The 144,179-nt window shown below is 40.5% G+C and overlaps 1 protein-coding gene across 3 annotated transcripts; it reads left to right on the top strand.

Annotated features, from left to right (window-relative positions):
* Positions 1-36,275: 36,275 nt before the first annotated feature.
* On the top strand, positions 36,276-130,050 carry CPM (carboxypeptidase M). 3 transcript variants are annotated; one of them, XM_059936449.1, is made up of 9 exons: positions 36,276-36,293; positions 36,597-36,759; positions 79,220-79,317; positions 89,813-89,985; positions 91,376-91,560; positions 92,260-92,430; positions 95,897-96,049; positions 123,231-123,379; positions 125,673-130,050. In XM_059936449.1, the coding sequence occupies exons 2-9, from the start codon at positions 36,600-36,602 to the stop codon at positions 125,913-125,915; spliced, it is 1,332 nt and encodes a 443-aa protein (XP_059792432.1). In that variant the 5' UTR covers positions 36,276-36,293; positions 36,597-36,599; the 3' UTR covers positions 125,916-130,050. The 3 variants fall into 3 exon arrangements, with proteins under 3 accessions (XP_059792432.1, XP_059792434.1, XP_059792433.1); XM_059936451.1 differs by lacking the exons at positions 36,276-36,293; positions 79,220-79,317 and having other exon boundaries at positions 36,674-36,759; XM_059936450.1 differs by lacking the exons at positions 36,276-36,293; positions 36,597-36,759; positions 79,220-79,317 and adding an exon at positions 88,238-88,419.
* The last annotated feature ends 14,129 nt before the right edge of the window (positions 130,051-144,179 follow it).

The following is a 144,179-nucleotide window of genomic DNA, read 5'->3' as shown; positions in this document are numbered from 1 at the left end:
CGAACCCTTCCAGCACCCAGATTTAGCTGGCAAGAGCTTCCCAAAGCAACTTTCAGTTGCTTCCCTTGATATCCACCCTGGTCACCTATATTCCCGACCTTTATACAGATATAACCATTCATCATTAATCTGGATTCTCTGAAGCCCCAATTCTATAACTAGCCCCAATTCTATAACACAGAATTGGGCCTGATGAATTCAAAAGAACTACTGCCATTTGGGTGCACGTGATGTACTCAGAAGAAACCTGTAAAAGGTGAGGGAACCAGGCTGGAGATGGGGAAGAAGCTGAGCAAGGGTGAGCTCAGGTCAAAGCCCACTTTGGCCTGATCACTGGGGGCTCTGGCGTGCAAATCGTATCTTCCAGTTGTACTTTAAAGCAAGGGGATGAAGCTTTGCAGCCCTGTCTCTGTCAGTCCTTGGCCACCCCAGCTGAAGTGGCTCCTCAGTCAAGGACGAGTCCGCAGAGAAGGTCACAGGTGTAGGCTGTCAGCTGTGCCATTCACAGGAGGGGGGCTACAGGCTCACCCGCTGGTAAAGGGGCTCTGGGTGAAGCATCAATGCCCTCTACATATATTCGAAAGGGAAAATGTCAGAGAGTGATAAGTGCCAGGAGAGAATGGACATTCAGTGACATGAGACTGTGTGATTACTTTAGATTGGGTGGCCATGAAACGGGGTAGATTCAGATTTTGTAGAACCTGAGGCTTAATGTTTGGGGAGGGGTGTCTTCTAAAGTAAAAGGATATAAAATCATAAATACAAAACTAATACAAACATGAAGATTTGTTCAGAATGAGAAATCACAACAAATTACAAATAATAAAAGCCAATAAATATCTCAAACATCACAAAATCCAGAAAAAAAAACCCATGATATTTATATTAATTAACTCCCTGACACACCTCTATAATACATTTTCCTCCATATTTTGATGGTATATTTTTTGACTACCTCTCCATTTGATATTTGATAATAAACTCTCTGTTAAGAGAATAAAGACATTTTTTATCTTTCCCCTAAAAGATAAAATGGTAGACGAAAATGGTAGACGAAAAAAAAATTTTATTAGTGATATTTTGTTAAAGTTTCTTTCAGCTTCAGGACTTGTTATTTGGTAAAATCATGTGACTTTTGAGGATTATTGTCAAGTTTGAGAAAGCCTCTAGTAAGTTCCTTTTGTAAGTGAGCTACGAGCTTTGGGAAGGTATACTAGAGACTGGCTTCTGACTCCACACATTTCAAGCTCACTCTCCTCCCGTACTCCTCATTCTTTGGTTGCTGGGTTTCATGGGGCATATTCATAGTGAGATGCCTGCATATGACAAGGATAAGCAGTCAGCAGCAAGTGATAATAATATTCCAGGAAATCTTTACTGTGCAGGGGGACATCTAGCAATAATGTACTTACACACGGAAATGACCACAAATCACTTAAATATCTCCCCTAAACTCAGATGAAATGAATCCTTAAATCAACTTCCCTTTAGTCAGGTCCCCAAAATGCCCATAGCCACTCCAATGCTACCTGACCAGAGGTAGCAAGAGGGTGGGATATTTGGAGTAAAAAGAGAGAGTAGCTTTTCATTTCTACTGATTGTGCTTAAAATATTTTACTCTTGCAACATTTATAAAAACATATAAGCAGGTGAATAGATCACTAGAGTCTCTCCCAGGACTTAGAAAGGGCCCAACAAGTCACCTTAAATCTGCCTGTCAGTGAGGGCCTCTGGGAAGAGGTGCCATAAAAGATGAAAACACGTAGTTGACACCCAGTAAATTATTATTAACTGGAGACTCGGGGTGAATCCACTGTGGTCTCTGAAGGCAGGGACCCTTGGCTGTATCCCGAGACTCAGATCAAATGACAAAAGGACAGGAACATAACACTTCCCCAGGAAAGCCTGTTTTAAAATAGAAGTGGCCCACGTCAGACTCTCCCTAACAGTACCCCATTTACGGTTTTCAGCCACCCACCCAGCATACAGGCAATGAATGGTAGCTGTCTAGCTGTCTGTGCAGTGTTGGTTGGAATCAGTAAAGATTTTAAATCGTTGCTTTATTTCACTGTGATTTGCATCTTCTCTTCCTTTGCTGGCTCTGGGTCTCTGGGAAGGGTGACGGGTAGGGGGAGGGTCCCTTGCTCCTGCCAGGTGTTCCTGATTAGGGCCTGTGTCTCCCAGCCTTGGGATTATTTGTTTACCTGCCTTCCTCTCTTCCAAAAGTAAGCTGTGCCAGGGCAGGGACCCTGTCTTCTTTTATGTGCCCAGCACACACCCCAGAGGCACTTGATCCATGTTGCGAGCTGAATACATTATTGCCCACCCAGGAATGTATGAAAGAAGGAAGATCATTTCACCAGTGTCTTTCTTTTATCTCAAATTCCCAAAGACAGGTAAGTTAATACTTCGTTCAATTTGTTCGGTACTGTAACTCTTGACCCTGAGTGACTTCTCATTTACATAAATAATTTTCACTGTTGGCTAGAAAGCAGTCACAAAATAAAGGAGAAATAACACACAATATGCAGTTTTCATTCTGGTGACCCTGCCCCGAAATATGGAACAGATTCTCTTTCTTATTTTTGAGAAAGACAAGAGAGCTGCTTGTCTAGAATCACTGTTCTCTTTGTCAATGAATAAAAGGTTCTTCTGTTTGCAAGGATTTCACATGATGTCCTAAAAAAAAAAAAAGAGTGTAAAGTTTTCATAGCAAGTATGCTTACCAAGTTTGCATGAACCACTTAATTGCAGAGAATTCAGAGGGATAAACTGCACTTCTGGGCAGTGTTAACAGAAAGGGTGCAGGATGTTAGGTTGTTTTTCCTTTGGTTTCCCCTTTCCTCTCTAGCTTTCACAGATCCCAAAACAACAAAAGCAGTAACAACAACAAAAACCCCGCAAATTATTATTATTTATTTATTTATTTTTGGCTGTGTTGGGTCTTTGTTGCTGCGCACGGGCTTTTCTCTAGTTGTGGCGAGCGGAGGCTACTCTTCATTGTGGTGCACGGGCTTCTCATTGCAGTGGCTTCTCTTGTGGCAGAGCACGGGCTCTAGGCACGTGGGCTTCAGTAGTTGTGGCACGTGGGCTCAGTAGTTGTGGCTTGTGGGCTCGAGAGCACAGGCTCAGCAGTTGTGGCACATGGGCTTAGTTGCTCTGCAGCATGTGAGATGTTCCCGGACCAGGGCTCGAACTCAGGTCTCCTGCATTGGCAGGCGGATTCTTAACAACTGCACCACCAGGGAAGCCCTATTTTTTAATTAAATCTGAAAATTTGAAGCTTATTTCCAAGGGAATAACGATATCTGACATCAAGCCAAATTAATAGCAGGAGAAAAATTTTTTTTCTGTACTTAAACTACCGACCGTGATTAATAGAAGATACTTAAATCCTACATAAACTTTCTAGGGTTCTCAAATAAACCCTGGATTAAAATAAAAGCCTTCTTAACTCCAAATATTTCAAAGGAGTTAAAAAATATAACTATTTTTATAAAAAATTAAAATCTAGTGAATCCTGAAACTATTGTAGTACATGAAGATTAACTCTGGATATTTAGAAAAGATCTATATGTATCCAATATCTCAGTGTGTAAAGCAAGAAGAGCATTAGTTTCATTAACAAAGGAACAACAGGGGCTGGTAAATGGAATTTTATTAAGTAAAAGTTAACTTATGTTAAAAAAATTAATAAGTTAATCCATGTAGCTTCAGGTGATAACCCTCTAACCCAACTGCCCTATTTCTAAGGGTAATTATGAATGATACTGAAAGTTTTTGCCTAACTCCACTCAACGATTTCTCTGTACACTGGTCTACTATGTATGTGAAAATCTGGTACCAGCCTCATGATTGGGCTCTGCTAAAATAAGTTAGCTCTTACAGATCATTAATACGTTGTTTGAGTTGGCATTTGAGTTTGCAAACATGTGAAGGCAAGGACTCTGGGTAGGTAAGTGGGCTTCAGGGATCAGGAAAGGTAAACACATAAAATGGTAAAAACAAAACAAAAACAACAGTCTCTGGGAGCAGATATCGTCTCTTTGGGTGCAACCTGTAGAATGAGATCACACCCTGGACTATGGTCAACTCACCCAAGTCATGTCATGCTCAGAGGCTTTTCAGGAGATGGCAGATAACCTCCGAGGCCCATGTTCTCTCCGTGTGGCATAGGGTAGAGGTCAAGCCCACAGTCTCTGCAGCCAGACTTACAATTCAGCTGTATGACCTCAGACAAGGTACACTTTCATTTAAGCATGTCTGCCCCTTTAAAAAGTAATGTTCATGAGGGCGAGAACTTTCTCTAGCTCACAGCCATAGAAGAGGACCTAACGCATAGTAGGTGCTCAATACTTACTTTTTCACAGCTTAATTGCTCTAGGCCTCTATTAGTTAATATTAACACAGCAAAGAGGGGACAAAAGCTCACAAACACTTTATACAGTTTCACAAGATGCATGGCAGGGAAAAAAGTGACTAAGAAGGACCAATAGTATCCTAGGGTCTCAGTGGATGCATTCCTGGGGGAGGTGGACCTCTAACTCCTGGTGGAGGGAGTCTCATTCCTGGAGGGGACCTGCCTATGGGTGTCCCTCAAGCAGGGGGAAGCCCAATGCGTGGGCCCATGGGTGGTCTCATACCAGGTGGAGGAGCCATAATGCCATGTAAGCCATTCCCAACTCAAAAGAGTCCATAGCCTTTCATTAAAAACCAGTATCCAGAGACTTCCCTGGTGGTCCAGTGGTTAAGACTCCACACTTCCACTGCAAGGGGCTCATGGAACTAAGATCCCACATACTGCACGGCGTGGCCAATAAAATAAAATAAAATAAAAAAGAAATTCAACAAGAAAAAAAGATAAATTAAAAAAAAACAACCAGTATCCAAAAGTGGGAAACATATTCCAAGCTCCTATTTAGGTTCTTAGGCTAAGTCTTCATTCAGTATCTTCAGAGAAAGTTTAGTCATCACTTCCTCAAAATGATACAATCTCTTCACAGGCCAGTACTTATTAATTGAATGAGTGAATGAAGTGTTTAGCTTCTCTGGACCTAGTTTTTTCAGTTGTAAAATGAGGATAATGGTAGTACAACATGACATATACACAGGTAACAACCTTCGTCAACATGCAGGAACAGGGTTTACCCGTCCGAGGGGCCCTTTATGTTCTTCCTGTTCAGAGAGAGCATGGTTTCAGGATGTGCAGCTGCTGACAAAGGCGGGGGGGGGGGGGGGTGAATAAACCACTGCAGGTGTGTCCTCTTATGCACTGTTTAACCGTGTTTACTTGGAAATTCACTCGGCTCTTTCCAGAAACAGATTTGATCGTACGGATGTCCTTATGCTCTTATTTTTGGGTTCATGGCACTAATATTTAATGAAATGAAAGTGACTCAAATAAAATGTGATTGAGGGAGGAAGAGGGATGGGAGGAAAACTTTTCAGTTACATTTCGAAGCCCTCATTCTCATTTCACTTCCACGTGGGTGGGAAAATATTTTTAGAATTCAGTATGCTCAGTTACAGAATAAGTGTATAAACATTGGAATCTTTCCTACAGATGGCTGTGTTCAGTTGAGAAAAAACTAGTGGAAATATTTTTGCAATAGCAAAACTAAATAATAAACACCAATGAATAAACTTCAGAAACATGAAGGCCTACATGAAGAATCCTCTACAAGTTTAGTCAGAGGCATAAAAAAAGACATTATATGAAGAGACACACTTTATTTATGGATGAGAAGATTCATTATTATAAAGGCACCAATTCCCAAATTCATTTATAAATTTAATGTGAAACTTTCCACTGTATTTTTCTTTGGACCTATTCAAGATAATTTTAAACATCAATTTGTTAGACTAAACTTATAAGAATAACCAATATAATTTAGAAAAACAGGAGAATATTGTAAAGGAAGGATTTGTCTTATCAATTATTTAACAAAACATATTATAAAGGTATAATACTTAAAGTGCAATAAATAAGACTGCTAGTCATGACCTTCAACATCTATTTCATGGCCTACTAAGGGTCATGAGCTGCAGTGTGAAAAACACTGGTTTACAGATATCAAAAATGACCAATTTGGTTAAATACAGTATAGTCATAATGCAGAATACATGCAGCTATTAAAAATAATGTGGTAGAACTATATTTATTGGCATGGGAAGGTATTGACAACATATTGGTAACTAAAAACCCTACTAGAATTATCCCTATTTTTTTTGGCTGTATTGGGTCTTTGTTGCTGCATGTGGGCTTTCTCCAGTTGTGGCGAGCAGGGGCTACTCTTCGTTGTGGTGCCCGGGTTTCTCATTGTGGTGGCTACTCTTGTTGCGGAGCATGGGCTCTAGGTGCGGGGGCTTCAGTAGTTGCAGCACGCAGGTCCTAGAGCATGTGGGCTTCAGTGGTTGCAGCACGTCGGTTCGGTAGTTGTGGCACGTGGGCTCTAGGGCACATGGACTTCTCTCGGGCTCTAGAGCGCAGGCTCGGTAGTTGTGGCACACGAGCTTAGTTGCTCCTTGGCATGTGGGATCTTCCTGGACCAGGGATTGAACCTGTGTCCCCTGCATTGGCAGGCAGATTCTTAACCACTGCGCCACCAGGAAAGTCCAGAATTATCCCATTTTGAAAGAACAAAATAACCATATATGAATATATATGGAGAGAAAAAAACATATGGACAGATAAGTGTCAATATGTTAACAAAGGTTATAGCCCATTTGTCTTTAGCTTAAACCGTTTTCCCATTTTTTTTTTGCTATTATAAATAATATTATGATTACTAACTTTATGAAAAACAAATTTTCCGAATTTCAAATGATGCTCTTAGGATAGGTTCCTAGAAATAGAATTACCACAATACACATTTTTAAGGTCATGTCATAAAATTATTTTCTGAAAGGGTTGCATCAATTTTCATTCCTACCAGCAATGTATGAATGACCATGTCCTTGTACTCTTACTCATATTAGGCATCTCATTTAAAAAATTAATAGATACAAAATTTAAAATATATTTTAAATATATTTGCTATTTTGATAGGCTAAAATTTTTTCACTATTGTTTTAATTTGTATTTCTTTTATTTCCATTGAGGTTAATCACTTTCCACACGTTAGTCATTTGTAGTTCCTCTTTTGTGTGTTGCAAATGCTTTCTGCCTGGACCATTTCCTTTCGAGTAAGAATGAACATTCACACCACGATGATTACTTTGACCCAACTCTTTTTTTTTAATTTTAATTTTATTGGAGTATAGTTGATTTACAATGTTGTGTTAGTGTCAGGTGTACAGCAAAGTGATTCAGTTATACATATACATGTATTCATTCTTTTTTGGATTCTTTTCTCTTATAAGTTATCACAGAATAGTGAGTAGAGTTCCCTGTGCTTTACAGTATGTCCTTGTTTACTGTGACCCAAGTCTTCATTTTCTAGAGAATATATTATTACATAACTCCATATCAAAACTCAGGGTCTAAAACCTTCTCCCATCTAAAGTCCTACCTCATGCACTGTGGTGACCTGAATGGGAAGGAAGTCCAAAAGGGAGGGGATATTTATATATGTAGGGCTGATTCATTTTGCTGTACAGTAGAAACTAACACAACATTGTAAAGCAACTATACTCCAGTAAAAATTAATTAGAAAAAATAAAGTTCTACCTCATCATAAAATGAAAAGTTTTACAACATCTAGGGACCTATATGCTCTATAAATTTATTATAATCATCCATTGCCAAAGCTATTTTTCATCTATGCTTGATACTTCTAACATAATGGCGTTTAAATTTCCCCTTTTTCCCCCTCTAAGTGTGCCCCCCCAAAGTAATTTTAACTAATATGTTGGGCCATTACTTTAACAAATTTATTTACACAGCACAAAATTCCCCTATGAACAACACTGAATAAATAAAGTTGTTTAGAAAAAAATTGTGTCCAACAGACCTAAAAAATTAAATAATCTTACTGAGCTGGAACTAATTCTTGGTCTGTTTTCAGCAATCAAAAGAGCTATGGTGGAACTTTCAGGACATACTTGTAGAGCCATAGTGAAGACACTCATTATTTTATTTTCATGAGTTGGGTATTTTGTCAAGTAAAAGCACTTTAGATCAGAGTTTTTCAAACTGTGAGTAGGTAATGAAATCAGTTAAGTGGGTCAGACTGGCTTTTTTTTTTTTTTTTAATGAAATGGAATGGCAGGGAAAAGAAAGGAAAAAACAAGAAAAGAGTACACATGTAATAAAGGTTAGTGTTAACTTCATATGATGTGCCAGGTCACTATGTCAAATGTATCCCTACTATGCGCTGTGGTCACATAGGTATAAAAGCACAAGACTGTAGGTAATAGCCAGTGTTCTTCTCATTAAGAAAGAATCCTTAATTAATTATATCCTTACCCCAACAATTACTGCTCATTAACATAGCCCTTAATAACTTAATTTTTTAAATTTTTTTAAGTGTTTTACTTTTTATTGGAGTATAGTTGATTTACAATGTTGTGTTAGTTTCAGCTGTACAGCAAAGTGAATCTGTTATACATATATATGTGTATATATATATATATGTATATATATATATATATACATATATATATATATATATATATACACATATATCCACCCTTTTTTAGATTCTTCTCCCATATAGGCCATTACAGAGAGCTGAGTAGAGTTTCCTGTGCTATACAGTAGGTCCTTATTAGTTATCCATTTTATATATAGTAGTGTGTATATGTTAATCGCAATCTTCCAATTTATCCCTCCCCCCGCTTACCCCCTGGTAGCCATAAATTTATTTTCTACATCTGTAACTCTATTTCTGCTTAATAACTTAAATTTATTTTGAAGGAGGTTATTCATTTGCTGCTACCAAATGCTAGGCATTGTTCTAGGCACTGAGGATACAGTGGTAATACTGAGATCCATACTCTCATAGAGCTCCCATAGAACGGAAGACAGATGATGTATAGCATCAGTGGTTCTATAAGCAGCATGACAAGAAGGAGCTTAAAGGGAATGCAAGTGACTCAGGTGCAGTGTTAGATAGGATGGTCAGGGAAGGCATCGCTGAGAAGGCAACATCTGAACAGAGTTCAATATTTAATTTTTTAATCTGGCATTTTAAATGTTATTTTAAATCTAAATGAACATCTTAATAAATAATAGACAACTGCTGAGATTAAAAATATAGAAACTATTTAATGCCCTATTATGATGTTTAACTTTTCATTTATATGGTTAGAAATACGTATAAACTGAGAAAAAGACAAACTTCGTTCTTGCTCTCAAAAATGTCCAGTCTACTGGGGTGTTCAGGCAAAGGGAATAGGCAAAGGCAATCAGAATGTGATAAGTATATAAGGGGAGGGGGGTACAGATTGCAATTCCCTTCTTGGAGGATCAGGGAAGGCTTCCAGAAGGAATGATGGCCATACTGAGTTACCAAGGGTGAAATAAAATTATTGCAAGTTCAAATTTTTTTGACTCATCCTCATTTAAAGTTGTACTTGTGATCATAGGCATTTCAATAGTGCTTAATGAGAAACTTTGAGTTGTGAGAAGTGCTGAGAAGTGCTTCTAACTTCACATAACACTGGATTGGTCATTACCCTCTCTTAAAAAATACAAAAGGAGGTTAGAGAACATTTACACACCTGTTTCCATTAAATTTAAGTTCAATCTGTAATGATTCTTTACCTTGTAATGGTAAAGTTAGGTTTCCCTCTCTCTGTTTACTGAGAAGGGCAAAGAGTGTTCCTGTAATATTAAGACATGTTCTTTAGTTGTAGGGACTGTTGCTTCATAACATGGAGACTATGGATATTTGTACTGCAGAACTACATTCTACATGTTAGGATGTTGTTGCAGAGAACCATGTTTCTTCACTTGAGGTTGTAAAGTGTCATGGGAGGTTAAACTAGCTCACCAGCCTTGTGATAATTACTAGTAAGATCTCAATGATGCTGTTATAATGAACTCAACCAGGATAAAAGACTGGTTTTTCTTGGTGGAAGACATCTGAAGCTTTTTCCTCCTGTGCAGATTATGCAAATAAAAATAAATGGGTAAAGTTAAACCAATTACTTTTAAGCACAACCCCAAATCTCATTCTTCCTCCGAAGTCAGCACACAAAGTGGAACGGAGGAATCCAGCGTTCCAGATTGAAGGAACAGAATACAGCAAAGCCTGGGCATTAACACAGGCAAGATTCAGGAACTCAAGTCGTTCAGAAGCGAAGCTTCCAGATGAAGATGGCAGATTGAATAGATGTCTGTGATTTTCCTCCTCAACCCGAACTGAATCTACTATTGCAATACCCTCTGGAAATGCCATTTCATAACCACTACCACCCAATTTTTATACAAAGCATTTATTGCCACTAAAATGCTATATATTTTACCCACTTGTTTTCTGCTCCCCTCCCCAATTAGTATGTCAACTCATAGAGAACAGTACTTCTGTCTATTTTGCTTATTAACCCCCTCAGTTAACAACAGAAGACTAATTGGAAGTTCAAAAAGAAGGCTTTGATCTTCACTCTAGGTCCAGGGTGATATGGGTGGATTACTTGCTGACTCTCCTCCTTCTCACCCTCTACCCTCCATATTAGTATTTTCAAGTATTTCCCCTTGAGCTGGTCAGAAATTTTCCAGAGGAGAGTGTTCCTATCTCCTACCTGGAGGATAAGGTCTGGCAAATTATCAGATCCGGGGAGCTGAGTAGAAAAAGGGAGTTTCTCTATTCAGTGTATTTTAAATCAACTTTTCCACATTGCCCTGTAGACTCATGGGAGCAAATCCATGTCCCAGTTAGCTAAGTTCAAGAAATAGAAGCAGAAAGCTGATTATGTGTCCCATTTCTTCCCATTCTATGCCTTCAACTTCTGCCAGTTCCTTTGGTAATCTCTCTTTGGTCCAATTTATCAACTTAAACATGAAGATACATCTGTTCACTTACCTTAAATCTTTGACATGCTTTGTGTGGATCTTTGTTCTGAGGCTTCCTCACTCATTCTTCCTTGTCCTTCTACCCTCAATGAACCCCACCTGCTCTTCTTTTTTGTTTTTTTTTTAAATACAGCAGGTTCATATTAATCATCCATTTTATACATATTAGTGTATACATGTCAATTCCAATCGCCCAATTCATCCCACCACCACCACCCCCGACCCCCGTGGTGTCCACACATTTGTTCTCTACATCCGTGTCTCTATTTCTGCCTTGCAAACCAGTTCAGCTGTACCATTTTTCTAGATTCCACATATATGTGTTAATATACAATATTTGTTTTTCTCTTTCTGACTTACTTCACTAGGTATGACAGTCTCTATGTCCATCCACGCCACTACAAATGACCCAATTTCATTACTTTTTATGGCTGAGTAATATTCTATTGTATATATGTACCACATCTTTTTTTATCCATTCGTCTGTCTATGGGCATTTAGGTTGCTTCCATGACCTGGCTATTGTAAATAGTGCTGCAATGAACATTGGGGTGTATGTGTCTTTTTGAATTATGGTTTTCTCTGGGTATATGCCCAGAAGTGGAATTGCTGGGTCATATGGTAATTCTATTTTTAGTTTTTTAAGGAACCTCCATATTGTTCTCCATAGTGGCTGTATCAATTTACATTCCCACCAACAGTGCAAGAGGGTTCCCTTTCCTCCACACCCTCTCCTGCATTTGTTGTTTGTAGATTTTCTGATGATGCCCATTCTAACTGGTGTGAGGTGATACCTCACTGTAGTTTTGATTTGCATTTCTCTAATAATTAGTGATGTTGAGCAGCTTTTCATGTGCTTCTTGGCCACCACCTGCTCTTCTTATTTAGGGCAGGACCTGTTCCATATAGAAGAGGTCTTACTTATTTCCTTTATACAAGGCAAGCATAAGCCTCATACAAGATGGAAGCTGCATGTATCTCTAATCAAAGAGGAGGAGATGGAGGGAAAGGGAAGCAAGGGAGCTGATTGGAAGGCTGCAAGCACCATAACAGCATATTTGGATGTTATGGAAAGTTCGTGGAGTTCCTTAACTCTACCACATGTATATAAAGGTTCCAGCTGAGTTTACACGAACTTGATGAACTTCATTTCTCCGTTAAGTCATATTGGCAAGAAAAATGTTCTTCAAAGTCAAGTCCTTCTTGGCTGAACTTTCCATTAATTCTACGGTATCAACCCAGTATGTTAAAATTAACAAACTTTCCTAATTATTACCGAGGATGGCAGTTCCCAACACTCAGTTGTGGAGTCCCTCAAATGGCCTTTCATCTGCCTGACTGAGTATAGTAGAAAGTCAAGATAAATAGGCCCAAAAGGATGTTCTATTTACTATTTTTTTCTATCTGCTTTCTCACAGGGAACTTAGGCCCAAGAGATTCTGCATAGGTTTGCAGTGGGAATCTGTACTTTTTAAATGGTCTCCAAATATTTATGATGATCAGCCAGGCCTGGTAACCACTAGATGGTAGGGAAAGCATTAAAATATTTGCCTGGGCTAGTAAATATTGGGGACTAATATTCTCAAGGATTTTGAAGCTCTTACAAAAGAGTTCCAAGTTTAAATTAGAAGACCCTTGCCAGGAGAAACCCTTATACTGCAAGATTTGTTTTAAATTTTTATTTTTTCTTACTTAAAGATCACAATTACAAAAACAACTTGATTTCCTCCCTCAGATATTATAGGCAATCAGCATGCTTAATTGAAACTGTGTTCTTCCTCTTACCTATCGTGCAATTAGGGAAATGTAGGTTCAAAATGGCAAGTTCACTTGAACAAGTCATGCTTAGAGGATCTAAAATAAAAACTTATGCAGGGCCAGCTTTCTGGGCTCAAGACCTCTGCAGCCACATAGGGCCTCATGCTTAGAAAGGCCTCATGCTGGGTTTAATGCTCTTCTCTTGCCATCTTGAAACGCTTAATAATTTTTTTGCAAGGGGCCCCGCATTTTTATTTTGCACTGGGTCCCACAGATTATCTAGCTGGTCCAAGACTTAGGTCACTGATTCCAAAATGTGATGCTCAGCTGGGGGAAGGGTCATATGAGTATAGAAGAAGAATGCCCCTTTTATTCAAGATTCAATGTAGCCATTTTATACAAAATTTTCATACTAGTTTTGCCATGTAGCATTGCAATACTAATGCTAGAACCCACAATTTAAAGAGAGGCTAGAGCACATAATAGTTACATCGAGATTCCAACAGAAATCCTCACAAAGACGGATATAATTTTCTCATAAATAGTTATAAGTTTCAAACTGATGAACGTTAGTCACTCCATTTATCTTGCTGTTTCCTTGTGAATGAAATCCATCCGGTGTCTACATCTTATTGAGAAAAATCTGTGAAGCTAATGCAGAAAGAAGTATCCAAGAATGCCAAAAATGAATGTTTCCATCCTGAGCCAAGAATGAATCACTTGTGCATTCATATGTTAGAGAAAATGTGACTTCTTTTTTCTAGTGTTACAAGGCCAACACCTATCAGAAACACAAATTCTTACATTTACTGATTTGGACTAGGTCTCCAAAGCCATAAAAGGGCTGTTCATGGAAATGAACAAAGAATGTATGTATCTGTATCTGAGACCTATTGCCGGAATCCATTCCAAGTCAGCAGAGCAACATTTATGTTTACATTTGCCTGTTTTAGTGAATTTTATAGATCCTGAGGCTAACTGACTTTAGCTTATAGAGATATTAACTGATGTTGGGAGAGAAGACCAGGGATATTGCAGAATGAAATGTTTGTGCATTACAGTACATTAAACCTGATCATCCTTTCTCACCAGAAAGCACCATAGAGTCAGCTTTCCCAGAAGGCAATGAGATCCAAAGTTTGTGTTTCACTTCTTTGTTATCCATCAGACACTTAACACAATGCTCACACATGGAAAGTACTGAGCGAAACTTCTCTTTCCCTTCTTTCCAATTTTGGCCTCTAGGGGATCAACTTCCTCCCTCCTGCTAATTTTTCACCCATATCTGTCCTGATTGGGTAGCGTCCCCAGGTAGCCAGCACATCGCATTCTGTCTTTCATGCTTCCTGTATAATTTACCTGTCTTTGGTCCCATTCCCTCTGATTCCCAAAACGAACATAATCTGATTACTAACTCAGGCTCATGTTTCAATGAATTCGTGTTTTAACAAGGTAGCATGAAACTTCTCCTTTAGGTAGTATTTTTTAAAATTAATTTATTTGATTTTATCTTTGGCTGTGTTGTGTCTTCGTTGCTGCGCGTGGGCTTTCTCTAGCTGCGGCGAGCGGGTGCTACTCTTCGTTGCAGTGCGCAGGCTTCTCATTGTGGTGGCTTCTCTTGTTGCGGAGCACGGGATCTAGGCGTGTGGGCTTCAGTAGCTGTGGTTCGCTGTCTCTAGAGCGCAGGCTCAGTAGTTGTGGCGCACAGGCTTAGTTGCTCCGCGGCATGTGGGATCTTCCGGGACCAGGGCTCGAACCCATGTCCCCCGCACTGGCAGGCGGATTCTTAACCACTGCGCCACCAGGGAAGCCCTAGGTAGTATTTTTTATAATAACAATGATATTTCAAGACAGTGGCTCATGGAATGATTCTAAAGGTTGAAATTCTGGCTTGGCAATTGGGATTTTGAAACACCTCTGAGTCATAATTTATTAGGTGGCAGCCTTTGGACAAGACTGGCTCTTTCTAAAAGATATTTATTCGTTTCTTTATTTGATCATCAAACATGCACTGAGGACTTACGTAGACTGTGCCAGGACATACATCATGGAACATGGTGACCAGGTCCCTACTCTCATGGAGCTTACATTCTAGGCATGTGGGGAGGGAACCTATGGACAAATAATAACATATTTGGTAATAATAAGTGCTATGATGAAAATAAAACCTGGTGATGTGAAAAGAAGAGACTACTAAAAGACATGAGATAAGGGCTATAGCTGAATGGTCAAAGAAGGACTCTCTGGGGAGATGACATTAATGTTGAGACCCTAATGATAAGAAGGGACCACACATGGGATAGTCTAGAAAAAGAACGTATCTGGCACATGGGTGGAGCTAGTGCAGAAGCCCTAAGATGAGAGGCAGCTCTGTGTGTTCAAGATTGTTGTGGCTAGAATGTAGGATGACAAAGGGAAGTGTGGGTCAGGGGGAGAGCTTTGCAGGGGCCAGTTCATGTGGTGTCTTAGAGGCCAGGAAGAGGCTTTGGGTTTGATTCTGAGTGTGATTAGAAGCCACTGGAGCATTTTAAGCAGGGGGATGATATGTTCTGCTTATGTTTTCGAACAACCCCTCTGGCATTTGCATTGTGACTAGACTATAGGTGTCAGAGAGGAAGCAGGGAGGGCAATTAGGTCAGAGCTGATGGTGGCTTGGGGAGGATGGCACCAGTGGAGGTGTCAGCAGCAGAGTCAGTATATAACTTGGAGACAGAGTCAAGAGAACTTAATGATGTATTGCACATCATTAAATAACTGAATGTATGGTGGTGTCACTTTCTGAGACGGAAAACCTGGGTGGAGGGGGGAGTTTGGTGGAACAGGTTCTGAGAGGGAAATCAAGAGTTATGTTTTTAGAAAATATTGAGTTTGCAATGTCTATTAAACATCTAAGTAGAATTGTCAGGTGAGCATTTGGATGTGTTAAGTCTGGAGCACAGAGGAGAGGTCAGGGATAAAGTTTTAAATTTGAGAGTCATTGGCATATAAATGTAACGTAAAGCCATGGGGTAGGATGAGATTATCTAAGGAGGGAGGGTAAATGAAGAAGATGAAGAGTCAAGAATGCCACCGCCTAAAAAAACACAACAAACTAGTGAATATAACCAAAAAGAAGCAGATTCACAAATCTAGAGAACTAGTGGTTACCCGTGGGGAGAGGGAAGAGGAGAGGGGAAAGATAGGTGTAGGAGAGTAAGAAGTACAAACTATTAGGTATAAAATAAGCTACAAGTATATATTGTACAATACAGGGAATATAGCCAATATTTTATAACTATAAATGGAGTATAACCTTTAAAAATTGCGAATCACTATATTGTACGCCTGTAACATATAATATTGTACAGCAACTATACTTATTAAACACACACACACATAGAGAATGCCACCACTTAGAGGATAAGCAGAGAAGTTAGCCAAGGAGCCACTGGGAAGGATAAAAATCTGGACTATGTGTGTCTCAGAAGCCAAGAGAGGGTGTGTTTCATGGAGAGGGAGTGTGAAATGTGCTGGATGCTGATAAGAGGCTGCGTAAGAGGCAGACAGATGTGTGGTCATTGGAGGTCTTTGGCAACCTTGACAAGGCAGTTTCAGAGCAATGGAAACAGAGTGAGGGAAACCGAAGAAGTATATGTTATATTCTTTCAGGTTGGGCAATACCACCAAAGCTGTGCTGGTCTAGGAGCACGTGATGTTTCCTCAAAGGTTTTTTTATTTTTCTAAACTGTGTGGCACACAGAAAACACACAGCCAAAAAAAAAAAAAAAATGCTGTGACGTTTTCATTGCCACCTACATAGCCCATAAATCTTGAAATCCATGAAGGAACTCCTAAGCAACCAGCATTAATAATTTTATGGGGTAGCTCTCTAAGACATCATGAAGGGATAACTAATAAAAGCAATTGTAAAAAGTCTAACAAAAATAGAAAACGTGACTGGGAATCACTCATGCCTGATGAATTTCTATGTTATAATGCTAACAATGAAGCTACCATAAACCTAGAGTATTGACTTCCGTGGTTAAGGCATTCGTATTATAGCAATTCCCACAACTAGCAAAACATTGGTCTGGAATTTTGACAGACTTTTATTACACTTGTCACAAAGTGTCAAGTGTCATATCATACTCCATTTAATTTGGCAAATTTTTTTTTTAATTTTTATTTATTTATTTATTATTTATTTATGGCTGTGGTGGGTCTTCGTTTCTGTGCGAGGGCTTTCTCTAGTTGCGGCAAGTGGGGGCCACTCTTCATCGCGGTGCGCGGGCCTCTCATTATCACGGCCTCTCTTGTTGCGGAGCACAGGCTCCAGACGCGCAGGCTCAGTAATTGTGGCTCACGGGCCCAGCTGCTCCGCGGCATGTGGGATCTTCCCAGACCAGGGCTCGAACCCGTGTCCCCTGCATTGGCAGGCAGATTCTCAACCACTGTGCCACCAGGGAAGCCCTTGGCAAATATTTTTATTGAGCAGCTAGTAAAGGGAAGGGACTGTATTGCTGGGGAAGGAGACACAAAGATGAGTCACAAGTGGTCCCTGCCTTCAAAATCTAACAAGAACTCTCCCTCCCACCTGGCCGCCAGCACCACAGGGGCGGGGACTAAGTCTCTCTGGATTACCGCTGTAACCCAACACACAGATGCAAAAGGCACTTGTCTTCCTCTGTTTGGGCTGCTGTAACAAAATGCCATGGACTCGGTGGCTTGTAAACAACAGAAATTTATTTCTCCCAGTTCTGGAGACCGAGAAGTTGAGGATTATGGCTCTGGCAGATTTGGTGTTTGACAAGGGCTTCCTGGTAAATAGACAGCCATCTCCTTGCTGTGTCCTCACGCGGCTGAAGGGGCTGGGGAGCTCTGTGGGGTCTCTTTCAGAAGAGCCCTAATCCCATTCATGAGGGCTCCACACTCATGACATAAGTACCTCCCAAAGACTCCACCGCTTAATACCATCACCTTGGACGTTAGGTTTTCAACATATGAATTTTGGAGGGACACAAACATTCAGACCAGAGCAGTGCCCAAGCCAATACAGGCCAGTATTTGTGAATAAATAAATGAATTCAGAGTAGAGAAAGAAAAGTATATCTGATACATAGTAGGTGTTCAATAAATATTTATTGAACAGATATCTTAGTATACATTACAAAATAAGTAGGAAAAAAGAACAAAGGAATATAGGGCTAGAACTGTCAGAAAAAATTCTTGGAAAGATTGTGGCTTCTGAAATAGGTCTTGAAGGCTAGATAGAATCCTAACAGGTAGAGTTAGAAGGAGGGATATTCCAGGCATGGAAACAAGAAAGAACTGTTTCTGTAAGATTTTTTAACCACAAATGGAGATCCTTTAAAGAGAAAAGAAAAGAGAAAGTATATACATGGTGGCAAAGGCTCTCCATTACCCAATCACGAGAAGCGTACTGCTTTGAGCTCATTATCTAATATCGAGCCAAATATTCTGAGAGGCAATTTGCATCAATGTCCTGGGCTGGGTCCCACAATGATAACTGGTAGAGAAAGCTGTTTTCTAGGAACTGGTACCTACCTTCCCAGCCTGACCATATCTTCTTGAGAAACAGCAGTTTGGGTTAGATCACCTGTAAATTTTGGATGAAGATAATCAGCCATCCAAGCTCAGCCAGGATGTAACACAGATAGCAGAGCTCAAGCCCTACGTTCTTCTGACCCACCTGTAAGCACAGCAGAGGTGTATAGGGTCAACCACAAGTGGGTTTCCTCCCTACTTGCTTTCGTGGGGAAACAGGCAGGTATCAGGACACCTGCAGGGCGTACTGCCAAGATGCAACTCCTGTGGAATCTTGCCTGGTCTGTCCTCCTCCCAACAATTTGGAGAAGGCAAAGACACTGGGATTGTGAAAAGATTATAAATAGGACAAACTGGGGAAAAGTCTCTCTTCAGCTGGTGCTCTGCCTCAGAATGTCCCAGGTATGTGTTTGGAAGAGGGGAGAGAAGGGGGCAGAGCCAGCTTCACAGCTGTGAGACCTGCACCGTGTCTCAGGGCCCTTGGTTTTAACGCCGTGTTCTCACTGTCTCAAAATTCTTAATAATTTTTGAACACGGGACCTCATGTCTTTATGTTGCCCTGAGCCCCACAGACTGTGTAGCCCATCCTGGAGGTGGGAGCTGGCAGGAAGCAGCCTTCAGGGAAAAGCAAGCTCAGGCCTGGCTCTCACCTGGGCCTTAAACTGGTGCTTCTTGACCAGTTTCTGGTCAAGTTCTTTCTCCTGCCAAGTCCTCCCAATGTCAGAACAGAGGGGCCTTGGACTCACTGATCTGGGTCTGAGGGAAGAGCAGAAAAAAGCTCTCTTCAACTGTGACATTTCTTTGAAGGCTCATTTTCATCCTAAAAAAAAAAAAAGTGATATTTGCATTCTGTTGCATATCTATCTGTTGGATACATTTTTTTAAATAAGACAGGCTTGGAACTTCTCTGGTGATGCAGTGGTTAAGAATCTGCCTGCCAATGCAGGGGACACAGGTTCAAGCCCTGGTCCAGGAAGATCCCACATGCCACAGAGCAACTAAGCCCATGCACCACAACTACTGAGCCTGTGCTCTAGAGCCCACAAGCCACAACTACTGAGCCCATGAGCCACAACTACTGAAACCCGCACGCCTAGAGCCCGTGCTCTGCAACAAGAGAAGCCACCGGGTTGAGAAGCCCTCACACTGCAACGAAGAGCGGCCCCTGCTCACACAACTAGAGAAAGCCCACGTGCAGCAACGAAGACCCAAAGCGGCCAAAAATAAATAAATAATTAATTAATTTTTTTAAAAAAGACAGTCTTTCCCCCCAGAAATAATCTTTAAGTAAGACTGACACTTCAAGGAGATACACCCTCTTGATGATCTGGATATGAAGGCCTCTGGCCCCCCAAGTCACCTCCAGTGCTGTGGCAATAGGGGATGCACGTGTCTAGGGGAGGAGAAGCAAAGGTCCAGTTCAGTCAGCACCCACTCACGGACTCCAGCTTCCTCCCTCTCCGCACGTGGCTCCCCCTTGGCCTTCACATTATGGAACTCATTGTGTCTGGCTCCTTTTTTCTGCCCTTCTTCCTTTTCTTCTTGTTATAAAGAAAGTCACATTTGCAACAGCATGGATGGATCTAGAGGGTATTATGCCAGGTGAAGTAAGTCAGACAGAGAGAGACAAATACTGCATGATCTCACCTATAGATGGAACTTTAAAAACCAAAGAAGCAGACAAAACAAAATTAAAACAGACTCATAGATACAGAGAACAAATGGTGATTGCTAGAAAGGAGTGGGTTGAGGAGGTGGGGAAAGTAGGTGAAGGGGGTTAAGAGATACAAACTTCCAGTTATATGATAAATAAGTCACAGGGAGTTAATATACAACATAAGGAACATGGTCAACAATATTGTAATAACTTTGTAGAGGGGCAGATGCTTACTAGACTTGTGGTGATCATTTCATAATGTATGCAAACGTCAAATCCCTATGTAGTACATCTGAAACTAATATAATATCTTACATCAACTGTATTTCAATTTAAAATTTTTTTAATTAAAAAAAAGAAAGTCATATACACCTGCTAGAACACAGCCCTAAAATTGCTTTGTATTTTGCCAGTCTAGAGGCACGCTCACAGCCAGACCAGCTGGCTTCTGAGTGGGCCTCCTGGTTCCTGGTGGGGCTCGGCTCTCCTGGGCTCTACCCACCTCCAGGTCGCCATCCCTCTCCTCTGCTCTGGACACAAGATCCAGTGGTGGTGGGAGCTGGCAGGGCCAACATTCAGCACATACGATACAAACTCTGACAGTGATGACAATTATCAGGCCCTCTCTTACCTCTCGGAGCTGCTCATGCAGTGCCCTCTTTTTAGAAGGCTCAAGGGCTTCTAACTGCCTTCACGTCTCAGGTTAGATGCCCCCTGCTCTGGGAATCCTTCCGGGACATACCCCACCCCTGCTCACCGCCAGGACTAAGCAGGTCCTCCCATCCTCCTCTTTCCTCCCTTAATAGCAATATGTATCCCACTGCACTTAATAATTCTTGCAAGCTTGTCTGCATCCCCCGCTGAACACCAAGCAAGATCAGAAAAGGGACGAGCTTGCCTGTTCTCCATCGTGTTCCCCAGACTTGGCAGCCTTCTCCCCTCGACCACACACACACACACACACACACACACACACACATATACACATATACACACACACACACAAATTGTTGAACATTGTTGATGGCCAGACACTGTTAAGTGATTTTCATTTATTATCTCGTGACAATATTAGAAGGAAAGGATTAGTGTTCCCACTTAACAGATGGGGAAAGTAATTAAGATCTCTCTCTTAATCAGAGAGATTAAGTTGCCCAAGATCACACAGTTGGAAGTGGTGCCATCATACTGTCAGACTTTAGTCTGTATTGTGAACGCCCTGTGTCGGTCGGAGTTCAATCAGAGAAGTAGCACCACTAAGAATGATACAGAGTGAGGGATTTGTTTTAAGGATTGGTCTTGAATGGACAATTGTTGGAGCTTGTTAAATGGTCCACCTAAGGCTGCTGCTTCTGCGTCTGGTGCTGGGGCCTGCAGTCTGCTGGGCAAGTAGTCAGGAAGGAAAGATGGACATGAAGTGGGAGAGAGCAAGGACCAACAGGAGCCTGCGGGGACCAGCTAGAATCCTCCAGGACAGACTGGAACCCACACTGGTACCCCCCACCCCCGCCTCAAGCCTCCAACTTCCATGCGAGAAAGACTTCCATGAACAGTAAGCACCTTTGTCAGGGGTAAACACACACCTGGCCCAGGGATCATGGAAGCTGAAGGAGGAGATCTGGGAGGATCTGGAAGAGCTGTGGGCCCAGCTGCTCTCCATCACCAGGTGAAGCAGCAGAGAAGCCTGAGCTGCAACAGCTCTGAGCCTCTGCCCTGATCTTCTGGGCATAAAAAGAATAGATGCTTCACTCCCACCTTCCAAATCTTGGCAAAACATCTCTTGTGACCATAGCAACCCAGAACTATGCAGGGAAAGGAATTCTGGGAAACACAGTTCCAGCTTAGTTTACTTGCCACAATGTAAATCTACTTCACTCCCTCTCTTAGTTGCTTTTCTGTTACAAGTTAAAAAAGATTTCCATTTTCCTGAAATCCAATATTTATAACATTAATATACTATACAATATTATGCAGTATGTTAATGACCTCAATAATTATTTTCGTGCCAATTGCTTCCCATAATTCTGAAGTGGGGAGTGGGCTTGCCTACATCAGCTATTTAATCTCATGTCTAGTTTTTCTGGGACCCCCCCCCCCCCCCGCAAACTGTACTTGGAGTGGCTGTCCTGGCTGAATGGCTCTCCCAAAGTAGTTCTATATGTTCTCCAGAATGGAATGTGTTCTCGCTTGATTTAATCAAAGAGGAACCTCTCCTCACAGCATTGCAATCAGGAATTTGGAATTGTGAAAATCTAGAGGGTTGTTAACAGGCACTTGTCTTTCTGTGCCTTAGTTATTCACTTTCTTCTAGTGTATGTGCCTCAGTTTCCCTCTGAGGAGCCAGACTTTCTTCTACTCTCTTAGTCCATCTGGTTTAGGAGCAGCTGTCTCCACCTTCAATTCAGAAGTGAGCAGATGCACAAGGCCACTCACCACCCCTCTTCCATCTTCCTCGGAGAACGATCACTTAAGATCATAAAACAGGTAGTTTCACACTTCCACTGAAAACTCCAGAAAATAAATTGTTCGCAGTATTTTTCTGATACCCATATCCCAGCTATTATAGGTAAATAATGAAACCTGGGCTATTTGGGGGAACAGATCAAGGGGACAATTATAAAACTTAAGTTTCAATAGTTCTGTTGAGGGGCTTCCCTGGTGGCGCAGTGGTTGAGAATCTGCCTGCTAATGCAGGGGACAGGGGTTCGAGCCCTGGCCTGGGAAGATACCACATGCCCCGGAGCAACTAGGCCCGTGAGCCACAATTACTGAGCCTGTGCATCTGGAGCCTGTGTTCCGCAACAAGAGAGGCTGCGATAGTGAGAGGCCCGCACACCGCGATGAAGAGTGGCCCCCACTCACCACAACTAGAGAAAGCCCTCGCACAGAAACACAGACCCAACACAGCCATAAATAAATTAATTAATTAATTAATTAAATTATAAAAAAAAATAGTTCTGTTGATTCTGGAAAGGTGAAACTGAAATGACTCCTCCATAGTCTGAAGATAATTCCCGATAGGAGTTAAATAAAGGCCTAACCCAGCAAAAGCACAGAACCCTTAAATGTTTGGGTCCTATTTGTTTGTTTGTTAGATTCTTTCTGGGGCCTTGAGAATTTGCTTTCAGATGCTGTGATATTGTGACTTATAATAAGAAATATATATTTTGTCTTCATCAAGTTTCTGGCACAGAGCTCCTAAAACCCCTAGAATGTCCTAAGTGATGAGAGCTTAAAGGTGTCTCTTGCTCTATAAAAATGAGATGACTTTTGCACCTAAGGATAGGAACTGGTTGCCAGGAGAACCAAATGTGATTAGAGAGTTGGAATTTTCAGTCCTACCCCCTGGGTCAGGGAGGGAGAGAGAATCAATTGCCAATGGCCAATGATTTAATCAATTGTGCTTTTGTAATGAAGCATCCATAAAGCCCCAAAGGAGGGGGCTCAAAGAGCTTCTGGGTTGGTGGAGATTTGGTGCTCACCTGGAGAGCATGGAAGCTCAGAGTCCTTCCCACATGCCCTGCTCTGTGCATCTCTTCCATCTGGCTGTTCCTGAGCTATATTCTTTTATAGGAAACTGATGCTCTAGTAAGTAAAATGTTTTTCTGAGTCTTGTGAGCCATTCCAGCAAATTAATTGACCCCAAGGGGATGGGGGTTGTGGAAACCTCCAACCTATAGCCGGTTGCTCAGAAGCTCAGGTGATAACCTGGATTTGTGATTCTCACCTGAAGGTGGGTGGGCGGATAGGAGGACGAGGGACCAGTCTTGTAGGACTGAACGCATAACCTGTGGAATCTGATACTATCTCTGTGTAGATAGTGTTGACTTAAAACAATAGAACAGCCAGTTGTTTTACCATCAAAATGAGTTTATTCAAGAAACAGCAAAGAATTGCAATTCAGTACACGCAATTTATGGAGAACCACAGGCAAGTCCAGAGAACAAAGGAGAGGACCGTTCTTTTATAAAGGAGAAGGGGGAGTTTGGAAGAGCTGTTATAAACAAAGAGTCCATTGGTGGAAACAGGAGTTTGAAGTGTACTGGCTTTTTATTGGCTGAGTTGTGACAGTCTCATTGGCAGGGCAGTTGCCGGGCAAGGAGAAAGCCTTCCTTCCTCCTGCTGGGTAGTAAAGTAGTAGCTTTCTTCCTGTTGGAGATGCAAGATATGTCTCTTGCTGTTAGTAATGCAAATGAAGTTGAGTGGTAGGGCCTGAGAGCTCCTTCTTCTGTCCTTCCCATTCCATTTTAAATGTTTTCTGTTTATTAGTTTTCAGTAGTGTCAGAATTGAGTTGAATTGTAAGACACCCAGTTTGTGTCCAGAGAACTGCTTTTTGGTGGGGGGGGAAACCCCATGTCCCCACATTGAAATCAGGTGTTCAGATGCTTTTAGATGAGAAACATCTATTAGAGTTGTTTGGAAAGTCGGGATGTTGGAAATGGATAGAAAATATGACAGTATAAATGTATAAAAAATGGAATGGCTCATCTCAATATTGTTTCTAATGGGTGTGAAAAATGTAATGAAAACTACATGAGCATATAAAATAAAACACACTATTCTCTCTGTCTGGACCCTCCCTTTCTCCATCCTTTAGGTTTCAGCTTAAAGAGACACATCTTGAAGAAGCCTTCTCTGACCTCCACTCATGCCCACCCCAACCTGATTAGTTCCTTCTGTTAGTCTGTCTCATAATACCCTGTAATTTCCTTATTTGTGATACACATCAAAATGGTCACTGAGTGTTTCTTGATCTCTGTGACTTCCCCAATCGAATATGAACTCTATTAGCATGAAGGCTATGTTTCTCCTTTCCACCATGGTATTCACAGTGCTTAGTATATTATTAGATGGTCAATAAATAATTATTGACAGGCTGAATGAATGAATGAATCAATCAAGCAATCATGAGGAGACGAGAATTTGTTTTGGATGTTGTCTAAGTATATTTATAATTTGATTTTGTGGAGGTCATTGTTGAATGGACATGATTTGGGCTATTTTCAAAAGGATCATTGAAAAGTAAATAATTAGATGAACTTACAAGTATCAACTATATGCAAATAGTCTGTCATTCTGGTACATATACATCTTTTTCTTTCTTTCTCCCTGCCCTCACCCCTTTTCTTTTCGTGGCAGGTATGGGACATTAACAAAGTTGGAGAACCGTTTCTCAAATACACAGGTTTTTTTTTTTTTTTTAATGAGCCAAAAGATATTAATTTCTCAACATTTAAAACAAAGCTAGAGAAGAAAATGGAATTCAGTGATTATACTGTTTCCTAAACAGGCATGAGTACATTTATCATCTGCTCTTATGGCAGATGGTTTGATAGCTACATAATCCAGTGACCCAATTAAATGCTGCTAAATGTTATCATCTTGGCTTTGGAAATTTGCCTTATTTGGCCCAGGAAGCTTTCTCTCAAATCTATCATATAAAGTATAGCAGAAAAAGTGAGAATTATTTTTGCACTCAAAGACCAAGCTTTTAAGAGAAAAAGTCACTTCTAACAATTGCTCCCTAACAGTAGATTATCATGATTGATTAAGATCTATTCCACTATTGGGAATATATTGGAAGAAGCTGGGATGTAGAAATAAAAGAGAAACAGAAGCAATCTACTATATCTTTTGTTCCTTTCTGTCTTGCTCATTTTCCCTAGGTGGTAATAATAATGATAACAACAATAGCTCCAGTCTGGGGCTTATGAAGAATTTACAATATGCCAGTTGCTGTTTGTTATAAGGTCTTTGCATATAATAACTCATTTAATATGTGCAACCCTATAAGATCCCTACAAACTTATAAGATTGATACCATGATTAACCCCATTTTACAGATAAAGCCATGAAAACACAGAGAGGTTAAGTAACATGCTCAAAGCCAAACAGTAAGTGGCAGAGCCAGGGTTTAAACTTGGGTGATCGGGCTCCACGGACTTAGTTTTGAGCAATTTACTATATTGCTTAATATGTAAAAATATATTGAGGCTCTCTTCTTCCTAGAGTAACATTTATAAATCAGCAAGCATATACTAAGCACTGACCTAGATGCTGTGGAACCCAACTCACTCTAGTTGGGGTACCTTCCTGACCTAAATTAAATACATAACACACTTGTTTAGATTTTTCCTGACAGTGGTTCTCAACCGGTGTGTTAGGACACCCTGGAGGGTCAGATCTAAGCTTTGATCTGATTAAACTTTCATTTTGCTCCACTGTCAGTAGATAGATAAAATGTTGAGCCAAGAAGGTCATGCTTTGCAATGTAGAATGTGGTCCAAACCCCTGAAGATAATACATAAGAGGCAGAAAGTAATGTCAAGCCAACTCCCAAGAAAGATCACAGGTTTCTTCGAACATGTGAGCTTCTTTAGCGGAGAATTTTGATTCTAGAATGTAAGCTACATAAGGGCAGGGATTTGGCCTGTCTTGTTCACAGTTGTACTCCCTAGGAGATAGCACAGTGCCTGGCACAGGTAAGCAATAAATAATTGATAACGAAAAGAATGAATGAATGAAAGAGAGGGAGGAAGGAAGAAAGGAAGGAGGGAGGGAGGGAGGGAAGGAGGGAAGGAAGGGTGGGCCAGAGCAACAAATAGGGTTACTCCCACAGTGATGCATGCAGCACTGAAGAGGGACCATGGGGTGAGTGATAATGGTGGATGCTTTTGTAGTCACTGCTCTCTATTGTTATACCCTTCCAGGACCTACGTTGTGCTTTTTGATGACTTAGCATTTTTCAGCTCTTTCTTTCTGTATGCTATCAAAAATTCTAGAATTCAGAAGTTTATCATGAACACAGATGTGTACACAATCCTTTATAAGTCTCCCAAAGGAATGCTAACATATTTCCAGCTGCACAGCCAAGATAAAAGAACGATTCTGCTTGGATTTCAATAGAAGCTTGCATAACAAATAAAAAACACAATCACCATCCCTAGAGAAATGCTTATTAAAGAGATGTACAGTTCTAAAAAATAAAGGAGCCCAACCAAAAAGAAAAAAAGATACAGGACAGACTACAGAGTTCTTGTTTCAAACAGAGTGCTTGAGTTGAACTGTGTTCTTTAAATTTCTGGGTCCCACTGTTTAGATATCACTCTGTGGTCGTCTAGGAGAAGGACAGAATCTTGGACCTTACTGGAAACCATCTCGCTTTTCACTAACAGCTTTCATACCCCTTACTAAAAATAGTAATCTTTCCATCCTCCAACACTGTAAAGTCACTTTCTTCTCTTATTTTTATCAAGAACTAACAGATTCCGTTTTGGTGGAGGTAGAGATCTGATTTGGGGGAGCTAGTTTGCAGGAGGTAGGTGTAGGGCTGAGGGGGGAGAGTCAGGCTTACAGTAAATACCCCTCTCAGCTATATGCGAAGCAGCAGGCAGTGGAGTCATTGAGTGGCATTAGTATCAGGCATCATATTGTACAGCTGAAATTTCAAGAAAACTTGTCTTTTTTAAAGGCGACGTTTTTAAGAGCAGTTTTAGGTTTACAACAAAATTGAGAAGGAGGTAGAGAGATTTCCCATATACTCTCTGCCCCTATATGTGCATAGCCTCCCCATTATCAACATCATTCACCAGAATAGTAAATTTTCCACCAAGGATGAGCCTACATTGACACATCATAAACGCCCAATCATCTGTAGTTTACCTAAGGGTTCACCCTTGGTGTTGTAAATCCTATGGGTTTGAACAAATATGTAATGACATTTATCCATCATTATAATATACAGAGTATTTTCACTGCCCTAAAATTCTATGTGCTCTGCCTGGTCATCCCCCACCCCTTCAACCCTACCCTGGCAACCAGTGATCTTTTCATTGTCTCCATAGTTTTGACTTTTCTAGAATGTCCTACACAGTAAGTCCCCTACATAAGAACCTTCAAGTTGCGAACCTTCAAAGATGCGAACGTGCGTTCGCGTGTCCAATCACGTAAGTTAGTTCACGTGTCTGGCGTACATTGTCACATGCATGCATCCTCTACAAGTGGTTGTGCTTTTGTGTACTTTACTGTACGGTACTGTATAGAGTACAGTAGGACAGTATCTTTATTTCAAGCCCAGCATGTACGGAAACAAGCGTAAAAGCAGTGGTGATGTAGCTGGCACTGCTAAGAGGCGCCAAACGATAACGATGGAAACAAAAGTGAAAATAATTGAGAGAGTGGAGTGAGGTGAAAAGATGGGAGAGCTGTTGTACTTTTCAAGGTAGTGTACTGTAAGATTAAAAGTGTTTTCTTTATTTTTTGTGTTTTTTATGTATTATTTGTGTGAAAAGTATTATAAACCTATTATAGTACAGTACTATATAGCCAATTGCGTTAGCTGGGTACCTAGGCTAACTTTGTTGGACTTACAAACAAACTGGACTTACGAACACACTCTCGAAAGGGAACTCGTTCATATATAGGGGACTTACTGTAGTTGGAATCATATACTATGTAACCTTTTCAGATTGGCTTCTTTCTCTTAGTGATATGCATTTAAAGTTCATCCATGTCTTTCTTTATTTTATTTATTTATTTATCTATTTTTGGCTGTGTTGGGTCTTCGTTTCTATGCGAGGGCTTTCTCCAGTTGCGGTGAGCGGGGGCAACTCTTCATCGCGGTGCGCGGGCCTCTCACTACCGCGGCCTCTCTTGTTGCGGAGCACAGGCTCCAGACGCGCAGGCTCAGTAGCTGTGGCTCACGGGCCCAGTTGCTCCACGGCATGTGGGATCCTCCCAGACCACGGCTCGAACCCGTGTCCCCTGCATTGGCAGGCAGATTCCCAACCACTGCACCACCAGGGAAGCCCCATACATGTCTTTTTATAGCTAGATAGCTCATTTCTTTTTTTTTTAATTTTTATTGGAGTATACTTGCTTTACAATGTTGTGTTCGTTTCTACTGTACAGCAAAGTGAATCAGCCATATATATATATCCCCTCTTTTTTGGATTTCCTTCCCACTTAGGTCACCACAGAGCATTGAGTAGAGCTCCCTATGCTATACAGTAGGTTCTCATCAGTTATCTATTTTATACGTAGTATCAGTAGTGTATATATATCAATCCCGATCTCCCAATTCATCCCACCACCTCCTTCCCCCTTGGTGTCCATACGTTTGTTCTCTGCGTCTGTGTAGCTCATCTCTTTTCCGCACTGAATAACATTCCACCGTCTGAATGCACGACAGTCTATCCATTCACTTACTGAAGGACATCTTGTTTGCTTCCAAGTTTTGACAGTTATAAATAAAGCTGCTATAAACATCTTTGTGCAGTTTTTTTGTGTAGCCATAAGTTTTCAACTCATTTGGGTAAATACCAAGGAACGAGATTGCTGAATTGTATGGTAAGAATATGTTTTGTTTTGTAAGAAAACACCAAACTGTCTTCTAAAGTGGCTGTACTATTTTGCACTCCCACCAGCAATGTATGAGAGTTCCACATCCTCATCGGCATTTGGTGTTATCAGTGATCCCAATTTTGGCCACTCTGATAGGTGTGTAATTAAATCTCATTGTTGTCTTAATTTACATTTCCGTGTTGACTTAGGATGTGGAGCATCTTTTAATATGCTTATATGCCGTCTATATCTCTTCTTTTGTGAAGAGTCTGTTAAGATCTTTGGCCCATTTTTAAATCAGGTTGTTTGTTTTCTTATTGTTGAGTTTTAAGAGTTCTTTGTATATTTTGTATAACAATCCTTTATCAGATGTGTCTTTTGCAAATAATTTTTCCCAGTCTGTGGCTTGTCTTATAATTCTCTTGATATTGTCATTCTGCAGAAGTTTTTAATTTTAATGAAGTTCAGCTTATCAATTATTCTTTTCATGATTCATGTTCATTTGTGTCAGGGAGGAAGAACTTTTCCTCTACCCTTCTAGATTGTTCTGGCTGGTCTAAGAATTAAATTGACATGAGACAGATTAACAGGAGAAAATCAAACCAAAGTTTAATAATGTGTATACAAGGGAGAGACCAGGAAAACTGAGCAACTTGCCAAAATGGCTGAAGCCTCACCTTAAATACCATCCTCAGATAAGACAAAAGAGAATGTTGACGGTGCAGAGTCAGTTACAGGAGATTACTGACATTGATCTATTTGTTTACTCTTTCACCAGTACCTCACTGTCTTGATTATTGTAGCTTTATAGTAAGTCTCGAAGTTGGATCACGTCACTCCAACTTTGTTCTTCTCCTTTAATTAATTGTGTTGGCTATTCTGGGTCTTTTGCCTCTTCAAATAAACTGTAGACTCAGTGCGTTGATATTGACAAAATAACTTGCTGGGACTTTAACTGGTATAGCATTGAATCTACAGATCAAGTTGGGAAGAACTGACATCTTGACAATATTGAATCTTCCTATACATGAACACAGAATCTCTCTCCATTTATTTAGTTCTTTGATTTTGTTCATCAGAGTTTTATAGTTTTTGTCATATAGATTTGTACATATTTTGTTAGATTTATACCTAAGTATTTCTTTTTGGGGGGTGCTAATGTAAATAGCATTACGTTTTAAATTTTAAATTCCACTTGTTGTTAGTATATAGGAAAACATTTGATTTTATATACTAACCTTGAATCCTGCAACCTTGTAACAATCACTTATTTGTTCCAGGAGGTGTCTTTGTCTGTTTGTTAATTCTTTCAGATTTTCTACATATATGATCATGTCATCTGTGAACAAAGACAGTTTTGTGTCTTCTTTCCCAATTGTGTACATTTTTTTACCCTTTTTTGCCTGATTTCATTAGCAAAGACAGCCAGTATGATGTTGAAAAGGAGTGGTGAGAGAGGACATCCTTGCTTTGTTCCTGATCTTAGTGGAAAAGCTTCAGGTCTCTCATCATTAAGTATGATGTTAGTTGTAGGTTTCTTTTTGGGGTTTTTTTTTTTTGCTTTGTGCAAATGAATTTTATTTTATTTTTTATTGGAGTATAATTGCTTTGCAATGTTGTTTAAGTTTCTGCTGTACAATGAAGTGAATCAGCTTTGTAGTCTTTATCAATTTGAGAAAGTTCTCCTCTACTCCTAGTTTACTGAGAGTTTTTATCAAGAATGAGTGTTGGATTCTGTCAAATGCTTTTTTCTGCATCTATTGATATGATCACGTGGTATTTCTTTTTTTAGTCTGTTGAAATGATAGATTATTTGATTTTCAAATGTTTAACCAGCCTTATATACCTGGCATAAATCTAATTGGGTCATGATGTATAATTCTTTTTATACTTTTTTGGATTCAGTCTGCTAATATTTGGTTGATGATTTTTGCATCTATGTTCGTGAGAGATACTGATCTGTAGTTTTCTTTTCTTGTAATATATTTTTCTGATTTTAGTATAAGAATAATGCTGGCATCACAGATGAGTTAGGAAGTATTCCCTCTGCTTTTATACTCTAAAAGAGACTGTAGAGAATTAGTAAAATTTCTTCCTTAAATGTTTGGTAGAATTCACCAGTGACCCATCTGGGCCTGGCATTTTCTGTTTTTAGAAGGTTATTAGTTATTGATCAATTTCTTTAATAGATATAGGTCAAATTTTGTCTTTAAAAAAAAGAAATTTAAATGTTAACTTGTAGAAAATTGGTAAGATGCTAATATTTTTGTCTAATAGAGATACAAATAACTTTTGTCCTTTACAGATGAAAATGATTTCTGCTCTGTAGAGAAGATAACACCAAAGGTTATAGTTTACTGCTCTGCAGGACATTAATCAGATTTATATCTAATTTATCAATAATTTAGAATGATTTCAGTATTCTCTTTTTCTTACACTGATATATATAAAACATTATTTCCCATATCTTTCTTGGAACCAGTTTTGTTTCCTGCTGGCTTGCTTAATAATGAGTTAAAATAAAAACTTGACTTACGTTTACTTTATACTTGTATGAGAACTTTTTCAAACATTTTGAAATTACACTTTTGACATTTTATAGGAATACAGCTTGGCCAAATGCTTTAAATTGCATGTCTAAGAATTGATCCTAAGGAAATAAGTACGTGCTCAAAAATTTAGCTCTAAGACTATTTACTGTGTGTAACAGTGAAATACCAGAAACAAATGTATAACATTAGGGGACTAATTAATACCTAAATTTGTTTTAAGAATGGTTGTTTCTGGGTAAATGGAATTTGTAGATTTTAAAAATTTCTTTTACCTTGTTCATATTTTCTTGTGACACTTTTAGAAGAAGGAAAAAGCAAGTTGGAAGGTCACAAAGTCTAGTTTCATTGGTCTTTCCATTTTTGTTGACATCTATTGAGGTATTTAGCCCCTGACCGTAGTCTCCCCCTCTGCTCCAATTCCTACCACTATCTCAGGGAACTTCAGAGTTCTGTCCTTGGACAGAATCATCTGCCCACCCTAGCTTTTCAAATTCCTTAATATCCCATTTCCAATGACCTTCTTCACTTCTGTAATTCACTCCAAAGAAATTGTAGATCCCGTCTTCATTTAGGACTGTTTACCTCTGACACTTCTGTGCTTTTCACTCTGTTTTGCTTTTAGATGAAAATGCCTTCATTGTTCTTCCGATTAAAAGTAACACATGTTTAACTGCAAATTTTTTCGGAAAATATAGAAAGATTTAAAAAAGAAAAATCAAAACCTGGCAACTTAGAGCTGACCACTCAGCATTCTGTAACCCTTAAAACTTTTTGCTAGGAATAGTTTGTTTGCTTTTCGAAATGGGAATTTACTATTCATTTTACTTTTACAATCTGCTTTTTGCCACTCAATGACTTATTTTTTCAAGCCAATAAATACAGACCTATATCATCATTAATATGGCTGAAAATATTTTATTGTATGGCTATAATATTCTTTATCTGACCCAAGGTGTCTCAACCTCAGCACCAAAATTTGGGGCTGGATAATTCTTTGCTGTGGGAGGCTGTGTTGTCATTGGAGGATGTTTAGCAGCATCCCTGCCCTCTACCCACTAGATGCCAGTAGCACTGTCCTCCCTGCCTTCTACCCACTAGATGCCAGTAGCACTGTCCTCCCTGCCCTCTACCCACTAGATGCCAGTAGCACTGTCCTCCCTGCCCTCTACCCACTAGATGCCAGTAGCACTGTCCTCCCTGCCCTCTACCCACTAGATGCCAGTAGCACTGTCCTCCCTGCCCCCCACCCCTACACACCAGTCATGACAATCAAAAATATTCCCACCTATTTCCAAATGTCTTCTCTGGGCAATGTTAACGCCCAGTTGAGAACCACTGATATAATCAACCTGCTATTGTTTGTTTATCTACTTGGTCACAATTAAAAACAGTGGTGCTTATAAAGACCCTACCATATAAACTCAGCACTTCTCCAAATTACTTGTATAGCTTAAGTTTTTAGCAAGAAAGAGCGTATTTTAAATTTTGATGTCTATTCCCCAGATTTCCTCCAGAAAGGTGTATCAATTTATAATACCATTTAAATAGCAGAAATGTCATTTCCCCAGATCTTGTCCATTTCTAGGTATTTCTTTATTTATTTTTGGCTGTGTTGGGTCTTCTTTTCTGTGCGAGGGCTTTCGCCAGTTGCGGCGAGCGGGGGCCACTCTTCATCGCGGTGCGGGGTCCTCTCACTGTCGCGGCCTCTCTTGTTGCGGAGCACGGGCTCCAGACGCGCAGGCTCAGTAATTGTGGCTCACGGGCCCAGCTGCTCCGCGGCATGTGGGATCTTCCCAGACCAGGGCTCGAACCCGCGTCCCCTGCATTGGCAGGCAGACTCTCAACCACTGCGCCACCAGGGAAGCCCCCATTTCTAGGTATTATCAATCTTTTTAATCTTTCTTGGTGGTAAGCAAAACAAAATATTACTTTGCCCTTTTAATGTGTAATTCTTTGATTGCTAACCAGGTCAGTAAATTTTACTATGTTTATTGACCATTTGTATTACTGCTTTTATGAACCACCTATTAATGGCCTTGCCCATTCTTGATTTTGTAAGAGCTATGAATTCTTCCAGTTTGCAATTTTTTGGGTAACCTTTATGCTGAGTTTTCCTTATAGAAGGTATACATTTTTATGATGTTAAATTATCTGCCTTTTTATTATGTTTTTACCTTTAGTGGTGTCGTGCTTAGAAAGATCACCTCTGAAGTCTTAAACTTTAGTGTTTTAGTCTATTAGGCCAACGTTTTATTCCTCCATGTCTTTCACACTCTAACACTAAACTTTTTTTTGACCTCTAGAAAATTTGAACGTACATAGGACTGGAAATCTTATTAAAATGCGTGTTCTGATTCAGTAGGTTTGGAGTGAGACAAGGGACTCTGCATTTCCAGCAAGCTCCCAGGTGATGTCAATGCTGTTCCTGGACCACACTTTGAGTGGCTAGGTTCTGGACCTTCAGCCCTCCAACCCCTGTACTCCCTACCTCCATTCTCTGATTGGCTCTCTCCTGAATTTGCTTCCATTCCTTACCTAGTGTGAACCCCAAGGGCAGTAATTTCAACTATAACTCACCCCTTTGTTTATCTGGAATAAGAACCCTGGCGACCTCCATCCCAGTATTGACCAAGCCACCATCTTCTCCAGGCTCCAGCCACAGCGTCACTAAAGGAAATCTCAAAACTGCCACTTGCTTCTGTAACAAATGTTTGATTTCTAAAGTCACATCAGAAATCCGTCACTTTGTTCCTTGACAGTTCCCTTTCCCATTCCTTAGAGTAACTCTGCCTAAATTTAATCTCCTCGACCCTATTCCACCGCCTTTCAGGCCTCCAGTCAATAAACGACAATGAAAGAACTTCTTCAAACCATCTGGTAAAAATCACAGTTAGCATAGTAACTGCTGCATACTTTCTCTTTTAATCCACTCAAAAACCCAACAACATCATATTAAGATTTTCCAACTCTTAGAAAATTCTGCTTAAAGATTTATGAATTAAACTAGGTTATTTACTTAATAGATACTTCCCAGAGTTCTCACAATATGACTGCCAACCTTATTTAGGTTAAGTACAATTATCATTTCCATCTTACCGACTAGGAAACTAAGGCACAGACAGTTGACACAACCATTGAGTGTCAGAGCAAAGACAGGGACCCATATCATGTGATGCTATAACCATAGCTCAAACTTCTTTACTCTGCTACCCGGGAATCACAGGGGGCCTCAGGTTCCGAACCGCTCAATTCTACAGTAGTATCTGTATCACAAAGAAGAGGCAGGATGAAAAGTAACCTTTAAAAGTTGTATAAAAAAAAAAACAATAAATTATTTAACAACAACAAAAAAAAAAAGAGACAGGCAGTCACTAGAGGTTCTCAGCTCTTGAGGGCACATTCCACTCACATTCCCGGGCCTCGGAAATTTTGTTCAACCTGTCTGGGGTGGGGCCCTGGCACTACTGTTTTTAATCTGTTAAAGGGGAATGTTATCCCAAATCAGTGCTTTTCAAACGTTTTACATTCACTGGACCCGTGGCACAAATCTCCCGTTACTCTGATAGGTAATGTGTGACAGGTGTGCGCGGTCTTTGCCCGTCCCACACACCCTCTGGGTTTCGGCGAAGTCCTTGTTATCTCTAGTGCAAACACAGATCACCCTATCCTTCCAGAAAGAAGCATTTTAGGTAGAGATAACTGAAACTGGCCTAGGCAGTGTTAGTGGCGGCAGCGTTGACTTTACAATGATGCCTCTGCTTCCTTCCTCCATGTGGTTTCCAGATTGCCAGTCTTCAATGTAACTCTGATTTAGTCAAATCTCATACACTATAAATATTTGTCGGAAAATTGCCTGGACTCCACACGACGGCATTTAAAACTTCTACACGCACGTTCTGAAATGCCACGCGACTGCAGAGCAGGGTTGGGCCGCCTGGCGCAGCTGGGAGCGCGGCCCTGGCGACTCGGGTCGGCGCCGAAGAGCAAAGGAGCCCGCGCGGGGCTGCGGGCGCCCGGGACTCGCGGCGCCTCGTGGGGCTCCAGGTGAGCCCGGGGCGCGGCGGCCCGCACCGCCCAACTCGAGAAGCCGTCCGAGCCTTTAGCGTCTCCAAACTCGCTGCAGCTGGAGACACCTCGTGCGCCTTTGGTGGAGCGCCCCGGACCCCTTCAGCGGACGGAGCCGTGGCCGAGGTGAGCGCACTGCCGACCTGGGGCGCCGGCAAAAACTGGGGCCGCGCGAGGTAACTCGGTTTCGGGAAGCTCTCAGCCGCCCCCCAGCACAGGCCGCCGCGACCGGGGACCTAGAAAGAGACAGAGGAGCCCAGACCGCCCGGCTCGGCCCCGCCCCGGAGTGCTCCTCGCGGCGCCTGAGTGGGCCGGAGAGACGTCAGTCAGGCGTCGGGGGTGGGACCCTGGCCGGGCTATTAATACCGGGTCCCGCCCGGTGGCAGCCGCCGGGCTGCGGTGAGCGCCTGGGCTGGGGTGAGGAGGGCTTCGCGCGGGGTCGGGCGCAGCTGCTGCAGCTGTCGGGCGGCGGAGAGCGGCGGAGACGTGGGGAGGAGGAGAGGGTGGGAGGCGGGATGCAGGGCACCAGGGGCTGCCCGTGCTCCGGGTGCGCAAACTCCCGAAGGTGTTGCTTCCAACTTTTACCTCCTTCGGAAGCTGGGAGTGTTAGTGCCGGAAGGTCTGAGACTAGACAGCGGAGCCGAAGCGAGTAACGTGCACACTCCCCATCACCCCCTTCCTCACCTGCTCAGCTTTATTATTGTTTTTATTCATCTCTAGAACATGGACTGCGCCCGCCTCTGGCTAGGGCTGTTGCTGCCTGTGGTAGCTGCGCTGGACTTCAGCTACCACCACCAGCCAGAGATGGAACGGTTCCTGAAGAGTATTACCCAAAACTACAGTTCTATCACTCACTTACACAGTATCGGGAAATCTGTGGAAGGTAGGGTCCGTCTCGTGTACTTTCGCAAACCCCTAGTCCTCGGTTTCATTCATTAAATATGCCTTAAGCCTCCTGTTCCCTCTCCGTGAAGCGACTCAGAGGGGCTCGAGCGGATCCGTCCCTGACTTGCGTGTTGGTTGTTTCTGCTTTTGTGTGTTGTGTTGCTTTTTGTCAGGGGAGTAGTAAGACCTGAATTTTACTAAACGTCTCCGCTGTCACTCGGTGTCGAGTGCTTTGCGTTAATGGCGTTCTGTTTTGGGATCTTGCAGACATTGATTTCCTGGGATGAGTACTTTAGGTTTTAGTTTTCTACATGAACTTCTGCCGAGGAGGTCTGTTTACCCATCTCAGGTTTGTTTCCGTTTTTGATGGCTTCTTTAAACATGACTCGGACTGTTAGGATCGTGTCTTCAAGTCTCTTTTAAACTAAAATAGGGCAGTTCTGTTGGTGAGATTTCAATGTCACGTATAATTAGCCCTATGGCTTAAAGTTATGCAAAAAAGTGGCTCTGGTACTGCTTAAAAGGCTATTTTAAAAGGTATCCATTTGAATGAGACAATTGCTGGATAATAAGTGTACCATAGCAGTGATTGGTATTGCTCTTAGTATTTTCGCGTTCATTATTTAATTACTTTATTGTTTTAATTTAAAAACCATATATTAAGTATAAATATACAACTATATATTAAGTAATTCTAATTTTAGTAGATAGGAAAATTGAATCATAGTGAAATTAAGTATTTTGCCCAAGAACACTCAGATCTTGAGTGAGTTTTATAACCAGGATTGGCACTCAGATCATTCTACTTTAAGGCTTAGCCATTTTGGGACAAGGCAAATAATTTTACCAGATATTATTATTTCTCAACCTTTTATTATATTGGTACCTCCCCAAAGAGATTAGCAAATAACTTAATGTTTAAATTATAAGTTTTGTCAAGTGTATGTAATTTGGATGTCAGCTCTTTATAAGGTGTATTTCAACCCCATGTGAATTTTAGCTCTGAGTTTTTCAACCAATTTGTGAGTCTCTTAATTACCATATTCTTAAGTAATCGTTTTCCAAAAAATTGAGGCCATGGTTTTTATATTTTAAAAGTATTACATAAATTTGCTTATGTGCAATGCAACATAAAAATCCTTGGCTTATGTAATGGCATTTTTGTTTTTAAACAACATTGCCAAGGAGTTGGTGCCAGAATTACTCTATATTGCTCTATCATCCAAACTTATAGAGGTTGGATGTATGAGAAAGCATATCTTGAATCAGCATATGTATTCAGCCTTTTGAAATCATTTTCCCCTAGGGCTAGAGAAGAGCAATTTTAAAAGATCTAAGAATACTAATTATATTAATAAAGGAAATATAGAACACAGCTAACTTGAGTTATTGTTCAGTCATTTAACCCACAAGGTGATGCCAATGTTGTTAATTTTAAGTACTAAATGATTTGGTTTTTATTTTCTTCAAGCACAAAGTGCTTGTGACTGGGGACTCTCAATGTCAACCAGCTATTTTGATCTACCCTGCGTGCTATCAGACCACGCTAATAATGAAAGGCAGCAGGCTTAATTGTTTTTACCTTGTGTGCACTATTGTGGTTAAAGGACTGAGGAATTACCATGTAAAAAATAAAATCTGACACTAGTTTAGGTCAAATATTTGTATTGAGTATGTTCTGAATAATTACTCCGATTAAGAAAAATCCCAAATCTGCTATTAGGTTCTGAGTAGTAGGTTAAACTGCACGCTAGTAACTGGAAGTCGGTTGCCAAGGATATTTGTTGGTACTCTTTTCACTAGATGCACAGTTTTTCCTGGCCATCCTGCCCTCTGATGTAAGATAAGTTTGCTTAGCAAACAAGACTTACCATATGTGTTATTTATTTTTCTTTGTTATTGTGAATGTGGGCAACATACCTAGAAGGGAAAGTAATAGTCCTACCTCGCCAAATACATTTTTAGTTTTTGTAAATGCATATCACGTGTATTTTCATTACTGTAATCAGGGGTTCTCTTCTGCTTTTTTTCCCCCAGTTCACATTATTTCATTACGTATTTCCATGAATTGAAAGGTCTGCAGGTGTGAATTGATTGCTATATAGTATTTTATCCTCGATTATGTGAATTTCTTAGTCATTCACCTCTTTGCAGCATCTGTATAGTTTCTGGTGGCCTCTGTTATAAACAGTGATGCTAAAAAAAACCATTGATACATGTCATGATTAATGGCCTTCTATTATAATTGATTTTTTTCCAGTTTTTAATTTTGAAATGTTTGAAACCTACGCAAAAGCTGAGTACATATATACACTTCACCTAGATTCAGCCACTGTAGACAGATCATATTTCAGTTGAGCGTTCTAGAGGAAATCCCACTACCTAATATCAGAGTAAAGAAAATCTTAGGTAAAACAACAGAGGCAACTAAAAAACAAAAAGAACAGACAGCTGAATTGAGAAAAATCAGAAAATGTACAATGTTCATTGATTCATTCCTTCATTCAGTTAAGGGAGCACCTCTCCTTTTTTTTTTTTTTTTTTAATTACTCCTAAGCCCCTTTGTCTAGCATGTTCCTGGCACGTATTCAGTGATTTTTTTTCTGTTTGTTTAGTGGCTTGACTATTTGCTGAGGGAAAGCCATGTGAAGCAAGCAAAAATTGTGCCATTTGTGCCCTGCTATCAGGTAGCCCCCTTTAAAATACAAATGTATTTATTACAGATTCCCCAGCTATTCTCTCCACATCCCCCCAAATTAGTTCTAGGACCACTTTAAATGAGATTTCCAAATCTCTTTTCTAAGAATCTTGTCTTTCCTCCTGCTAAGTCTAACCTTGATCTGAATAAGGAAGGTTGCAAAGGGCAAGGGTTAGATAATAAAATCTGTTATAAAGTGCTGTCCATGTATTCGGTGTTGTAATACATTATTTCAATCTCAACAACTCAAAGTAGGCCTTATACTCATTTACAGAAAGGATCCAATGAGGCACAGAGAAGTTAATTAACTTGCTGAAGATCACACAGCTGATCAGTGTTAGAGGGAGGCTTCAAACTCAGATCCACCTTCTCTGAAGCACATCTCTTTCTCATTAAGGAAGCGGTTTGACACAGGTGTGGCTGGTCACATGAAGATTGAGGTAGTTACTGGAGGGTTTCAGAGTCATGTTTTGGGCACATTGGATCTGAAAGTAAAGCTTCTACCAAGGATTCAACACAGTAACCAGTAGCCACTTGTTTACTGAGCAGCTGAAATGTGACTAGACCAAATTAAGTTGTGCTAAAAGTGACTTTGAAGATTTCATACAAAAAAGTAAAATAGTCCATTAATATTTTTATATTGATTCCATGTTGAAGTAATATTTTAGATATAAAGGCTAAATAAGAAATATTTTTTTTAAAACTTCACCTGTTTCTTTTTACTTTTGTTAATATGGTTGTGGTTTCTAAAACATTTTAAATTACATGTATGACTTGCATTGTATTTTGATTGGGCTGTGCTGATCTAGACAGAAATTTGTTATTAGCAATTTTCTTTTTCTGAGTACAAAAGGAACTCAAGTTCATTCAGAAAATTGGGAAGATACAACAAAGCACCAAGGAGAAAATTAAAATCTCACCACCCAAAGGAAACACTTAGTAGACCTGAAAGACTATATGCCCTGTTTTGTGCCTTTCTCCCCTCCCACTGAGCCAAATATCTTGCTTGCCCCTGCAAACACGTTATTTCTAAAACCTGAGTTTTAATGCCTGCTTTGTGTTCTATCAATGGATATACTATTGTTTTTTTAACTTACACCCCACTGACAAACATTTAGTTTGTTTCTAAATTTTCCTGTTATAAAAAAAAAAAAAAAAAAAAAGTGCCATAGTGGACATCTTTGTAGCTAAGACAGCAAAAGTTGTCAGAGCGCACACAGGCTTTGGAACTACAAGGCCCAAGTTCAAATTCTAGATCCTCTATGTTGTAGCAGTGTGACACTCAGTGGTTAGAGTAATTCCTGGCACATAATAAGTACTACATAAGAGTTGCTGTTAAGGATACATTACCTGCTATTGGGGATACATTTCCAAAAAGGAAATTACCAGGTCTTAAAGCAGTTCTATGTATTTGATACGTGTAACCAAATTGATTTCCAAAAGGAGTATCGATTGATAATCTCAAGAAATGTATGCTTACCTCTTCTCTTATACCAGTCATAAATCAGGCATTCCTGGTTTGAAAGATTACTGTAGTATTTGTCAAAGGGTACGAAGTTTTGGTCATACAGGATGAATATGTCCTAGAGATCTATTGCACAGCAGAGTGCTTATAATTAACAATATTGTTTACTTTAAAATTTGCTATGAGGGTAGATGTTATGCTAAGTGTTACAGTGATGATGATGATGAAAGATTACTGTAGCATAAAGTTTTCATTGTTGTGTTTAAAGTATAAAGGAGAATTTATTTCTCCTGCGTTTTCCCCCAAGAATTCTCACCTTCACACATGCATTCAACAAATATTTATTGAATTCCTCTGCCAGGAGTCGTCATAACATCACAGATACTCAAAAATCTCGCTAGAATTGGCTTAGACTCCTGCCCCAAAGAGACATGTACTGTGCTCATGAACACAGACCTCTCATTGCCTACTCCCCTTGCCTGGGTAGATTCTGGCTGGCGATTTACACTCTGAAAAGGACGCCTGATACAAGATTTTGCCACAGCATTCGATTTTCTGTCACCCTGTTCATTTCTCAAGTGTGATCGGCAAGCCGGTTTGCTTGAGATCCTGTATAAAATGCTTTCTGTGATGTAAATATTGACATATTGAGGACTAAATATCAAGACAGCCACTAAAATCTGGGAATTTCAGCTGTAATATACATACTTGTGATTTAAAGTTACATTGGGGTAGCAAGCCTTTCCCCTTCTTTAACTTGAAATGTAAAGTCCTTTTCTGAAACACCTTAGGAACATCAGCCTTGTTTTATAACCATTAAGTTTCTTAAAGACACTGCCTTTTTTTCTTACAAGGAAATGACTTAGATTTCCACTGTATTTGTGGTATGAGATTTTAAGAGGAAGAGACAGAATATCCAAAAAGTAACACAGATGTTACTCTGCTTCTTATATCTAGGAACCATTTTTGTTCCAGATCTCAAAAATATCCAACCACCAATACTCTAGGGGCATTTGAAAGTTAAAAAAATAATAATTGCAGCCAACATTAAGTGAATTTTACTCTTTGCCTGGCACTTTACATATACCCCTTAATCACTCTAACAATGGTATGAAATACCATTATTATCCCCCAATTTACATGTGAAGAATTGAGATTGAATGAATCATCCACAGTTAGTAAATGACAGCGGGGTGATTGGAACCAAAGTCTGTCTTGTGCCAAATAGTGGACCCTTGAAGCTCTTTGCTGTAGAGAAAAGTTTCTCCAGTTACCTTTTTCTCTGTTCTTGTCCCTTTTCCCCTCCCCCATACATCCTGCTCCTCCCCTTGCCCCGACTGCTGTGATTCTGCAGAAGTTGAGGAGCGTCCTCCAACATCCAAGAACAGGCCTGTGTTAAATGTATTTTATGTGTGGAGTGATAGGCTATGGAATCCTAGACCTCTTTTCAGTATTTACAGTTTCATCCAAAGCAGTGTGAATTCCATATTTTGGTGTAGACTTAATTTTTTTTCTATATACCAAAACTGTTCGGTTATGAGGCAAAAGGAGAACACTGAGATTCTGGTTTGCACACTTTCGGGACACCCACCCACCAAAATGCTGTCTCCTGAGCTGAGAACAGTGGTTCTCATTAAGAGTAGTACTGCCCCCTAGGGGGAATTTTGGAAGTTGAGGGGAGGTTTAGGCCATAACTTTTAAGTCTTCGGAGGGGGGACCTCGCTGATGCATCCTCCTGATCTTGTTAGCAACACACAGAATAGTCGTGCCTAGTGAAAAATCATCCTCCACGTTTTCTAATGTCTTCCATAGGTGCAAGACCAGCTTACAATTATCTGAGCCTAAAACCAATTCCGATTTATGTACAAACACAAAATACTTTTTCCCCACAATTTTAATATGTACCAAACTTTCCAGGAATGTACCTGTAGGTAAATTGAGGGAAAATTCAATTATATTTTTCTCTGAACTTGATTCCGAGATATTTCACGTTCTTAAAATCCTGGCATCAGTGACCACACAGCTGCATCAGTCTGCGTTTGTAATAAATGCCTTCACCGTGAATCTCAAGAATTGATATAAGCAGCTTTTTCTTATTATAAGTTGCTTTCTTTTTATGTAAAGTTTGAACATTTTATCAATCTTTCTGAAATTATGTATGCAAATATTATTTTCTGTGGATTTCATGCCAGCATGGTGAAGGAGGAGCTGCAAAACCTTGGATGTGAAAAAAGAGGCGTCAACTGATAGGGTTAGGGACTGTTGGTCTAAAACCACAGATGCAGAGAGCTGATAAAACCCACTTCAGATTTATGTAGCCAACATCCAGAAGGTGTTTGGTTTCCGTTCTTAATCAAAACACGAGTGCCTAGAGGTAACACTGCGGTGACGGTGATGAATAGTATCTAGAGTTGAGAGATAACTGCCATTCGCCCTGTTTCCTTCCTTTGGTTTGTGAATTTAGAATGCCCCTTTCTCGAAGAGTGCAAAGTCAGAAAGTAAGACAAGAAGAATCTTAAAGTAAAAAAAAAATGTTTTTTATTGAAATATAATTGATTTACAATGTTGTTAGTTTCAGGTGTACAGCAGAGTGATTCAGTTATATATAGATTTCTTTTGCAGATCCTTTTCCCTTAGAGTTTATTACCCAAAAAAAGGTAAAATTTTGAAGATTATATCAAATACCAACATGCATTTGGGTTAGGGGAAGAAGATTAAATCGGAACTTCCTATCTAGTGATTGAAAAGAATTGGTATTCTTCCTAGCTCCGTAGCCATTCAATGTAATATGGGGTAGTGGTTTGCTGAGAGGTTAGGAAATCCTAATTTGAGTTTGTGTGCAAATAAACAGACATAAAATAAATAAAACAGACATAAGTTGCACGTTAAAAATGTTTTCTCAACCCTGTTTTACAAGGACTGCTACATGTCAGATGTTTAAAAAGTGTACATTTTCTGGTCTGTGACCCTTCATGTACATAGCTTTGTCAAAAGCTCAGCTGGAGGTTTACTCTCCTTGGCATCACAAAATGCCGCCAACTTCAAACAAGTTGCCTTCAAACTGGCTTCACAGACATATCCCGAACTTCGTCAGAGCTGAAGATAGCAGCCTTCATGGTGGGGTATAAAGGCATTCATGACAGGGTAAACCCTTCAAATATGCAAGCACTGTCGCAGAGTCTAGAAGAAGAAAGCAAACCCTCCGTTTGTATAAACAAAGAACTTTCAGTTAGTTGTTTACTCAGTTTTTAAAATTTCTCTGATAGGAATCTCTCTGAGGAAACTAGAACCACACTTAAGGAGCACAGCCAAAGTCACCTGAACTGACAGTTATCCAAATACATAACTCAGCCTCCTTTCTGACAAAGTGCACGGGTATACTGTGAATACAGTCAGGTGAAATGGAGCACAACGTCACATTTTTAGAGCAGGAATGGATGTTAGAGACCACTTGATCATTTATTCAGTTGATTGAGGCTTGGTTCAAAATGTCACCTCCTCCTGGAAGCCTTTTTCTAGTCACGTGGGCAGAGTTAGAATCTCCTTGCGCCCCTCTTCCAGAGCATCTTCCAGAAGCTCTGTCTATGTTGTACCTGGAGGGCAGGGACCAGGCTTCATTCGTCTTCATATCTTAGGCCCAGTTATGTGCTGATTATATGTGACAGGCACAGTGAGGGTCACAGCTGAAGAGTTTTTCCATGCATAGTAAAGGAAACATTAATGTAAATATGCTTTTATACACTTTTATACAGTATAGTATATAGTATGCTATTATGTATAAGTATATAGGATGTATATTTTTATATATATACTTTTATATACATTTATACAGTTACACATACTATATGTAACTTTATATATGCAACGTTATATAGTTATACATATGTTGTATGTAGTAAATACTTCAGTTTCTCAGGAAAATGAAATAGTTTTAGCAAAAACAGGTTATACTGCAAGAAAACAATGTTATGGGAAGTAGCATGATACCTTGGAGAAGTAGTATAGGAGGACCTCATTGTGACATAGCTCACGCTGGTGCGTAGGAGGGCAACAGGGAGGTTAGTGGCCTTCAGACAGTCAAGGGCATAACTGAATCATTCACTGACACACCTAGAGGGGTTCTGGCTCCCTCAGCCCCCAAACACTAACCAAACATGTATTAAGAGAAGAGAGAGTAAATAGAGGAGACACACACACACACACACACACACACACACACACACACACACACAGACCCCCTCCATTAAGAAGGGGTTAAGTAAATATCCCTGGTTTTATTTGAACAGTGCAAAAATAGTTCAAGTGTCTATCTAGAGAATGTGAAAAAGCGAAAAGGACCATGTGATGAAGCCTCCCCCCTCCCCCCCCACCAGAAAAGTTAAGCAGACACTTGGAATCCCTCGATTTTTAAGGGTCTTTTTTCCCCTCCATACTCAGGAATGCTTTACAGGTTTAAGATGTTCAGGTTTTGGAAATACACAGGTAGACAGACTGAAGGTTGAAAGTATCTTAACTTTAATTTTTAGTCCCTGTTAAGTATCCATTCCCTTGCCCATTGTTGGTAACTCAGTCAAGCCCATCCATTAAAATTCTTTTAAAGGGGGCTGTTCACTCTTGTGAAAGTGTGGACACATGGGGAGAACAGATCATTTTAACATGGGGCAATTCCACAGGAGTTTTCCCATTATTTTAAAATTAGATTTATTACACCTTAGTAAACATACCAAATGCACGTGGGGTTAAATTTGAGATGCAGGTTCCTCAATTAAGGAACACATTTTATTTTTTTTCTATTGCTCTTAGAGACTGAGATGAATAATCTCTCTCTACTAGAGATAACCTAGAGATAAGCCTAGTGGGATTATCATTTGTTACCGGTAAGTTCCTTTCTATTTATGAAAAAACAGAAAGACAAATTGGGAAGTACCACATTCTAGCCTTACTAAACATGTAGCTGCGCCTGGGGATCTTGTGAGTTTTAATGACATATACTTCAAAATGCACAAAATGTGTCTTCAGTCTCAGCGGCACTCTAGCTTGCAGTGTAGGGGTGGGCAGAGAGTCCAGAGGCTTTGAGGTGGAAAGGATTGTGCTGTATTCCAAGAACAGAAATGAGGCCGGTGGTGCTGGGGCACAGTGAGCATGCAGAGAGTGGGACTGGGTAAAGCTGGAGAGGCGCGCAGGGGACAGTTCACAGAGTGCCTGGTATGCTAATTCAAACAGGGAGAGTTTGAATTCTGTTCTAAGAATAATGGGAAACCATTGAAGGGTTTTAATCAGAACGATGTCATCTGATGTAGGTTTGGAAAAATTATAACATTGGCTGCTGAATAGAGAAATTTTTTTTTTTAATAAATTTATTTATTTATTTATTTTTGGCTGTGTTGGGTCTTCGTTTCTATGCGAGGGCTTTCTCCAGTTGTGGCAAGCGGGGGCAACTCTTCATCGCGGTGCGCGGGCCTCTCACTATCGCGGCCTCTCTTGTTGGGAGCACAGGCTCCAGACGCGCAGGCTCAGTAGTTGTGGCTCACGGGCTTAGTTGCTCCGCGGCATGTGGGACCTTCCCAGACCAGGGCTCGAACCCGTGTCCCCTGCATTGGCAGGCAGATTCTCAACCACTGTACCACCAGGGACGCCCTGAATAGAGAATTAATTAGAAAGGGGCAAGTATAGAAGCAGGGAGACTAATCCAGTTGTAATAATCCAGGCAACTGTGGATGATGGTGATTTGGATGAAGATGCTGTATTAGAAATGGAGAGAAGTGGAGGGATTAGAGATTTACTTTGGAAATAAAACCAACAATACTTCCTTAATGGATTGGAAGGGGGTGGGCAGAGATCAGGGAAAAATGAAAGATCCAGGATGACCTGTAGGTTTTCAGCTTGGACAGCTGAGCACCTGAGGTATTATTTACCAAGATAGGAAATACTAGAAGAGGACAAGTTTGGGTTGAAATCAAGACCTCTGATTTAGACCATTTTTAAAAATTTGAAATCCTTAATAGACATCCGCTTGGAATGTCCAGTAGGCAGGTGTGTAGGTGGGGTTTGGAGGAAAGTTTTGGCTGTAGAAATAAGTTTGAGAGTCATCAACATGTAGATGGCATTGAAACCTATGGGATTATAAAATAATCTAACAAGATAGTAGAGATAAAAGAGGGCCAGAATAGAGCCAGAGGATACTGTTATATTTTGAGTCTGGTAGAGATAGAAGCCAAAAAAGGAGATGGAAAAAACAAATTCAACAAGGAAGTGGGAGAAAGATGAAGAGTGATATCACAGACATGAAGGAAGGGCAGCAGTTCAAAAAGGAGGCTGTCTCCGGGTCCCATGACCACCCACTAGTGAATTGCTGGAAGGACTCGTGACTCAACAAAGTCATACTCGCAGCCAAGATTTATGAAGCAAAGGACACAGTGCAGGCACAGCAGAATAATGATACATGTAGGCAAAGACTAGAGAAGTCAGCATGGGCTTGCCTGTTCTCCCTCGGTGAGGATCCCACAGATGCAGTGCTTCTCTCCAGCTGTGCACTCAGGGAAGCCCACTCGAGTCTTGGAGGCCCTGAGTTCTTCACAGGAGCTGGTCACATGACGATTGTGACCCACAGGGTGCAGATCCACACTAGGTCCCAGGTGCCCATCATGAATCTTCATGTTTACTTTAAACAACGCTTTCGGCCTGGTACACGCTGACCCTCTGCCTTGCATCGTTAATTAGTGAACACTGAAGGAGTTTAGTGCTCAGAGTTTGGTTAAGAGTCATTACAACGAGTGCAGGTGTTCCAGAGATAAGCAAGAAGTGAATAAAGCAGACCAGCTGTGTTAACTCTTTCCTCACTGAGGTCGTGGTCAACCATGTTGGATGCAGTTATAAGTGAAGACTGAGAGCCGTAAAGTTAACTGACAGATCCCAAAGTAGCCTTAGTTAAATCTATTTATCTCTAGACAGATTCATTCAATTTATGCAGCAAACATGTATCGAATGCCTAGTATAGTTTGTGGCGTGTGCTGGCCACAAACTATATATAAAAATATAGAGGTAAAGAAGTCACACGTGGTCCCTGTCCTGATGGAGCTGATGATCTGAGGGGTGAGTGGGAAGGAAGAGACATCCTAGTAAATGCAGATGAGATTCACCCTAGGGGAGTAGATGGCAGGGGACGGGAAGGACAGAAGTCAGCCAGGTGAAAGGGGGAAGTCAAGGCCATAAATAGCGTGTTCAAAGGCCTGGTGGTTAAGGAACATGTGGGCCTTGTGGAGCAAAAGAAGTTGAGTGTGGCTGGAGAGGAGAGCATGAGGGGACGAGAGGAGGCAAGACGGGCAGATGGTGGAAGGCCTTGCCCACCTTGTGAAAGACTTCTTGTTTCTTCCAAAGGGAATCACATCATCCTAGGGATTCCTGCCTGATAGGAAAGTGACAGCTTTGTTTTCTTGATTGGAAAATTCCTGATCATTTTACAATTCATTTAGCATTACAATAAAGATTCCCTTTAAGAAATAAGGTGAAACAGCCATGTCTGGAATAAGAAATCAGTGAGAAAATACAAACATGCCAGGGTGAATAAACGAGAGCACCAACAAAACGTAATAAGAAATCTGTAAAAAATAATAACAGTTCCTAAGAGCTGTCAGTGTGAAGAGTTCTGATTTAAATAGCATAATTGGATCAGATTATTCACTTAAACCTTAAAGATCACTTATCTTTATCATACAGCTTACCAGAAACATTTCAATGATGCATTGCACATAGTGTCTTTTTGCCCTCACAGAGCCCAGATCAGACAAAAAGAAATGATTTTTTTATCAGCCATTTTGGAGACAAATTCTGGTTATGCCAGACTTATACAGAAAGTGATAAATATTACTTAAATCTAGAATTCAAAGAGAAATGTCAGAGTACCTAGGAACAGACACTTAAAATTTTTTCCCAACAGTATTGAGATATAATATTGGCGTACGACATTGTGTAAGTTTAAAGTGTGTGACGTGATGATTTGATATCCCATGTATTGTAAAAGGATTACCATAAAAAGATTAGTTAACACATCCTTCTCCTCACACAATTACTATTTTGTTGTGGTGGTGGTGCAAACATTTAAGTCTAATCGTTCAGCAACTTTATATAATACCGTATTGTTATCTGTAGTCACTGTGCTGTATATTAAATCCTCAGAACTTAGAGCCGGCAGTTTGTACCCCTTGATCAACAGCTCCCTATTTCCCCTGCTCCCCAGTGCCTGGCAACCACCAATCCACTCTGTTTCTATGAGTTCAGCATTTTTAGATTCCACATATAAGTGAGATCATAGCTCTGTCTTAGTTCACCTAGCATAATGCCCTCATTTCCTCCATGCTGTCGCAAATGGCAGGATTTCCTTCTTTTTCACGGCTGAATAATATTCCACTGTATGTACATATCACATTTTCTTTAACCGTTCATCCATCTGCAGACATTTAGGTTGTTTCTATGTTTTGGCTATTGTGAATAATACTGCATTGAACATGGGGATGCAGATACCTCTTGGACATACTGATTTCATTTCCTTCAGATAAATACCCAGAAGTGGGATTGCTGGATCACATGGTAGTTACAGTTTTAATTTTTTTATAGTAGCTGTACCAATTTACATTCCTGCCAACAGTGCACAAAATAGAAACAGATTACCTTCTATTTTAAAACAATATTGGAATATTTTTATTATGAAGTACAGTTGACCCTTGAACAACATGAGCTTGAACTGCGCCGGTCCACTTACATGCAGATTTTTTTTCAATAGTAAATACAACCAAGCTACATGATCCGTGGTTAGTTGAATCCTCCACTGAGGATCTACAGATACCAAGGACCAGCTAAGTTATACACAGACTTTGACTGCTCAGAGGCTTGGCACTCCTGACCCCTCTCACTGTTTAAGGGTCAACTGTACAGCCACTTGAACTTTTCAGGTGATACGTAGCAGCACTGAGAGGGGACATAATCTTGGGCTCATTTTCTAGGTAAGCTATTGAATAGGAGCAGCGAGGATGGGAAAATGAAAGAAATGCAGCTGCTCTTTACTGAGTACCTGTCATGTGCCAGGCACCGTGCTAGGCCCTTTACAATCTTTCCTCACTTAAGCTATATGAAAACTTTAAGTTATTTACGTTCACGTTTTAGAGCTGAGAACAAAGAAACTTCATAGATGAAGAAATTGATGATCCAAAATTATGTCTTGGTAACTGATAAATTTGGGTTAGTAATCCAAATGTGTCTTTCAGTAATTCATTTACATATTCGTTCAACAACGATGTATTGCCCTGCTGTTGTCTACCAGAACCTGGGCAGGTGGATACAAAGAACCTGGACCTTTCTCTTTAGGAACTAGGGATGGGGACTTACACCCAATCACCTTAATGGGAAAAGCACTGTAACAGGGCCATGAAAGTTCAAAGGCCTGGCCTCCAGGGTGCTTGGGAAAGTCGAGAAAGCTTATCAGGGAAGCTGATAATTGGACAAAGCTTTGACTGTTCCCAGGCAGATAGGTGAGGGGGTAGGAATTCCCGGTAAAGTGAATGGGAAAACAGACTGGAGCTAAGAGGCAGGGTGAGATTTTGCTTCCAGCAGCAGCTGGGGCACTGAATGCTGCTCCTGTACGCGGTCAAGGATAAAGAGCTGACAGTGATTTCTAATGTGTCTTAGCATCTAGAGTATCTTAGTTTGTGCTCACTGGAAAATACAAAGTTTTAGAAGGATTTTGTCATTATGGGTTTGGTTTGGGTTTGGTTTTGTTTTTTTGTAAGCAGATTGTTCAAAGGACAGTGATAAATAGGGAAATATTTTGACTCACGTAAACTCTTCACTAAAACTGCATTCTTTGTAGCCCCCAAGGGACTATGGTTCCATAGGACATTCTGTTCTCTGTCCTTGGGAAAATATGTTTAAAGAGTAATAAAAGGGGGTATTTGACCATTAGTAATAAAGTTGTACACTTTATTAAATGCTTGTTATGTACTAACTACTTCCATGCCTTATTTTAAATCCTGCCATCAATCTGGGAATTAAGTAGTGTTATCCCTGTTTCACAGATGGGAAACTGAGGCTTGGGGAAAAGATGACTTGCCCAAGGCAACTTAACTGGTAAGGGGCAGAGCTGGGAACTCAAACCCAGGATTCAAAGTACCAGTTCTTCCAGTTTTCAAATGGTCTCTAGAACCTGGAGGCTTCCGTCAAGATGACTTGAGATACTTTAGTGAGTAAGGAGACAGTCAGCAGCTTGGGTCCCCCTTCCTTAAACCAGAGCAGCTTAGCTTTAACTTCTTACATTGGATCTTCACACAAGAATCTATTGGAATAAAGGTTCCATGACCCAGGGGCAGGTAACATGAAAACTACTGCACTGACTATGGAATCTTTGCAAGAATAGACTGAGGAAGTGCCATAAACAAGGCAATATGCCAGACTCTCTGGCGGGTGCTGAAGGGTATTAATTTCTGCCCTTTGGAATGTTCTTTTTTAGTGGGACATATATATGTGATGCTTTACAAAGGTTCAGAGCCCTCTGAAACTGATCAAAACAAGATTGTATCTGTTAGAAAACACTGAATATACTCTATCAAGCCAAATGCTAGGAGCTTGTATAAATAAGAGTATCTTGGCTGATCACCTATGTGTTGGATTAGACAAAAGATCTCACTCTTGAGCCTTCCCATGCCTACGTCCTTGCTGTACTCCGGGCAGACATAGTCTATCTAAATATCGCAGAATGCTCAGAAACACTCTGACCACCTCTACTGATTTGTCTGGGCCCAGGAGCTCTGTCCTGACAACTGAGATTTAGACTTATACAGACTCCACTGATGTACGAGGTGGTAGAGAGCAGAATCTGGCCATCAAGAACTTTGGATTTTCCAATGAGCACAGAGTAAGATACCTTAGATGCTAAGGCTGCAGGACCCCTGCCACCCGATGGGTAGGACAGAGTGTACTCAGCATCCTTGATGTCTGGGTGGAGAAGTTGCTGGTGTAGCATAGGGATGCTTGAGCTGCCCTGACCTGCCTAAACTCCTCCTGTGCCCGGGAACCAGAAGGTTGGGTCAGACAAGTAACTGTGTCATTCCTCACAACTGGGGTCCTACTTGCTAGAGGGGGAAAGCTTTCCCCTGTATGCTAGAGATGGAGATAGAAGTGAATTAAGGGAGGAAAACAAAAGTAACCTTTTACATGGGGTAAATTAACAGAATCCCAGCTGCTAAACACTGAGGTTTGCTCCATGAGCAGTCCAAAGCCTGTTTCCTCTGAAGGACATATTATGAGCTGATGTTAAAAGCACATGTGATCTAGTGAGAAACTGTTCAATTTTCAGGTGGAAACTCTTGGGAAATAGAGTAAGCTAATGAAACAGAATACTATTCAATATGAGAAGGTAACTCTCCAAGCATTTGAGTTTCAAAACACCTTAGGCTCATAGGAATCACAGTGTAATCTTAGAGTGACCAATGAGAAGTTTAATAATGTCCTCGCTTATATTCATTCTTTTTATAGCTGCCTTTAAAACAAGTTCTCATTTGGCTGTCATTTAAAAAATAGGTTTTAAAATTAGGTGGTAGGGTGAAATTTGAGTGTTTTATTGAAGCAATCTTAATATTTTATATCTTGGTAAGGAAGGGATGTTGATACCAGGTATTGAAACTGGAGAGCTATCAGAATAGGGGGAAATACCACATTTATGTCCACACCTGTAAATACACAGATATTTGCATTTAATAGTGCCTAAGAACACAGACTCTGTAGAGTACAGATTGCCTGGGTTCAAAGCCTGGTTATGCTATTCAGTAATTGTGATCTTGAATGAGTTTCTTACCCTCTGTGCCTATTTCTTCTTTTGTAACATGGAAGTAATAGTATCCATCTCATAGGATGACCAGAGGGTTAAATAAATTCATAGATGTTAAGCACTCAGGATGTGATTGACACATAATAAATGCTACAGAAGTATAAGCTACTATTGCTGTTATATAACTTGGGATATTTGGCAACTTGGATGAATGGCACTGACACATGCTTTGGTGTTTAAAACACTTGAAGCTACCCTTTATTGAGGGCATCTTTGGTGTCAGGCACAAGAGAGGCAGTATGCATGCATGCTTTGTCTCATTGAACCATCACAGCACCCTATAAGGTAAATACCAATTGACAGCTTTAGAGACTGACTTGTCAGCAGTTTAGTAACTTGCCCGGGGCTGCAAAACAAGTCGCTGGCGCATTCAGACCAGAGCTCCCAGACTATAGAGCTTGCCTCCGGCATATCTGTGGTTTTAGGCTGACCTCGTTCCCGCCAGCACACCTTGTGACCTGGCCCACACAAGTTCTAGCATCCGGGCTAGACCCTCCATTTTACAAAGCAGGGATATTAGTCCATTGGATTAAGTGAATTGCCAGCGGTCACCCTCTAGTTAGACTGAGAAGTTCAGATTAGGAAACCAGATCTAATATTAAGGCTGTGTCTCTCTATGTAGGGTCCAATTGCTTGTGGTATGTTTGACAAAAAAGACTCAGGATAAGTTGTCAGATACCAGGTAATGGATTCCATTGGGATCTAGCATATGCATGCTCAGATACTGGGTGACAGATCATCCTTTGCTTTAACTGGTTTTTATGTACTTGACAACTTAAATGAACATAGGAAAATGAGGAGTTTTTGTTTTTCCACTTTTGCATTTGCTTTGGAAAATCCCCTATCTCTTTGAGAGGTTTAAAATCACATTAACAGTAATGTAGTAATCTTAGGAAAAAACCCACCCATATTTCTCTTTATCACTCTTTATCTCTGGCCCTCAGCAGATGAGAGCTTTCTGTCCTATAGAGAAGCACATTTGCACAAAGTATGTATGAGGATGTAGATTTACAGCATTTATTTATAATAGTAAAAATGAAAATGATACAGTCATCTAATTGATGCCATTGAACTGTACACTTAAAATGGTTAAAATGACACATTTTATGTTATATTTTATCACAGTTTTTAAAAATTAATAATGTAATATACCAAAACTATTGAATTGTACACTTTAAGTGGGTGAATTGTGAATTGTGTAGTATGTGAATTACATCTCAATAAAGCTGTCCAAGAATAACCATACATTCATCAATAGGGAATTGACTAGGTTATGCTATACCCAGTCAATGAAACATTCCACAACCTTTATAAAAGAACAAGTTAGATTTTTCTTTTGACACGGGAAGATTTCAGAATATATGTGAAGGAAAAAAATTCATATCCAAACTTTTTTCTGTGCATTTACATAGAAAACATATGCACATGTCTACAGTTTTATGGGTATTGCTTAGCTAGTATTGTTATGCAGCTTGTCTTTTTCACTTATGTGTGTTGGGGGTTGGTACCTGTAGGCATACCTCATTGTTTTAAACTGCCCCATACTAGTCATGGTTTGAGTTTACCATAGCTTATTCACTCATTTCCATGTTGATGAGTATTTAGGTCATTTACAACTTGCAGTTTTCTCACACAATGCTGTGATTGATACCCTCAGTAATTTCCCGAGGTAAGCATTGCTAAGTCAAAAGGCACGTGCATTCTTGTACTTGGTAGATACTCGCAAATTGCCCTTCAGTAGGATGTATATTTACACTCCCAACACCACACGAGTGTGTACATTTCCCCACATCTTAACCAACGCTGAAATTTTTTTCCAATCCAATGTGTAAAATATGTCTCCATTTAAAATTGCATTTTCATGATTGAAACTTAGAATGAGCATGTTTTCACATTTTACTTCACATTAAATAAACATCAAGGTACTGCTCTAGATGCTGGAGACAGCAGTGAACCAACACAAATTCCTGCCCCGTGGAATTTACATTCAAAGTTCACTGGCCATTTTTATTTCCTCATGCCTTTTGCCTATTTTTCTACTTGCGTGTAGGCCTTCTTAGATATTCAGGATAGTCTTTGTTATATACGTGGCAAATATTTTCACCCATTCTGTGGCTTGTCTTTAAACGTTGTTTTCAACATCTTTTGCCTTACAGAAGTTTTAAATTTCTATGAGATCATATTCATCAATCTTTTTCTTTATGCTTTTATGTTTTATGTCTCATTTTAAAAGGCCTTCTTTACCCCCAAGGTCATAAATGTATCCTATACTTTTTTCAATATTTTTATAGTTATAGTTTTTACATCTAGCACCTGAATCCATCTGGAATCTATTTTAGTGAATGGACTGGTCTGTGGATGGATTTCACGTCCTACAGTATATATTTTTAAATGCTCAAATTTTTAAAAAGTATGTATGATTTTCGTAAGCAGCAAGAGTGATGACGATTTTGAAAGGATACTTAGGGAGTGGATGTCCAGAGGAGAAAAGGTAAAGTGGGAAAAGAAGCCTCTGGCCTGTGGAGTGGATTTGGGTCATAATGGATCCAGATGGGGACAGAGACAGAAAGAGAGGCCCTGGCTAACCTCGTGTCCTGGGAGCTACAGCAACTCAGGCAATACATGAAACATCTCAAATAAACAAAATGTCAACTTCAGAATACAAGAATGAGAAAACAAGCCAGAATGCATCAGAGATTAGATTCTCTGGTATTTCTAGTAGTAATATAATAGAATTTGTTAAGTCATCATCTGGGACAAAAATGAGTTTGGGATAATTCCCTATTTAAAAATAATCCAGCCCTGCATTAATGATGGACTTTATTCCCATTAGTTCTGGCTACCAGCGGTTAATAATAAGTGGCATATTGATGAACACTTTTTTAGATCTAAGAAAGCAAATGTTGTGTGGCAGAAATAAGGGTAACAAATGAATGAAACTCTGGTAGATAATTCTTTAAAGGGGGGTGGAGTGGGATCTAGTCTGGGCTAAGCCACTCAAAACCACCTCGGTACCCTTCTTCCTTTGGCATTAGATCTGTATGATCCTTTAGTGTCTGAGTGTTACGCTGATGTGTTAAGCTGAGTGTTATACGCTGATGAGTTTAAAAATACCAATCCACTTATCAAACATGTGTTTGCTTGCTTCGTGCCAGGCTCTGTTTAAGTGCTTTTCAAATGTTAGCTCACTTACTCCTCATAACAACCCCATGAGGCACAGATATAAGCCTTATTTTACACGAGGAAACTGAGGCTCCAGAGTTAAACAGGGGCCCAGCATCACACAAGAAGTAGCAGAATCACAGCCTGGACCGAGGTGGTGTGGCTCCAGGTAAACATAACCACTATGCTAATGCTGCCTCCACATTGGCGATTTCAGCAAATGCAGCGGTCAGGAAAGAATTACTATACTCTGAGCCCTCATGAGGCAGAACTGAAAAACAAGTATCAGGAATAGATAGTTGTAATGCCTCTATGGTTATCAGATCACCCAGGAAGGAGCTTCTTTAAAGTAGAAAGACAGGACTTCCCTGGTGGCGCAGTGGTTAAGAATCAGCCTGCCAATGCAGGGGACACGGGTTCGAGCCCTGCTCCGGGAAGCTCCCACATGCCAAGGAGCAACTAAGCCCGTGCGTCACAACTACTGAGCCTGCGCTCTAGAGCCCGTGAGCCACAACTACTGAAGCCCGTGCGCCTAGAGCCCATGCTCCACAACAAGAGAAGCCACCACAATGAGAAGCCCACTCACCGCAACGAGGAGTAGCCCCTGCTCGCCGCAACTAGAGAAAGCCCGCATGCAGCAACGAAGACCCAACACAGCCAAAAATAAATAAATAAATTTATTGGAAAAAAAAAAAAAAAAAGCAGAAAGACAACTGGCCCATCTGCCCTCCAGACCAGCCCTCTGACTTCAGTTCCAACGTGAGTTCCGTAGTTCCTGGCAAAGTTTAGCCTTGTGGTAAAAACTGAGAAGAGTGCCTATAGATATAACATGTGGCACATCCATGCAGGGCTAGTCTGCTACCTTCTGGAAGACAGTGGTTCTCCATTTGGTTTGCATCCCAGGAGGGAATACTACACGCTCCTGAGAAGGAGTTCCATTTACACACGGCAATATGAGTGAATCCCCAGTAGGAGATAGATAGCACTGGGGAGTAGGCCCAAGGGTGCCTCTAGTTGCTGGATGGGCAACTGTGTGTTCAGTTTATACAATCCACAGTGAGCTGTGCAAGGTGTAGTTTTCTGTGTGAATATTGTATTTCACTAAAGAGGTTTTTGTTGTTGTTTTTAATGGTGTATATCGTAGTCAGCTGAGGTATTGGGAAAAATGCAAACGCCTGAACTCACATCTAGGGGACCACGAGTTTGCAGTTTTAACAAACACCCCAGATAATTCTGCTGCAGGTAGCCCAGAGACCTGCTTGTAAGAAACACAGTCTGCTGTTGACCTGCTTAACCCTGGCCAGCAACAGGACTATGTAAGCTGAGGATAAGAATTATTTGAGAATGATTATTCAAGAGATATATCTTATATGATTTTAAAGATCCACAAAAATGCGGAAACACTGTATAAAATGCCTGCAACAAGATTTTTCTGAATGCTTCTCATGCCTGCATGAGAGGTATTTAAAAATCTTCCCGCATTTTAATGAAAAGAGCATAAACTCCAGGCCTGGCTCTATTCTACTCAAGTTTATCTCCATTAGATAGAAGTCATCTGTACATGACTATCGTCGTTCACGTCCTCCACTGTCTATTCTTCCCCTTCCACCCAAATGCAAGTGCCATGGTTACAACTGCTCCCCCCAGCTTCCCCGGTTGGGCCTCTGTCATACCATTTCATGCCCACTTACACATATGTTAAGTGGGGAGGGTGGTTTGAACAGCACATTATCACTGGCACCTGATTCTGAGGAATGGTTGGGCACATCTCAGGGTGTTGCCCTAATAGTAATTCTGTGGCCCAGCGTTGCTAGCTTGTTGAACAATGAGAAACCCTGGCAAATCTCGTTGCCCAGCCTTTCTTTAGAATCTGCCTCATCTGTATATCCCAACCATTTGATTGAGTGTGGTGAGGTGAAATAGGTGACAGCTTGAATAAGGTGCCTGTATACACATGTCTGAAACTCAGTTGAGGTAAACAGAGGCACACTGTCCGAGAGGATAAAGGCCGGCCACCATGTGTGGCAAATGATAAGTGCAGACCTGCCTCTGTTGCAGCAGATGTGAAATGATCCAGGGCTACATTGACTCATTGTAGGAAAGTGTCTAATATAGTCAAAAAGGGTCTCTGGGATGGCTCCTTATAACTATTTGGACTTTTCACTAAAGGTGCCTGTGTCACAACCCCTGGAAAAGAAGGTGCCTTTCAAGAGGCCTGACTTGCATCGTATGTTGATGTGCATAAAATTGATCGTAGGCCTTTGGACATGGCATCTGGCCCACTCTCCCTTCAGAACAGTTTGCCAGTGGGCCATGTGCTTTGTGAGCAGGCTGCCTCGTATCCTTGTGAAATTGGAAGGGCATAAATCGTTAATTAAATATATAGAAGCAAAGATCGAGATAAGATGTGCTTTAGTGGCTGAGTAAACTCTGGTGGCTGGTTAGCAGCTGCATTTCCTCATGCTTCTTTAGAAATGGGCATTTCTCAACCCACATTTTAAGGTAGGAGCTGACCTGAGATGCAAGCTAATTATATGGTTTGAAGTGGAAAAATTGGATCTGGAAGATTTTCTGACCTTGAAACGTTCAGTCGCAGTGGCCCATGTGAAATATCGGGTCTGCTCTGGCAGACAGCTCAGAGCCTGAACATTCAGTGCTGCTCCCTTGGACATACTAAGCCAAAGCTGCAGTTATAGGTACAAGATGGCACTATTAAAACTATGATCTTCAGTTTAGGAAGACTTAGGATCAGTCAGTTGGACATACACAGCCAGAGAAACAGTTGGGAAACTTAGCAACTTCCAAAATAAATGATTTCTTTGTCCATGTGGACATAGGTCTACTTTGCAGATAACATTGACTTTGAGTGGTAAGGAGTTAGTGCCTAAAAGCTCTTCTAGAGGGGCTTCCCTGGTGGCGCAGTGGTTGAGAATCTGCCTGCCAATGCAGGGGACACGGGTTCAAGCCCTGGACCGGGAAGATCCCACATGCCACGGAGCAACTGGACCCGTGAGCCACACCTACTGAGCCTGTGCGTCTGGAGCCTGTGCTCCGCAACGGGAGAGGCCGTGACAGTGAGAGGCCCGCGCACCGCGATGAAGAGTGGCCCCCGCTCGCCACAACTAGAGAAAGCCCTCGCACAGAAACGAAGACCCAACACAGCCAAAAATAAATAAATAAAATTTTTTTTTAAAAAAAAGAAGACACCAGAGAGCTCCCCCCCCCCGCTTTAAAAAAAAAAAAGCTCTTCTAGACACAAAAGGAGAACAAATGACTTTCCAAAAGCTTCTTATTGATGAGTCTAATGCCACTGATGGAGAAGTGACTTATTAAGGGTTGCTCTTATTGGGCGGGGAGAGGGACATAGGAGAGGAAGCTCTGGCTTTGTTTTAGGAGTCAGATGCTTCATGGATTTAGGGGTTAGCTGCCTCAAGTTCTTTGTCCTGAGAAAGATAAACATTTATTGCATCTAAGACGGTAACAGGAAGTTCCACTTTACATTGAAGGAGCAATGTGGAACAAACAAACAATCTTAGAGTAAAACAAAAAGCCAGTTTGACCCCAGGCTGTCAGAGCCCATTCCCTCAACTGTAAAATGAGGATAATACTAATTGCCTTACCTATCTCGTGGGGTTTCTGTTGAGGATTAAATGGTAAGATGAAGAGTGAAAGTGTGTGAAACGCTTTGGAAATTATGTAAAATATCAGGATTTTAAGTAGATATGGTTTCCTGAAATCTTTGAGTTCTTCCTCAGATTCCATGACTATGACATCATTTAAATATGCTACCCCCTCTGTAATCCTAGTAATCCAATTCTCAGTGCAACACTGGAAAAGCCCCAAATCAATAGAAATTCCTACTAAAGCAGCTCACCCTATATAATGCCCCTCAGTGAGTGACAGTTGTTGATGGGTCTGCTGAGAGCATCATTGCTGACTCTCTTGTAAGCTTGAGAAATCCGTTGATAATTTCTGAAGGTTGGGTTTTGCAATGATGTGACTGCCAAAGCACTGATTCTTGTGCTTTTGTTTTTGTTTCTGAAGTAAATATTTATATTTGTATTGACTTTGCAATGAACTTAACATGTTACTTTGTTACAGAAGTTGACACCAGCTTGTGGCTTAAATGATCTAGAACCATAGTGTTAAATATGCTCATATTCTTCTTGGCCATATTAAAAATAAACAGAAGCAGAAATGTAAATAAATCTCATACTCACCACTCCTTTGACAGAGGTTAAGTGATTATCATGTAGCTTGTTAAGGTTGTTGACAACAAACATATGCTGTGATTTTGTTAAGTGGTAAATTGAAAGGACCCTTGAAAGCCACAAACTCTGAGTCCACGTTCACAGGCACTTTTTCATCCTCTCCTTCTCAGCAGCCACAGTCTGCCCCTGCCTCCCCTCCCATTCCTCCCCGTAGTGGTCTTACCGCTCTGTTCTACCCAAAGCCCAGAGGGGAGTGGTGACCAAATGCAGGCAGAGGGAACAGTTCCAACCATTTACATCCTTTTTTCCCTGATCCAAAGCCCAATCTGGAGGAAGTCACGAAAGTCACAATTAAAACTGCCCACCATCCAAGCTTTACTGATCCCTTATTCTTATCCTATGTTAATCACTTTGCCTTTGCTAAGTTAATGACTTAATGTTGTGACCAGAAAACTCAATGATCACATAAATCATGTGATTTAAAAATATTTCTGTAATTTTTTTCTGGTTGTAATAGAAGTTTTAAATATCCTGTAGTTGACATTCACATTTGCATCGAAATGACTTTTCTTTCTTAATACATGTGGAGATTTAATAAGCTATTGTGCCCTGGTTTTGCGTAGTAACTTTTTTTTTTTGGCTGCATTGGGTTTTCATTGCTATGCAACGGCTTTCTCTAGTTGCGGTGAGCGGGGGCTACTCTTCATTGTGGTGCATGGGCTTCTCATTGCAGTGGCTTCTCTTGTTGCAGAGCACGGGCTCTAGGCGCGTGGGCTTCAGTAGTTGTGGTGCACAGGCTCAGTAGTTGTGGCGCACGGGCTTGGTTGCTCCACAGCGCGTGGGATTTTCCTGAACCAGGGATTGAACCCGTGTCCCCTGCATTGGCAGGCAGATTCTTAACCACTGCGCCACCAGGGAAGTCCCATAGTAACTTCTTTTTTTTTGGCTGCATTGGGTCTTCGTTGCTGCGCGCGGGCTTTCTCTAGTCGCGGCAAGCAGGGGCTGCTCTTCATTGCGGTGCGCAGGCTTCTCATTGCGATGGCTTCTCTTGTTGCAGAGCATGGGCTCTAGGCATGTGGGCTTCAGTAGTTGTGGCTCGCAGGCTCTAGAGCGCAGGCTCAGTAGTTGTGGCGCACGGGCTTAGTTGCTCCGCAACATGTGGGATCTTCCCGGACCAGGGCTCGAACCCATGTCCCCTGCATTGGCAGGTGGATTCTTAACTGCTGTACCACCAGGGAAGTCCCCCATAGTAACTTCTTAACCCCTTTTCTAGTATAGTTCTGTGTTTTCATCAGGAAGAGGCAGCCTGTGAATTTCTCACCTTGGGGCCTCCATTCCCCACCTGCCATGGCTTCACCTTTCAGGTGAACATCTTGACCCTGCATCTCACCTTACAGACTGCAGAAGCCAGTGAATCAGGCCATGATTTTTTTTTACCTTTACCTTTAAAAAATCTTTGCTCCCCAGCTTTTTATTTTGAAATTTTTCAAATCTATAGAAAAATTGCAAAAATATTAAATACTCAGTCTTCATTTATATATCCACAGCTGTTAATATTTTGCCACATTTGCTTTCTCTCATGAGCTCTATCTAGGTTTTGCTGAATTATTAGAAATGGTAAATAGCAAGCTTACTTACAAACACTTAAGCATGTACCATCTAAAGATAACTTCTTCCTAACCACAGCACACCATTATTAAATTAAGAAAATAATAAATACTCAATGAACAATATGCTCCATTTTCAAAGTTCTCCAATGGTTCCAAGAATGCCTCTTATAACTCCTTTTTTTCCTCTTAGAATCCAATCAAAAATTGGAAACACATTGTCTATAGTGTTCTATCTCTTTAGTCTCATAATCTGGCACAGTCCCCCTGCCTTTTGTTGACATTGACCACCTCCTGTTGGACGAGTTTTATGTCACTAACTGATTCCTAACGAACCAGTTCCTTTTCAACAAACTCTGGGGTTGCCCACCTACAGTGGTGAGTTGGAATCTCTCCACAGCAGGACCAGACTGGAAATCTTAACATGATTTCCAGCCTCATTCACCTGGAGATGGTTAAAATCTGAGTGATGGCTTCAATCACTTTGGCAATAGACCACGTAAGAACATGTTGAGGAAGACGTGTTTATGATCCAGCACAATAGGCTGAGGCGACCTGCTTCCTCCCTGCCCTCGTGGCAACGTGTGCTCACTGCTTCCAGACTCAGCACCAGCCTCAGGCATTTTGCTCTGGGAGTTCTGAATGACGTTCAGTCCTCTGGTGGTGTGAAGGTTTGTGACAATTTTTACGCTGTCACCATCGATTTTGAAGGACATGTTCTCTCAAGACAGTCCATTCTGCTCTGTGAATCCACAGTTCAATTTTTTAAAAATTTTAGTTGATTTTGGTCTACCTGAACTGATCTGCAGATCTTCTGAAAGACACATTTTTCTGGCATGAGGTTTCTGTCAATATGTTAGGGACACTGTTTACATTTGAAATTTGTCTTTAATTGCTCTGATGCTGCATCATCTCCTAGGGCCTATAGGGCCAATAACATCATCAGCCAGTTCTGTGCACTCAAGGCCCTCAAACAAACATGTGCTTACCATGTTTCTGGCACTGTTTATAAAACTCATGAGGATTAAATGAAATAGAAACCCCATGAGGTGTGGGTACCATCAGTCCTACAACAGATGAGAAAACTGATTCACTCAGTGAGATTAAGCAATTTACCCAACACCATATGGGTAATAAGGGGCAGAGCTGGGGTTTAAACACTGGCAATTTGATTCAAAAACCTGCACACGGCATTGTTACATAAGGTGCCACTAAAGGGACACTGTGTAACCTTCAGGAACTCTCATATGCTGTTTGGAGGCCTCTTTTGTGCTGAAATTCTGGTTTAGATGTGCTTACCAAACTGTTGACCCGTTTGTGAGACAAATCTCAGAATGGTAAAACCAATGAGAAGTCCACCTTTGTTAATCGCACAAATGCATCAAATGTGCTTTTTTTTTTTTAATTTTTTTAAAATTAATTTATTATTTTATTTTTGGCTGTGTTGGGTCTTCGTTTCTGTGCGAGGGATTTCTCCAGTTGCGGCGAGCGGGGGCGACTCTAAATCGCGGTGCGCGGGCCTCTCACTATCGCGGCCTCTCTTGTTGGGAGCACAGGCTCCAGACGCGCAGGCTCAGTAGTTGTGGCTCACGGGCCTAGTTGCTCCACGGCATGTGGGATCTTCCCATACCAGGGCTCGAACCCATGTCCCCTGCATTGGCAGGCAGATTCTCAACCACTGCGCCACCAGGGAAGCCCCCTCAAATGTGCTACTTTTATGTCAAGTTTAGACCTTGAAGGAACCTCATCTTGGCAACTTCGGGGCTTCTCCCATTGTCAGGAGTTCAGCATCCTTCTGTCTGGACCCTGGCTTCCTTCACTTTCAAATGAAAGCCTTTTAGGTACAAACTCAGCAAGTAGGATGGCTGAGAGAAAAGGTCTTTATTCTCCTAAGTAGCTTATGAGGAAACTAGTAAATTAATTGCCATTGTTCCCTGCCACTAAAAGATGAGTTCTTATGGTAGCAATAAATAGGCAATGAGGATAAGCAGGCCTTCAACAAACTGAGGTTTTTTGGGCAGCGGGGGTTGGGTTGGGGGGGCTTCAGATGAATCTGAATTGACCTCATTGTGAAACACAGCTATGTGACACCTACAGGAACTTATAAGAAATAAAAACACCAGCTGGGGAGAAAGAATCAAAACACCAACAGTGAACCAGAATGCCTCTGCAAACCATAAGAGAGAACTCACCAACGGACAGTACACATATAGTGCTAACTGTAATTATTGATCTTTCAAAATCAAGCATTTTTTAAAAGTCTCAAGTACTTGTTTGTACTTTAAGATGACATTCAGCTTGGCTGTTATTACTGAACCACTTTTCAAAAAGAGGATCTGACTTTGTTTGACCTCTCCCCTAAGGGACCAAAAACAGAAGTTCTCAGGACTTCTCTGGTGGTGCCGTGGTTAAGAATCTCCCTGCCAAATAGAGACACAGATGTAGAGAACAAACGTATGGACACCAAGGGGGGGAAGTGGTGGAGCAGTTGAGGGGGGTGGTGGTGGGATGAATTGGGGGATTGGGATTGACATGTATACACTAATATGTATAAAATAGATAGCTAATAAGAACCTGCTGTATAAAAAGTAAATAAATTAAATTTTAAAAAGAAGACTAAAAAAAAAAAAGAATCCTCCTGCCAATGCAGGGGACATGGGTTCGAGCCCTGGTCTGGGAAGACCCCACATGCCGCGGAGCAACTAAGCCCGTGTGCCACAACTACTGAGCCTGCGGTCTAGAGCCCGCGAGCCACAGGTACTGGGCCTGCGTGCCACAACTGCTGAAGCCTGTGCACCTAGAGCCTGTGCTCCGCAACAAGAGTAGCCCCCGCTCGCCGCAACTAGAGAAAGCCTGTGCGCAGCAACAAAGACCCAATGCAGCCATAAATAAACAGATAAATTTATTAAAAAAAAAGAAAAAACGGAAGTTCTCAGCTTTTTATAGTATGAGGCCTCTAGAGATTTTCACTTTGGGGATTTAAAAATGAGTTTCCTGTCTCTGTATGAAAGACTAGAAGGGAACATAAAGAAATTAGGGTGGTTGGAACATGTGAATTATGGCTAGTTTTTAAAACTCAATTTTCTAAAATCTTCTTTTAATTTTATAGGTTAAAAATTAAAATTTTTTAGAGGAAGTGGAGCAGATGTATTGGCTTCTGACCTGGGCATAGAGTGGGAGGAACAGAGAAGGTGGTGTTGGAAGGACGACGGAGGCAGAGGAATTGCCTGCCGTGTTCCTCTTTGGGTTGATGGTTGGTGATTAATGAGACAAGCTCTCTGCTTCTCTAGGAGTCACGACTAGTCTTGAAATCAAAAAGAAGAAGAGGGCTTCCCTGGTGGCGCAGTGGTTGAGAGTCTGCCTGCCAATGCAGGGGACACGGGTTTGAGCCCTGGTCTGGGAGGATCCCACATGCCGCGGAGCAACTGGGCCCGTGAGCCACAATTGCTGAGCCTGCGCGTTTGGAGCCTGTGCTCCGCAACAAGAGAGGCCACGATAGTGAGAGGCCGGCGCACCGCGATGAAGAGTGGCCCCCGCTTGCCACAACTAGAGAAAGCCCTCGCACAGAAACGAAGACCCAACATAGCCATAAATAAATAAAGATAAATAATAAATTGCCATATCTTAAAAAAAAAAAAAAAAAAAAAGAAGAAGAAGAAGAAAGGAAAATGTCCTCCAACTCAGTTCATCTTCAGATTTTTCCTTTTCTCTTTTCAATTGAAAAAGGTCATGTCCCCAAGCAATGAGAAGAATCCCTGATTTAGAAATTGAAACCCCCAAACCTCCCACTGAGCTGTTCAGGAAGCAATAAGATGGAACTAACATCTCCATTTCTCAGGTATCATTTCACAACATTAGTGCCACGGGGACACGTGTGTAAGCAAATGAAATCCCATCTCCCCGTGATGACAGAAGAGTCTAACCTGAAGCCAGACATTTTCTTTGGATCTTAGCACTCTCTTGTATGGAAATATCCCCAAGAAGGTCTGCATACCCTGGAATTGATCTAGAAATCTGGATCTTTTTCAGAGCCCACCCCAGATAGCTCTTGATAGACTAGCTGCAGACTTTTCCTTCAGTACTGGACCAGGGGTGACCCTGGCTCCAACTGGACTCCCTTATTTGGTCATTTATCCAGCCATCCATTCCTTTTGCAAGCATTTATTGACCATCTATGGTGTATGTGCCGGGCACTACACTAGATGCTGCAAGCACAGAGGTGCACAATACCTTGCCTACAGGAAAACCTGTGGTTTCAGTGTTAGGAGAGGGGTTGCAGAAGCACTGTGGGAGAAGTTGAAAAGAGAGAGCAACTCAGGCTGGTAAAATATAGGATCAAGGAAGGAGAAGGGTAAGAAAGGTGATGGATGGGAGGGGGCGTTTGGTTGAGCCTCGGAAAGGCAAGTGGAAGTTGGCTACTTGGATCAGGTAAGGTAGACAGAGGACTATCCATGCAGGAGAAAGAGCGTGTATTTATAAGCGTCGAGGCCTTTTGGAATCACACATGATTAAGCATGCCTAGGTGTATGGGATTGTGGTGGAAGGCTAAAGGCAGCAAGGGGATAGTCCATGAGAGGCTGGGGTGCCATGTTGAGGGGCTTGGGTTCTACCTTGATGTCATGGGAGAAAAAAGGACCGGTCCATACAGGATAAGCAGTGAAACCATGCAATCCGATTGACATTTGATTACCATGACCACCCGGACCCACCAAATAATGGAGAGTTTACCAAACGTTGTTTTTCTTTTGGACTTTGTTTTTTCAAATGCTGAAAGTGATGTCAGAAAGCAAAAAGTTAGTGTTTTTCAGGGCAATCTAATCAGTTAGTGATTTACATTTGTTTCAGCTGACTTAATGCGAGGCTCAGGATTGGCATTCAGGGCATATTTGTTGAATGAATAAATGAGAAAGTGAAGGGTTAAGCCTTTGTACAGGATGGTAGCTAATATAATGAAGGTGTACCTGATTTTAGCTCCTACAAGGATTTACAAACAAGACTCTTCCACATGAAACCCTTAGAAAACTAACTGAAAGGCAGACTGTTGTTTGTTTGGTTGTTTTATTGAGAAATAGTTGACCATAGTGTTTTCAGTGGCAAAGCCTGTGATGCCATTTTATAGAAATATCCTACAAAAGGAGAAATCAGGGTGAGCCAGAGTAGCCTGGGGAAACTTGCTGGAACTGAATGCATTGGATTTGAAAAGGCAGAAAATTCAGTGATGCATTTTAGGCTGAGGATGACACAAGTAAAGATGAGGCTGAGCCTGATGCTAGTGGGAGCACTTCTGTTAGCAGAAGGTGGGCCATACGGGTGGAGGTTGGGGGTGGAGGACCCTGAACCCCAGGGGGAGGGATTTGGGTCAGATGTGCCAGTATTTACCAAGAAGAAGTAGTCCTGTGACGCACCCGTAACTTTGGAAACGCTACAGTAGCTCTTTATTGAACACCTACTACACACGAGGCACCTTTAGGTGCCAAGAATATAGCAGTGAATAAAACAGGCAAACCCAACAAAATGGCAAACACACCGGCAGTGCTCATGTGTTACGTTCTAGTTGAGGTGGCCATTACACAAGTAAATGATTAAGCTTACAATCTCAAAGAGTGAAAAATGCATGAAGAAAAGTTCCACAGTATTAGGGCATGACCAGGGTATATCTGGTGATGGTGGTGGTGCAGCCAGGGGGTGGAGTGGGGAGGATGACAAGTCACTGGTGGAGGCTGGTACAAGCGAGGTGGTCCTTGGTAACAGCCAGCCCTTCCCCGCAATGATAGCAGGATTCGCACCCTCTGCTGATCGAAGCTTCCTTGTCCAGGCCTGGCCCATCAGTGTAAGAAGCCAGGAACGCTGGGTCTAAAGGATCTGGCCATTGGGATCTACTGCTGGTGGGCCCGTTGGAAAAGTGCAGATGGACATGTTTTCCGGGTCTAAGGCACGCAGGCTTGACACCTGTGCACAGGCCCTGGGGACTGCTGAGTCTCACAGCCTCCTGCGGGCCCGGCTCACTCTCACACAGCAGGTGGCCGCACTTTGGACCCCACACCAAGATCTCTGCAGTGGGAAGTTCCAGTGCGGCAGACTTCGGCATTAAACACCTGCCTATCGGTCCTGGGATGGCTCCTGTGCCCCACTCCTCCCCATATCCAACTGGGCCCCGAAACTCAGGGCCTCAGCTGGAATTTGGAAGAGTCAGCCCCGTCCCACGGCTGCTTCCAGGCAGAGCAGAGCACTTGCTCTCGTCACCGTAGCTGCAGGACCCCCGGGATGCCCGATTCCTTTCTGCACCCCTGAACCCCTTCTTGACAAGTTCCTCCATTGATGAACAAGCTCAGGAATTCCTAGCCCACTACACAGGAAATGGCAGCGAAGCTTCTTGGGGTCACGTGGCTGACTTCTGGCGGGGGGGGGAATCATTGCATCTGTCCAAGTGGGTTCGCAGCTTTGCAAGTACAGAATCAGACAGACTAGACCTTCATGTGGGCTGGCCAGACCGCTCAACTCAGTGCAGAAGCCACAGTGAATGCTGGACCATTTGCCGTGACGGGAGGGCATGTGTGTGAATCTTGGGCCCCAGAGACAGGGTCTGTGGAGAGCAGATGGGTTTCGTCCATGTCTCTCTGTTGCTGTTCCACCCACACTACTTTTTCAGCCTAGTCAACTTAGCAGACAGATCTCTGAACTACAGCTACCTCCAGATTCCACAACTTTGGGGCAAAGCCACTAAGGCTTGCCTGTAGTCTTTGTGTTTTTTTTGTTTTTAATTGACCTATTTTTCCATATTTTTTTAAATTTAATTTAATTTATCTTTTTATACAGCAGGTTCTTATTAGTCATCCATTTTATACACATCAGGGTGTACATGTCAATCCCAATTTCCGAATTCATCACACCACCACCACCACCCCCCTGCTCCTTTCCCCGGTTGGTGTCTCTACGTTTTTTCTCTACTTCTATGTCTCAATTTCTGCTCTGCAAACTGGTTCATCTGTACCATTTTCTAGGTTCCACATATATGAGTTAATATATGATATTTGTTTTTCTCTTTCTGACTTACTTCACTCTGTATGACAGTCTCTAGGTCCATCCACGTCACTACAAGTGACCCAATTTCATTACTTTTTATGGCTGAGTAATATTCTATTGTATATATGTACCACATCTTTTTTTATCCATTCGTCTGCCGATGGGCATTAAGGTTGCTTCCATGACCTGGCTATTGTAAATAGTGCTGCAATGAACATTGGGGTGTATGTGTCTTTTTGAATTATGGTTTTCTCTGGGTATATGCCCAGTAGTGGGATTGCTGGGTCATATGGTAATTCTATTTTTAGTTTTTTAAGGAACCTCCATACTGTTCTCCATAGTGGCTGTATCAATTTACATTCCCACCAACAGTGCAAGAGGGTTCCCTTTTCTCCACACCCTTTCCTGCATTTGTTGTTTGTAGATTTTCTGATGATGCCCATTCTAACCAGTGTGAGGTGATACCTCACTGTAGTTTTGATTTGCATTTCTCTAATAATTAGTGATGTTGAGCAGCTTTTCAAGTGCTTCTTGGCCATCTCTATGTCTTCTTTGGAGAAATGTCTATTTAGGTCTTCTGCCCATTTTTGGATTGGGTTATTTGTTTTTGTAATATTGAGCTGCATGAGCTGTTTATATATTTTGGAGATTAATCCTTTGTCCATTGATTCGTTTGCAAATATTTTCTCCCATTCTGAGGGTTGTCTTTTCGTCTTGTTTATGGTTTCCTTTGCTGTGCAAAAGCTTTGAAGTTTCATTAGGTCCCATTTGTTTATTTTTGTTTTTATTTCCATTACTCTAGGAGGTGGATCAAAAAAGATCTTGCTGTGATTTATGTCAAAGTGTGTTCTTCCTATGTTTTCCTCTACGAGTTTGATAGTGTCTGGCCTTACATTTAGGTCTCTAATCCATTTTGAGTTTATTTTTGTGTATGGTGTTAAGAAGTGTTCTAATTTCATTCTTTTACATGTAGCTGTCCAGTTTTCCCAGCACCACTTATTGAGGAGACTGTCTTTTCTCCATTGTATATCCTTGCCTCCTTTGTCATAGATTAGTTGACCATATGTGCGTGGGTTTATCTCTGGGCTTTCTATCCTGTTCCATTGAGCTATATTTCTGTTTTTGTCCCAGTACCATATTGTGTAGATTACTGTAGCTTTGTAGTATAGTCTGAAGTCAGGGAGTCTGATTCCTCCAGCTCTGTTTTTTTCCCTCAAGACTGCTTTGGCTATTCGGGGTCTTTTGTGTCTCCAGACAAATTTTAAGATTTTTTTTTGTTCTAGTTCTGTAAAAAATGCCGTTGGTAATTAGATAGGGATTGCATTGAATCTGTAGATTGCTTTGGGTAGTATAGTCATTTTCACAATATTGATTCTTCCAATCCAAGAACATGGCATATCTCTCCATCTGTTGGTATCATCTTTAATTTCTTTCATCAGTGTCTTATAGTTTTCTGCATACAGGTCTTTTGTCTCCCTAGGTAGGTTTATTCCTAGGTATTTTATTCTTTTTGTTGTAGTGGTAAATGAGAGTGTTTCCTTAATTTCTCTTTCAGATTTTTCATCATTAGTGTATAGGAATGCAAGAGATTTCTGTGCATTAATTTTGTATCCTGCAACTTTACCAAATTCATTGATTAGCTCAAGTAGTTTTCTGGTGGCATCTTTAGGATTCTCTGTGTATAGTATCACGTCATCTGCAAACAGTGACAGTTTTACTTCTTCTTTTCCAATTTGGATTCCTTTTATTTCTTTTTCTTCTCTGATTGCCCTGGCTAGGACTTCCAAAAAACTATGTTGAATAATAGTGGTGAGAGTGGACATCCTTGTCTTGTTCCTGATCTTAGAGGAAATGTTTTCAGTTTTTCACCATTGAGAATGATGTTTGCTGTGGGTTTGTCATATATGGCCTTTATTATGTTGAGGTAGGTTCCCTCTATGCCCACTTTCTGGAGAGTTTTTTATCATAAATGGGTGTTGAATTTTGTCAGAAGCTTTTTCTGCATCTATTGAGATGATCATATGGTTTTTATTCTTCAATTTGTTAATATGGTGTATCACATTGATTGATTTGCGTATATTGAAGAATCCTTGCATCCCTGGGATCAACCCCACTTGATCATGGTGTATGATCCTTTTAATGTGTTGTTGGATTCTGTTTGCTAGTATTTTGTTGAGGATTTTTGCATCTATATTCATCAGTGATATTGGTCTGTAATTTTCTTTTTTTGTAGTATCTTTGTCTGGTTTTGGTATCAGGGTGATGGTGGCCTCATAGAATGAGTTTGGGAATGTTCCTTCCTCTGCAATTTTTTGGAAGAGGTTGAGAAGGATGGGTGATAGCTCTTCTCTAAATGTTTGATAGAATTCACCTGTGAAGCCATCTGGTCCTGGACTCTTGTTTGTTGGAAGATTTTTAGTCACAGTTTCATTTTCATTACTTGTGATTGGTCTGCTCATGTTTTCTATTTCTTCCTGGTTCAGTCTTGGAAGGTTATACCTTTCTAAGAATTTGTCCATTTCTTCCAGGTTGTCCATTTAATTGGCATAGAGTTACTTGTAGTAGTCTCTTAGGATGCTTTGTATTTCTGCGGTGTCTGTTGTAACTTCTCCTTTTTCATTTCTAATTTTATTGATTTGAGTCCTCTCCCTCTTTTTCTTGATGAGTCTGGCTAATGGTGTATCAATTTTGTTTATCTTCTCAAAGAACCAGCTTTTGTTTTATTGATCTTTGCTATTGTTTTCTTTGATTCTATTTCATTTATTTCTGCTCTGATCTTGATGATCTTTCCTTCTGCTAACTTTGGGTTTTGTTTGTTCTTCTTTCTCTAGTTCATTTAGGTGTAACTTTAGATTGTTTATTTGAGATTCTTCTTGTTTCTTGAGGTAGGCTTGTATAGCTGTAAAATTCCCTCTTAGAACTGCTTTTGCTGCATCCCATAGGTTTTGGATCGTCCTGTTTTCATTGTCATTTGTCTCTAGGTATTTTTTGATTTCTTCTTTGATTTCTTCAGTGATCTCTTGGTTATTTAGTAACGTATTGTTTAGCCTCTATGTGTTTGTGTTTTTTACATTTTTTTCCCTGTAATTCATTTCTAATCTCATAGCGTTGTGGTCAGAAAAGATGCTGGATATGATTTCAATTTTCTTAACTTTACTGAGGCTTGATTTGTGACCCAAGATATGATCTATCCTGGAGAATGTTCTGTGCACATTTAAGAAGAAAGTATAATCTGCTGTTTTTGGATGGAATGTCCTGTAAATATCAATTAAATCTATCTTGTCTATTGTGTCATTTAAAGCTTGTGTTTCCTTATTAATTTTCTATTTGGATGACCTGTCCATTGGTGTAAGTGAGGTGTTAAAGTCCCCCACTATTACTGTGTTGCTGTCGATTTCCTCTTTTATAACTGTTAGCAGTTGCCTTATGTATTGAGGTGCTCATATGTTGGGTGCATATATATTTAAATTGTTATATTTATGCAATTTAAATTGCGTATATATTTATATGTTAGATTGTTGATCCCTTGATCATTATGTAGTGTCCTTCCTTGTCTCTTGTAACATTCTTTAAAGTCTATTTTATCTGATATGAGTATTGCTATTCCAGCTTTCTTTTGATTTCCATTTTCATGGAATATCTTTTTCCATCCCCTCACTTTCAGTCTGTATGTGTCCCTAGGTCTAAAGTGGGTCTCTTGTAGACAGCATATATATGGGTCTTGTTTTTGTATCCATTCAGCAAGCCTGTGTCTTTTGGTTGGAGCATTTAATCCATTCACGTTTAAGGTAATTATCAATACGTATGTTCCTATGACCATTTTCTTAATTCTTTTGGGTTTGTTTTTGTAGGTCCTTTTCTTCTGTTGTGTTTCCCACTTAGGGAAGTTCCTTTAGCATTTGTTGTAGAGCTGGTTTGGTGGTGCTGAATTCCCTTAGCTTTTGCTTGTCTGTAAAGCTTTTGATTTCTCCATCGAGTCTGAATGAGATCCTTGCTGGGTAGAGTAATCTTGGTTGTAGGTTCTTCCCTTTCATCACTTGAAGTCTGTCATGCCACTCCCTTCTGGCTTGTAGAGTTTCTGCTGAGAAATCAGCTGTTAACCTTATGGGAGTTTCCTTGTATATTATTTGTCATCTTTCCCTTGCTGCTTTCAATAATTTTTCTTTGTCTTTAATTTTTGCCAGTTTGATTGCTATGTGTCTCGGCGTGTTTCTCCTTGGGTTTATCCTGTATGGGACTCTCTGCACTTCCTGGACTTGGGTGGCTATTTCCTTTCCCATGTTAGGGAAGTTTTCGACTATAATCTCTTCAAATATTTTCTTGGGTCCTTTCTCTCTCTCTTTTCCTTCTGGGACCCTTATAATGTGAATGTTGTTGCGTTTAATGTTCTCCCAGAGGTCTCTCAGGTTCTCTTCATTTCTTTTCATTCTTTTTTCTTTATTCTGTTCCACAGCAGTGAATTCCACCATTCTGTCTTCCAGGTCACTTATCCGTTCTTCAGCTTCAGTTATTCTGCTATTGATTCCTTCTAGTGTAGTTTTCATTTCAGTTATTGTATTGTTCATCTTTTTGTTTGTTCTTTAATTCTTCTAGGTCTTTGTTAAACATTTCTTGCATCTTCTCGATCTTTGCCTCCATTCTTTTTTCTGAGGTCCTGGATCATCTTCACTATCATTATTCTGAATTCTTTTTCTGGAAGGTTGCCTATCTCCACTTCATTTAGTTGTTTTTCTGGGGTTTTATCTTGTTCCTTCATCTGGTACATGGCCCTCTGCCTTTTCATCTTGTGTATCTTTCTGTGAATGTGGTTTTTGTTCCACAGGCTGCAGGATTGTAGTTTTTCTTGCTTCTGCTGTCTGCCCTCTGGTGGATGAGGCTATCTAAGAGGCTTGTGCAAGCTTCCTGATGGGAAGGACTGCCTTGCCTGTAGTCTTTGAATAGAGAGCAGTTTGGGGACAAACTGGTACATCAGTTGGCAAACCAGTTTGAGATTTGCATACCAAAGGGAGCAGATGATAGCTTTAACTTCTATACCTTCCTCATAGGATCCTCTCAACGTCTTCCTCCCATTTCCAATTCTCCCAAGGGGAGACAGAAAAAAATCTCAACACCAGAAATGGGACATGGCAAGCTTGGGGCACAGGTTCACATTTCTCTGATATTTTCCATCTGTTAGGTGACTGAAGCAGTGCTACATAGTGGTTAAGAACAGAGCAGGCTCTGAATAGACTATCCTGCACCATCCCTTGTTAGTTTGGTTCTCAAACTTTAGCATGTGTGAAGATCCCCCAGAGAGCTTGTTAAGACACAAACTGCTGGTTCTCCCCCCGAGAGTCTCTGACTCAGCACCTAGGGGTGGAGCCTGAGAATGTGCATTTCTAACAAGTTCCCAGGTGACACTGATGATGCTGGTCCTGGGACCACATGTTGAGAACCATGGCCTTATGAGCTTCCCTAAGATGGCATCCACCTGTGTGAAAGGATAATCTTTGTGCCTACCACTTGTGGTTTCAGGGCTAAGTGAATAAATGTAAAATGCTCTGAGCTGTGAGTCATACTACTGTGCAAACACAGCCAATCTGGAGACTTTTGTCCCTGTTTTGTTTGCGTCTGTTTTGTTTTTGTCATGAGCCACTTAGCAGGAACCTCTTCCTCCACTTTCAAGCCCAAGGACACATGACTTTGGAGACTGAGTGTTTAACTTGACTGCAGTCACTGCAATTTTTCAGCTCTTCTGGGACATTATTTGAAATAGGGCTTTGCGTGCTGTGTTCAGCTCTTTGTTTATGTGGTAATGGGAACATACCTACATGAGACCGAAGTTTTGGTGTCAGATCGTTGGCTTCTTTTTAGGGAAGGCAGGAGGGACTCGCCAGCCTTACATCAGCCTTGCCAATGGAGTTGTTATTCCCACTATGTACGAGGTCACAAACTCATGCCTTGAGGAAGCTCCCCCAAGGTTTGACTTAGGTCCAAGGGTAATTGTAAGGACACAAAGAGAAATATGGAAGTCTAGGAAACAACTGATCCATCACCCTGGAGATCGGAGCCTGGTGGGTGGGACCATGAATACAACCAGCCTCATCGACAGTGCAGCTCTGCTCCTGGGACCGGGCCACCCACGCAGCGTCTCCGCTTCTCTCTGGGCATGTCCCGCTGAAACTCTGGGAGTAGAGAAAGTCTGATGGGGTCGTTATGCCAACACTCAGTATGGACTGTCCCTCTAGGGTAGCCCTCGATTTGGGTGTCTTGCTCTGGCTCAATCGTCAAAGCCAGGTAGCAGCCTGGAACTTGCTCCAGGCGCAAATTATGGCAGCGCCATGCTGAAAGAACTGCCGGGGAACTTTCCCGCCAGGGTGGGGTTGGCCCTGGCCTACCTAGTACTTTCAGGGAGATTGAGGCAGCCTGGCGTCATCAGAAGAACACAGATATTGGAATCAGACAGACCTGGGTTTGAACCTTGGTTCTTCCACTGAAATCAATGAATTGTGGATATCACCCACCACACAAAGGTGCCATAAAGATCAAGTATTATAAAGTGCACAGCATAGTGCCCGGCACAGTCTCTGAACTTAATAAATGATAAGATTTGGTATTTTATTTTTTAAAAACTGGAAAGACGGAAGAGTGAAAAAAAAAAAAGTACTTGGTTTTATCATCCTATCACTTAGCCCCTTATTACTGACAATGTGCAGTTTTCAATTCTTGTAGGGACTCGCCCATTATTTCATTTAAAGCTTTATATGCTTTGGATCTGTTTTCTTCCATGGTATTTTTTTAATGAACAGTCTGTTTTATATGGTTGTAGTTAAATAATTTTGCATTCTGATTTCTTTCACATGATAAAATATTTTTACATTATAAATTCTGTACGTAATTTGAGTGGACATGCTGTAATTTACATAAAATTACTTAGAGTTGGACACCTAATGATGGAGCATTGGTTGAATAAATGGTACTGCATTTGTGTAATAAAATACTAAGCAGCCATTTAAAAAGATGTAGTCAGAGAATATTTGTTAATATAGAAACATGTTCATGATTATATGGAAAATGAGATGATTTTACCTCAAGATCCACTGCCTCCCAAATCTATCCAGATATTCACTGCCTCAATCTCAGCAGCTTTCAAACTTTAATAGGCCTCAGAATCACCAAGGGAGCCTGGTAAGTGCAGGTTTGGGGCCCTCCCCCTAGAATTTGATTTAGGAGATGGGGCTCAGGGATTGGTGTTTTTCCAAGGATCCAGGTGATTCTGATGTGGGAATGACACTCCTCGCATTTCTACCTGTTGAAGCTGTACTTCATTTTCCAAGCTTCTCCTTCTACTTTCTCCTGAACACCTAGAGCGTTCTGTTTCCTTGCCTTGTGGATCTTTGTGAAGCCTTCTGAATTGTAAGACTTTTCCTGGTCCTACAAGCGAACTCAGCTGGGCACCATGTCACATCCCTGGGCTATGTGTCAAGCCCCGAGTGGGCTCCTGGATATAGATACTGAAATCCTGGAATCTAGGTTTTGTTTACTTTGCAGTGAAGAGAAAGTGGCCGAGCATTTCAGAACTCTTGAGCACACCTGGTATTAGCAGGAACTTTGAGGAATAAAGGCAGCCTGTCCAACCTTGGCAGAAAAAAATCTTATTTAAATTACCCTCACCTTGGCAATCAAGCTGTGAAAAGTCAATAGTTTGTCCTTTGTGCATTTACTCTGGTCTAAGCCAGAGATAACCAGTGTTCGCTGGAGAGGCTGGTTAAAAAACTTTAAGAGGCTTGTCATTCCTGGTGAATATCTCCAGGTTTTCATTCTCAGACTTTGTGCCATGGAGGTTATTCAAGGTAAGTTTCTCATCTTGTGGTTTACTTAGGGGCCATTCGAGTCAAAATTGAGATTGAGTTACCACCCAAGTACTTCTTCACTTAGGTTTTATTGGTTTGATTTCCTCCTTCCTTAAACCAAATAATATTGGATACCCCTGTCAAGTCAGGTTTTTATTGTCTTACACTATCCTTTATATTACAGGTCAGCTGTTGCAAATGCAGAGTTAGAAATATAACAACTAGTAAACATTATGTTGAGATGATACTGAATTTTTTCCCTTGTCTGTGAGGGAACTAGGCCAGATTCTGTATAAATCTGTGGTTATTCTAGGTTTAAAAGCATTAATAGCTACAGAAAAGAATTCCCCAGAAGGAAACCTAAAGAGCCAAGATTAATAGAAAAAAAGCTCAGAAAAACCTCTCCCTTGCTTCACGTGAAAATATTAACTTGGTAGATTTGAAGCCCTAGATGACCTGAGAATTGGTACTATTGGGGGATGAAAGGATCTGGTTGATGAAGCGGTTCTGGCGGGAAATCACTGGATGGATTGTACTTGTCCACATGACTAACTCGGAGTCATTCTTCAGAACTCTGTTTAGAAGTCAGCTCTAAAACCCCTACATCTGTAAAGCTTTATGTGATCCCACTCCTTGGAAAAAGTTCCTCGTTTATTCTACAGCCACAGCAGTACCTTATACACACTCTAAGGTCGTGTATGTCACAGTCTAGTGTAATGATGTTTGCACGCTGCTGTTCTCCACTAGACCAGAAACTCACTGGGCGTAGAGAGTGTGACTTATTTGTAGGGTCTAATCACCTGGTTAAATGCCTGGATATAGTGGTACTAAATAAATGGATGTGTAAATGAATGATGTGGGTGTGCTGCACTGAACAGGTGACACCAATCAGATAGACTGCCTTTTGGGGGTGTTTTCTGACAATTTCTGCAGTTACTAAATATAAAGCATCACCCTGTCAAGACGAATTTCCCTATAATTATTAGAATAAATTAAGAATGAATGGTGAGGGCTTCCCTGGTGATGCAGTGGTTGAGAATCCACCTGCCAATTCAGGGGACACAGGTTCGAGCCCTGGTCCAGGAAGATCCCACATGCCGCAGAGCAACTAAGCCCGTGTACCACAACTACTGAGCCCGCGTGCCACAACTGCTGAGGCCTGTGTGCCTAGAGCCCGTGCTCTGCAGCGGGAGGGGCCACTGCAGTGAGAGGCCCACGCGCCGCAGCTGGGGAAAAGCCTGCGCACAGCAGCAAAAACCCAACACAGCCAAAAATAAAATAATTAAAATAAATTTATTTTTTTAAAAAAACCTTTCTAAAAATACAATAAATGGTGAAAAAGACAAGTCCAGTATCTGCTTCTCCCTGGATTCCTTATGGCAACTGGGTATTCCCCAGCCCATTGGACCCCCAGACTGAAGGAACTACACCCGAAATTCTGCAGAAGTCCGCTCAACGTTAGCCCACGAGCTGCTGTTAAACTCCTTTCCTGGGTTCTTGAATTCCACAGAAGGCTTAGCTGTCACAGATATGTGAACTTTGTATCTAGGTGCTGGATATCAAATATTTCCCCAATCTCTAATTTTAAAGTGTTTGTATTAAAAGAGCCAGATGATTTTAGAATCGAAAGAAACCTCTTCATTTTACAGATTAGGACACCAACCTTCTTGAGAGACAGGCAGTTTTCGTTAGTGGCAGGAGCCCTAGAGTTGAGTCACATAGGCCAGGATTCAGGTCTTGGCTCTGCGGCTCAAATCACAGCCTCTTACTGGCTGTGTGATCATAAGCAGTTTATTTAATATTTTTTGAAGGTCAGTGTTTTCATTTGTAAAATCCGGTTAAAAATCCATCTCCCTGGGTCAGGACAAGGGATTGCCTCAGGTAACGTGAACCAGAGATGCAATGGTAACATCTGCCCAGAGCAGATGTTCAACAATCTTGAGTCTCTGTCCTCCTTTGCCCAAATCACACCATTTATGGCAGAGTCAGGACTTAGAAGTTTCCCTTGAGGCATTGTTAGGATGGCTTGTGCTTCCCGGCTCACATGGCAGGACTCATGCCCATCAAGAACACTCATTGCTGAGAGGCTGTGTTACATGAGCATTTGAATATGACAGGACTCAGGATTTACTGTAAAAACAATCTCCCTTCTGAGTTACATATTTTCTTGCTGTTGCTTTCTTCACGTTCCTTGCACTGAGAGTTATGGCACCCTCCGTATCAACTATCAGTAATAATTTTGTGTAACTGTGTGAATTAGCAAGATCGCTTCTATAAAGCACCAGAAACTCAGAGCAAACTATATAAACATTTTGGAAAAATAAGATCTACATAGCCTAATAAGTCTTCGATTTTAAAAAGTCACATTCTAGAATAAGAACTTAAATATTTGTGCTAAATTGAAAGGGTTTTGGAAACTAAAAGTGTTTTAAGCAAGGCAGCGTTAGTCACATGAACTGAGGTGGTTGTGAAACATCCATCAGGTGGGAGAAGCAGCATCATTTGTTCACGGTTCTCATTCTCCCAGAGTTCATTCGTCATTTCAAAACACAACTCATTTTTCTATACTCTTCTTCCCTGTAAAGGCAGAAACCTGTGGGTTCTTACTGTGGGACGCTTTCCAAAGGAACACAGAATCGGGATTCCAGAATTCAAATACGTGGCAAATATGCATGGAGATGAGGTATGTGTATGGCTTGAATATCTGACATGTCACCATAGAAGCTTCCCCTCGGGTCTCTTGTGCTCTGTCTAAATGCAAAGGAAGCAGCAGACACTGTAGCAAAGAATCTGGAAAGGTCTTCCGGTGAGGCCTTCTGCGAGGATTGAAGGAACCAGGTTCCAAAAACCAGCACAGCCATCTGGTTGTTTACCCAGTGCCCTGTGCAGGTAACTGGAACGTTTTTTGTTTGGGGTCTGGAAGAACGACAGTGCCCCAGCTCTGGACTGCCAGCAAGTCCCCGAACTCCTGCCTGTGTTGGTTTTCCCCGTCTCCTGCTCAGCATCGAGGTGACCCAGCAGAGGAGCAATATTCTATTTGAACTAAAACAATCAGATCCCAACTAGCTACCCAAACTCCTAGGAGCTGGCTTTTTGAATGCTTTTGTCACTTTCTCTTAATCTAACACTTGGCGTTTTCAACGCTTAAGTTTAGAGCAGCGGTCCCCAACCTTTCTGGCACCAGGGACCGGTTTCATGGAAGACAATTATTCCACAGACCGGGAGGAGGCGGGGAATGGTTTCGAGATGATTCAAGCACATTACATTTATTGTGCACTTTATTTCTATTATTATTACATTGTTATATATAATGAAATAATTACACAGCTCGCCATAATGCTGACAGGAGGTGGAGCTCAGGCGGTAATGCGAGCGATGGGAAGCAGCTGTAAATACAGATGAAGCTTTGCTCGCGTGCCCACCGCTCACCTCCTGCTGTGCGGCCCGGTTCATAACAGCCTGCGGACCGGTGCCAGTCCTCGGCCCAGGGTTGGGGGACCCCTGGTTTAGACCGTCAAGCTTAGGGCTCTGTCATCCCCATCATTCAGCAAACCCTTAAATTCCATCATGATGTCTCGCCTCTTTTCCAGCTTATCGGGGATCCACTCTCTTTTTATTTTGCTTTGTTTTGTTTTATGTTATTTATTTTACATTTTGCAAAATACCCTTTACCACGCCTGCCTGCCCAGCCATTCTTGCCAGGTATTTGAAGGTGCTCCTCTCCATTTCTCACCTTCCTTCCTCAGAGTATTTTGAGAATATGACAACTGCAGGATCTTCTGTTCCCCAGAACCCCACACAACTGGGCAATCCAGTGGGAGGGAAAGACAGTGCCCAGTCTTGACAGTAAAGAAAATTGACGTAGGACTATCAAACGCACTTAACTTTAAGGAATGTCAAAGAACAGGAATATTCCTATAAGTATAACCTGCTGACTTGTTATGACACTTCCAGGTCTGCAGTAGCGTGGGTGGCACACGCTGCTCGAATGCTGGGCTTCCTGTCCTGGCTTAACCCTCCCCAACCCCGGGGCGCCACCCCGCGTGACACACACACATTCTGCCCTTCCCAGGCACGCTGCTCAACCCATCCTGGTCCTGCCGAGCCAGGGGACTTCTTGTCACTGGAGCTCAGATGCAAACACTTGCCTTTGAGAGAGTGGTTGGTCTTTGAACCTGATTTGGGGGTGGTTGGAAGTCACTTTTTTAAGCATAATGGGCTTTGCTGGAAAAGGCTTGATATTGCTGGGAGTCTGACCAAAGCTGTTTTTAACAAAACAACTATTCATGACAGACAGCAGCCCAGACTTCCTTTCTCTTTTGCTATCTAGTCAATTGATCGAGGTCCTGTGGGATCCATTTTTAATAAGAGACATTGACTCCAGTAGCTTATTTATTGAATTCCTGGCATTTCAGAGGTTGCAGCCTGACGCTCAGAAGTTAATCCTCTCAGTTGAAACTTCCAAAGAAAAGCAAGAGTCCTTCCTCTCACTCACCCCTGAATTCACTTGTACTTTCCCAAATTTCTGACATCTTGCCCTCCAGGTAGTTAATGTATCCCATCAAATCAGGGCTCTCTCGTTCACTGTTGTTCTTTGAGGAATGCTAAGGACTGAGATGACTCAGAGGGAAAAGTCCCAGTGTGTTTTGTGTGTGGGAACCTGAAGTCCTGCTATCCCCTATGTGTCCCAGCTGGTAGCAGTGTCTGGCGGCTCTGGGGGCCATTGAGAAACTTATTATCCTGAATTTAGATCTTGTATGTTCTGTCCTCCGGGAGCCACTAGGAGCTGGGGAAAGTGATGGCGTAACCCAGGAGCAAAAGGGTCACTTGGATTAGAAGGTTTAATCACTTTACTCATCCTTCTTCTCTTAGACCTTTTGGAATTGAAAGAGCATTTTCAAGAACCCACTCTTAAAAAGCAACATAGATAATATTTGGGGGCAGTAATTCTTAACCTTCTTTAGTTGGATTCCTTGCTATTCTGGCACAAACTTTGAATGCTGATCTCAGGGTCCATGGATCTTCTAGGAGTTTGTGGATCTCACGTGGAGAAGCCCAGCAGGGGTCATATGTGTACCGAGTAGTGTGGTGGACAGAATTGACCACGGTATTTTTTAAATGTTTCCTCTTTTCCCTGGACCCCACCTCAGTGTGTGCGTGTGTGTGTGTGTTGCCCACACTTAACCCCATGGCCAGGCAACAGTGAGCGTCAGCACCATCAGGAAGACCCAGTCATGTTGAGCACACACACCATTTTCCCCCGAGAATCTTCACCTACTTCGTGATGCCTTCTTTTAGAATCGGGTCTTTATTAAATTAAAAATAACCTGCTATTATTACAAAATCAACATACGTACATCTTAGAAGAAAGAAAACATTGTATACTGACCTTCTACAAATTAGGACTGTCGATTCCTTATCATTTATCCTTCCAGATATTTTTGTGTGTGCAGTTTCACCAAATGAGCAATGCTAATTTGCTCTTTGTAACATTTTTCAGTTAATACAAGCTACCCTTTCATGTCAGTAAATATTTATCCTATCTTTACCTTATATCCCATGTTCTAGTTTCTCCAGTTGTCCTCAAAATGTCCCCCAAAAGTGTCCGTTCAGAATTCTGTCCAAGATTATGCATCATATGTGGTTGACATATCCCTTGAATCTCTTTTCATCTAGCACGTAAAGAATCTTTTCATGACGCTAGACTTGAGCGTGAACGTTGATCCATTGTGTGTCCTGCAGAACGTCCCACATTTTGGATTGTTTCCTTCCTTATAATATCATCGATTTTGTGCCTCTCATCCCCCTATTTACTTCAAACTGGAAGTTAAATCTAAAGGTCTGTGGGATTCAGGTGAAACATTTTTGGCTACCGTGTATCTTCGGAATCGTGAGTTCAGGCTAATTAGCCTGGCTACATCCGGAATGCATGAAGCACGCTGAGGGGAGCAAAATCTACTTAAAATGGCCCATTTTCAGGTGAGAATTGTTACAAAAGAGTGAAGTCAAACCTCCTCTGGTTTTGTATGATATTCCTCTTGTTCTCAATCACCTTGTCATGAGCTCATGTCCTCACGATGCTGCATCGATCAGGCTGGCAAGTTCCCCTCCATACAGCACTGGTCGACAAGAAAAGAGTAATAGTAGCTAACATTTACTGCGCATGGACTACGCTAAGTGCTTTGTAGGTGGCCTTTCTTTTGCTCACTTCTGCAGAAGGCATGTTTGTTAGTGCGTTGACCAGGAAGGGAATGCAGGTTTCTTTCTGTTGGTCCTCTGGGCCTGCATCAGAGCCTGAGCAGTGAGCCTTTCCCAGCTACGGCTCTGCCTCCTTGACCCCCTCCACTGCCTTTGGAACGCTCTTTTTTTAGTGTTTTCCTTTTTACATATAGACCTATGATCTATCTCAAATTAATTTTTGTTTGGATGGATTCCCAGTTGTTCCAGCCCCGTTTGATTAGAAGATTTGGGATCATTCACCATGTGAAAGCGTAGCAAACTCTTAGAGTAAGACTGGAGTGAGCATCTCCATGTCACTTTTCTCTGTCCCTGTCTCATGCCTGCTGCCTGCCTCCCCTCCCTGATTGCCGGAGAGTCACATGGGGGAGCCGACGGAAAGAGCACCTGCCGCCCTTGATAAACCTTTGTCGCCTGCTGTTCATGCTTTTTCAGAGTGAGGGAGACATTTCTGAGCTTCTAACTTTTCTCATTTTAGTAAGACTAGCAGGTGTTTTCCTGGTTTATCCAGGTTCTTATCTGTACACACATCAGCGTGTGGAATTGTAGAAGCCCCAGTCCCAGATGTCATTCACACAGGCTCCTAATCGGCAGTGTGCGCACACCTGACGTCCAATCCTTGTTATTCATTGGGAGGGATGAGACCAGAGGTCCCTGGGCGGGGCTCTCTGCCATTCTCCTGCTCCACAAACATTCACATCGTTTGGGAGTGGGGTCTTTGTCCCCCTCGCCCTCCCCTGACACCTCATTCTGCTACTGGCTGGCTTTGTAGTAAACTATCACCTATAATCTAAAATCAGAGCTTTAATGAACGCTGGGACCATCATACTGGAAATGGAAACATCTAGTACCCTCAGCCTAAATGTGGGTGCAGGAGAGAAGCCTGGAAAATCACTCCTTGCTCCTTCCTCGAGCCCTCCCTGTTCTATGTTTTGTGCCTATCTGCCATCCCATGTTTTAAAATTTTTTCAGGAAAGAAAATCTTATACCTGGGCAATCTCTAGATTGTTAAGACATCTCTAATCCCTGTCTAATGGAAATATCCAAGTGAGGCATGACTATGTGTTTAAAAAGTTGGGTGCCTGGAATTTTAAGCTAATCCAGGAGCAGGCAAAGTGCAGGTGAGAGGTTGGGTCCACAGGTTCCCTTGACTGCAGGGCCCATGGTCTTTAAGTATGGGGGGAGGTATTCAGTCTACGTCTGTTAGGCATAACTGAATTGCCAATTCTGATTCTTTTTATTTTCTAGAGTTTTTTTTTTTTTTAAGCTTCTGTTTCTTAAACATCAATGAATTATTTTTCCTATGATGGTTTATTTGGGTATAGAGTTCTGAAATACCCACATCACACTTAGAATTTCACATTTGGTGGCATTAATTTATAGTTTATTGGATTCCAGACACATAGTGGAAAGGAAAAACATTGCAAAAATATGGATAATAGTGATCATAGTTTTCAACCTAAAAATAAAGGCTAAATGGTTTTTTGCACACTTTCTAGGTATAAGAGACATTTAGACAGTAGTTTGTATGTCTAAATGTCTATATTTAGAGGGTATTTTAATGTTCTACATGAACAACAGGACATAATATCCAAAATTGTGCCTATCCTGGAAAATCTTGGGCTGTGTAGTCAACATGCAATAGAGGTTCCAAACTTACTAAAACAAGACAAAACAAAGCTTGCCACTTCTCAAGCCCTTTTTTCCACCACTATCCCAGATGATGACAAAATGTCCTCAGTTACACAGCATGGCTTTGGATAATTATTTCCTTTTGCATTTAGACCAAACTAATCCTTATTCCAGGCGAAGTGTCTAATTCCTTTTAAGCATGTATTAAATTCCTCATATAATTATCCTCTTTCTCTCCATCTCCTTTTGGTGAGGGTGGGCCGGGGGGCCAGGGTGTCGAGTCCTTGGCATGATCAGAATTGCTGGCCCCCAGCCCTGTGAAGTGTGTTCAGTATTGAACGTCCTTTCAATGAACTAACTTGATCATTTGTATCTCCCCTCTCACTGAGAACCTTAAGTCCTCATGTTTTCAGAAAGTTCCTCCTCAGAATAGTCATGACTTTGTAATGGATTTGGCAACAGTAACCAACAATCATTTATTGAGCACGTGATATACCAGGAGCTGGGCGAGATACCAGGGCTACACAGGAAGCTGGTTAGGATCCCTGCCGTCAGACCTTGGATGGTGGAGTTGCGGGGGGGTAGGGCGGTCAGTCAGGGTCGGTCAGGCCATTGTAATATGTGTGAGCCCTATCAGGAGAGCACAGGTGAGGAGAGTTAAAGGACCACCTAGGCAGGTCATGGAACCCGGACTTGGGGAGGCCATGGAAAAGTGTGCTAGATAATGTAATATTTAGGCTAATACTTGAAGATGAAGGATTTAGCTAGGCAATCAGACAAATGAATTAAGTCTGTACCACACCATGTGGAGCCCCAGAACTGACAGGCTTATTTTCCCCCAGAAGCTGCATTACAGTGTAGCATTTTAAGAACGAACTCCACCATTAGGAGAGCTGAAGTGTTGGCACTACCCTCTAATTCACTCTTGCACAATACACTACCCAGTTGTGGACTGTTGCTTCAAAATTTTTTTCCAATTGTTCTTAGAAGTGCTAGAACACTCGTTTTTATCTATCTAACAAATTCCCACTTGATTGAATTGAAGAAAAACTGATAGAGAATTTATTTTCTGCTTTCTGGGTTCTTGCCATCTTTTTTTTTTTTTTTTTAATAAATTTATTTTATTTATTTATTTTTGGCTGCATTGGGTCTTCATTGCTGCATGTGGTCTTTCTCTAGTTGCGGCGAGCAGGGGCTACTCTTCACTGCGGTGCGCAGGCTTCTCATTGCGGTGGCTTCTCTTGTTGCGGAGCACAGGCTCTAGGCGCGCGGGCTTCAGTAGTTGTGGCACGCGGGCTCAGTTGCTTCACGGCATGTGGGATCTTCCTGGACCAGGCCTCGAACCCGTGTCCCCTGCATTGGCAGGCAGATTCTTAACCACTGTGCCACCAGGGAAGCCCCATCTTTTTTTTTTTTAACTTTTTATTTTATACCGGAGTATAGTTGATTAACAATATTGTGTTAGTTTTAGGTATGCAGCAAAATGATTCATATACGTATACATGTATCTATTCTTCTTCAAATTCTTTTCCCATTTACGTTGTTACATAATATTGAGCAGCATTCCCTGTGCTGTACGGTAGGTCCTTGTTGGTTACCTATTTTAAATGTAGACATGTGTACATGTCAATCCCAAACTCCCTGACTGTCCCTTCCCCCCCCGCGCCTTCCCCCGGTAACCGTAAGTTCCTTCTCTAAGTCTGTGAGTCTGTTTCTGTTTTGTAATAAGTTCATTTGTATCATTTTTTTTTAGATTCTGCATATAAGCGATATTATACAATATTTCTCTTTCTGACTTACTTCACTCAGTATGACAATCTCTAGGTCCATCCTGGGTTCCTGCCATCTTAATGACCAGATGAATTATCAGAGAAAGACTCTAGAAGCTGATGTGCTCATCCAGACTTTCAGGCTCTTCGTTAGGGATTCTTTCATTAAGTCCACACTCTCACAAAAGGAGCTAAATGAAAGGCTGGTTTAGCTAACGGAAACAGTTTTGACCACATTCTTTTTTAAAATTGTAGTCTCTCTAAGGTTTCATATTCAAAGACTTAATTTTAAACGAAGGGAGGTCTATACATAAAACATGAATGAATGTTTGAGACATTTATATTAAGGTTGAGAAGAATTAACTTGAATAATATGTGGCATAAATTTGCTGTTACAGAGACAGGAAAATGTGGTCCAAGAAAACAAGAGGACTTTGTTTAACTCCCTCTGAAATTTCATCTGTTTACCTCACCATTTTTTTAATTATCTGACTCTTAATTGGTTCTTTATCATACTTCCAAGATTTTTCTTTCATCCTCTGCAGTTACGAACTTGTGGTTTGTTTTGGAATATGGAGACAAACAGAAAATACCTCGGTCACACATTCGTTACCTTGAAAGAATCATGATTTTATCGTTTTTGTAAAAATAACATAGGTTTTCTTTAATTTAAAAAGCAATACTAGAAAAATAAGAGGAAATAAAAACTTCGGAATACTATCGCTCAGAAATCACCATCATTAGTATTTGCCAGATGCTATTCTAGACATCTATGTATTTCTACAGTAATAGAATAAGAGGAATCAAAAGGATATAAAATGAAATGTGTGTCATATTATACGTGTTATCTTTAAATAGAAGTATGAGGTTTAACTTTACTTGAATTTAACAGAATAGAACTGAAGTGAAATGAAAATAATTGGTGAACTTGGTATTTTCTCAAAATAAGAAATTATCGGAAGATTCTTCTAGAGTCAAAAAATTAGGAAAAACTGAAATTATAATGATTTGAAATATATATATTTTTAAACTTTGGATAATATCCTATGACCCATTGCTGGGAAAAGTGAAGGAATTAGCACTTTGAAAAGTCTTCTGTCCTCTCCTTTCCTCTCCCCCGGCACCCACCCTTGCCGTTAGCTATAAACCTTAACTTTTACCTTCTATCCTATACCCACACCACCACAGTTGCTTAATTTAGTTCTATAGCTTAATCACAGCTTCTTACTCTTTGTTTTCAGTTTCTTGTGGGTGGATGAATTTAACTGCCAACTCCTGTCTTGAGTTTAGGCGTGCATGACAATGTAGGATTCAGATAGTTAAGAGGAAATTCACATTTAGAACCATGTGGGGATTCCAATATATCTCACTTGGTACTTGACCTGGGACTCAGAGGGGCCTCAGGTTTTTCCTGGTACGTCCCTCTGATGGAACCATCCTACAGTCTCCAACCAGCATTTAGAAATCTCGCTTCCTTCTCTCTTTCCTTGACCTTTTCTCTTCCCCAACCCCTGGCCAGAAAAGCCCCTTCAACCAACCACACTGCCCACCTTTAAAGCCACCTTTCACAGCTTAAAATTGCCAGCCCCTCCTCCACTGGTTTCAGGGAAGCCAGTAAGGAGTGTCCAAATGTGCGTGATCTTCCAAAACACCGAATTGGAAACCCAGTGTGTGACTCACTTGACTTTTTTGGTTATTAAGGACCTTTTATAAGGTTTGTAAGGACCTTTTTCAAGTGACAATTTTGACTGTAAAAACAAAAATCACAGTGGTGGAAGAAGATAGACATGAGTAGGAAAAAAATTGCAGTCAGAATGGAATTTACTTCCACTCTGAATTTTATGGCTACCTATAAATATGTAATTTACATATTTAAAATTTTCTTAGTTCCATTTTAATTATTCTGTGTTCATTAGGATAATAAATTCATAAAATGTGATCTCTTTACTTGCCAGCGAGGGGCATAAAATATGGAATTGCTCATCCTTTGTCCCAACAATGAATTGCTACAGAGCAGTCATAAATGAAAATTCTGTTCCTGCCCATGGCCTTCATTAATGCACCAGAAGCACTGTCCTTATTTAACCACCTGCTGCCCTGATTTCCCATATACTAACTCCTCTACAACATCTGATCGCATGTAAGAGGTAAATATTCCTTACTTAGAAGCAGAATCTTTGAACTCAGGATTACAGGGGAAAAGTAATATAGCCTAATCAAATCTTTCTAGAATAAGGTTGAATACGTGAATTCCTTTAAAAAAAAAAAAAAAAAGGAAATCTCTCCCTTGGGGATTATAAAGCAAGCTCTTTCACAGGCCTTCAGTTTCCCCGTCATTGTTGGTACATAAGGTAATTTTATGTGAATGTGACCATGTCTGTTTTCATAGTCATGCTTTTATTTTACTATACAATTAGAAACATATCTAGCAAAATGGTAATTATACAAAGTTTCTTATTTTTAATGTAAGTAAAAAGTGAGCCAATTTAAAGAAAATGCAAACTAAATAATAGTATAGATAATATGCAGATATGGCAAAAAACTGTGAGGATGTTGTGCCAATGAAACATGAGGATGTGGAAATCAGAAATACAGAGGTATGGCAAAAATTGCACAAATGTGCAAGAGGGGAATTTGGAGATAAAAGAACTTGGGGGCTTCCCTGGTGGCGCAGTGGTTGAGAATCTGCCTGCCAATGCAGGGGACACGGGTTCGAGCCCTGGTCTGGGAAGATCCCACATGCTGCGGAGCAACTAGGCCCGTGAGCCACAATTACTGAGCCTGCGCATCTGGAGCCTGTGCTCCGCAACAAGAGAGGCCGCGATAGTGAGAGGCCCGCGCACCGCGATGAAGAGGGGCCCCCACTTGCCGCAACTAGAGAAAGCCCTTGCACAGAAACGAAGACCCAACACAGCCATAAATAAATAAGTAAATAAATAAATAAACCCAAAGTTAAAAAAAAAAAAAAAAAAAAAGAACTTGGAAACAGGGGAATATGAAAATCAGACCTATTTAAATTAACCTACTTAAATTATGCATATTACAAATTCAGATTTTTCTCTATTAAAATCTACATGTCTACTGCAGTGGTTCTCCACGTATCATCCACCGAGACACGCACCACGGCTCTCCCATGTGCCAGGCATGCCTGTGGAGATGCACAACTCCCTACCTGATCTCTAGCTCCCCCTCTCGCCACCACTCCAGGAAGTATTTGGAAGACAGACAAACTGGAAATAGGATAATAAGAATAACCTTTACTCCACTCTAATTCATTTTTAGTAAATTATTTACGGATAGGTACTTCTTTTTAAATTAACTTAAACCCAAAAAACAAAAACCTTTTACTCACAAAGGTTTTGCAGCACACCAGTGATGGATTGCCACATGCCAGAGTATCAGTATACCTGAGAAACGGTGGTCTGACACCTGGTTTTGGTCTCACATATTATGTGTAGTGTTTCTTGTTGGGGAATTTCTGCTTTGGGGACTGTTTTCCTCTCACCTAACAATATCCTCTTCTCTCTTTAACACCTATAGACTGTAGGGCGGGAACTGCTGCTGCATTTAATTGAGTATCTCGTAACCAGCGATGGAAGAGACCCTGAAATCACAAATCTAATTAATAGTACCCGGATACACATCATGCCTTCAATGAACCCAGACGGATTCGAAGCTGTTGTAAAGCCCGACTGTTTTTACAGTAAGGGAAGGTAAGCACAGGCTAGTCTATCTTTATTTAAAACACAACAAAACCATAAAAAGGCCCCCATCAGATCAGACCCCTTCGCCCTGTAAAGAGAAGTTAGTGAACCATCTCATAACCTGTGTCGTGTCACTGCTGTGCTGGAAACTTTTCAGGGCTGCCCATTGCTTTGACCTTGAGAAGTAAAATCCTGAGCAAGGCTGCTTTACCCCTGCACCTTCCTCACTGCTCCGGCTTCATCGCCTCTTCCCCCGCACTCACCCTGCTGCAGCCGCTCAGACCTCCCTTCATCTCCTGCAACCACCAGCTGCCTTCTCACCCCTGGCATTTCCCACCCCTCCCCCCGTACCCTGCTTCAACAGCATTTCCTCAAAGCCTCCTTCCCTAACCTATCAGATATTAGATCCCCAATTATTCTCACATCACCTGGCACTTTACCCTCATAGCACAATCTTTAATGTCTCATTTCTTGTTTAATGTCTACCTGAGGGCAGGAATGCTGCCTGTTGTGTTCATCCCTGTTAAATCCCAGGGCCTAGGGTAGTACCTGGACCCTCAATAAACAGGTTGATTTATTAAGCCAGCACACAAACTAATCACAAAGAAGAGTGAGTCTTGTAGTATTTCTGATTTAAAGTTTATTGTGTTTCAAGCAGCCTCAGGAAGTTTGGAACTTCTCAAATGTCTGATAAACATTGATATTTGTGCAATTAAAAATTTGTTTTTACCAAAGATTAATAAATCACCACTTGATTCCCTTCCACGTTTAAGTTTTTTAGCATATTTAAACATGGCCAGTCCACTTTTCAGAAATACATTTGTATAAAATAGCACATTCCTGTTGTTTCTGTTACCAATTGCTATGGAACAAACTGCCCCCAAATTGAGGGACTTAAAAAACAACCACCTCTTTATTTACTCTCCACTATGTAGGTTAGGCATTTGGGCAGGGCAGAGCAGAGATGGCTAATCTCTATGCCATGATATCAGGGGCCTCAGCTGGGGTCTGGCTGGGACCGTATCTCTAGAGTCTCAGTGCTGGCTGTCACCTGGGTTCCTCATTCTGGCACATGGACCCTTGATGTGGACAGCATTGGGGTCTCAGAGCTCCAAGTGGGAGTGTCAAGAGCAAAAGCCCCGAAATGCAAACACTTATCAGACCTCCGCATACATCCGAATCACTACTGTCCCACTGGCAAGAACAGGTCTCATGGGAGGGGACAACATATTGTGTGAATGCCAGCTGTGATTCATTGGAGGCTGCCCAGGCAACCATCTACCACCTCTGTATTCATATTTGGAAAAACACCTGGAGCCCAAAGCAAAGGTCTACACACTGCACGAATCTGCTCCCTCAGACAGCAATAGTAAACCCTAAAAAATTCTTTCTTTTAAAGGGAAAATAGTAACTTCTATGACCTGAATAGAAATTTCCCCGATGCTTTTGAATTTAATAATGTACCAAGGCAGCCTGAAACTGTGGCAGTCATGAAGTGGCTGAATACAGAGACATTTGTCCTTTCTGCAAACCTCCACGGTGGTGCCCTGGTGGCCAGTTACCCATTTGATAATGGTGTTCCAGGTAAGCAAACTTGGGCCCAGCTCTTGCTTTCTAAGTCCAGAGTGAAACTGCAAACTCTCTGCCTCTGAATGGGGATACACTCTTCCTCTCCTCACTTAACTTCTCTGGCAGGGATAGAAAGAGCCCCATTCTCTTGACCCTCAGCTATCCTTCCTACAATTTATAAACGGTAGATGGGCAAAGTGGCTGAACTGATAACAACACGGGATTACTTGACATTCATCAGTGAAACGGTAAAATTGGGATTTAAATTAGCCCACAAGAGGCAACACGGCTAAATAAATAAATAAATAAAACTAATCATGTAAGTAATAATTCCTGATTCCTCTTAAAACTGTGGGATAAGGTACGTACCAAGGACTTAAAGTATTTGAGTGGCTTCATTTAACCCCTACAGTACCTAAGGAAAGTTTACTGACCACCAGAAATCAGCAAGAGTGACTAAGAGGGTATTTAACTTTTAAGCTGACTGAGAAGGAGTTTAGACATGTACATGGTTATTTTGTGTGATATTGCCTTCTGTATGTCCATTAAAAACTAGGAAGAGGACTAAAGGGAGTATTCGTGGAAGTGGGTAGAGGATCTCACTAGGAAATTAGAGCCTTTGTGTGTGATGTGATGATGCACGTGCTAATATGGTGTGTGCTTCCTCCGACTATAACTTCAACTAAAAGGTCTTGGTCTGTCTTTCACGTACAGCCACTGGGACATTATACTCTCGGAGTTTAACCCCTGATGATGATGTTTTTCAATATCTTGCACGTACCTATGCTTCAAGAAATCCTGACATGAGGAAAAGAAATCCATGTAGAACTAAAATAGAGTTTCCTGGTGGAATTGTAAATGGATACTTTTGGTATCCACTCAAAGGTGAGTTTCTCTTCGTTCTGCTATTCTCCTTACTGCCTTCACCCAGAGGTGCCAGCTGGCCTTCACCCCAGCAGTTGCCAAAAGTTAGGCACAGTGCAGTCCCTTCAGTCGTGTCTCTGTCAGCTAATATCACAGAGCAGTGAGGGGAACTGATCATTTGAGAGATGCTCAGGCATGCTCCCCACTGCCAAAGCCTCCTGAGTTCAGACACTGGTTCAGCATTTACCTTGGAGCTGGGAACTGTGCCAAGAAAGATGAACAGGACACAGATATTAAGCCCAAGTTTAAGAGAGAAGAGCAACATACAAATAAATAATTGTGATGGCATGTAATGTGAATAAAAGTAGAGATTTAGGGCTTCCCTTGGTGGCGCAGTGGTTAAGAATCTGCCTGCCAATGCAGGGGACACGGGTTTGAGCCCTGGTCCGGGAAGATCTCACATCTTAGTTGCACAGAGCAACTAAGCCCGTGCACCACAACTACTCAGCCTGCACTCTAGAGCCCGCAATCCACAACTACTGAGCCCGCGTGCCTAGAGCCCGTGCTCTGCAACATGGAGAGCCACTGTAATGAGAAGCCCGCCACCACATCGAAGAGTAGCCCCCGCTCGCTGCAACTAAAGAAAGCCTGCGTGCAGCAAGGAAGACCCAACGCAGCCAAAAATAAAATAAAATTTTTTAAAAAGTATAGATTTAGAAAAGGTACAGTGTACCACAGAGGTGTAAAGCCAAAATACATCAGGGAGTAGTGAAGGCCTTAGAGAAATGTAATGCTTATGTCTCATCCAGTGGGGACAGCTGCTACTTAGAACAAGGCAATTATTGCCATGCAGCAGTGGGGGGCAGTATTGCCAGATCTTCCAGTTTGTGAAGCAAGCTGGATATTTCCATGAAGTCTCCTGATTTTAAAACCACTTTGCAGGCTAAACAAAAGAGCCCTCTAGTTTTTCTCCCTTGGAACAGGATGGCCAGGTGAGGGAGGGAGTGAGGAGCTGGCCATGTAGGGAACATGGTGGAGGGGTGTTCTTGTCAGAATGAATAATATAAGCAGAAGCCCAGGGGTGTCAGAGTCCTAGTCTGGAAATTGACAGAGAATAGGAGGGACCTAGGACAGAAGGGTGAGAGGGGAGACAGTGGGCTGGAACCAGGTTTCCACTGCCTCAGTGGAAAGTGCCCCCTTCCAGACTGGTCAGCTGATCCTACCAACAGCAACCCCCAGCCTGCATTTCCGCATACAGGCTACTTCCTCAGTTGTCACTTTGGATGCACAGGCTATCAAGTAGTCTTGCACAAGCTGGGACTTTCGTGTCTGGGCGGGTCTCTGCCAGCTTCCCAGATAATATAAATAAGTATAGACCACAAGTGAGAGGAACCAGGACCAGCCAGATACCACAACATCCCAAACTTCTCTCCGCTGTCCGAGAGAGAGCCTCCCCACTCCCACCACAGGGCTGAGTCCCCGCTCACTACTCTCCACAGGGAGGAAAGGGCCCCCTCCTGCCCAGTAGCAGTGCTGTCCTTCATGTGCGTTGTCTGCAACTTTCAAGACAGATCCAGATGTGTGGGAGATTAACTAGAAACCTAATTTTGCTGTTGGGAGTTGTTCCCAAGTGTGCCTGTGTGTCAGCTGTGTATCTCTGTGAGAAAAAAAGAGGCCAGAGCCAGAAACTTTGAGGAGCTTAGAACAGAGCATTCTGGCTCAGTCTCGAGGTTTTTGTAGCCAGGCCTGACTGGCATTATCTGGAGCGGCACACACTCTCCACACTTGGTATTCTCCATCCAGCGCGCTTTGCACACCTGTTGTGCACACCTGTTTTGCCATTTAACTTCTTTCTACCTGAGACACAGCCATCCAGCCAAGGGCTTTTGTTTTGTTTCATTTCTCTCTTCCTTTTTTCCTTCTTCTATTTCTTGGTGAAAATGAGGTCAGAGAGAAATACAAAACTTGTAAGTAAAGGAAAAGAAAGGATAGAGTAATTCTTCCTGGCTAAAATCTGTACGTACATAGATATTACTCAATGTTTACATAATATTTTGACCATTTTCTGAGCATAAATTTTTTTTACTTCATTACTTCCCAAATACCCTGATGAAATTGAGAATATATATTTCACTGGGCAGATATCAAGTATAGCTAATTAAAATCTGGCAGAGACTACTTCCTTCAAAGTTACCATATTTCTTCAAATCCAACATGCCACTCATTGTAAAACATGTCCCACCAAGAAAGAAAAAAGTTTCCAGCCAAACTAATAACCCAATGATGTTATTCAGCCATCAAATTTAAGATACTTCCCAATTCAGAGATTTTAAAATATGAAAAGTTTTTCATCTTAGAAAATATAAAATACAGTTATAACCCTTTGAAAATAGGGTGTTGAGAGGTAAGAACTAGAAAGTGAGCATGGGCAGTGGTAACCCCAGAAGTACCAGGGGCCTGCGTCTTCCCCTGCTCCCTGAGAATCAGCATGGCACCTTCCCTCTCATTCCCAAACACAGTGTGGTGTGATGGCTGAGAGCATGGGGGCGCTAGGAAGATGGCTTGTGCTCCAGTCTCAGCCATTCACTGGCAAGAATCCCTGGGCACATGAACTACCATTTGTGATTAAGCTTCCTCATCTGTAAAATACGAGTGATAATTACTGTGAGGATTAAATGAGTGGATGGTGAAGCTCTTCAAACAGTACCTAGCAAGAGCGAACACTCAGTAAACACTGGCCATTATTATTCCTCCTAATTCATATACTTAGCTTTACAGAACAAATGTGTTTATGAATGGTTTGTAGAAATATTTTAAAAGAAATCTCACTCTAGTTTATATCTGTTTAAAATGTAATTTAGGAAGAAATGTAACTTGAAGAATCCTTTTTTTTTTTTTTTTTAAATAAATTTATTTATTTATTTTTGGCTGCATTGGGTCTTCGTTGTGGTGTGCGGGCTTCTCATTGAGGTGGCTTCTCTTGTTGTGGAGCACGGGCTCTAGGCACACGGGCTTCAGTAGTTGTGGCTCGCGGGCCCTAGAGCGCAGGCTCAGTAGTTGTGGCACACGGGCTTAGTTGCTCCGTGGCATGTGGGATCTTCCCAGACCAGGGATTGAACCTGTGTCCCCTGCATTCGCAGGTGGATTCTTAACCACTGCGCCACCAGGGAAGCCCTTGAAGAATCCTTTTTGTAATTGTGATTTTAAAAAAGGACCCTTCCTCTATCCCTCACTTAATTTTGATGCACAGCTGAACATCAGTCAGCTCTGATTCAGTTACCCATATGGGAATATTTAGGATTGCTTTGTCATGCCTGGATAATAAAATGTCAAGCTCTAATTGTACTTGCTAATATGTCAAATTCATCTTTTCCTGTTTACGTGTACTTTCATTACAACCGTCTGATTCACCTGTCCCCAAGGTACGTGATACTTGGCTTCACTCCAATTTCAGACCTTAAAAAAAATTAAATATGCTTGTGTTTAGGTGGAATGCAAGATTACAACTACATCTGGGCCCAGTGTTTTGAAATTACGTTGGAGCTGTCATGCTGTAAATATCCTCGCAAGGAGAAGCTTCCAAGCTTCTGGAACGATAACAAAGACTCGCTGATTGACTATATAAAACAGGTGCACATAGGTTTGTAAGATTTTCTTATTAATTCCTGTTAACACAAAATATAGCATCTGGCAAACCCTCTGGGTTGAGAAAATGCAAGCCCCTATTTATGTTGTCTAGGTATAGCCTCATTTTTAGTACCAGAACAGTGGTTCAGAATTCTCTCTGCGTGAACATCTGCAGCCTGTGAGAAATGCAGCACCCATCAGTTCATATAAGAGAAAGCATGGTGTGTTACTTTAATATGGGGGTGTAAAATCCAGGGTACTTCTAATTTTACAAGTTGAATGACCTGGAAATCTGGCAAAAGATCAGGAAAACAGGCTGTTACTCTGTTACATCATCACCCATTTAGAAAGAAGCCAAGTTTGCTTGTCACTTGCCATATAATATCACAGACCAGAGAACGTTGGACATGCCATTTTGCATTTTTTCTAGAACTGGGGTGGTAACCTAGCACCATTAGCTTCAACCCCTCCCACCCCTCAACTCTGCCAAATGACCTGGCATTGGGCGTCTTTGCAGCCTGTTTTTTGATGGCTGTCTGGCCTTTATCACAGATGAGCAGACTTAATGTGACAGGAGTGGTCCTTCTCAAACATGTGCAGCAGACTCACCAGGAGGGTTTGTTAAAATGCGATTGCCAGGCCCCACCCCCAGAGTTGCTGATTTAGTGGGTCTGGAATGATTAACATCTTCCCTGGTGATGCTGACGCTGCCGGCCCAGGGACTACTCTTCGGAAACCATTGTACTAGAGCAACACATTGCTTGTGATGATGATGGAATCCTGGGCAGGGTGTGGAAGGCTCTTCTGCATTGCCCGGGTTAGTTATTTTTCTCCATTCAGAACGGCTTGGGGGGAGAAAGGTATCAGGAATTACGGTGACAGTTATGCTACCGCATCAAGCCAAAGTGGAGGATGTGTGCTTGTGAAGAGGTTTGCATCATGGGCCTGCTGCATGATTGCATGATTCCTGGATTTTCTGCATGCTTCACACCAAAGCTTCCCACCTGCTGAAAAGAGATGGAGACGGTTGAGGCAGGGAAAAGTCAGAAGCAGAGGGGTACAGGGCTGAGTGCAGGGACAATTAGGAGCTTCCCTTGGCCACACATCCCTAACATGGCTACTCCTTCCCCCTTTCATACTTGACCCCCAACCTCTTCACCCCCATGACACAAGTACACAAAGATTATTTTTGAATTGGCAGGGCTGCATCTAACTGGCTGAGACATTTATGGGGTAGGTTGATGGGGGAGATTACGAAATGTCATCTTTCTTTTTCACCAGCATCTTAATAATTTTTATTAAGCTTATTATTGGGTCTTTCTCCTTTTTCATTATGTCACTAGACTTTGTATTCTGGTATGTCTCTACTTGACTTTTCTCATGAGGCACATTTCTACTTTTACTGTATTTCTACCTATGTCAATCTTTTAGTGTGTACTCTGTCCTTTTCTAAAATTCCTCCTTCAGAAGCATCAGCATGGGAGTGCAACTAAACACGAAATACACTCCACGAACTGCACTGCTATCTTCAGAATTTCAGTCTAGCTGGAAAGGTTATTTGCTGAGCCCTGAATTAAGGTGGGCTCTGAAGTATCCTGCTGAAATAACATTGCCAGTGAAGGAGCTTTGTAAACTGTTAAATAACATACAAGTTACAGCCTAACCATTGTTATTTATTAATTTAAAGTGCTTACAAGTCCATTTAACTAGGTTTTATAAAGAATATTCATACATCTACCTGTCCCTATAATCAGATGTGCACAGCTTACTTAAAAAAACATATGTATATATTAACACATCAACCCTGCCCCCGTGGTTTAAGACAGGGTTTTTTTTGTTTTCTTTTGTTTTTGTTTTCTAGTTTAATAATGAAACTCTATTTCAAAACACTGATACAGTGTGGTTACTGTTACTTGATAGAGAGGTTCTCTCCTTATTGGTGCCCAATAGGAAGCCAAAGAGTATCTTTGATTGTGAATAATGGAAGCAAACATCTTTTTACCACTATTGCTCTGGTTTAAGAAAATTACTGATGTTTGTCAAGCTGCATCACATTCACTGGCTCAGTGTCACCACTTGCTAAGATGGTCTCTGAGATTTCCAGATGGGTCAAAGTCTCTGGCCTACCTTGTCTGGGAAGGAAAGGCCTCCTGCTCTAATGGAAGGACCAGGCCTAGACGGCGGGAGCCTGGGTAAGGCCTAAGCTGTTCTGTCATCTGCCCCTGTGTGAAACTTTGCAAGCCACTTGTCTCAACTGGTTTTAGTCAACTGATAGCTAAGAGTAATAGCATATGCCTTGTCTCACCCCAGCTTGGTCTAAGTCTCCGATGGGGTCATTCTTTCAATTAAATCTCACTGCCAACCTCAATCTGAACTCAGGCCCTTTGGTGCTGTGTTGTCATGCTTAGAGGGTTGACTAGGCTCCTGTTGGGATGAGGGTAAGGCAGACGTTAAGGTGAGTGTGAATTCTAGGAACCTGGAATGTCCTGCTTGTTCCCTCTCTGGGGAGAAGCAAAGATGAGCAAGACGTGATATTACCTGCTGCTGTTCTCTCCCTTGAACTCCTCAGAGCAGATCTGAACCCAGAGGTTTGGGGGATGGCCCACAGCATCCAGAAACCTAAGCAACCTGGACCTGAGAGAATCTGGTATGTGTTGAGTTCCAGAAGCCCGTGAGACACAGATACGCATCTGTTATCAGATCCAAAGTCAGTGGCAGCTATAATCATTAGGTGGGGACATGGGAGTGAACAGTCTCCCGAGTACCACCGGCTCAGACTCTGTGCTGTAGCCAGTCCTTGCCCAGCAGGGGCTTTTCATCCACGGAGCTTGATACATCCACAAGGGAAGGAGAGCTTTACATTTCTCCCCCTCATTTCCAGATGTGGCCACAAAATTTAAGTCTCAGATTTTATTCTCCTTTGCTTATTATCGGAGCTTTTTTCAAAATTTCGCTTTTTGTTCTCCTGATGTCATAGTGCTGGCTGTCTCTGCATCTCTTTGGATCTACTGGTCTTTTTTCAATTTTTGATTTCAGCATATAGAAATAAATAATCTCTTCTGGTAAAACAATCACTTCCTTCTAAGTGAAAAGTTTGGTGGTGCCTGGACAGAATATTGAAAAGACGTATAAGATCCAAAGACAGCTTATATTTGGCTGGTGCTATGGGGTTATCCTCTAATAGAAATTCTGTATTTAAGCATGGTCTGTGTTTGTTCAATAACGGAGTGATATTCAGATATTCCCAGCTTGAACAACTGTCTCTAGGTTTGGCTAAGGGTCATACAGAAATGAATCTTTTAATCTTTAGAGGACATTGAATGAGAGTCAAAACTGGAATATGAAGACTTTTGGCAATCGACCTGAATCCAAGTTACTCTTCCTTTTCCCATGTTTGAGGATAGTCAGACTACCGGTCCCTGGAAACCTTTGTTTAGTTTGACACATGATATAGGGGTGTTGTGTGGGTACCTAAGGCCATCTAAAAACGCTGTTCATAGACTGTCAAAAAAATTCAAATCTGTTCTGTTAAAGTGTAACAACCAATTCCAGCCAAGAAGGAATTCGCAAATTTTTTTAATTTGAAGTATAGTTGATTTACAAGTTGTCTTAATTTCTGCTGTACAGCTATATATATATATATATAGCTGAGTATATATGTATATTCTTTTTCATGTTCTTTTCCATTATGGTTTATCACAGGATATTGAATATAGTTCCCTGTGCTATACAGTAGGACCTTGTTGTTTATCCATTCTATACATAATAGTTTGCATCTGCTAATCCCAAACCCCCAATCCATCCCTCTCCCACCCCCTCCCCCTTGGTAACCACAGTCTGTTTTCTATGTCTGTGAGTCTATTTCTGTTTCGTAGATAAGTTCATTTGTGGCATATTTTAGATTCTACATATAGTGATATCATATGGTATTTGTCTTTCTCTTTCTGACTTCACTTAATATGATAATCTCAAGGTCCATCCACGTTGCTGCAAATGGCATTATTTCATTCTTTTTTATGGCTGAGTAGTATTCCATTGTATGTATGTACCACATCTTCTTTATCCATTCATCTGTCGATGGACGTTTTAGGTTGTTTGCATGTCTTGGCCATTGTGAACAGTGCTGCTATGAACATAGGGGTGCATGGATCTTTTTGAATTATACTTTTGTCTGGATATATGCCCCGGAGTGGGATTGCTGGATAATATGGTAATTCTATTTTTAGTTTTTTGAGGGACCTCCATAGTGTTTTCGATAGTGGCTGCACCAACTTACATTCCCACCAACAGTGTAGGAGGGTTCCATTTTCTCCACACCCTCTCCGGCATTTGTTATTTGTGGACTTTTTAATGATGGCCATTCTGACTAGTGTGAGGTAATACCTCATTGTAGTTTTCATTTGCATTTCTCTAATAATTAGCGATGTTGAGTATCTTTTCATGTGCCTGTTGGCCATCTGTATGTTTTCTTTGGAGAACTGTATATTTAGGTTGTCTGCCCAGTTTTCAATTGGGTTTTTTTTTCTTTTAATTGAATTGTATGAGCTGTTTGTATATTTTGGAGATTAACCCCTTGTCAGTCACATAGTTTGTAAATATTTTATCTCAGTCCGTAGGTTGTCTTTTCATTTTGTTTATGGTTTCCTTTGCTGTGCAAAAGCTTATAAATTTGATTAGGTCCTGTTTGTTTATTTTTGTTTTTATTTGTTGCCTTGGGAGACTGACCTATGAAAACATTGCTTCGATTTATGTCAGAGAATGTTTTGCCTATGTTCTCTTCTAGGAGTTTTATGGTATCGTGTCTTATATTTAAGTCTTTAAGCCATTTTGAGTTTATTTTTGTGTGTATTCTAACTTCATTGGTTTACGTGCAGCAGTCCAGCTTTCCCAATACCACTTGCTGAAGAGACTGTCTTTTGTCCATTGTATATTCTTGCCTCCTTTGTCAAAGATTAATTGACCATAGGTGTGTGGGTTTATTTCCAGGCTCTCTATTCTGTTCCATTGATCCATATGTCCGTTTTTGTGCCAGTACCATGCTGTTTTGATTACTGTTTGCTAAATTTTTTTTAAGGCACCGTGACATTTTTTTTCTTGGTGTCTTCTGCCTTAGCATCCTGAATCTTAGGTGTAAAGTCAATTTCAAAGATAGCTTAATTTTTTATGAGTTTGGGTTGGTTTTGTTTGGTTTGGTTGGTTTTGAAGAAGACAATGAAAAATACAAAAGATGCCAACACACATACTGCCAGTACTACAAGCTATCTTGCTCAAATGCACAAACTTTCAAAGTGGCAGGAAGACTATAAGCTAGTTCAGAGACCTAAGGAAGGAAGAAATAAGCATAGCTTCCTCCTTCACATATTCTTGCTCTTGCGGAACAAAGCTGAACTGAGATCTCAGCAACTTATCCAGTATTTCTGTGTCAACTTCAAACTTATATGGCTAGTCTTTCTTTTCCTTTGTATCATTTTTCTTATCCAAATAAGAAGAAAGAGAAGGATTAAGAAAGGATTAATATTTGTTGAGCCTCCTGTTCTGTTACTTGTGTTTGATCCTCACGACAATCCTGGAAGATATACATATTATCCCCATATTATAGGTGATGAAATTGAGGCTTGGGAATGTTTAGTGACTTGGGAGCTGGGATTCTAATGTATCACAGGACTTCCTAAGAAGGCCATAATGGAAATCTCTCTTCAAAAAAGAATGCCATTGAAATTCAATGAATAAATGCAGAATCAGTTTACTAAATTATGACTGATTATGGTTGGGTACTCCCTGAAGATCAAAAGGATACATATGACCCTTGAAGAACATGAGTTTGAACTGTGTGGATACACTTATATGTGTGTGTTGGGGGGGGCAAGGGAATTGGTTTTTGTTTTGTTTTGTTTTTTCACTAAATATGTACTACAGTACTGCACAGTCCACGGTTGGTTCAATCTGCCAGTGCAGAGAGGGCCAACCGTAAAGCTATATGTGGATTTTCAACTGTGTGGAGGGTCGACGTCCCTAACCTTGCATTGTTCAAAGGTCAACTGTAGTAGGAATAAATATAAATGGAACCTATTTTTTCAAAAGGCAAAAGAGGAACAAATTAAAATGGAGGTTTGCATAGTTGACCTAAATAGAAAAAGTGAGAAGGAAATGTGGAATTTAATCATTCCTTCTCTTGAGGAAAATAATGAAGAGTCAAGAATCTGGAAAAAGTTAAAGGCAACTTGGGTCAGATAGAACTTAATGTTTGAGGTAAAAATGTTGTTGGTAAATGTCAAAACTTTTACATTTCATTTTAACCTTTTCTGAAGGAAACTATTTAATATGTGCCTCATATTTTTCCTGTCCTGGTAAATAATTACTAAGTATTACTGTTTTGGGACATTTCAGGGAACCTTTTTCATTGTGGCCTCTTCTTTCTCATTTATGTCATTACGATAACATGACTTGTCACTGAAGTGAACAAACTGGAATAGGAAAATAGGGTTTAAAATGAGAGGAGTCTTAAAATATAAATGGTCTTTTATTAACTGTATTCTTGAAATTTCAAGGTGAGGGGTATGGCATCGGGTTCAGTGTGGGCTCTGAAGACTAGCATGGATTTACAGCCAGGCTGTGCTGCTTTGTTGGTTATATGAGCTTGAAAAGGTTATTTAATAATCCAAAGCCTTAGTTTCCTCATCAGTAAAATTGTGATAATAACATTGCCTACCTCATAGAGTGGATGTGAAGATGCAGTGAGAAAATGCACATTAAGCACTTAGCATAGAGCCTGAACTATACTAACTGCTCTGTAAATGTTGGCTCCCATTATTAGTAATAATAAGACTCCTTCAATCGATTCCATGCTTCCAAGCAATGCTGTGATTATAACTGTTTCCCAAGTAGTTTGCCTGACCATGAGACAAAACCATTGAGTCCCTTACACAGATAAGTATCTTATTGTAAATTGGCATTTTTGACCTTTATTTAGGATTTTATGGAACTCAGGCAGTACAGTTTGGTGACTGAGTGAACATCTTGGAAATGGTAGGAGTAGATTTAGATTGTTATCTATGTTCTCTTATTTTGATAATATGCTATAAATGGAATATTCAACAACACAACAAACAAATTTAACCTATAAATCAGATTGGTAGTTTGACTGTATTTTAAGTTATATCGAAAATAATGTTCATTGCAGCACTGTTTACAATAGCCAAGACATGGAAGCAACCTAAATGTCCATCGACAGAGGAATGGATAAAGAAGATGTGATACATATATACTATGGAATATTACTCAGCCATTAAAGAGAATGAAATAATATCATTTGCAGCAACATGGATGGACCTAGAGATTGTTATACTGAGTGAAGTAAGTCAGAAAGAGAAAGAGAAATATCATATGGTATCGCTTATATGTGGATTCTAAAAATAAATGATACAAGTGAACTTATTTACAAAACAGAAACAGACTCACAGACTTAGAGAATGAACTTATGGTTACCAGGGGGGAAGGGTGGGGAGGGATAGTTAGGGAGTTTGGGGTTGACATATACACACTGCTATGTTTAACATGGATAACCAACAAGGACCTACTGTATAGCACAGGGAACTCTGCTTAATGTTTTGTGGCAGCCTGGATGGTAGGGGAGTTTAGGGGAGAATGGATACATTTATATGTATGGCTGAGTCACTTTGCTGTGCACCTGAAACTATCACAACATTGTTGATTGGCTATACTCCAATATAAAATAAAAAGTTAAAAAAAGTTTACCAAGTTCTGATTCAAGATGGTGACATAGGAGGATCCTGAACTCACCTCCTCCCATGGACACACCAAATCCACAATTGCATATGGAACAGTTTTCTCTGAAGGAAACCTAAAAACTACCTGAGCGACTTCTACACAAGAAAAAACCCACATGGAAATGGGTGGGAGAGTCTGAGACATAACCTTGCCATAAACCCATCTCCAGCACAGCAACCCAAAATCAGGAAGGAACTCACAACTCTAAGCTTCTCCCTGAGAGTAAATGGTTTGAACTACACATCTGGTACCCCAACTTTTAAGACGTGCACCCAAGAGATAATCCCACAAAACATCTAGCTTTGGGGTTTTTAGGTTTTAAAATAACACTGAATTATTTTTCATGCTAAATCTTTTATTAACTTAAAAATTTTTTTATTTTATACTAGAGTATAGTTGATTAACAATGTTAGTTTCAGGTGTACAGCAGAGTGATTCAGTTCTACATATACATGTATCTATTCTTTTTCAAATTCTGTTCCCATTTTGGTTATCACAGAGTACTGAGCAGAGTTCCCTGTGCTATACAGTAGGTCCTTGTTGGTTATCTATTTTAAATATAGCAGTGTGTACAGGTCAATCCCAAACTCCCAATCTATCCCTCCCCTCCACCCTTCCCCCCAGTAACCATAAGTTTGTTCTCTAAGTTTGTGTGTGTTTCTGTTTCGTAAATAAGTTCACTTGTATCATTATTTTTTGGATTCCGCATATAAGCGATATATATTTCTTTGTCTGACTTACTTCACTTACTGTGATAATCTCTAGGTCCATCCATGTTGCTGCAAATGGCATTATTTCATTCTTTTTTAATGGCTGAGTAATATTCCATTGTATATATGTACCACATCTTCTTTATCCATTCCTCTGTTGATGGGCATTTAGGTTGCTTCCATACATACAACTGTTGGCTATTGTCAACAGTGCTGCAATGAACATTGGGGTGCATGTATCCTTATGAACCATGTTTTTCTCTGGATATATGCCCAGGAGTGGGTATGTTGGATCATATGGTAGTTCTATTTTTGGTTTCTTAAGGAACCTCCATATGGTTCTCCATAGTGGCTGTACCAATTTACATTCCCACCAACAGTGTAGGAGGGTTCCCTTCTCTCCACACCCTCTCCAGCATTTATTGTTTGTAGACTTCTTGATGATGGCCATTCTGACTGGTGTGAGGTGATACCTTATTGTAGTTTTGATTTGCATTTCTCTAATTTTTAGTGACATTGAACATCTTTTCATGTGCCTCTTGTCCATCTGTATGTCTTTTTGGAGAAACGTCTATTTAGGTCTTCTGCCCCTTTTTTGACTGGGTTGTTTTTTTGATATTGAGCCCATGAGCTGTTTGTAAATTTTGGGGATTAACTCCTTGTCAGTTGCATCGTTTGCAAATATTTTCTCCCATTCTGTGGGTTGTCTTTTTGTTTTGTTTATGGTTTCCTTTGCTGTGCAAAGGCTTCTGAGTTTCATTAGGTCCCATTTGTTTATTTTTGTGTTTATTTCCATTACTCTAGGAGACGGATGCAAAAAGATGTTGCTGCAATTTATGCCAAAGAGTGTTCTGCTTGTTTTCCTCTAAGAGTGTTCTAGTATCCGATCTTACATTTAGGTCCATAATCCATTTTGAGTTTATTTTTATGTATGGTGTTAAAGAATGTTCTAATTTCATTTTTTTATATGTAGCTGTCCAGTTTTCCCAGCACCATTTACTGAAGAGACTGTCTTTTCTCCGTTGTATAGTCTTGACTCCTTTGTTGTAGATTAATTGACCATAGGTGTGTGGGTCTATTTCTGGGCTTTCTATCTTATTCCATTGATCTATATTTCTGTTTTTGTGCCAGTACCATACTGTTCTGATGACTGTAGCTTTGTAGTATAGTCTGAAGTCAGGGAGCCTGATTCCTCCAGCTCCATTTTTCTTTCTCAAGATTGCTTTGGCTATTCAGGGTCTTTTGTGTCTCCATATAAATTTTAAGATTTTTTGTTCTAATTCTATGAAAAATGCCATTGGTAATTTGATAGGGATTGCATTTGTAGATTGCCTTGGGCAGTATAGTCATTTTGACAATATGATAATATTTTGACAATTTTGACAATATTTCTTCCAATCCAAGAACATGGTATATCTTTCCATCTGTTTGTGTCATCTTCAGTTTCTTTCATCAGCATCTTATAGTTTTCTGAGTACAGATCTTTTGCCTCCTTAGGTAGGTTTATTCCTAGGTATTTTATTCCTTTTGATGTGATGGTAAATGGGATTGTTTCTTTAATTTCTCTTTCTGATCTTTCATTATTAGTGTATAGAAATGCAACAGACTTTTGTGTATTTATTTTGTATCCTTCAACTTTACCGAATTCATTGATGAGCTCTAGTAGTTTTCTGGTAGCATCTTTAGGATTCTCTATGTATAGTATCATGTCATCTGCAAACAGTGACAGTTTTACTTCTTCTTTCTCAGTTTGGATTCCTTTTACTTCTTTTTCTTCTCTGACTGCCAAGGCTAGGACTTCCAAAACTATGTTGAATGAAAGTGGCAAGAGTGGACATCCTCGTCTTGTTCCTGATCTTATAGGAAATGCTTTCAGCTTTTCACCGTTGAGTATGATGTTAGCTGTAGGCTTGTCACATATGGCCCTTATTATGTTGAGGTAGATTCCCTCTATGCACACTTTCGGGAGAGTTTTTATCCTAAATGGGTGTTGAATTTTGTCAGAAGCTTTTTCTACGTCTATTGAGATGATCATATGGTTTTTATTCTTCAATTTGTTGATGTGGTTTACCACAGATTGATTTGTAGATACTGAAAAATCCTTGCATCCCTGTGATAAATCCCACTTGATCATGGTTTATGATCCTTTTCGTGTATTGTCAGATTCAGTTTGCTAGTATTTTGTTGAGGATTTCTGCGTCCATGTTCATCCGTGATATTGGCCTGTAATTTTCTTTTTTGTGGCATCTTTATCTGGTTTTGGTATCAGAGTTATGGTGGCCTCATAAAATGAGTTGGGAAGTGTTCCTTCCTCTGCAATTTTTTGGAATAGTTTCAGAAGGATAGGTGTTAACTCTTCTCTAAATGTTTGATAGAATTCACCTGTGAAGCCATCTGGTCCTGGACTTTTGTTTGTTGGGAGTTTTTTAATCACAGTTTTAATTCCAGTACTTGTGATTGGTCTGTTCATATTTTCTAATTCTTCCTAGTTCAGTCTTGGGAGATTGCACCTTTCTAAGAATTTGTCCATTTCTTCTAGGTTATCCATTTTATTGGCATGTGGTTGCTTGTAGTAGTCTCTTATGATCCTTTGTATTTCTGTGGTGTCCATTGTAACTTTTTTCATCTCTAATTTTATTGATTTGAGCCCTCTCTTTTTCCTTGATGAGTCTGGCTAAAGGTTTGTCAATCTTGTTTATCTTTTCAAAGAACCATCTTTTAGTTTCATTGATCTTTTCTCTTGTTTTCTTTGTCTCTATTTCATTTATTTCTGCTCTGATCTTTATGATTTCTTTCCTTCTAAGTTTGGGTTTTGTTTGTTCTTCTTTCTCTGTTTGCTTCAGGTGTAAGGTTAGGTTGTTTGAGATTTTTCTTGTTTCCTAAGATTGTATTGCTATAAACTTCCCTCTTAGAACTGCTTTTGCTGTGTCTCGTAGGTTTTGGATTGTCATGTTTTCATTTTCATTTGTCTCTAGGTATTTTTTTATTTCCTTTGATTTCTTCAGTGCCCCATTGGTTGTGTAGTAGTATTTGTTTAGCCCCCACGTGTTTTTTTTTTTTTAAGGATTATATCATATAGACTGTATTTTCTGTTCAAAATGCAGTTAAACTAGAAATCAATAACAAATATACAATATATATTTGGAAATTATGAAACATAATTCTAAGTAACTCATAAGTCAAAGAAGAAGAAATAATGGAAATCAGAAAAATTTTTTTTTTTTTAAACTTTGGGTTTTTATTTTTATTTATTTATTTATTTATTTATGGCTGTGTTGGGTCTTCATTTCTGCGCGAGGGCTTTCTCTGGTTGCAGCAAGTGGGGGCCACTCTTCATCGTGGCGCGCGGGCCTCTCATCATCGTGGCCTCTCTTGTTGCGGAGCACAGGCTCCAGACGCGCAGGCTCAGCAATTGTAGCTCACGGGCCCAGTTGCTCCGCGGCATGTGGGATCCCCCCAGACCAGGGCTCGAACCCACGTCCCCTGCATCGGCAGGCAGATTCTCAACCACTGCGCCACCAGGGAAGCCCAGAAAATATTTAAATCTTAATGATAATGAAAAATACTGCCTATCCAAATTTGTGGGATTTTGTTAAAACAATGTGTAGAGGGAAATTTATAGCATTTAAATGCTTATGTCAGTGTAGAAGGGCTGGTGATTAATGAATATATTATAATAGTTTCTACTGTTGCAAGACGAATTACACCAAAAGCTAATGGTGTAGAACAACAATAAATATGTATCCTCTTTCATAGTTTTTGTGGGTCAGGATTTCAAAAGCATGGCTACGTGGTTCTGGCTTGAGGTGTCTCGTGAGGTTGCAGTTACATCATCTGAAGGCTTGAATGAAACAGAAGCATCCACTTCCGAGGTTGTTAGCTGGCAAGCTGGTGCTGGCTGTTGGCAGGGAGGCCTCAGTTTCTCTCCATGTGGCCCTTCACAGAGCGCTGCTTGTGTGTTCTCACTAGATGGTGGCTAGGTTCTCCCAAGTGAGTGATCCAAAAGAGAAAAAGCCAGGCAGAAGCTATTCTTTTTGTGACCTATTCTTGGAAGCCACATACCATCATTTTTGCCACATTCTATTTGTGAGAAGTGAGTCACTAAGTCTTGTTCACAAGAGGAGGAAAATCAGGTCCCTTTTTTTTTTTTTTAAGGAAAGGGTGTCAAAGCATTTTAAAACAATCACAGTGAGCTGAGCACCTATTCATTGTAGAGGTGAGAAAAAAACTCTAGCAAAATAAGTCCAAGGAAACAGAAAAAAAGGCAATTTTAAATGACAACATCATAAATTAACAAAATAGAAAACAGATACACAATAATTTGCAAAGTCCAATTTTGGTTTTTTGAAAAAGCTGACAAAATTGACAAACTTCTAGTGAGACTGAACAAGAAAAAAAGAGAGGAGGTACAAATAAACAACATGAGAAATAAGGAGGGAACAAGTACAGATGCTACAGAGAGTAACGGGGGCACTGTGAGTATATTCTTTAAAAACAAGAGGATATTATACATAACTTTATGCCACTAATTTTTTAAAATCATAAATGGATACATTTCTAGAAAACTGTAACCTACTAAAACAGACTAAGAAACAGAAAAACTGAATAATCCTATAACAATTTAAAAATCTGTCAGTAGTTTAAAATCCTCCCTCAAAAAGAACACTAAATTAAGAAGGTCTTACAGGCAAGCTCTACCAAATGGAAAAATACACTAGTAATTCCAGTCTTAAACAAACTATTCCAGATTATATAAAAGGGAAAAGAAGACGTAGGAACACTCTCTAACTCCTCTTCCGAAGCAAGAATAACCTTGATAGCAAAATCTAAAAATGTCATTGCAAAATAGGAAAATTACAGGTCAAATACACGATGTGAACATTCCTTAAGATGTTAGCAAATCAAATCAAAAGTAAATTTCTATAAACGAGCAGCAAACAAAGTGTTCACAGCAGCACTGCTAATAATAATAATGGAAACAGCCCAAATGCCTATCAACAGTAAAATAGATACTAGAAATTATAGCATATTAACATAATGGAATATATTCAGCAATGAAAATCAATGAAATACAGCTACAAGCAATAACACGGGTGAATCACTGGAATATAATATTGAAAAAAAGAAGCCATGAAAGAAGATGTAATAAAATTCCATAGGATTAAGTCTAAAAACATGCAAAATGATTAAACACATATGATAAAATGACAAAATCCAGGATGGTGCTCTCTCAAAGGGAAAAGAAGTTAGTAGGATCAGGGAGAGGCACATAAGAAATAACAGAGGTAACAGTAATGTTCTTTATATCTTCTGTAAGCTTCATAAGCTTTCTTTTATAGCTACTCAATATTTAATTTCAAAACCTCAAAACAACTAACAGAATGAACAATAGCTCCTAGTATGGTCTCTTCCATCTCATATGCTCTAAATTTCTTTACAGCATAGGAAGGAGTACTGCAGCTTACCATTCTATAACAATAGGTGAGAATTTTCTCCAAGCTCTCCTGAATGTTGATTTTTAAAAGAAATTTGGAATATATGCCAAATAGAACTCTTTCATAATGTTGATTATCTAGCCACATATTAAAACAACCATACCATTTGCTCTGTCATTTTAATAAGTATGTTTCAGTCTTAACCATATTCCAGCTACAAGTAAAAAAACTGGAAAGCTATTCAAGCTTTCAGTCATAATAACGTCAAAAACTGTCCTGTGGTTTTTTAATTTACCCAATCCAAATAGCACAGACAAAAAATTTTTGCTTGAATTCACTTTAACTCTCTGGTTGTTTAATCTTCTCTATTATTGTTCCAATTTGTCTCCCTTAACTACCATAATAACATGATTTTTAGACCTTCATACCAAAATAACTACTTGGTTCCTTGAAAGTGGAGGGGGAAGGTGGGCAGGAATCCGTGGTTTCACTGAAACTATAGCGTGTGTTTGACAGGCCAAAAGAAATATTCAAGAGTAGTTCCATGGCAACATAGCTTTAGACAACAAATGAACCAAAGACTATATAGGTACTGGTGGTGATAAATGCTAAATGGCTGAGAGGAGTTCTATTTTTTCTGGTCTCTAATGGAGACCTGTTCTTTCAGGTCCAACTCTTAGACTGTTTTGAGAGCTTCAAGTAATTTAAGTAAATCCAAAAGTATAAACAATATGAATAAAACATGTTTAGACCTATTATTTCAGCTTTATTGAGGTATAATTGACATAAAATTACAAGACGTTTAAAATGTACATCATGGTGATTTGATGTATGTGTATATTGTGAAATGTACACTCATCTCATTAATTAACACATCCATCACCTCACGTATTTATCCTTTTTGGGGGGAGGTAAGAACATTTAAGTTTACTCTTTCAGCAAATTTCAATTATACAATACAGTGTTATCACTACAGTCACCACGTTTTTCGTTAGATCCTCAGACCTTATTCATCTTATAACTGAAACTCTGTACCCTGTTACCAACCTCACCTTATTTCCCCCACCCCCCACCCTGGCAACCACTTTTCGGCTCTGTTTCTAGCCTTTGACTTTTTTTTTTTTAAGATTTCACATATAAGTGATTCTATGCAGTATTTGTCTTCCTCTGCCTGGCTTATTTTAGATTAATTACATTTAAAAAGTATTCCAACCCATGTCCTCAAAAGCTGTATAATCTTCCTTTACAAACCAGAGTTTTTATTTAAATTGTATAAAAACCATATATATGGTTTGTTTTTGTTCTTATTAGTCATCAATTTTATACACATCAGTGTATACATGTCAATCCCAATCGCCCAATTCATCACACAGCCACCCCCACCCCCCCACCACTTTCCCCCCTTGGTGTACATACATTTGTTCTCTACATCTGTGTCTCAATTTCTGCCCTGCAAACTGGTTCATCTGTACCATTTTTCTAGGTTCCACATATATGTGTTAATATACGATATTTGTTTTTCTGACTTACTTCACTCTGTATGACAGTCTCTAGATCCATCCACGTCTCAACAAATGACCAATTTTGTTCCTTTTTACGGCTGAGTAATATTCCATTGTATATACATACCACATCTTTATCCATTTGTCTGTCGAAGAGCATTTAGGTTGCTTCCATGACCTGGCTATTGTAAATAGTGCTGCAATGAACATTGGGGTGCATGTGTCTTTTTGAATTATGGTTTTCTCTGGGTATATGCCCAGTAGTGGGATTGCTGGACCATATGGTAATTCTATTTTTAGTTTTTAAAGGAACCTCCATACTGTTCTCCATAGTGGCTGTATCAATTTACATTCCCACCAACAGTGCAAGAGGGTTCCCTTTCCTCCACACCCTCTCCAGCATTTGTGGTTTGTAGATTTTCTGATGATGCCCATTCTAACTGGTGTGAGGTGATACCTCATGGTAGTTTTGATTTGCATTTCTCTAATAATTAGTGATGTTGAGCAGCTTTTCATGTCCTTCTTGGCCATCTGTATGTCTTCTTTGGAGAAATGTCTATTTAGTTCTTCTGCCCATTTTTGGATTGGGTTGTTTGTTTTTGTAATATTGAGCTGCATGAGCTGTTTATATATTTTGGAGATTAATCCTTTGTCCGATGATTCATTTGCAAATATTTTCTCCCATTCTGAGGGTTGTCTTTTCGTCTTGTTTATGGTTTACTTTGCTGTGCAAAAGCTTTGAAGTTTCATTAGGTCCCATTTGTTCATTTTTGTTTTTATTTCCATTATTCTAGGAGGTGGATCAAAAAAGATCTTGCTGTGATTTATGTCAAAGAGTGTTCTTCCTATGTTTTCCTCTGAGAGTTTTATAGTGTCTGGTCTTACATTTAGGTCTCTAATCCATTTTGAGTTTATTTTTGTGTATGGTGTTAGGGAGTGTTCTAATTTCATTCTTTTACATGTAGCTGTCCAGTTTTCCCAGCACCACTTATTGAGGAGACTGTCTTTTCTCCATTGTATATCCTTGCCTCCTTTGTCATAGATTAGCTGACCATATGTGCGTGGGTTTATCTCTGGGCTTTCTATCTTGTTCCATTGATCTATGTTTCTCTTTTTGTGCCAGTACCATATTGTGTAGATTACTGTAGCTTTGTAGTATAGTCTGAAGTCAGGGAGTCTGATTCCTCCAGCTCTGGTTTTTTCCCTCAAGACTGCTTTGGCTATTCGGGGTCTTTTTTGTCTCCATACAAATTTTAAGATTTTTTGTTGTAGTTCTGTAAAAAAATGCCATTGGTATTTTGATAGGGATTGCATTGAATCTGTAGATTGCTTTGGGTAGTATAGTCATTTTCACAATGTTGATTCTTCCATTCCAAGAACATGGTATATCTCTCCATTTGTTGGTATCATCTTTAATTTCTTTCATCAGGGTCTTATAGTTTTCTGCATACAGGTCTTTTGTCTCCCTAGGTAGGTTTATTCCTAGGTATTTTATTCTTTTTGTTGCAATGGTAAATGGGAGTGTTTCCTTAATTTCTCTTTCAGATTTTTCATCATTAGTGTATAGGAATGCAAATTTCTTTGCATTAATTTTGTATCCTGCAACTTTACCAAATTTATTGATTAGTTCTAGTAGTTTTCTGGTGGCATCTTTAGGATTCTCTATGTATAGTATCATGTCATCTGCAAACAGTGACAGTTTTACTTCTTCTTTTCCAATTTGTATTCCTTTTTTCTCTTTTTCTTCTCTGATTGCCATGGCTAGGACTTCCAAAACTATGTTGAATAATAGTGGTGAGAGTGGACATCTTGTCTTGTTCCTGATCTTAGAGGAAATGCTTTCAGTTTTTCACCATTGAGAATGATGTTTGCTGTGGGTTTGTCACATATGGCCTTTATTATGTTGAGGTAGGTTCCCTCTATGCCCACTTTCTGGAGAGTTTTTATCATAAATGGGTGTTGAATTTTGTCAAAAGCTTTTTCTGCATCTATTGAGATGATCATATGGTTTTTATTCTTCTATTTGTTAATATGCTGTATCACATTGATTGATCTGCATATATTGAAGAATCCTTGCATCCCTGGGATAAACCCCACTTGATCATGGTGTATGATCCTTTTAATGTGTTGTTGGATTCTGTTTGCTAGTATTTTGTTGAGAATTTTTGCATCTATATTCATCAGTGATATTGGTCTGTAATTTGCTTTTTTGTAGTATCTTTGTCTGGTTTTGGTATCAGGGTGATGGTGGCCTCATAGAATGAGTTTGGGAGTGTTCCTTCCTCTGCAATTTTTGGAAGAGTTTGAGAAGGATGGGTGTTAGCTCTTCTCTAAATGTTTGATAGAATTCACCTGTGAAGCCATCTGGTGCTGGACTTTGGTTTGTTGGAAGATTTTTTAATTAATTAATTTATTTTTGGCTGCTTTGTGTCTTCGTTGCTGCGTGCAGGCTCTCTCTAGTTGCGGTGAACAGGGGGGCTACTCTTCGTTGCGGCGTGCAGGCTTCTCATTGCGATGGCTTCTTTTATTGCAGAGCACAGGTTCTAGGCGTGCAGGCTTCAGTAGCTGTGGCTCGTGGGCTCTAGAGCACAGGCTCAGTAGTTGTGGCACATGGGCCTAGCTACTCCGAGGCATGTGGGATCTTCCCAGACCAGGGCTCGAACACGTGTCCCCTGCATTGGCAGGTGGATTCTTAACCACTGTGCCACCAGGGAAGTCCCCTGTTGGAAGATTTTTAATCAAGGTTTCAACTTCATTACTTGTGATTGGTCTGTTCATATTTTCTATTTCTTCCTGCTTCAGTCTTGGAAGGTTATACCTTTCTAAAAATGTGTCCATTTCTTCCAGGTTGTCCATTTTATTGGCATAGAGTTTCTTGTAGCAATCTCTTAGGATGCTTTGTATTTCTGCTGTGTCTGTTGTAACTTCTTTTTCATTTCTAATTTTATTGATTTGAGTCCTCTCCCTCTTTTTCTTGATGAGTCTGGCTAATGGTTTATCAATTTTGTTTATCTTCTCAAAGAACCAGCTTTTAGTTTTATTGATCTTTGCTATTGTTTTCTTTGTTTCTATTTCATTTATTTCTGCTCTGATCTTTATGATTTCTTTCCTTCTGCTAACTTTGGGTTTTGTTTGTTCTTCTTTCTCTAGTTCCTTTAGGTGTAAGGTTAGATTGTTTATTTGAGAATTTTCCTGTTTCTTGAGGTAGGCTTGTATGGCTACAAACTTCCCTCTTAGAACTGCTTTTGCTGCATCCCATAGGTTTTGGATCGTCGTGTTTTCATTTTCATTTGCTCTCTAGGTATATTTTGATTTCCTGTTTGATTTCTTCAGTGATCTCTTGGTTATTTAGTAACGTGTTGTTTAGCCTCCATGTGTTTGTGTTTTTTACGTTTTTTTCCCTGTAATTCATTTCTAATCTCATAGCATTGTGGTCAGAAAAGATGCTAGATATGATTTCAATTTTCTTAAATTTACTGAGGCTTGATTTGTGACCCAAGATGTGATCTATCCTGGAGAATGTTCCATGCGCACTTGAGAAGAAAGTGTAATCTGCTGTTTTTGGATGGAATGTCCTATAAATATCAATTAAATCTATCTGGTCTATTGTGTCATTTAAAGCTTCTGTTTCCTTATTTATTTTCATTTTGGATGATCTGTCCATTGGTGTAACTGAGGTGTTAAGGTCCCCCACTATTATTGTGTTACTGTCGATTACCTCTTTTATAGCTGTTAGCAGTTGCCTTATGTATTGAGGTGCTCCTATGTTGGGTGCATATATATTATAATTGTTATATCTTCTTCTTGGATTGATCCCTTGATCATTATGTAGTGTCCTTCCTTGTCTCTAGTAACATTCTTTATTTTAAAGTCTATTTTATCTGATATGAGTATTGCTACTCCAGCTTTCTTTTGATTTCCATTTGCATGGAATATCCTTTTCCATCCCCTCACTTTCAGTCTGTATGTGTCCCTAGGTCTGAAGTGGGTCTCTTGTAGACAGCATATAGATGGGTCTTGTTTTTGTATCCATTCAGCAAGCCTGTGTCTTTTGGTTGGAGCATTTAATCCATTCACGTTTAAGGTAATTATCGATACGTATGTTCCTATGACCATTTTCTTAATTGTTTTGGGTTTGTTTTTGTAGGTCCTTTTCTTCTCTTGTGTTTCCCACTTAGAGAAGTTCCTTTAGCATTTGTTGTAGAGCTGGTTTGGTGGTGCTGAATTCTCTTAGCTTTTGCTTGTCTGTAAAGCTTTTGATTTCTCCATCGAATCTGAATGAGATCCTTGCTGGGTAGAGTAATCTTGGTTGTAGGTTCTTCCCTTTCATCACTTTAAGTATATCATGCCACTTCCTTCTGGCTTGTAGAGTTTCTGCTGAGAAATCAGCTGTTAACCTTATGGGAGTTCCCTTGTATGTTATTTGTCGTTTTTTCCTTGCTGCTTTCAGTCATTTTTCTTTGTCTTTAATTTTTGCCAATTTGATTACTATGTGTCTCAGTGTGTTTCTGCTTGGGGTTATCATGTATGGGACTCTCTGCCCTTCCTGGACTTGGGTGGCTATTTCCTTTCCCATGTTAGGGAAGTTTTCGACTATAATCTCTTCAAATATTTTCTCTGGTCATTTCTCTCTCTCTCCTCCTTCTGGGACCCCTATAATGCGAATGTTGTTGCATTTAATGTTGTCCCAGAGGTCTCTTAGGCTGTCTTCATTTCTTTTCATCCTTTTTTCTTTAGTCTGTTCTGCAGCAGTGAATTCTACCATTCTGTCTTCCAGGTCACTTATCCGTTCTTCTGCCTCAGTTGTTCTGCTATTGATTCCTTCTAGTGTAGTTTTCATTTCAGTTATTGTATTGTTCATCTTTTTGTTTGTTCTTTAATTCTTCTAGGTCTTTGTTAAACATTTCTTGCATCTTCTCGATCTTTGCCTCCATTCTTTTTTCTGAGGTCCTGGATCATCTTCACTATCATTATTCTGAATTCTTTTTCTGGAAGGTTGCCTATCTCCACTTCATTTAGTTGTTTTTCTGGGGTTTTATCTTGTTCCTTCATCTGGTACATGGCCCTCTGCCTTTTCATCTTGTCTATCTTTCTGTGAATGTAGTTTTTGTTCCACAGGCTGCAGGACTGTAGTTCTTCTTGCTTCTGCTGTCTGCCCTCTGGTGGATGAGGCTATCTAAGAGGCTTGTGCAAGCTTCCTGATGGGAGGGACTGGTGGTGGGCAGAGCTCAGTAAAACTTTAATCCTCTTGATTGCTGATGGGTGGGGCTGGGTTTCCTCCCTGTTGGTTGTTTGGTCTGAGGCAACCCAACACTGGAGACTACCTGGGCTCTTTGGTGGGGCTAATGGTGGACTCTGGGAAGGCTCACGCCAAGGAGTACTTCCCAGAACTTCTGCTGCCAGTGTCCTGTCCCCATGGTGAGCCACAGCCACCCCCTGCCTCTGCAGGAGACCCTCCAACACTAGCAGGTCTGGTTCAGTCTCCCCTGGGGTCATTGCTCCTTCCCCTCGGTCCCGATGCGCACACTACTTTGTGTGTGCCCTCCAAGAGTGGAGTCTCTGTTTCCCCCAGTCCTGTTGAAGTCCTGCAGTCAAATCCCACTAGCCTTCAAAGTCTGATTCTTTAGGAATTCCTCCTCCTGTTGCCAGACCCCCAGGTTGGGAAGCCTGATGTGGGGCTCAGAACTTTCACTCCAGTGGGTGGACTTCTATGGTATAAGTGTTCTCCAGTTTGTGAGTCACCCACCCAGCAGTTATGGGATTTGATTTTACTGTGATTGCACCCTTCCTACTGTCTCATTGTGGCTTCTCCTTTGTCTTTGGATGTGGGGTATCTTTTTTGGTGAGTTCCAGTGTCTTCCTGTCGATGATTGTCCAGCAGCTAGTTGTGATTCTCGTGTTCTCACAAGAGGGAGTGAGAGCTAGTCCTTCTACTCTGCTATCTTGGTTCAGGCTATATCCCCCATGTGTATTTTACAGTTTTTTTTTTTTCTTGTAGCTGATTTCTAATCTCATACGTTGTGGTTGGAAAAGATGCTTGATATGATTTCAGTTTTCTCAAATTTACCAAGGCTCACTTTGTGGCCCAGCATGTGATCAATCCTGGAGAATGTTCCTTGTGCACTTGAGAGGAATGTGTATTCTGCTGCTTTTGGATGGAATGCTCTATAAACATCAGTTAAGTCCATCTGGTCTAATGTGTCATTTAAGGCCTGTGTTTCCTTATTGGTTTTCTGTCTGGATGATCTGTCCATTGATGAAAGTGGGGTGTTAAAGTCCCCTACTATTACTGGGTTACTGTCAATTTCTGCTTCTATGGCTTTTAGTATTTGCCTTATATATTGAGGTGCTCCTATGTTGGGTGCATATATATTTACAATTGTCATATCTTCTTCTTGGATTGCTCCCTTGATCATTATGTAGTGTCCTTCTTTGTCTCTTGTAATAGTCTTTATTTTAAAGTCTATTTTGTCTGATATGAGTATTGCTACTCCAGCTTTCTTTTGATTTCCATTTGCATAGAATGCCTTTTTACATCCCCTCACTTTCAGTCTAAATGTGTCCCTAGATCTGAAATGCTCTTGTAGACAGCATATATATGGGCCTTGTTTTTGTATCCATTCAGCCAGTCTATGTCTTTTGGTTGGAGCATTTGATCTGTTTATGTTTAAGGTTATTATTGATATGTATGTTCTTATTGCCATTTTGTTAATTGTTTTGGATTTGTTTTTGTAGGTCTTTTTTCTTCCCTTCCTCTTTTGTTCTCTTGTGATTTGATGACTAAGTTTAGCATTGTGTTTGAATGACTTTTCCTTTTTTGTGTGTGTCTCTGTTGTAGATTTTCAGTTTGTGGTTACCATGAGGTTTTGCTATAGCAGTCTATATATAAACAAGATTGTTTTAAGTTGCCAGTCTTTTAATTTCAAATGCATTTCCTGTATCCTGCATTTTGCTCTCTTCTTCTCACAATTGCTGGGTTTGATATCATATTTCTGTGCCTATGATTTCCTACCTTTACTGTATGTTTGCCTTTACCAGCGAGTTTTTCCATTTGTAATTTTTTTGTTTCTAGTTGTGGCCTTTTCTTTTGCCCATAGAGAAGTTCCTTTAGTATTTGTTGCAAAGTTGGTCTGTTGGTGCTGAATTCTCTTAGCTTTTGTTTGTCTGTAAAGCTTTTGATTTCTCTGTTGAATCTGAATGAGAGCCTTGCTGGGTATTCTTGGTTGTAGCTTATTCCCTTTCATCACATTAAATATACCATGCCACTCCCTTCTGGCCTGCAGAGTTTCTGCTGAGAAATCAGCTGCTAACCTTGTCAGTTTGATTACTGTGTGTCTTGGTGTGTTCCTCCTTGGGTTTATCCTGCTTGGGACTCTCTGCTTCCTGGACTTGGGCGACTGTTTCCTTTCCCATGTTAAGAAAGTTTTCAGCTGTTATCTCTTCAGATATTTTCTCAGGTCCTTTATCTCTCTCTTCTCCTTCTAGGACCCCTATAATGAGAATGTTCATGCATTTAATGTTGTCCCAGAGGTCTCTTAGACTGGCCTCATTTCTCTTCTTTCTTTTTTCTTTGTCCCACTGCAGTGAATTCCACCATTCTCTCTTCCAGGTCACTCATCCATTCTTCTGCCTGTTACTCTGCTATTGATTCCTTCTAGTGTACTTTTCATTACAGTTATTGTATTGTTCATCTCTGCTTGTTCTTTAGTTCTTCTAGGTCTTTGTTAAACATTTCTTGTATCTTCTCAATCTGTGCCTCCATTCTTTTTCTGAGATCTCAGATCATCTTTACTATCATTACTCTGAATTATTTTTCAGGTAGATTGCCTGTCTCCCCTTCACTTAGTTGTTGTTCTGGGGTTTTATCTTGTTCCTTCATCTGGGACATATTTCTCTGCCATCTCAATTTGTCTAACTTTCTGTGATTGCAGTTTCCATTCTGCGGGCTGCAGGATTGTAGTTCTTCTTGCTTCTGCTGTCGCCCCCCACCCCCTGGTGGATGAGACTGTTTAAGAGGCTTGTGCAGGCTTCCTGGTGGGAGGGACTGGTTCCTGCCCATGGGTGGGTGGAGCTGGGTCTTGTCCCTCTGGTGGGCAAGGCCGTGTCAGGGTGTGTGTTTATCAGGCAGCTGTGTGCTCAGGAAGACATTAAGCAGCCCCTCTGCTGATGGGTGGGGCTGTGTTCCTACCCTGTTGGTTATCTGGCCTGAGGCGTCCCAGCACTGGAGCCTACAGGCTGTTGGGTGGGGCCAGGACTTGGTGAGAAAATGGCAGCCTCCAAGAGGGCTCATGCCGATGAGTACTCCCCGGAACTACCACACCACCACCACCAGTGTCCTTGTCCCTACAGTGAGCCACAGCTGCCCCCACCCCCTGCTTCTGCAGGAGACCCTGCAATACTAGCAGGTAAGTCTGGCCTAGTCTATTATGAGGTCACTGCTTTTTTCCCCTGGGTCCTGGTGCATACAAGACCCTGTGTGCGCCCTCCAAGGATGGAGTTTCTGTTTCCCCCAGTCCTGTGGAATCCCTGTGACCAAAACCCACTGGCCTTCAAAGCCAGATTCTCTGTGGGCTCCTCCTCCCATTGCCAGACTCCCAGGCTGGGGAGACTGACACAGGGCTCAGAACTTTCACTCCTGTGGGAGAACTTCTGTTTCCAGTTTTTGGGTCACCCACCTGGCATGTATGGGATTTGATTTTATTGCGATTGCACCCCCTCCTACTGTCTTGTTGTGGTTTCTTCTTTGTCTCTGGATGTAGGGTATCTTTTTTGGTAGGTTTCAGCATTTTTGGTCAATGGTTGTACAGCAGTTAGTTGTGATTTTGGTGTTTCCATAAGAAGTGGTGAGCTCACCTTCTACTCTGCCATCTTGTCTCCTCTCAACAGTGAATTTAAATGTACAGTTCTGGAGGTTAGAAGTTCAAAACCAGTATCACTGGGCTAAAGTCCAGGTGTTGGCAGGGCTGGTTCCTTCTGGAGGCTCTCAAAACATCTAGCTTTGAAAATGATGGGGCTCACATCCATGAGACCCACAAGGCTATAGCAAACTGAGAAAGTTCTTAAAGACTTACCTGGCTACCCCCCAGGACCCAGCGCTAAGGCAGCTGACTGAAAAGTGCCCAGTCTTTCTGTGAAAGAGGCGTATCTGCTTGTTTGAAAGTTTCAGTCTGAGGGGCAGTCATCTAATTTAACATACATCTAGGAGCCAACTGAAATACTCTCCAAATATGGATGCTTGTGGCTGCCATCTTTGCCCTGTCCCTTCACCTCCCTCCAGGATCCTGGTATCTCCTGGAGAAGAGTTTGTGCACTTGTCTGGTGCACTGTTTTCTGCAGTTGCCACCCAGGGGCTACCGCTTGATTTCCTGGTTCTGTTGGCCAGCAGGTCTTGTGTTCATAAATCCCACAGAACTGAAACAAACAGAGAAGGAGTTCTTAACCAGCTACACTCAGGGCACAGTGGAGAGGCAGCAGACTGAAAACCCAGTCTTTCTGTGAAAGAAGACTATTAGTTTATCTTCATAGTTGTGGCCTAAGGAGCAGGATTCTAATTAAATACACATCTAGCGGCTGACTACAATCATTCATCAGAGGCCACTGGGCACCATCTTCACTCTCAACCTATGCCCTACCCCAGATCACCAGTGTCTCCAAGAAAGGAGCCTGTGTACCCATCTGGCCCCTTGGCTTTTTTGGCTACTGCCCAGAGAACATAACCCTTGATAGCCTGGCTCTGTTGGCCAACAGGGCTTGTGTTTATGAGTTCAAAGAGATGAGCAAAGCAAACAAAAAAATGGCTCTTAATTGGCTGTCAGTCACCCCAGGGCTCAGTGCAGAGGGAGTAGACAGAAACAAACACCCATCTCCCAGTCTTCCCCCGAAAGAGGTATATTTGTATACTTTCGAAGCTGTGGGTTTGGCTTCCGATCTGCCTGAACCTTTGTGCTGACTGAGATACTCCCCTTTGGGACACTGACAGGTCTTGGCACACCCTCAACTACTGGAGCCATTAAGACTAAAGTAAGCTGCTGGGATAATCATAAAAGTTTGAGAGAAAACCCAGAGCTGGGGCAGGGTTGAACAGTAAGTTCACCTCTTACACAAAGCCACTCCTTCAAGACTGGAAGAGATGGTTGTTTTATATAATGCATAGAAACCAACACAGAGAGTCAGCACAGAGGAATATGTTCCAAATGAAAGAACAAGATAAAACCCCAGAAAAGAGCTTAATGAAATAGAGGTAGGTGATTTACCTGATAAAGAGTTCAAAATACGGTCATAAAGATGCTCACTGAGCTCAGTAGAACTATGCATGAACAAAATGAGAATTTCAACAAAGAGAAAGAAAATATAAGTACCAAATAAAAGTCATGGAGCTGAAAAATACAGTAGAGGAGTTCAACAGCAGACTAGATGAGGCAGAAGAAAGGATAAGTGAACCTGAAGACAGGACAATGGAATTCATCCAATCAATCAGAGCAGCAAAAAGAAAAAGAATGAAAAAGAGTGAAGATGGCTTAAAGAACTTATGGGACAACATCAACAGACAAACATTTGCATTGTAGGGGTCCCAGAAGGAGGAGAGAGAGAAAAAGGGATATAAAACTTATTTGAAGGAAAAATGGCTGAAAAGTTCCCTAACCTGGGGAAGGAAGCAGACATCCAGATCCAGGAAGCCTGGAGAGTTCCAAATAAGATGAACCAAAAGAGACCCACATTAAGACACATTGTAATTAAAGTATCAAGAGTTAAAGACAAGTAGAGATATCACCTTACCCCTGTTAGAAAGGCTATTGTCAAAAAAGACAAGAAGCGACAAGTGTTGGCAAGGATGTGGAGAAAAGGGAACCCTTGTGCACTGCTGATGGGAATGTAAATTGGTGCAGCACTATGGAAAACAGTATGGAGATTCATTCTAAGAAAAATTAAAAATAGAACTACCATATGATCCAGTAATTCTACTTCTGGGTATTTATCCAAAAGAAATGAAAAAACTAACTTGAAAAGATATCTGTACCCTCCATGTTCACTGCAGCATTATTTATAATAGCCGAGACACAGAAGCAACTTAATTGGATGGATGAATAAAGAAAATGTGGTATATTTATACAATGGAATACTATTCTGCCATAAGAAGAAATCTTGCCATTTGTGACAATATGGACAGATACTGAGGGCATTATACTAAGTGAAACATCAATAAATCAGAGAAAGACAAATAGCTTATGATGTCACTTATATGTGGAATCTTTAAAAAAAAAAAAAACCAACTCATGATTTAAAAAAAAAAAACCAACTCAGAGAATAGATTGGTAGTTGCCAGAGGCAGGGGGTGGGGAAAAATAGGTGAAGGCAGTCAAAAAGTACAAACTTCCAGTTATAAAATAAATAAGTCCTGGGGATGTAATGTACAGCATGGTAAATATGGTTAAATACTGTATTGTATATTTGAAATTAGCTAAGAGTAAATCTTAAAAGTTTTCATCACAAGAAAAAAAATGTGTATGTTAACTGGGAATATTGTGGTGACTGTTTCACAATACATATATTAAATCATTATGTTGTACACCTGAAACTAATATGATGTTATATTTTTATTATATCTCAGTTTTTTTTAAAGTTTACCATCCCTTCTCAAATACTCGATTAACTCAAAACGGCTAATAAATATTGGGCATATTTTTCTTAAATAATTACAAGAATTTTTTTTCATATGCCATAAAATGTGGTATTAACATTTAATTCTTTTTGTCTTGCAGGTGTAAAGGGTCAAATTTTTGATCAGAATGGGACTCCATTACCCAATGTAACTGTAGAAGTCCAAGACAGAAAACATGTCTGCCCCTATAGAACCAACAAATTTGGAGAGTATTACCTCCTTCTCTTGCCTGGGTTCTATGTAATAGAGGTAAGTATACAATGCTAACTATTGTTATTAAAATATTATAGAACTCACAATACTTACTTACCTAGAAAGAATCTAAAATAAGTCTGGAAAGTCCAAAAGTAGATACATCAGGACAGAATAAAAGGCCAACTTGCATTTAGCAGGGAGTGAGTGAGGTGGCAATAATAGGAACAAACTCAGAAAATCATGTTTTTTCCCCAACTGGCAATTTTTTAAATAGAAGCCAAATCCCATTTCAGGTGGTACCTTTTATGATTAAAAAATGGAACAAACCTTATTAATAATAAGAATAAATGAACAATGTGGGGTGGTGGGATGAATTGGGAGATTGGGATTAACATATATACACTACTATGTATAACACAGATAACTAATGAGAACCTACTGTATAGCACAGGGAACTCTACTCAATGTTCTGTGGTGTCCTAAATGGGAAGGAAATCCAAAAAGGAGGGGCTATATACATAGAGCTGATTCATTTTGCTGTACAGCAGAAACTAACACAACATTGTAAAGCAACTATACTCCAATAAAAATTTAAAAACAAAAACAAAAAAAAAATGTAGCCACAGTTCTTCCAAGCTTCATGAAATACCAGTTTAACATCTGTTCCATGAACCATAACTTCTACTATTAAAAAATTGATTGTGACACAAGTTCCTTAGAATTCACTACAAATAAAATTTGATCCACAAAGTTTACCACTATATTAAATGATACATATTTTGCAGCCTGCTCATAAGCAAACGATGGTGAGTTTTCCAATCAATGCAAGTAAAATTCCAGATTTTAATTTTATTTAGATGCATGTTTCTAAGGCTTTTCTTCCTCTAAGGACGCATGGACTAGTTTGAGGCTGAGTGGGTTTATGTGAATGAACTAAATGAATAAGTACCTGATTATTTGGCCAGATTATGACTCTTCCTCTGTGATGTGACTTTATCTAAGAATGTCAAGATTCATCTAGTTTGCTTAGTGGGTCTAATGCCAGCCATAGTAGTCATTCTGTATAGAGCTACTCCTGAGAGAAGGTAGTCATCTATTCTGTAGTAAAAACTGGCTTTGTAGTTGTTTCATCTTTAGGACATAATAAAGGGCATGGTTTTCAGTTCATAAAACTCTGTAGGATTAAAAACCCCTGCTCCATAGGTTATCGCCAAAGTACCCAGCACTTTGAGTGAGGGGCTCATGCTTTTCTTGAGTATCTTTCCTCCTACTGAGGACATGAATAGAGCTGGAAAAACCTCAACTCACTATGAATCTTTGCCTAAAAAGGCCCTTTATTTTCCTGTTATTTACTGTGACATTTTCATTCTGTGGAAAAAAAGGGTTTTCCTTGTAGTGAATCTATCAATAAACTGTTTTTATGCAATCCCATAAATAAGCCACATCTTGGATATATGTATATGTATAGCAGATTCACTTTGCTATACACCTGAAACTAACAATTTGTAAATTAACTATACTCCAATAAAAAATTTAAAAAATAAGCCACATATTTATAGAATAAAGTTATGAATTGTTCATTTCCAGTTAGACTAACACAGCACAAGTTGGCTTTAGTTACTAGCTCTAGGACAAAAGCGGAAGGTAAGACTCTGGAAGCTGAAATGAATGGCTAAAATACATGCCAATTAGTGGTTATGTAAATGTTATTCCCTATTCTTTTCCCTCTCTACCATATATAATAAAAGCATTTCTCAGTAGCAATAGTCTATAGTTAGTTTAGCATTTGTCATTATTTTCCTGATCATTTCCTCCACCAAAAAGATAAATCTAGCTGAAGATTCAGACTCATGGACAAAACCAGGTAAAATCAAAGCTTTTTAAAGAAGCAATAACTAACTTATATATACACTTAGATCAGCTGCAAGGAAAATGGAATAAATTGAGAAAAAAATTCCACTTATAAATAATATTGACAGAGAATCAGGATATTAAGTGCAGACTTGAGACAAAGAGAAACAGTCAACTCTTTACCTTTGCGCTCCATGAAAACGATGGGGACAGAAATCAGTCTATTGCTTCTGACTTACATCTCCAGATAAAGGAACTGTCTTTATTTCACTTTGTAATTCTCAGCAACAGCATTAACAACTGTGGTCCATATCAGTAGGCACTTGGTAACTCATTCACCGAGCAGGACTGAAGCTGTTTCTAGCCCGGGGAGACCTGGCAGGTTGTTACATGTGTTTCATAAAGGCTGCATTTTAGTGGTGGATATCAGCGTTTTTCACTGTTGGCACCACAAAACATCTGAAATCACTCAGATAACTTTCTTGTTTCCTCTCAGGTTACAGTCCCTGGACACAATCCACATCTCACAAAGGTGACTATTCCCCAAAAATCCCAGAACTTCAGTGCTCTTAAAAAGGATATTTTACTTCCATTCAGAGCGCAGTTGGATCATATCCCAGAATCAGATCCTTTATGTCCAATGATTCCTCTTTACGGAGATTTGCAAGGCCACTCAGCTGCAACAAAGCCCAGTCTGTTCTTGTTTTTAGTGACTCTTTTTCACATATTGTTCAAATAAAGCAAAATGTGAAACTCAACCCCCATCACCACCTTGAATCAGGGCTTACTCGTGCCAAGTTACTGCAACTCTAACTCCCTCTGTGGGACTTTGACTGGATAAACTCCACGGTCCTTCCCTAAGAAGAGGAATGGTTGTTTCCAAAGCCTGCAACAAGCAATGTATGGTGATAATGAAAGGAATGATTTAGTCTTAATGATGGAAGACACCTACCCATCAAGTACTGCTCACTTACACTTAATCTTGAAGTAGTCTTAGAAATTTGTAAGAAGTTAAACTTGAGAAGCATGAAAGAAGTTCCTGCAAGAAAAAAAAGGAGGTAATTTTGTATACAGAGAGCCATTTGAATATAAGCAATGAAGATGAACATTTATTATCACCTACTATATACAAGACCTTGCCATGTGTACTATATGTGAAGAGATAGTGCCATATATAATTTTCCATATATAATTTTCAGTGCAGGGAAAAATGATGATAGCACTGGGAATATTAAGTTTTGCCAACGTTCTAAGGAAATATGAGAGAAAATAGGCAACCACGTCTCAGTGGCCCAAGAAAATATGGACCTGATGGGATGACAAATTTGTCTACAGAGCCCCAAAATAATAGGTCAATTAAGGTAAGGGTCCCTGCCTTTCTGCAACCAGATGCCACAGTCTTCTGTTATGCTGATGACCCCCAAATGCCTGAGCTTCAGACTCAGGTATGACTGCCCACTGGACACATCTACCTGGATGTGACCTATAGATACCTCAAACTCATCATGTTGAAAAATTGAACATACTTCTCTCCCCAGAGCTGCTCTTCCTCCTGCATTCTCTGTCTCAGTTACTGATAGCACCAAACTAGAAACCTGGGAGCCACCCTTGATACCTCCTCCTCCTCCTCCATCCCATCTATTCAGTCACTAAAGATTGATGTTATTTGTATGAGTTGATTGATTTTACCCTCTCTTCATGGCTACTAACACCACCAGGTTTACGCCATCATAGCTCACCTGTACCACGGCAACAGCTCTACTGGTCTCTTGCTTCCAGCTTTCTCCTCTTCACATCCAACTTCCACACAGCACTGGAGAAAGGGGTCTATTTAAAACAAAAATCGACAATCAACTGCTTGTAGTTTCTACACACATAACACGCTGTGTGTCCCCTGTGTCTGCAATGCCATTCTGACCCACTACATTTTCTTTCCCACTCCTCCTTTAAAACCCAGTTCAGGTTGTTTAATGGGTACAGAGTTTCTGTTTGTCATGATGAGAAAGTTCTGGAAATAGATAGTGATGATGGTTGTACAACATTGTGAAGTATTTAATGCCACTGAATTGTATACTCAAAACTGGTTAAAATGGTAAATTTTATGTTATGTATATTATACCACAATAAAAAAAGAGGATAGTGACTATTAAATATTAAAATAATGCTTCATTAGGTGCTTCATAATAATGTACTCTGCAAAGTGAAGGCTCCAAGGCATACATGCTGTGTAAATTACATGTCTTACTTAGGTGAAACGCCAACAGAAACAAAGACTAGTCTGTTAAAGAGTAAACAAGTAAAATATAAAGATCAATGATGATTCCCTTAAAAAAAAAAAAAAACAAGAAAAACCTCAGTTCAGGTATCAACTCCTCTGGGAAACCTTTGCTGACCATTGTCCCATTCCACTCAGTTTCATCCCCTCCCAGCCAACCTGGGGGCCCTCTTTGCTCCGCAAATTAAACAGGTTACCTCTGTTGTGGGATTTATAGCACTGCACTATGCTCTTCTATTTCCATGAGTGATTTTCTCTGGCAGAGTGTGAGGTCTCTGAGACCAGGGTCTATTTAATTTGTTTGAAAAACTTATTCTAAATCCTATCAATCACATGGTGACACCTGAATGAAGGAACCAAGTGCTCCAGCAAACTGCTGCTCTTAAAACATTATGTGCAAGAGTTAGGGGAGGTGGGGGTACCAAACAGCAGACCAGCAACTCTGGGGAGCAGGTTTCTGAGTGCTGTGTATCGCTCATGAAAGTGAGTTGCCTTGGCTCTTATTTTATATTGAAAGTCCTGTAGGGTCTGGAAACAGAAACTATACTGGGCTTGGTACCTGCTTGAGACCCACAAATGAAAGGGAGATACATGGGCATTTAGGAGCTATTCCCATGCAAGTTTATTCTACATGCACAAAATCATACATGTTAATATCAGCAATATTTGTAGATCTCTTTTAAATCTGGTAATAACCTAAATATCTTGATCATTTTTATTTAAATAAGTGGTAATTTATTATATACTTGAAACTATATATTAATATAATATTGCAGAAAATGATTTTGGTAATATTACAGATAAAAGTATACAAAACTCAACTTGATTTACCATCAAGTCCTAAACAATTTTCAGTCAGGCATTCTGAGTTCTAACTTTTCCTTTTCTAAGATAGCAATTCTGAAGGGACATGAACCAAAATCTGATTTGGTTCATGAGCCTTAATGTAAATTTCTGAAGGAAATAATGCTTTTAAAATCAGAAATTTTATCAGAATCAAACTTAAAACCATTTAGAGACAAGCAAAACAATTTAGAAAATTTCCAAACCAAATATAAACCAAACCTGAACTTAGTTCAGAGCAGGTTTGGGGTATATTTTGCAGCGACAGCTCTGTGCTTGAAAGTGAAGTTTGCTGCAAGGATTTAGTATGTAGAATCCCAGCTACACCCTCCACTCATCAAGTGACGTGTTCAAGAGAAAAAACGACCATGGAATTCTGACTACAGTGAGACTAGATCCCCAACACCTTTCCTACTGTTCTCCGCCCTCTTAGGCTGTTGATTATGCTCCCCGGGTTCTAAGTTCAGGTGTAATTCCTTTTATAGAGAAACCAACATAGTAAAAGATTTTCAAGATAGGTGAAAAGAAGATAGCATGTATAATAAAATGATAATTAGGAGGCAGGAGCCCTGTGATTCAACCCACCACAGTTCAGTTTCCTTACCTGTAAAATGAAGGTCTCTGCTTGACTGATTCTATGACTATCAGTAGCAGTGGTGCAAGATGCCACACTCTGGTGCCAGTTTTGGGTACCTGCCCAGGTGGAGGACGGATAATTAACACTCAAGAGGCATAAATATTTTGAAGGCAGTATAACTTGAGACCAATAAACAGAATTGGTCTGAAAGCTGAAATATTGGCTAGCTAGAATGACCACTTAATAATATTTAAGGAAATGTTCATGAAGTAACACAGCTTTTACCCGTGTACCTCCTCAAATTATAATAAATGTTAACATGATGAATTTAAATGGTGGGGAGCATTTTAGAGAAATGTTAAGTCTCTGCAGGTAACTATCAGTGTTGATTTTGGTGCTCAATTTGTCACAGACTTGAGCTGTTGGATGTATCAGAAATGTTAAAAAGCCTCTTCTCAATATTTCTGAAAGTCTAAGAAATCAACATTTTTGTTCTAGAAGCAAATTTGCATTTGTAATATTTCTTAAAATGGTATGAGAGGCTAGCTCTACCTTTAGAAAGTAAAAATATCTGGCACTGGATTAAAAATATCTTTTCCTAGGGAATCTAGAAAAATGAGCATAGCATATTGTCTCACTGTGACAGGGGAAGTTGCTTATTGAGAAATTTGGTTCTTATTCTACACGGTGACAATACAGTTGATGCCTATGTCATGACAGATTTAGATTTGGGGGAAGGGGAGAAAATTATGATGGTTAAAGTGAAAAAAAGTTCACAGCACCTAAAGTAGAAATTTGGGGGAAGTGGAGAAAATTATGATGGTTAAAGTGAAAAAAAGTTCACAGCACCTAAAGTAGAAATTTGGGGAAACAGTCTAACTTCATTACAGACTTTACATTGTATCACTGATAAGCAGATATTGTACTGTATTGCTCACAAACCATTTTATCATACTTCAGCATATGAACTACTCCATAGCCTTTTATAGATGTTGCATAAGCTGATTTTATAAGTTTTCTCAGTGACTTTCTTTTGTACTATAATTAAAAACTTAAAATATACAAATTGTCTAAGACTAAAAAGTGTTATTGGGCAGGGGCCAAGACTACCTCTGAATTCAGTAAAATCAGAATATTTCTGATTCTCAATAAAGAATTAATATTTCTGTAAACAATAAATGCTGTTTCTTTCCATTACATTACTTTGAAAACAAATACTTACACCAGTGTACAAAGTCCACATACCAGAGAGAACTGATTGCCATCAAATAAAGACCAAATCTAATGACCTTTTATGAGGCAATAATATTATAATTCTTCAAAGCCCAGAGAGTCCTTCCACAACAGTTTATATGATAAATACCCATCCAAATTACTTTGTGCCATGGGGGAGATAATGGATGAAAAGTGTGCCTACTGGCACAAAAACCAAAAAACACACAAAAAATCACACAAAACACACATACCACACACACAAACACACACACACACACACATACACACACACAAAATCTTTGGAAAATTCCCAGCACACACTGTAAAGGGTCTGAGAAATCAAGCAGGAAGGAAATGGATTCCCCAAACAGACTCAGCCATGGAACCATTTTCTTAAATAATTTAGCCTAGTACCATCTCTTTGAACTTATATATCTAGAAATTTTGGGAAATGCTGGTATAGGGAGGGGTCTTTTGTCTTGAATAATATTTTATTGATTTCAAAGTGCTTTTGAAACACAGAATAATAAAAAATTTGCCTCTTCTAGGAATTGGATAACTAACAGCCCTAACCCTCATCCCTTCATCGATGCAACCTCTTATCGAATTTCTAGTCATAGGACGGAGAGGTTGGGCTCAAGTGTATGTCTGCCCCCTGGAACATGCTAAACAAATAATCGTTTAAATAAGACAAGACTGAGTAGGAACGGACTAATTTACAGGTACCAATTTCTAAAAAGTGACAAATGTCTCAATTTTGAAAATGAACTGGGGCCAGTTTTTCTATTTTCAAAAGAGAATTCATTATATAGGACCGCCTTTAGCAGGAGTTTCCTGGTATATCTTAGCTAGACTTTGATACTTTTTTAAAAAAATTTTTTGGCCGTACCACGCGGCATATGGGATCTTAGTTCCCCAGCCAGGGATCGAATTCACATCCCCTGCAGTGGAAGCGCCGAGTCTTAACCACTGGACCGCCAGGGAAGTCCCTAGACGTTGATACTTAACTTTGCAGCTCCTTATAGCATTTATTACTCCCTACACCACCGTCCAAAGCAAAGTACAAATGAACTAAATTTTAAACTATTAGACATAGAGGGGGAAAAAAAGTAAAAGAAGATAAACTGTAAAAAGGATTAGTCAGCTTTTGGGTTGGTAGTATGTTTTCGTTTTTTCCTACTTCATTTTTGAAATTTTCTACTAACTACTTTTAGAATGAAAGAAAAGCAACTGATTTAAAAAATGGAACCTCAAATTTCAGAAGCACCAGCGTACACAATTGCTACACCTTCTTAAATATTCATTGAAATTTCCGGATCTTAAAATAATAGTTTATTAACTTAGCTCAGTTAATTAAACTTTTCCCTAATTGATGAAGAACATGTTCTTCAACACTAACACATAGTATTTTTACACAGTGTTTGTCTCATGAAGCCCTGAAGGGTGAATAGTGAAGGATTTCAGGACCAAATGTGTAACAACTCCCATTATTTCTTTGCTTTCTAGCCCAGCAATCTGTCTTCCAGGAGTATTCTGTACTTACTGTTAGGAGTCTACCTACCAGTAGTTAGGAGCTGGCGGTTGCCTTCCGAGAACTCCCAATGCGGTGCTTCCACCTGGTGGTTAAAGTGCTTAACTACAGAGACCTGGTCTTCTCACATGCCTCTTAAAAAAGAAAAATGAACGATTGTGAGAAAAGGTGAAAAAAAGTAATTTTTTAATACAGAGGGATGTTCTGTTTTTAAGAAAAGCTTTCCCAATTCTATTACAAGTCTGATACCATATCAACTTTTAAAGACCACTGTTTCCTTAGAATGTTTCTCTTTTGCCATTTAAGTAATTTATTGCATGGACAATATTTTTTCAGGATTATTCTTACAACTGTCTTGTCCTCTTGTAAATTAGAAAAAACTGCACAGCTGATTTCCTTGCCAAGCAACATCCTTTACTGAATGCCTACTGTGCACACAATGCATTATATGAGGCACCTGAGGGAACAAGGCAACACAAAAGGATGCTACAATCTGCTACTGAAAGATACAAAGCAGCAAGGCAGTGAATTTAAGTGTGAACAGAGTACCAGGCAACGTGGGGAAAAAAAGGGCAGGGTGAATTCAAGTCTAGCTCAGTGGGTTTATGGTCATGAATGGATGCAAGGAGGATATTATTAAACGACTTCTGGTCCTTCCCACCAGCCAGACTCCATCCCAGGCTCTATGCATTTATTGTCTCTAATTCTAAGGCCACTAAGCAAGTAAGTACCAGATCTGCTATTTTGAATTTAGCCTGTCTCAGTCCACTAGGATGAAAATTAAAAGTCATGAGAGACTCAGGAGGCCTATGACCTTTGTTGCAGCAAGAAAGATGAGAGAAGAGAGTGGTGAAAAGAAAGCACCTGTTCCAGACAGCTGTAAAAGTAAAATGATCAGGCAAACATCTGAGATAATGTCCAACAAGCAGTGAAATTATTGAAGTTTTTTTTTTAATATTTAAATCAGGGAAGCAACATGAAGATATCTGTAAATTATCTATAAATGAACCAAAAAAGAAAAAAAAAGGTGGTGAAGTCAATTTAGGCAGATGTTACTGTGATCTTGGAAGAAGGCCTAATACAGGGTATTGCCTGGAAAGGTGTGAACCAAAAATAAGCACATAAAAATACTAAAACTTAACTGAGAAATATTCAAAATTCACCTAACATGACAGTAACAAAAAATGTTTTGAAAAAGTTGACACTTTGAATATGAAAGATATTTTGATAAGCTGACTTCAAGTTGTTGGGTGAACATATAAATAGTTGTATTCTGAAGGCAGATCTATGGGACTGAAACAAGGATGAGAGGGCAATGCTGGGAATTCCCTGGTGGTCCAGTGGTTAGGACTCAATGCTTTCACTACCATGGGCCCGGGTTTCATCCCTGGTCAGGGAACTAAGATCCCACAGGCCGTGGCAAAAAAAAAAAAAAAGAGAGAGAGAGAGAGAGAGGCAATGTCTATCAATTTTTTAAAATACTAATTTTTAAAGGAGAGTTTTAGAAGAGTGGTAAGAATTTAAGTATGTTTTAGGATCACCACCCTCCTAAAAACAATCAATTATGGTTCTCTTATCCAAAATAATAATATTCTAACAATATTTTAATATATAATTTCAAATGCATTACCTGCTAGTAAATTACTAAACACACGTGGAGTCTCTCAACTGCTTGTCACTTCACAGTGCCCTTGTTCTATTTTCTGTTGCTCTTTGCTAGTTCCTATTAACAGTTCATTTTACAATTTGTTATTATAATTAAACACTTCTGAGCACCTTCTAAATGTGCTGGTGCTTTCAGATAATTATCTTTTTACAGCAGTATTTGTAAATGTCAAAAATTCCCTATCATATCTAATTGAAAGCTGGCTGTATGATAGACAATATGGCCACAAACTTTTAAACAACTGGTACTTTTTAAAGAAATAATTATTAAGAAATAATTTTTTTATAAATACTAAGTCAAAACCCAATTCAGAATCCACATAACCAGAAAATGCAACTACCAACTTTTCACAATACAGTGAATGACTACTTGCAGTTATTGTCATCAGCCTACAGACCTAAACACTAATCAGTACCTTTAAAACATTTATTAAAATTAAAAATCTAAATTATGCCAACAACTAACCCTGGTTTAGCTTTGGGACCCACAATCTCCTGCTTTTAAAGCTGGCTTCAAGACTCAAGTCCCAGTGCTTTGATTCATTCAATAAACTCTTATTGAGCACCTATATGTGTATCACAATCAAGATGTTCTTGTCTTCATGGAATTTAGTTTCATAGATGACACAGAGAAGTTGCAGGCAATTACGATAGGGCTTTTCATGCTGACAAGTGACAGGGTAGCCAACCCTAGTCCCATCCGTGCACTAGCTACGTCTCTTCCAGACCGTTCAGAACTATCACGTGTTGAGAAACCACTTAAGCCAGGCTGCCATATGGTAACACAAGTGAACAGGATAGGAAAACAACAGCATTTCGTGGCCCTACTAAATTGTAACATCATTCTCTCATGTTGGTCTTATTCGATGCCTTAGAGGCTCCCAACTGCCCATATATGTGTACTTCCAAAGTGGGCAGGCATGGCCCTTCCAAAAAAAAAAAAAGAAGCATATTCAGACTACTGCCTTTGATTACCCAAATAGATGATATTCAAATATAATTTTTATTTTAACAAAACTAATTATAATGGGGGAGAAATGTGGCCAAGATGGCAGAAAAGGAAGACCCTGAGCACACCTCCTCCCATGGGCACACCAAAATTACAACAGGGAAACTACTGATGAGAAAAACTGGAAGACTAGCAGAAAAGATCTTCAACCAAAGATATAAAGAAGGAACCACAATGAGCAGGGTAAGAGGGGTGGTGACGCAGTATAGTCAAAATCCATACCCGTGGGTGTGTCACCCACCAAGGAGCGAGTGGTCTGCCCCACATTGGGCTCCCCAGCCTGGGGAGTCCTGCACCAAGAGGATGAGCCCCTGGACGTTCTGACTTTAAAGGCCAGCAGGGCTTACTTTTGGGAGAGCCAGAGGGCTGTGGGAAATAGAGACACCACTCTTAAAGGTGCACACAAACTCTCACATACTCCAGGACCCAGAGTAGAAGCAGTAATTTGAAAGGAGCATCAGTCCCACCATCTGATCTTGGAGTCTCCTGGAGAGGCAGGAGGCAACTGCAGCTCACCCTGGGGACACAGACACTGGCAGCAGCCATCTTTGGGAGCTTGTTCTACCACATGAACACTGTGCTGGCAAGTGCCATTTTGGAGTCCTCGCTCTAGCTTATTAGCCTTGGGATCCAGCCCCTCTCACCAGCCTGTGATTATCAGTACTGGGATGCCTCAGCCCAAGCAACTAACCAGGTGGAGAGACAGCCCCACCCACCAGCAGGCCTGCCGCCTTAAGATACCCTGAGCCCACAGTCAACCCAGGACCTGGCTCTACCAGAGGCCTCAGACCCTGGCCCTGCCTACCAATGGGCTGGCACTAGCCACAGGACCAGGCTCAGCCACCAGTGGGTAGACACCAGTCCCAGGATCCCATGGGCACCAGCCCTACCCACCACCAGGCCAAAACGCTAACTCCAGGACCCACAGGACACTGCAGCTAAAGACCCCAGGACCTGGATCTACCAACCAGTGAGCCAGCACTAGTCCCAGGACACGCTGGGCCTTGGCCCTGCCCACCATCAGGTGGACACCAGCCCCAGGACCACTTCAGTCCTGCAGCCTACAGTATCAGGACCCAGCCCACCCACCAGTAGGCCTGCACCAGTCACAAGACCCTTTGGGCCCTGGCCCTGCCCAACAGCAGGCCAAAACCAGCTCTGGGACACCTTGGGACCCTCAGCCAGCTGGTCCCGGATCCAGCCCCACCTACCAACAAGACACCAGCTCTAGGACCCTTAGGGCCCTGCAGCCAGAGACATGGGAACGCAGTTCTGCCCACCAGTGAGCTAGCACTAGCTCCAGCACTGTCTACCTGCAGGCCAACACCAGCCCCAGGAACCCCCAGGCCCCAATCCCACCCACCAGCAGGCAGACACCAGCTCCAAGACCCTTTGGACCCATTAGCCAGCTGCCCCAGGATCCAGCCCCATTCACCAGTGGGCCAACACCGGCTTTGGGACACCTCAGACCCAGCAGCCAGCTGTGTCAGGAACTGACCCCACCCACCAGCAAGCCAACATTAGATCCAGGACACACTCCCCCACCTCCATCCCCCGCAACCACCCACTCTAGTACCCGGCTCCACTCACTAGTGGATTAGCTGGAGCCCAGGATCCCCCAGGGCCCCATAGCCAGCAACCTTGTAATCCAGCCCTACCCACCAGCAGATGGCAGCCTCTGCACAAGGCAGGGCTTGGAAACCAACCAGAATGGGGCCAGCCACACCCACCAGATGGCCCATAGTAATCAGCCCACCACAACAGAAGGGTTCAAGCAGCCCAAATAGGGGGCACCCTTAGAGAACATAGCCCTAGTCACCAGATAATGATCATAATGATGTTCAGAACTTTAGATAAAGTTCTATGGGTGAACAGAGCAAAAAGTTAGACAGTTTTAACGAAGAGTTAGAAAATATAAAGAAGAGCCAAACAGAGATGAAGAATACAATAACTGAAATGAAAAATACACTAGAAAGAATCAACAGTAGATTAGATGGTGCAAAGGAATGGATCCACAAGCTAGAAGATAGAGTAGTGGGCATCACTGGAGCTGAACCGAAAAAGCAAACAAACAAGCAAACAAATAAAAAGAAATTAGGACAATCCCAATGTTCATAGCAGCATTATTTACAGTAGCCAAGATATGGAAGCAACCTAAGTGTCCATCAACAGACAAATGGATAAATAAGATGTGGTATATATACAATGGAATACTACTCAGCCATAAAAGAGAATGGAATTTTGCCATTTGAAACAACATGGATGGACTTGAAGGGTGTTATGTTTAGTGAAATAAGTCAGAGAAAGCCAAATAATGTATGATATCACTTACATGTATAATCTGAAAAATAAAACAAACTTGTGAATGTAACAAAAGAAACAGACTTACAAATAGAAACAAGCTAGTGTTTACCAATGGGGAGGGGGGAGAAGGAAGAGGGGAGGGGCAAGATAGGCGTAGAAGATTAAGAGGTACAAACTACTATGTATAAAATAAATAAGCTACAAGGATATATTGTGCAGCACAGGGAATATAGCTAATATTTTGTAACTATAAATGGGGTATAATCTTTGAAAATTGTGAATCACTATGTTTTACACCTGAAATTTATATTGTACATCAACTATACTTCAATTATAAAAAAATAAAGAAAAGAAAATGAGGAGTTTAAGAGACCTGAGGGACATCTAGCGTACCAACATTCACATTATAGGAGTCTCAGAAGGAGAAGAGAGAAAGGGGCAGAGAATATATATGAGGACATAATAGCTAAAATCTTCCCTAACCTGGAAAAGAAAACAGACATCCAGGTCCAGGAAGCCCAGAGAGTCCCAAACAGGGTAAACTCAGAGGACCACACCAAGACAAAAATTGAATGGCAGGACTTCCCTGGTGGTCCAGTAGGTAAGACTGCACACTCCCAGTGCAGGAGGCCCGGGTTTGATCCCTGTTCGGGGAACTAGATCCCACATGCATGCCATAACTAAGTCTGCATGCTACAACTGAAAGTCCACATGCTGCAACTAAGAAGTCTGCATGGAAAAACTAAAAAAAAAAAAAAATAAGATCCCACATGCCACAACTAAGAGTCAGTGCAGCCAAAATAAATAAATAAATGATAAATATTTTTTAAAATTAAAGATAAAGAGAGAATATTAAAGGCAGCAAAGGAAAAGCAACTACTTATGTACAAGGGAACTCCCATAAGGCTATAAGCTGACTTTTCAGCAGAAACTCTGCAGGTCAGAAGGGAGTGGCACAATATACTTAAAGTGATGAAAGGGAAAAACCTACAACAAAAAACACTCTACCAGGCAAGGCTTTCACTTGAGGACGAGATCAAAAGTTTTACAGACAAGCAAAAGATAAAAGAGTTCAGCATCAGCAAACCAACTTTACAAGAAATGTTAAAGGGACTTCCTAAGTGGAAAAAAAAAAAAGCCACAACTAGAAAAATGGAAACTACAAAAGGAAAAATCTCATTGGTAAAGACAAATATACAGTAAAGGTGGTCAGTCAACCATGTACAAAGCTAGTAAGAAGGTTAAAAGACAAAAGTAGTAAAACTGTGTATATCCACAATAAGTAGTTAGGGGATACACACACAAAAAAGATGCAAAATGTGATGTCAAAAACAGTTAACATGGGGGGGATGATTAGTAAAAATGCAGGATTGTTGAAATGCATTTGAACTTAAGAGATCAGCAACTTAAAATAATCATAGATAGGTAGGTAGATAGATAGATAGACATAGATAGATAGATACCTCATGGTAACTGGAAACCAAAAACCTATAATATAAACACACAGAAAAAAGAAAAGAGTTCAAACATAACATTAAAGACAGTCTTCAAATCACAAGGGAAGAGATCAAAAGAAGGACCAAAAACAACTATAAAAACAACCCCAAAGCAATGAACAAAATGGCAATAAGTACATACCTATCAAAAATCACATTAAATGTAAATGAACTAAATGCTCCAATCAAAACACACAGAATGGCTGAACAGCTACAAAAACAATACCAATATATATGCTGCCTACAAAAGACTTGCTTCAGATCTGAAGAAACATACAAACTGAAAGTAAGGGGATGGAAAAAAGTATTCCATGCAAATGGAAATTAAAAAAAAAAAAACGAGGTAGCAGTACTTACATCAGACAGAATAGATTTGAAAACAAAGACAGTCACAAGAGACTAAGGACAATACATAATGATAAAGGGATAAACCTAAGAAAAAGATACATAACAGTTATAAATGCACCTAACATAGGCGCACCTAAACACATAAAGCAGGGACTTCTCTGGTGGTGCAGTGGTTAAGAATCTGCCTGCCAATGCAAGTGACACGGGTTTGCACTCTGGTCCGGGAAGATCCCACATGCCGCGGAGCAACTAAGCCCATGCACCACAACTACTGAGACTGCACTCTAGAGCCCACAAGCCACAACTACTGAGCCTGCATGTCACAACTACTGAAGCCCACTCGCCTAAAGCCTGTGCTCTGCAACAGAGAAGCCACTGCAGTGAGAAGCCTGCGCACCACAACAAAGAGTAGCCTCCACTAGTCGCAATTAGAGAAAGCCCGTCTGCAGCAACAAAAGACCCAATGCAGCCATAAATAAATAAATAAGTAAATAAATTTATTTTTAAAAAAACACATAAAGCAATATTAACAGACATAAAGGGAGAAACTGACAGTAATACAATAATACTAGGTAGGCCTTAAATGACATATTAGACCACATGAACTTAATAGATATATACAGAACATTTCATCCAAAAGCCACAGAATACATTCTTTTCAAATGCACAAGGAATATGCTCCAGGACAGATCACATACTAGGCCACAAAACAAGTCTCCATAAATGTAACAAAACTGAAATCATATCAAGCATCTTTTCTGACCACAATCAACTATAATAAAAAATCCTGCAAAAAACACAACCCCAAAACAATGAACAAAATGGCAATAAGTACATACCTATCAATAATCACATTAAATGTGAATGTGAGGCTAAACAATATGCTACTAAACAACCAATGGATCACTGAAGATATCAAAAAAGAAACTGAAAAATACGTGGAAACAAATGAAAACAAAAACACAACAATCCAAAGTCTTTGGGATGCAGCAAAAGCAGTTCTAAAAGAAAAGTTTACAGTGACACAAGCCTACCTCAGGAAAGAAGAAAAACCTGAAATAAACAACCTAATCTTACACCTAAAGGAACTAGAAAAGGAAGAACAAATAAAACCCAAAGTTAGTAGAGGGAAAGAAATCATAAAGATTAGAGCAGAAATAAAAGAAATAGACTAAAAAAACTACAGAAAAGATTAATGAAACTAAGAGCTGGTTCTCTGAAAACATAAGCAAAACTGATAAACCAGACTGAACAAGAAAAAAAAGAGAGCCCAAATCAATAAAATCAGAAATGAAAAAGAAGTTACAACTGACACCACAGAATTACAAAGGATCATAAAAGATTACTACAAATAATTATACACCAATAAAATGGACAACCTCAAAGAAATGACAAATTCCTAGAAATGTACAATGTCCTCAGAATGAACCAGGAAGAAAGAGAAAATACAAATAGACCAATTACCAGTAATAAAATTGAATCAGTAATAAAACAACTCCCAAAAAACAGAAGTCCAGGACCAGATGGCTTCACAGGTGAATTCCACCATTTAGAGAAGAGTTAACACCTATTCTTCTCAAACTATTCAAAAAACTGCAGAGGAAGGAACACTTCCAAACTCATTCTATGAGAGCAGTATCACCCCGCTACCAAACCCAGACAAAGATATCACAAAAAAAGAAAGTTGCAGGCCAATATCACTGACGAACACAGATGCAAAAATCCTCAACAAAATATTAGCAAACTGAATTCAACAATTCATTAAAAGGATCATACACGAGGATCAAGTGGGATTTATACCAGGGATGCAAGGATGGATTGATATCCACAAATTAATCAATGTGACACACCACATTAACAAAATGCTGAATAAAAATCATATGATCATCTCAATAGATGTAGAAAAATTTGACAAAATTCAACATCCATTTATGATAAAAACTCTCAATAAAGTGGGTATAGAGGGAACATATCTCAAAATAATAAAGGCCATATATGACAAGGCCACAGCTAATGTCATACTCAATGGTGAAAAGGCAAAAGCATCTCCTCTAAGATCAGGAACAAGACAATGATGCCCACTCTTGTCACTTTTACTCATCATAGTATTGGAAGTCCTAGTCACAGCAATCAGGTAAGAAAAAGAAATAAAGGGAATCCAAACTGCAAAGAAAGAAGTAAAACTGTCACTGTTTACAGATAACATGATACTACACATAGAAAATCCTGGGAATTCCCTGCCAGTCCAGTGGTTAGGACTCGGCGCTCTGTCAGAGCCCTGGGTTCAATCCCTGCTTGGGGAACTAAGATCCTACAAGCCGCATGGCACACCAAAGAAACGAAAATCCTCAAGACGCCACCAGAAACTACTAGAGCTCATCAATGAATTTGGTAAAGTTGCTGGAGACAAAATTAATAAACAGAAATCTGTTGCATTTCTATATGGTAACAATGAACAATCAGAAAGAGAAATTAAGAAAACAATCCCATTTATAATTGCATCAAAAGGAATAAAATACTTAGGATAAATCTAACTAATGAGGTTACAGATGCTCAACATCACTAAAAATTAGAGAAATGCAACTCAAAACTATGAAGTATCACCTCACACCAGTCAAAATGGCCATCAACAAAAAAAATCTACAAACAATAAATGCTGGAGAGGGAGCAGAGAAAAGGGAACCCTCTTGCACTATTGGTGGGGATGTAAATTGATACAGCCATTGTGGAAAACAGTATTGAGGTTCCTTAAAAAACTAAAAAATAAAACTACCATATGACCCAGCAATCCCACTACTGGGCATATACCCAGAGAAAACCATAATTCAAAAAGACACATGTACCCCAATGTTCACTGCAGCACTATTTACAATAGCCAGGACATGGAAGCAACCTAAGTGTCCATCAACAGATGAATGGATAAAGAAGATGTGGCATATATATATATATATATATATATATATATATATATATATATATACATACATACATATATATACATATATATATATACATGTATGTATATATATATGTATATGTGTATGTATATATATATATATATATATATATATATATATATATATATATATATATATATATATAATGGAATATTACTCAGCCATAAAAACAAATGAAATTGGGTCATTTGTAGAGATGTGGATGGACGTAGAGTCTGTCATACAGTGAAGTAAGTCAGAAAGAGAAAAACAAAATATCACATGTTAACGCATATACGTGGAATCTACAAAAATGGTACAGATGAACCGGTTTGCAAGACAGAAATAGTGACACAGGTGTAGAGAACAAACATACAGACAACAAGGGGGAAAAGCAGGGGGGAGGGGGGTGGGATGAATTCAGAGATTGGGATTGACATGTATACACTAATATGTATAAAACAGATCATAAAAACCTGCTGTATTAAAAAAAATATCACACATTAATGCATATATGTGGAATCTAGAAAAATGATACAGATGAACCTATTTGCAGGGCAGGAACAGAAAGGCAGACATGGAGAACGGATGTGTGGACACAGGGGGGCAGGGGAGGGTGGGATGAATTGGGAGATTAGGTTTGACATAAATACACTACTATGTGTAAAACAGATAGCTAGTGGGAACCTGCTGTACAGCACAGGGAGCTCATCTTGGTGCTCTGTGATGATCTAGATGGGTGGGATGGGGGTACAGAGGGAGGCCTAAGAGGGAGGGGATATATGTATACATATAGCAGATTCACTTCACTGTACAGAAGAAACTAACACAACATTGTAAAGCAATTATGCTCCAATAAAAAAGAGAAATTAAGAAAACAATCCCATTTATAATTGCGTCAAAAGAAATAAAATACTTAGACTAAATCTAACTGAGGTTAAAGACCTGTACCTAGAAACTATAGGACATTGAGGAGACTGGTTCAAGATGGCAGAGAAGAAGGACGTGCTCTCATTCCCTCTTGCAAAAGCATCGGAATCACAACCAACTGCTAAAAATCATTGACAGGAAGACACGGGAACTCACCAAAAAAGATACCCCACATCCAAAGACAAAGGAGAAGCCACAATGAGATGGTAGGAGGGGCACAATCACAACAAAATCAAATCCCATAACTGCTGGGTGGGTGACTCACAAACTGTAGAACACTTATACCACAGAGGCCCACCCACTGGAGTGAAGGTTCTGAGCCCCACATCAGGCTTCCCAACCTGGGGCTCCAGTAACGGGAGGAGGAATTCCTAGAGAATCAGACTTTGAAGGCTAGCGGGATTTGATTGCAGAACTTCGACAGGACTGGGGGAAACGGAGACTCCACTCTTGGAGGGCACACACAAAGTAGTGTGCGCATCAGGACCCAGGGGAAGGAGCAGTGACCCCAGGGGAGACTGAACCAGACCTACCTGCTAGTGTTGGAGGGTCTCCTGCAGAGGCGGGGGGTGGCTGTGTCTCACCATGAGGACAAGGACACTGGCAGCAGAAGTTCTGGGAAGTGCTCCTTGGCGTGAGCCATCCCAGAGTCCACCATTAGCCCAGGTAGGCTCCAGTGTTGGGTCACCTCAGGCCAAATAACCAACAGGGAGGGAACCCAGCCCCATCCATTAGCAGTCAAGCAGATTAAAGTTTTACTGAGCTCTGCCCACCAGAGCAACACCCAACTCTACCCACCACCAGTCCCTCCCATCAGGAAACCTGCACAAGCCTCTTAGATAGCCTCATCCACAAGAGGAGAGACAGGAGAAGAACTAAAATCCTGCAGCCTGTGGAACAAAAACCACATTCACAGAAAAATAGACAAGATGAAAAGGCAGAGGGCTATGTACCAGATGAAGAAAAAGATAAAACCCCAGAAAAACAACTAAATGAAGTGGAGATAGGCAACCTTCCAGAAAAAGAATTCAGAATGATAGTGAAGATGATCCAGGACCTCGGAAAAAGAATGGAGGCAAAGATCGAGAAGATGCAAGAAACGTTTAACAAAGACCTAGAAGAATTAAAGAACAAACAGAGATGAACAATACAATAACTGAAATGAAAACTACACTAGAAGGAATCAATAGCAGAACAACTGAGGCAGAAGAACGGAACGGATAAGTGACCTGGAAGACAGAATGGTGGAATTCACTGCTGCGGAACACAATAAAGAAAAAAGAATGAAAAGAAATGAAGACAGCCTAAGAGACCTCTGGGACAACATTAAACGCAACAACATTCACATTATAGGGGACCCAGAAGGAGAAGAGAGAGAGAAAGGACCAGAGAAAATATTTGAAGAGATTATAGTCGAAAACTTCCCTAACATGGGAAAGGAAATAGCCACCCAAGTCCAGAAAGCGCAGAGAGTCCCATACAGGATAAACCCAAGGAGAAACACACCGAGACACACAGTAATCAAATTAGCAAAAATTAAAGACAAAGAAAAATTATTGAAAGCAGCAAGGGAAAAACAACAAATAACACACAAGGGAACTCGCATAAGGTTAACAGCTGATTTCTCAGCAGAAACTCTACAACCCAGAAGGGAGTGGCATGATATACTTCAAGTGATGAAAGGGAAGAACCTACAACCAAGATTACTCTACCCAGCAAGGATCTCATTCAGATTCAATGGAGAAATCAAAAGCTTTACGGACAAGCAAAAGCTAAGAGAATTCAGCACCACCAAACCACCTCTACAACAAATGCTAAAGGAACTTCCTTAAGTGGGAAACACAAAAGAAAAGGACCTACAAAAACAAACCCAA

This window comes from Balaenoptera ricei, chromosome 10 (genome assembly GCF_028023285.1).
Source record: "Balaenoptera ricei isolate mBalRic1 chromosome 10, mBalRic1.hap2, whole genome shotgun sequence".
Taxonomy (NCBI): Eukaryota; Metazoa; Chordata; class Mammalia; order Artiodactyla; family Balaenopteridae; genus Balaenoptera; species Balaenoptera ricei.
This window is presented reverse-complemented; position numbering and strand designations above follow the sequence as displayed.

What these genes read in the sequence shown, in the direction of transcription:
- CPM (XM_059936449.1), top strand. Translation starts at nt 36,600, where the DNA reads ATGGACTGCGCCCGCCTCTGGCTAGGGCTGTTGCTGCCTGTGGTAGCT. An exon ending in TATCGGGAAATCTGTGGAAG is followed by an intron (nt 36,760 to 79,219) that starts GTAGGGTCCGTC and finishes TTCCCTGTAAAG; the next exon opens with GCAGAAACCTGTGGGTTCTT. An exon ending in TATAAAACAGGTGCACATAG is followed by an intron (nt 96,050 to 123,230) that starts GTTTGTAAGATT and finishes TTTGTCTTGCAG; the next exon opens with GTGTAAAGGGTCAAATTTTT.